This window comes from Rousettus aegyptiacus, unplaced genomic scaffold (assembly GCF_014176215.1).
Source record: "Rousettus aegyptiacus isolate mRouAeg1 unplaced genomic scaffold, mRouAeg1.p scaffold_m13_p_6, whole genome shotgun sequence".
Lineage (NCBI taxonomy): Eukaryota > Metazoa > Chordata > Mammalia > Chiroptera > Pteropodidae > Rousettus > Rousettus aegyptiacus.
Genome location: NW_023416309.1, coordinates 8,137,321 through 8,269,476, shown reverse-complemented (window position 1 = coordinate 8,269,476; position 132,156 = coordinate 8,137,321). Strand labels below are relative to the sequence as shown.

General features: G+C 41.4%; 1 protein-coding gene and 1 pseudogene across 4 annotated transcripts; one reads left to right on the top strand and one right to left on the bottom strand.

The window, feature by feature from the left end:
• The first annotated feature begins 18,353 nt into the window (after nucleotides 1–18,353).
• SH2D4B (SH2 domain containing 4B) lies at nucleotides 18,354–116,170 on the top strand. Of its 4 annotated transcripts, none has more exons than XM_036223893.1 (8): nucleotides 18,354–21,954; nucleotides 46,584–46,743; nucleotides 48,201–48,348; nucleotides 61,778–61,925; nucleotides 77,685–77,901; nucleotides 81,964–82,088; nucleotides 111,720–111,940; nucleotides 115,568–116,170. In XM_036223893.1, the coding sequence occupies exons 1-8, from the start codon at nucleotides 21,771–21,773 to the stop codon at nucleotides 115,658–115,660; spliced, it is 1,296 nt and encodes a 431-aa protein (XP_036079786.1). In that variant the 5' UTR covers nucleotides 18,354–21,770; the 3' UTR covers nucleotides 115,661–116,170. The 4 variants fall into 4 exon arrangements, with proteins under 4 accessions (XP_036079786.1, XP_036079785.1, XP_036079788.1 ...); XM_036223892.1 differs by having other exon boundaries at nucleotides 81,961–82,088; XM_036223894.1 differs by lacking the exon at nucleotides 18,354–21,954 and adding an exon at nucleotides 31,060–32,384 and having other exon boundaries at nucleotides 81,961–82,088.
• Nucleotides 32,698–34,898, bottom strand: LOC107498518 (annotated as a pseudogene).
• Nucleotides 116,171–132,156: the final 15,986 nt, after the last annotated feature.

Sequence of the window (132,156 nt, the reverse complement as noted above, 5' to 3'; positions counted from 1 at the left end):
CACTCGCTACAGAGCCCAGTGCTGTCCTCCGGTTGCTGCCCACCCAGCCTGCCCCGAATCCCCACCCACCCCCCTGTCCTCATACAGGGATAGAGGCCAGTGTGGGAGTCCTGCACTTCCCCTCCTAGTCCCCCATACATACTTTAAGGTTTCAAGGTCTTTCCTTATCCTTCCTATGCCCTCCCGCCCAGCTTTGCTGTATTTTTTCCCCCTATCTCTTCTCCCTCTCAACCCATCACACATATTCTTATTCCAAAAAGTTTTCCTTGGCCCTCTCACTTTCCCCCCTTTCTTTCCCGAGCAGCTTCTTGTCTAGGCTCTCTGCACCCCTCCCCACCACAACACACCACTTTCCTCACTTGACTAAAAGCTGCTCACCCTGGTCACCAAGCTCAGCATCTTTCTTGACCCCTGCAGTATCTAACAGTCTGGACCATCCCTTCCTCAGAATCTTGGCTTCTTTGGCCCAGCAGAGCGGGGAGGCCTCAGCCCAGCAGCAGGGGCCATCTGATCACTTCTTGGCCAGCAGCCTAAGCATGGACTGCAGAGGCACCGAGGGGAAGGGGCTGTTGTTGCAGCAGTCCCAGCAGCCAAGGACCGTCCTGGGAAGGGCCCGCCCAGGCCTCAGGCACTCAGCCTTGTCCCCCAGGGGTAGGTGCCCTCAGCTGTACTGGGTGAGTGGGATGGCTGTGTGACCTTCGTGGGTAGACTTGTCCAGCTCTAGGGTCTGTGTTTACAGGGCCACAGGGTGTTTAAGTCATCTGTGGTGACCTGTCCCCAGCGATAGAGCTCGGTGGAGGTGCTTTTCTGTGCTTGTGTCTGTCATCCAAGGGGATGCTGGCCAACCTTCCAGGCCAGGATGGGCCTGTTGTAGCACTGTTCTCATTCATTTGGGTGCACACTCCAAAATTCCAGAGACCTATATACCTTCAGGGCCTTTTTAGCTCCTTGTAAGTTAGCACAACCTAGCTTTTCTTCCTCAAAGACTGCCAGAAAGGTATATTCATCCTCACAATACTTTTGGGGTCTCCAAGTTACCTCAGAAACCCCAAAGTGAACACGAGATCAAGTACTGTGGTACAAATTTGGTGGGGAGAAGAAAATGAGGGGACATTGAAGTGAATACTTTTCTGGTGAAGTTACCAATTTTAGAGATTCCAGCTTTGGAGAAGGAGGAAGTAAGTATTTCTGACAAAGTTCTGAGATAATTATTTCTTCACTCTGCTTTCTTCCTGTGCTCTGTATTTTATATTTCAGCAGGGGCTTCAAAAGCATGGTTTAATAACCACCAAAATAAATTATCACTTTGGATGATAATTTTATCACCTTGCACTTTTAAACTAGGCTCTCTTTAATTTATAAGTTAAAAGCAATTTAAGCATAGGAGAGTGTAAAGTATGTCTTCTGTTCCCCAGAGGCAACCACCATTAAGTACCCTTCCAGAAAATGTCCATGCGTATTCAGATATCTTATCTTTGTCACGTAAATGAGAATCATATTTTATATAGTATTCTACAATTAATTTTGCTTAATGTACCTCAGAACTATTTCTCCATTGGCTCATACCCATCTATGGTGCATCTTCAGTCACACTATCTGTTGCAGAACTGCCACGAGTGAATGAACCTTGCTCCGTGCAGGGGAGTATGTTTACAGTCCCAGGTAACAGAAACCCAGTTCAAACTGGTCTAAACAATGAGGGGAGGTTTTTGGCTCCTGAAACTGGAAAGTCCGGAGGTGGGGTGAGTTTCAGGGTTGGTTTGATCGGAGTGACTCAGTGATGTCAGCAGGATCTGGTTTCCTTTCTTCTCTCTGCTCTACCTTCCACGGTGTTCCCATCACCCAAGGCGGCGGAAGGGGAGACCCTCCACAGACGACTTCTGGCCTCACTCTGGTGGGGATGGCGTAGGGGTGAAGCCATTGAGGGCAGCCCCCTTTCCCCAAACCCCTGTGCTTGGCCATCGCACTGAAAACGCATGGCAGGGAAAACAAGCTTTTATGGAAGGGGATAAACACTGGGGAGGCTGCCAACAACCTCTGTTACTCTTCTGTGGGTGGATGTTTTACTTGGTGCAGTGTTTTGCTCTTACAAGGGCTTATAAAAACCCCGTGGTATGTTATTTGAATTACTTCCTAGAAGGGTTTGTAAGAAAAACATGTTTTTTAAAGTTCTCCAGCAAGGTGGGCTAATATTGTAATAAGTGAGTACTCAGAGTTGGGGCATGCCTATTGCTGCCAGGCCATGGCTGCTATGTGTGGTGTACGGACTGGCTGTGGCCAAAGGGGTGGTCAGGGCACAGTGATGTCTCTCCAAGGACTACCTTAGTAGCCTGTGGCCTACAACAGCACAGGTTCCACAGGGAGGCTGAGCCAGATGGGCAAGGAAGCCCGAGCTCTCTGCCTATGCTGTGGGAGATGGCTGGTCACCTAGGAACAGTGATTTTGGGTGGCATTCTTATGTGCAGATAAGGACATACACTCGAGATTCAGTGCTATCCCCAAGGTTGCTCAGAGAGTAAGCTGATGAGCCTGGGCAGACACAAACCTGGCATTTGCCAGCCTGGCTATAGCTCTAGGATGTGGCACTTGTGATTCTGGGAGCAGCCTCATCTCACTGAATGGCCTGTTGCCTTGTGATGGGGTGTTGGGGTCAGACAGCCCACTGCCTGATCACTCCACCCTGACGGCTGGTTTGCTTCTGCTACTGGAAGAGGAGACATGTGACATGTGACCCAGGGTAAGCGGGGCGGTTGGGGTGGAGGGGGAGCAGGGAGGTCTTCGCTCTGGGGGAGAGCCTCCCCGGTGGAGAGGAGGACGGGGCTGTGGTGGGATCCTCTATTTCCTCTGTGGTGCCAGGCCGATTCCTTTGCGTTAGGACCTGTGGTGGGGAGTACTAAGCCTGAGTTTGAACTTGGGCTCAAAAACAAAAACAAATAAACAAAAAACACCTTAGTGTCACAGTTTCTTTATTAATAAAGGAGAGATAATTGTCTTTATTGTGCAAAGTTCCTGGGAGCATCACGTGAATGTGGGTGAAAGAGCTTGATAAATCTGAAAGGAGCTATTGAGTCCCCAGTCACTCACCAGCCTTCCTGGCCTCTGACAAGTTATTTAACCTCTTTAAACCCTTTATGTAAAATGAGGAAAACAATCCCCCACATGGAGTTTTAAGGATTAAATGAGATGAAGTGGGTGAACTGTTTTAATATAGACACCCCTAACCTTATTGCTAATATAATTATTGAAGAGGTTTTATCAGTTAACCCATAGTCCCCACCAGGCTGAGCTGCCTGGGTTTCATGTGACACAGCTCAAACTCCCAGTCAGGCTGAAATGAAACGACTGACTTCCCTATCCTTTTAGGAACAAGGCCTTGAGGTCTATGGGGAGCATTTGGAGTTCAAGAGCTGTTTACTTTCTGTGGCATAGGGGCAGGGCACCCGGAGAGGGGGTTCCTGTTTGCCTGGAGTGTGGGTCCTGTTAGGAACAAATATAACCCAAGAAGTTGCCCCTCAAGTTCCCAGAGGAAACAAAGTGGCCCTCATGTGCCAAAGGGAATAGGGCTATCTGCAGAGGCCAGGCCAAGAGACCTGGCATAGGGGCCATAGCCTGCCTTTCAGGAGGGGTGGTCTGTAGGAAAATGGGGTTAGAGTAGCTTGGAAAGGGATGGGGGCAGGGGCCTGGAAGCAGGCATTGCTCTGAAAATGGCAGGACATTATGTCTGGATGAGGTGGGTAGGGGTGGTAGTGGAAATGCTGGGACCTGCCCAAGGCCTTGGAGTGCGGGGCTGAGACCAGTGAAGGAGCCTGAAGCTGAGGCCAGTAGGCCCTCTGTTCCCCTTTCATTTCTTGTGGGGCAGCCTCAGCGGACTAGAAGCCTGGTCAGAGAGGGAGGGAGGGAGGAGTGTGTGTGTGTGAGAGAGAGAGAGACAGAGACAGAAGTAAGTGCACAAGTGCACAGGCCCCCACTGTGCTTGCCCATGCCTCCTCCACCTTCCAGGAAAATTTCTTTGTCTAAAAACATGCGGGAAGTCTGCCAGGGTCAGGAAAGGAGCCAGGTAAACAGTGTGCATCAGGGTTCTGTTCTGAGGCAGGGTGAGCCCTGCAATCTCCAGCCTCCAGTGCTGCCTAGCCTGAGTGTCCTCTCTCCTTCCTGTGCCTTTGTAAGGAGCCCCAGGTTGCTGGCCTTGTTTGCTGATAATTCTTTGGCCATTCACCTGTTGTGGTGCACCAGGCATGCTGTGTTTTCTTTTAGTTTGGGATCTGTTTTTCTTATGTTTTAAAAATGCACACAGCTATAGTCTAATATGGAATTGGAGTGGCCTCTGGGAGGGAATGATCACCCTGCCTCTGCATGAGGCAAGCCCAGTGTAGATGCCTCCTATTGGGGGTGATGTGAATGGAGCTGGGAGTGGGTTTTGTGCTGCATGGACCATGGCAAGTCTTCCTTTCCATGAGTGGTAGTAGTCCTTCCCATGCCCTCTGTTAGAGATACTTGAAAAAAATAGCATCGCTCATGTATATATTATATATGTACACATCAAAGGCTTTATTTAACATAATTAAATGAGGGAGTGGGAAGATTAATAACCGGTTTAAAGAAGAAATCACAATGAACTCTATATGGAGTAAAAGGATGTTGAGACCGGCATTTTTTTTCAGTGGAGAGAGGTCAATTGAGCCTCATTATGATGTACTGTATGCATGTCCATAGACAAATATGTTGCACGAACTCTACAACTTTGGGAGCTGTAGAACAGCTCAAAGGCAACAACAGTCTAGAATCAGAATCAGATAAGTGGGTGTGCTCTAAACAATGCATAATTTTTCACCGCAGACACTCAGAATTTTTTTTTGCTTATCCAAATTTCCTTTCACCTCTTGTCCATCTGGCAGAGCCCATTTTTTAAAACAAGACTCAGGCAGGAAATCCAAAAGAGCCAATCTCTCACTGCACCATGGAGCCCGGGTGCCAGGATATCTGCGAAGGGCCCTAGGTAAGGGGCACCATTGTGGGAGGTTCCCTGCCCTGGAAACACTGGCTGCATTCTCATTTGTGACTGATGGCTCAGGCCGTGTGCTGCCCAGAGAGCCTGGGTGTCAGCAAAGCTAATTTAGACTGGATTCCTGTCCATTCCTATAGACACCTCAGTCACCAGATCCAAAACTGAATTTCTCATCAATTTCCCAACCCTAAATACCGTCCACATTCTCACTCCCCCCCATCTTCTCCCATGTCACCTAAGGGCACCCCCATCTACCAGTGGCCATATCTAGGATTGTGAGTATCGCCTGGGCTCTGAGGATGACATCAGCTCCTCCATAGACAACATCAGGTCCCTTATTCGAAAACTTGACACTCTCATCATACCAACAGATCCTAACAGATCCTAACACTTCACTCCCTAGAACAATTGTCATGACAGAGCTCAATGTCATTCTCCCCTTTTTCCTTCTGAATGAGTCCTGGAACTCCTTGTTTGTAATACATACATTTGAATATCTTTTCAAGCATAACTGCATTTTGAAGTGAGTTTACTTGGATCTGGTCAGTGCTGACTCCCTGAGAGTCAGGGAGCTGTGTGTGTGTGTGTGTGTGTGTGTGTGTGTGTGTGAGAGAGAGAGAGAGAGAGACAGAGACAGAGACAGAGACAGAGACAGAGACAGAGACAGACAGAGACAGAGACAGACAGAAAGAAATAGAGGTCAAGAGATTGAGATTGATTCTGGGAAGCTACAGGGAGTGGGGAGACTGGTAGTATTCTCATGTAAAAGAGAACCTGTAATGGATATTCTAAGAAATGGGCATGGGGGTCCCCAGCCCCCCTGCTGGTGAACTCTCCTCTTCTTCCCCCTTGGAACAGATTCTTATACCTGGCAAAGGCATACATTTACATTTTTGCCATGTGGTCTTTTTTTTTTCTAGCCCCCTTCTCCCTGCCTTTCTTTCGTCCCAAGGCTGCACTAGGGTAGATGTCAGCCCCTGGCCTTGGAGACAGCAATAGGGGTGTCCACTGTGGTTCTCAGGGGTGAGGCTGGAACAGGGGAATCTAGGACCAGAATTATTTCCTTCAATCCCAAGCAGCTGCTGCTAAGGTGCAATAGTCTGACATCTTCATAAAAATCCTCCCGTGGGCCCAGCGGTGCTCGGCTGGTGGGGTATGTCTAGGATTGAGGGAGGAGGAGAGAAATAACCCTGTTTTCTCCATTTACATGAGTAGAAACTGAACAGAACATGCTTTGCCTGAACAGTTGCTGAGTGGCAGAGCTGGGTTTACAGTGCAAGATTTCCACTCCAAAGAATGTCCCTCTGATGACACTAGTTCACAGGACACCATGAACGAGAAGGTAGGCAGTTGTGGGGCATGCACCGATGTAGCATAATGAAAGCAGCACAGTACAAATGAAAGAGTCAGGAACTGGTGCCGTTTCCTCAGTGAAATGGGGATAGTGATTCCAACACTGCAGCTTAGGCCAAAGTGCAGTGGTTCTCAAAGTGTGGTCTCTAGACCAAGCTGCCTGGGAACTTGTTAAACATGAAAATTTTGTTGTCTCACTCCAAGGCCTATAAAATCAGAAACTCTGGGATAGAGGCTAGCACTCTTAACCAGCCCTTAGGGGATTCTAGTGAATGCTCAAGTGTGAGGATGTTGCATGAGGGTAGAGTCAACAGATTAACCACCCACTATAGCAGCACCCCCTAAACTTTAGTGGCTTTGAAAAATAAATGCTGTTTCTTGTTCATGTCACAGTCTCCGGTGGGTTGCAAGGGAGGCTAAGGTGGGGACTGCTTTGTTCCACACAGTCTTTCAGGAAACCAGACTCCTATCTTGTGGTTCCATCTTCCTATAGGTCCTTGGAGTTGGCTCTAGTCAGCTGGTGGTTGGAGAAGAGGATGAGGATCAAGGAAGGGAGAATCTTAGGCATGAGGCCTCGGTAGCCTGCACACCGCTTGTGCTCAGAAGCCACACTGGACTATAACAGGCCGGCAAGTATCTAGCTGTGTGCTCAGGAAGAAGAAAAGAGGCCAGATATTGGAGGACACCAGTGGTCCGTGCCCCAAAATTCCACAGCTTAGGGAAGTGAAGACTGGAACTGGATTTCAAGACTTTTCCAGAATCTCCCTTTGTAGCCAAACTAAGGGTCCAGTCTGCAGTGGGCTGGCTGGCTGGCTGGCTTACAACCTTTGTTAGGCCTTCTCACAGCTCCAGAGAGCACTGTGGAAGTGGTGGGCACATTGTCATGCACAGTGGAGGTGTGGACTCCCACAGGATTAGAGCTATGGTCTGTGAGCAGTGGGGGACAGATGACACACTAATTCCTATCAGTTCCCTCCAGGTTTGACACTGGGAAAGTGTCTGTCCAGCTCAGAACAAGACCCCTGAGATCTGGACAGGATGGGAGGGCAAGATCTTGTTAGGTCTCAGTAAGACCTGAGTTTTAAGTCCTGGATTCATCAGCAGCTGTGTGACCTTGATAATAAAATTGACCTTGGGATAATAAAATTGCCTGCCTCATAATCTCGTTCTGAGAATTAAATGAGATACAAAATGACAGTGCCTATGTCTACATAGTAGGTATGTAAGAAATATTAGCAATTCTCTGGTTGCTCCTCTGAGGAGGACATAGGGATGGGGGCTTATGGCTCCCCCAGTGTATAAGAACCTGACCTGGGAGCTGGGCACACTTGGGTTCTGAAGTGCTTGTAGGGCAAGGGTATTGTGTCTCTCTGCAGGTCAAGACAGCCTTAGGGCCTGGTGGGGCTGGGCCTGTGGTTTAGCTGTGACTCTGCAGCTGAGAGGGGCAGCTGGCAGGGCTGATAGACTATAGTCTTTAGTAGGTAGGCACGAGGGGACCTTGGGAGAGCTTTGTAAGTGGCTACTCTCCCTGCCAGGGATGTTGCCCATAGTGTAAGCCTCTTTGCCACTTAAGGCCCCAGAGTTGCCTCCTACCCTTTGAGTTAGTAAGAATCAGTCCTGGGCTGAGACTTAGTCAGTCTGTTAGGCTGTGCTGAATGCCCTCGTTCCAGGGGAATTTAGATGGAGTGGAGGGTTTTCTAAATTAGCAGGACTGGGGCTCCAGGAGAGGTTTATGGGGCTGGGGTGTGGGCAAGGGTGGGCCAGCTGTGCAGATAGCAAGTGGAGAGAGGCAACAGTCTACTCGATACTGCCTCCACCCTGAGGACCCTAAGCTTCCTACTCTGCTAGCTGTGTGCAGGAACAAGGGACTCAGCATCCTGTTATCAGGGGAATCTCCTCCTCTAGAAGCTGCCTTTTCACTGTGTCATTGACTTCTCAGAGTGAGGCTAAGGAAGAGGGCTGGGCCAACGAGGATGTGGGATGGCTGCGTTCAAAGAGAGACCTGGGGGCTGGGAGGACTTCCTGTGGGAAAGAGGCCATCGAAAAGGTCCCTTAGAGATGGGCTGGCCCAGATGCGTCACCTTAGTGTCCTGTCCGTCTCTGCACCATCCTCTGTGTGTGTGTGTGTGTGTGTGTGTGTGTGTGTGAGAGAGAGAGAGAGAGAGAGAGAGAGAGAGAGAGAGAGAGAGCGAGCGAGCACGTGTGCCAAGCCACTGGTGAGCAATGATCCTAAGTTACTCAACTGGGGGTTTGCCAACTCCTATGGAGGGAGGGAGAGTGGGTGTTCACAGACTGAGAGATAAGCCAGGACTTGGGGGCTAGACTGGACTTTGCACTGTCAGGGTGTTTTCTCTCCTTTGGTATCTCTGTTTCTCTCTGCATGTCGACCCCGTTCTCCCCTACTGCATGCAGACCCATTTCTCTGTAGGGAAACACAAGTGCCAGCAGTCCCAAAGTAGCAACTTAGCTGATTTCTTCCAGTGTTTGTGCCAGCAGTCCCAAAGTAGCAAATTAGCTGATTTCTTCCAGTGTTTGTGTATCAATCCCAGGCCCGATCACAGCCTTTCTGGGATTCAGGGTTTTCCCCTTTAAACCAGAGGAGTCTAGGGAAGCTTGCTGGGCAGTCAGAATTAGCTACCACAGCCCACCACCCCCACCTAATATTCTGATAAACCAAGTTAGTGAGGAACGAGTTCCCAGATTAAAGAGCAGGGAAACGGAAGTCACATTGTCACCTACTATGTTCCTGGCTGACTCTCACATAACTTGCCTCATCCATTTAATGCTGACAGAAGCCCCGTGAGGCACCCTGCTGACTTACGCAGAGGAAGTAAATGAGTTGTGGAAATGAGGAGGACTGCGGGCTGGTCAGGCCTGGCATGCTGCAGCCCTGGGCTCTGAAGCTGTAACCATAAATCTGTGTGTCTATGCTGTTGTCAGCATGGGTGGCCCTGCCCTTTAGGTGTACTCTGATCCCACCAATTCCACAGGAGTGAAATCCTCACACCCTCACCATGAATTCTGCTAATGTTGGGGACTCATACTCCTCACAGCCCATGTGCCTCCAACTCCTGTGCTCCTTAGTGGTCCCTGTTTTGTCCCTGCTCTGTCCTGCGGAATTGGATAAAGTTAACTTCCCCTCCCCCCAAATTAATAATATACTCATAGCAAGCGTTTTGTGAATTATATCATTTTCATGAAGATTTAGTGCAGCTACTAATTTAGGGAATTAAATTAGTGCAGCCACTATGGAAAAGAGTATGGAGGTTCCTCAAAAAATTAGGACTAGAACTACCATATGACCCAGCAATTTCACTTTTGGTTTTTTATCCAAAGGATATGAAAACACTAATTCAAAAAGATATATGCATTCGGTGTTCATTGTGGCATTATTTACAATAGTCAAGATATGGAGACAAGCTGGATGTCCATTGACTGGTGAATGGATAAAGAAGATGACATAAATATATGTTAGCCATAAAAAAGGGAAATCTTGCCATTTTCGACAACATGGATGGATCTTGAGGGAATTATGCTAAATGAGATAAGTTAGAAAAAAAATACCATATGATTTTAGCTATATGTAGAATATAAAACAAAAACAAAAAGCCAAAACAAATTCATATACACAGACAATAAGTTGGTGGTTACCAGAAGGAAAGAAGGGTGCAGGGAGGGCAAAATGGGTAAGGGAGATCAATTGTATAGAGAAGAATTGAAATTAGACTTTTGGTTGTGAGCACAGTATGTAGTACAAACAGATGTTGAATTATAATGTTGCACACCTGAAACACATGTTGTAAACCAATCTTCAGTTAAAAAAAATAAGACGTCAGAAACGTGGCAGAGTGAAAAATGTCACCAGATCTCTTCCCTTGAAACAACAATAAGCTGAACATCTAAAACTCAACAAAAAATACCCAACTTGCACACAAGCACATTTGAAAGAGGGATCTGTGCATAAGAGCTACCAAAGGTCAGAATCCTGGGAGTTGGGAGGTGGACTGGGAGAAACAAAGAAACTGCCTCTCGCAGCTGGAGCTCCCAGCAGGAGGGGGAGAGGTGAAAGTGTGACAGGTTTCCCGAATAGCCCTGCCTGGGAGAGCTGTGAGCTCCACACAGCAGCAGTGCCCAGGGATCAGGGCAGAAAGCAGAGAAGTGGGGATTGTAGAAGAATGGGGATGGCAGAGAAGCAACTGTTGATTATTACCATCCACAGTTGTAAAAGGCAAGGCTGAGCCAAAGCCCCCACTCCCCAACACAGAGGGCCCCTCCCCCCATACCCTCCGAGCCAGAACATCATGGAGCCCCAGGGGAATCTGAGCAAGTGCCACTAAAACTGTCGCTAACACTGACAGGGTCTGAGACTGAGGATAGCAAGTATAATTAAATATAAGAAAAGAAAAGGCATTATTAAGACTTTATATAAAGCAAGGATTCAAGAGGCTTAGATGCCACCTACTGGAAACCAAAAGAAAAAAGCCTTTTTTTGCAATCGGCTAAAAAGAGACCTTTATATAATAAATCTTCTTCCTGAAGAAAAAAAAAGGCAGAATACACTTTCATTAATGCCCAGGTGGAGAAATAGTCCATTAAATATCATGAACAACCAGGTGACAAGGCAGCTCAGAAAGAAAGAGAAAAATCTCCAGAAAATAAGCTTAAAAACAGAGGATATGAAACTTAAGTGACAGTGAATTCAGGATGGTACTTCTGAAAATATCAATGAGATCCAAAACAATTCATATCAACAATTTCAGGAATTGAAAAAACAACTAGATGAGCAGAATGAGCTCTTCAGCAAGGAGATTAAACCCTCAAAAAGAGCAAAATAGAACTTCTGGAGATTAAGAACACACTGAAAGAGATGAAAAATGAAAGAGAGTAGACCACATGGAGGAAGGGATCAGTGATATCGAAGACTGAAATCTAGAAATAAATCAGAAAGAAGAAGAGAGAAATTGAAGAATGAAAAATAATGAAAGAGAAATACAAGAACTAGCTGATACAATCAGGAAAGTAAAGAAGAATAATGGACATTCTCAAAGGGGAGGAAAAGTTGCAGGGATTAGAAAGCATTTTCAGACAAATAGTTGACAAGAATTTCCCAAATTTAAGGAATGAACTGGATGGAGCTTGGAATTCAAGAAGTCAACAGAACACCCAATTATCTTAACCCAGAGAGGCCTTCTCCAAGACACATTGTATTAAAATGATCAAAAATCGGTGACAAAGACAGAATTCTCAGGGTAGCCTGGAAAAAGAAGATGGTAACCTATAAAGGAAAACCCATTAGATTATCGTCGAACTTCTCAGCACAAACCTTACAAGTCAGAAAGGAGTGGAATCAAATATTCAAACTATTAACTGAAAGGAACTACCAGCCAAGAATAATGTATCCAGCTAAGCTCTCTTTTAGATATGAAGGTGAAATAAAGACCTTTCCAGACATACAAAAATTGTGGGAATTCTCCACTACAAGGCACTACAGGAGATACTGAAAGGTATCCGCTCAAAATCACAAAAAAATACATAACTGTAAGTAAGGCGACTAACAGGCAGATAGAAGCAGAGGAGTGCAACCCTTATTAAGAACAGGGCATAATAAGCTTAAACAATAAGAGATTTGCTATAGCAAGATAGTAATGAACGTTCAGCATACATAAGGACAAATTGAGACAACAATAACAGAAAAGGGAAGGATTGAAAGATCCAGATTTGCAAAGGAGAATGGAGATGAGGCACGCACAGAAGAAGATGGACTATTCTCTCTATATATCTGTCCTCTACATATTCGTAGTGGTAACCACACATGAAAGATTCAGAACTGAAGTATATAACATAAAATAAGGAGGATCAGAGGAAAAATCCACAAAACTCAACCAAAACAAACAAACAAAAGAAAAACAGGCACACAAGGACAAGGAAGCAATGGAAACACCAAGCTACCAGAAAGCAAAACATAAAATGGCTATAGGATAACCTCATATTTCAATACTCACCCTAAATGTAAATGGACTGAACTCATCAATAAAAAGGCACAGAGTTGCAGAATGGATCAAAAAACAAAGCCCAACCATATGCTGCTTCCAGGAGACATATCTCAGTTCCAAAGACAAATATAAAATCAAAGTGAAAGGGTGGAAAATGATATTTCAAGCAAATGCATTTAGAGAAAAGTGGGAGTAGTGGTACTAATATCAGATGAAATAGACTTCAAAATAAAAAAGGTAAAGAAAGATACTGAGGGACACTTCATAGTGATAAAGGGAATCATACACCAGGAAGACATAACACATATCTATGCTCCCGATCAGGGAGCCCTGAAATATGTAAAGCAATTACTAACAGAACCAAAGGGAGAAACAGACCAAAACACTATCATAGTAGGGGACCTAAACACCCCAGTTTTGGATATAGACAGATCATCCAAACAGAAATCAATAAGGAAATAACATCCATAAATGATACATTAGACCAACTGGATATAATTGATATTTACAGAGCTTTTCATCCCCAAACAGCTGCTGATACATTGATACATTCTTCTCAAGCACTCATGGAACATTTTCCTGGGCTGAGCACATACTGGGACAGAGAGATAGCCTCAAAAAATATAAGAAGGTTGAAATCATACCAACCATATGCTCCAATCATAATGCTTTGAAGCTGGAGATCAACTGCAAAAAAAAAAAAAAAATGCAGGAAGGACCACAAATACATGGAGATTAAATGACATGCTACTGGAGAATGACTTGGTCAGACAAGAAATAAAAAGAGAGATCAAGAGATACAGAGAAATGAATGATAATAATAGTGCAACATATCAAAATGTTTGAGAAATGGTGAAAACAATAAAAGAGGAAAGTTCATATGATTACAGTTCTACCTCAAAAAACAAGAAAAAACCCAAATAAACAACCTAACACTTCATCTTAAAAAACTAAAAAGAAAGAACAGATGGACCCTAAAGTCAGCAGAAGGAAAGAAATAATCAAAATTAGAGCAGAAATAAATGAAACTGAAAACAAACAAACAAACAACCAAAAATACAACAAAGAGCTGGTTCTTTGAGAAGGGTAATAAAATTGACAAACCCATGGCTAAAGAAAAAAGAGAAAGGACACAAAACCAGGGATAAAGGAGGAGAAATCATGACAGACACCACAGAAATACAAAGGATCGTACAAGAATACTATGAACAAATATATAACACCAAATGCAATAACCTAGAAGAAATGGACCAGTACTTAGAAAAGTACAACCTTCCTAGACTGAATCAAGAACTGAAAAATCTAAGTAGACTGCTCAGCAGGGTGGAAATTGAAACAATCACCAAAAACCTATCAAAAAGTAAAAGTTCAGGACCAGATGACTTCAGCAGTGAATTCCACCAAACATTCAAAGATTTAATACCCAGTGACCTCAAACTTTTCCAAAAAATCAAAGAGGAGGCAATACTTCCCAACTCATTTTATGAGGCTAATATTACCCTGATACCAAAACCTGGTAAAGGTAACACAAAAAAAGAAAACTACAGACCAATATCTCCCATGAACACAGATGCAAAAATCCTAAGTAAAATACTAGTGAACCGAATACAGCAACATATTAAAAAGATTATACACCACGATCAGGTGGGCTTCATCCCAGGGTCACAGGGATGGTTTAACATACACAAATTGATTAAAATGATACATCACGTAAAGAAATTAAAAAATAAGAATCATATGATCATATTAATAGATGCAGAAAAAGCCATTGACAAGATACAGCATCCATTTATGATCAAAACACTTAACAAAACACTTATAGGAGGAAAGTATCTTAACATAATAAAGGCCATATACAACAAACACTGAGCCAACATTATACTTAATGGTGAAAAACTAAAAACCTTCCCTCTAAAATCAGGAACAAGGTAAGGCTGTCCACTATCTCCACTGTTATTCAATATAACGTTGGAGGTCCTAGCGAGTGCAATCAGGCAACAGAAAGATTAAGAGGCATCCAAATAGGAAATGAAGAAGTCAAACTGTCACTATTTACAGATGACGTGATTCTCTATATAGAAAACCCTAAATACTCCACAAGAACACTACTAGAAACAATAAGTACGTGCAATAAAGTCTGAATGCAAAATCAGTGTTCAAAACTCCATAGTGTTCCTATACTCTAATAATGAATTGTCAGAAAAAGAAGTAGAAAAAACAATTACTTTTGCAATTGCAGCAAAAAGAATAAAATACCTGGGACTAAATACAATGAAACATGTGAAGGACCTATATGATGAAAACATAAGACCCTATTAAAAGAAATTGAAGATAAAAGAATTGGAAAGATATCCCGTGTTTTGGGATGGAAGAATCAACATAGTTAAAATGACATTATTACCTAAAGCATTATACAGATTTGATGCACTCCCCCATCAAAATCCCATCAGCATTTTTTAATGAAATAGAACAAAAAGTCATCAGATTCATATGGAGACACAAAAGACCCTGAATTGCCAAAGCCATCCTGAGAAAAAAGAATGAGTTTAGAAAAACAGACACACAGACCAATGGAACAGAATCAAGAGTCCAGAAGTAAACCCATGTTTATATGGGCAAATGATTTTCAACAAAAGACCCAAAAACATACAGTGGAGAAAGGAAAGCCTCTTCAATAAATGGTCCTGGGAAAACTGGAAATCCACCTGTAAAAGAATGAAACTAGACTTTTGTCTATCACCACACACCAAAATTAACTCAAAATGGATCAAGGGCCTGAATAGAAGACCTGAAACAATAAAATGCATAGAAGAAAATGTAAGAACTGACAAACTCAGGGACCTTGGATTTGAAGAGGGTTTTATGAATTTGACCTCAAAGGCAAGGGAAGTAAAAGCTAAAATAAATGAATGGGACTACATCAAACTAAAAAGCTTCTGCACAGCAAAAGAAACCGTCAAAAGGTAAAGAGTCAACCATCATAGTGGGAAAATATATTTGCAAGCAACACCTCCAATAAGGGCCTAATATCCAAAATATACAAAGAACTCATAAAATTCAACAACAACAAACAAACAATACGATCAAAAAATGGGCAGAGGACCTGAACAGACACTTCTTCTCAGAAGACATACAAATGGCCAACAAACATATGCAAAGATGCTCAACATCACTAGCTATTAGGGAAATGGAAATCAAAACCACAATGAGATACCATCTCATACCTGTTCAAATAGCTATAATCAACAGGATAAGCAATAACAAATATTGGAGAGGATATAAAGAAAAAGGAATGCTCATACACTGCTGGTAGGACCGCAAATTGGTACATCCACTATGGAAAACAGTATAGAGATTCTTCAAAAAATTAAGAATTGATCTACCACATAATCCAGCAGTCCCTCTACTGGGTACTTACCCCAAAGACTTGAAAACTCATATCCAAAAAGATATTTGCACACCAATGTTCATAGCAGCATTATTCGCTGTGGCCAAGACCAAAGTGTCCTACGATAGATGATTGGTTAAAGAAGCTGTGGTGCATATGTACAATGGAATATTACTCAGCCATAAGAAGAGATGAAATACTGCTATTTGCAACAACATGCATGGACCTCGAGATAATCATGTTAAGTGAAATAAGCCAGACAGAAAAAGTTGAAAATCACATGATATCACTTATATGTGGGTTATAAACCTAAAAGCAACAACTGAGCAGGAGAAACAAATAGAGATTCGTGGACATGGATTATAGACTAGTGGTTACTAGAGGGGTAAAGGAGGTCAAATATAGAGTTTAAGGGGAGGGTGAAGGGGGTAAAGGGGATCAAATATATGGTAGCTGAAGGAAACCGGACTTTGGGTGGTAAACACACAATAGAATATACAGATGTCAATTGATAATGTACTCTTGAAAATTATATAATTGTATTAACCAATGTTACCCCAATAAACTTAATTAAAAAAATAAAAAATAAAAAAATAAAATATTCTTTTAAAAATAATAATAAATAAAAACTGAAGTATATTATTGGGATAATTGAGGATGTTTGAAAATGGACTGTATATAAGGTAAACATTTTTTTAACTTTTAAAACATTAAACTTTTTATTTTAAAATAATTATAGATTTACATGCAGTTGTATGAAATAATATAGTGAGATCCCATGTACCCTTTACCTAGTTTCCTCAAATGGCAATATCTTGCAAAACTAGAGAACAACAGTGATATTGACACTGATACAATCCACCAATCTGATTTGGATTTCTCCAGTTTACTTATATCTATTTGTGTGTATATTTACTTCTAAGCAATATTTTTCAGATGTGTGTAGGTTTGTGTATCCTCTACTACAATCAAAATATAGTTTGGTCACCACAGGAATCCCTCTTGTTGCCTTCCTGTACCCACATCCATCTCCTTCCTGTTCCAAACCTTGTCCCTAAACCTTGGCAATCACTAACCTCGTCTCCATTTCTGTAATTTTGTCATTTCAAGAATGTTATATACGTAGCATCATATAACATGTAACCTTTTGGGATTAGCTTTTTCCATTCAGCCTAATTTTCTTCAGAATCATCCAACTTATTTCTGTATCAAAAGTTCATTCATTTCTATTGCATATGCATATATATCCATCTCCTACCCTTTCTGAGGGTCAGGGATCTAGGAATGGCTTTGCTGGGTGATTCTGGCTCAGAGGTAGGTTTCAGTGGAGCTGTTGGCCAGGGGTGCAGCCTCACCTGACCAGATCCTCTGCCAACTTTGCTCACGTGACTGCTGGCAGAGGCTTTAGTTCCTCACCATGTGGGTCTTACAACATGGTTTCCCCAGAGTGAGTGATGAGGGGAGGAGAGAGAACCCGAAAGGGAAGCAGAAATGTCTTTTATTACCTAATCTTGAAAGTGATAGATCATCACTTCTGGCATATTCCATTGATTACACAGACCAGCCCTGATAAGTGTGAGAGGGGCCACACAGGGCCATGAATGCCAGGAGGCAGGGATCATCAGAGCCACTTTGGAGGCTTACTAACACAGAGACAACTGCACACTTTTCAGTATTAGATGTTTCTGACTATGAATGTGTTATGTTCCTATACCAATTTAAGTCCTAAATATGTTCTCCTCAGTGAAGATTTTTACTTTTCTTCATACAGGTCCCACATTGTTTGTTAAATTCATTCTCAATATTTCCTATCTGGTTCTGATTTGAACGAGATCTTTTTCACATTGTATTTTCTAAGCAGTTAGTTGTTGCACTCATACAGGGACACCATTGATTTTTAAGGCCATGACTTTTCAGTAGAGCTTAACTGGTGATAAGACAGAAACTGCTCTAGACTTTCAGTAAGCCCTTAGATAACAAAACTGAGACCAGGTGAGATCCTAAATGTGCTCTTGGGAGCAGTTTGCCCAAGTGACTATGAGCTGGGGAAGTGGGTGAAATATAAAAAGAGTTTTCCTGTAGCCGATCCTTATGCGGTGGCTGTGGTGAGGCATTCCCAAAGCCAAGGTGATGGGGTTCTCTGGCCATCATTTGGCCCTGCCTTTGAGGGAGCCTATGGTCAGGGCATGAAGGAACAGCCAGGGCAGGTGGCCTATGGCAGGGCCATCAGTCCACCTAGTATCCCACGGATGCAGCTCATATGCCCATGACTCCCAGGTCCACGTTTCCAGCGACTTCTCCCTGGAGTCCTGTCCTGGACACCTCCTCAGCATTTGCACAGACTCTAATTAATTCCTCTACGAAAGTTCCTTCATTCATTTTCTTTTCCAATAGGTATTTTTCTAGCACCTACTGCATGCCAAGCAATGTTCTAAGCCCTGAGGACATCAGTGAAACACCCGTGTCCTTGTGGTGCTTGTTCTCTACTAAGGAGAGAGAGAGAAATGCAACAAATAAGTAAAATGCCTGGTGTGTCTGTGGAAAGCCAAGGAAGAGGATGGTGATGGTGAGGGAAGGAGAGTGGTGGGAGGGGCTATGTCGGGAGGTAGAGATAGGTGGGGTGGAGAGGGGGAGTGAGTCAGATGATCAAGGGCTTTATGGGCCCCTGTAAAGACTTGGGCTTCGACTCTGAATAAAATAGAATAGGAGCCACTGCAAGGTTTACAGCAGGGAATGACATGATCTGATTTAAAAGGATTTTAGGTGGAAGTAGAGATACCTGATATGAGGCTCTAGGATGAGGATTGTCTCCCATTTCTGCCCTCCTTGGTCCCCACTGACAACTCCCTTACTGTCCTTAGCTCTCCTAGACTTTGGCCAAAGTCCACTGACTATTCTCCTTGCTTACTGCTCTTCCAGTCTCCTCTCCACATCAGTGCCAGAGCTGTCTGAGAAATGCCTCCAAGCCCTTCTCTAGCTTAGAAACCTCTGGTGGCATAAACTGTTTACCCATTCCAACAGTCTAGCCTTCCTGGTTAAGGAGGTCTGGCTTTGCTTGCCCCTGTTCCTCTTTGGGGGTTGGTGCCAGTGTAAACAACGCCGTGCATGCGGGTCCCTGGCCCAGCAGCGCTAACCTCTGGCGGCCAATTTTTTGGAGTCATATTTTTTACGACTTTTGAATTATATTTTATTTCAGTCATGTGAATTATATAAGTGTATCTTATTCACTGGATAAAACAATATGAAATTGTCTAACGTGGTCTCCCTTCCCCTTCCAAGAAGAGAGCAAAAAAACCATGTGTGTTCCTCCATATTTTTTCCTTTGTCCACACAAAAGTAATCAAATATAGAGACGTTAAAAAAATGGATTACTCTATGCACAGTATTCTGCATGTCGCCTTTTCATTTTATCTGCGGTGGATATTTTCCCTCGCCACAGCAGATCTATCGATCCCATTCTTTGTGACAGGTGTAGAGTTTCACACTGGGAGGCCCCTCACCCCACACTGGGGACATTTAGGTAGTTTCCTGTCAATTGCACAACATTGCGTGCGCGCACTCTCCGCGCCAGAAGAAACTGAGTTAGCATGAAAAATTAAACACATCACATCCGCCAATGAAAAAGGAAAATAAAATGAAACCAGGTGAAAGGTGGCAGAAAATCGTGTCTGAATACCCCAGAGCCCCCTGGCCACGTTTTCAGTCGCCGGGTACTCCCCCGGCAGAGCCGTCGCAGAATCCTTTCGTGCGCTGTTCATGACACTGGAGTCCGAGCCATTAACAACTGCTGTGACCCCTCCTCCAATGGCAGGGAAGGGGACTCTCTCCACTCAGGTCCTGGCGGGCCCCCGCGCGCTTAGCCCCAGACTCCCCACACGCAGGCTATCCCACTCCTCGGACCGCCAGGGAGCGCCCCAGGCCGGACAGAGAGGCCTCCTTCACGACGGGCGGCGGGTTGGCTTGCGGCTGCCAGGCGGGAGGTGGCGCGCCCAGCCGCGCTCGCTCGAGAGCGTCTTTCCGGAAACTAGATCCAACGCACGCCTCGGCTGCGCCCCACTGGCTTGGCCTCCTGCCCCACTGACCTGGGATTGCCGGGTAGCACTCTCCCCACTGTGGCACAAAACTGGGCGCTAGCGGGGTGCATTCCATTCCAGCTTTCATGACCCCTCTCCCAATGGTGTCACTACTGCAAGGATGACACCATCACCAATCCGCCAGTGGGCTGGACCTCAAACCCACAGGCAGTCTGCTCATTCCTGTTGCTCTGTACAGTGCTCTCCCTCCCCTCTTCATGTAGGAAACCGGGGGACCCAGAAAGGAGGGAAGCTGTCTCCTCTCTGGACTCTGGGCACCCACCCAGCCACAGCCAGGGCACTAAAGAGAAGAGTTGTGTGCGAGGCAAGAAGAGGCCAGGGAAGGCTCTGGGCCTATGAACTTGAGGGGCGCCAGGATACAGAATGGTGGTAGTAGCTGCAAGGTCTGAGGCGGGCAGGACGGAGAAGAGAGTGGAGTGGGAGTCCAGGGCCCCCAAAGGCTTCTTGGCAGGAGCCTTTGTGTGGAGGCTTCAAGTTCTGGGTCACAGCGGGACCTGAGGGAAGGGTAGCCTGGCCCTTCACAATTTTTGATGCCGTGGGCTTTAGGCTCATCTGAACTCACTTAATTCTTCTTCTTGTACATTAACCTTGCAGAGGGAGAAGAGCTCCCACTCCCGTTCCATTGCTCTGGGGTGCCCGATCCACCTTTGGTCCTCAGGAGGGAAAGGGACATGAAAATCACTGATCCAACCAGACCATAGTGCCAAACCTTTGTTTTTTCCTGGTCCAGTTACTTTTTCAAACCATTAAAAGATGCAAAGTTGCAAGTCGATGTCAAATTCAAAAATTGAGTAGAATCTCAATGTGGCAACATATTGATTGCATAGCCATGGGCAAATCACTTACCTTCTCTGAACTCCAATTTCCTTATCTGAATACGAGGGTGGTTGTGAGGAGCTCTGAGCACCTCTTAGGCTGGGATTTTGGTCTCCACCACAGCAGCTCCTATGCATCTGAAAGCAACATCCCACCATATTCAGGGTGCTTCAGCCTCAGGGCATAGGGAAGGTGCAGTTTCATTCTTTCTTTTTGGTCATCTCCAGACACCTGCAAAAAACAACAAAAAGATCAATAACCAAAAACGAGGGTAACTCTATCAGCACAGGCATAGCTTTAGAACCTTATTATTGGAAAAGGGGAGAATCCTCTCCCCTTTGTGTCCTTGAATTCCACGATAATGACCCTTTAGTTGTCTCTGTTGATTTCGTTTTGTTTTCTTTCTTGGATATAACACACAACTAGGAGGAAAGCTCTTTCCCTGCCTCAGGCAGAGTTTTAAAAGCATTACCTAAAGATGCCAAATGTCCTGGTAAAGAAGGTTGGAAATGTGGAGCAGGTGGAGGGAGAGGCTGAGGATCCTAGAAGCTGCTGGCTGGCTCCTCTGGCTTGTTTGAAATTGGCTCAAAAGACATGGAATTAGTAGGCAAAGCGGCCTCCTTCTCCTCTTCTTACCTGCGGAGGAGAGATCGGTTCCTGGCTGGCCGGGGCAATGTCATTGATACAGCTGGTGTCATTGTTACCTTCCACTAACAGATCACTTGACACCTGTGGCTCAGGCAGGGTTGGGCCTGGGCATTGCCCTGTGGAGCCAGGGGCTTTGACCCTCCTTATTGTACTGGAACCCCAGGGGAGGCCAAGACACAGACGCCGCTTGGATATAGTGCTTGGTAACTCAGCAGAAGGACTAGATTGCTCCTCATGCCTGCTCCCCCTTGCAGGGTCTCAGCTACTTCTTAACTTCCTGCTGCCTGGCCCCTGTTGCTGTCTTAGAGGAGATGAGTTTATTCCTGGCTGGGAGCTGAGACAATGCTCCACAGAGAAGGGGCACTGGGATTGGCCCTGGAGTGAAGAGCCAGGGTGAGGAGTAGCCTGGAGTGTCCCCCTGGCCAGACTTCTCCAGCTGGCTGCCCTTCTGGTGTGTGCATCCAGGTGGCACCATGCTGCAGCAGATCCTGCATGACATGTACATCGACCCTGAGCTCCTCGCCGAGCTCAGTGATGTGCAGAAGCACATCCTCTTCTACAAAATGCGAGAGGAGCAGCTGAGGCGCTGGAGGGAGCGTGAGGCTTGGGAAGCCCTGGCCCAGGCCGAGGGCCTCAGGCCCCCAAAAGTCAAGCGAGGTATGTGCTGGGGAGTCACCAAGGGGCCAATTATTGATGCCAGGCTACGTTCTTTAAAATGGGTACTGGTGTGATGTGGGCTTGGGGCTCGAAACCCTTGTTCTGTGAGAGTCCAGTTCCATTAGCCCAGGCCTCTAACTTTTGACCAGGTCTGTAGGGTTCTGAGGTTGCAGAAGGGGGCTACTCAGGGACTGTGATGGGGTTGTGGAATGGGGTCTTACTTTGTCTTGTTGTGGAAGGACCCTGTTCTGGGAAGACAGCATCAGGATCTCAGACTGTCTCAGACACAGTTCAGACACATATTCTTGACCCTTACCTGTGGTTCTAGGACAGTGGCCAAGGTGCAACAAGGACACCTCCCTTGCGTGAGTGGCATAGTGGTTCTCAGGGCCAGCATTGTACACCATGTCCTCCTCCCTGCTGTGAGAGAGGATACCCCATTGTGCATGTGGAAGAGAGGGTGTTAGGGAATGCCCTGCACAATGAATATCAGTCCCAAATGTCAGTAGCAATGGCAGACAAGAAGCAAGGGCCAAACATACATTTCAGTGCCACCATGTGTCAGTCAAATCTGGAGGCTGGTACCTTCCTGTGAAGGAAGGTGCCCTGAAGCAGGTAGGCTACTGAGGCTTGGTACTGGACTCAGAATCCTGCTGGGGATGGGCCTTTATGTGGATGTTGCACTTCAGAGTTTGCTGAACTCCATCTTCTCTCTCATTCGCTCCCTACAGCAAACCTCCTCTTGGCTTCTCTCTGTTTGCCAGAGTGAAGTGTTGACTTGATCTGTTAGAATTTTTTAATCAGAAAGAAGGTTCTGTTTCTGGACTGGGCACTCTGACCCTGTGGAGACCTAGCTCCTGCTCTCCTCTCCAGGCTCACTGCTGGACAGTCCCTGCCATGTGCCACAGGCCACTCTCACCCTTCTGGGCATGTTTGCTTTAGCCTCTGTCTTTGCAAATGTAGTTTTTCCTATTAGAATGTCCCCTTGCCTTCATCCTCCCGACAAACTTCTTTAGGACTAGCCCCAGCCTCCAGGAGTCTTTTGGGGATGCTAGTGGCACAGGGAAGTCTGTGTTCCTCTGCAGCTACTTAACATGTGGGACCTACCTCTGCCCTAGCACTTGCCACACTGTCACTGTCATTCATCATCTGCTTGCCTGGCTCTCCCAGGGGACTTAAAGCCATTGGAGCATGAGGCCATGCTCCATTCTGTCTTCCATCCCCAAGTCTAGCACAGAGGTGGCACAGAGTGTTAAAATTCCCATTTCAATCAAGACACAGCAGGACCTCAAGAGGGCAGAGCTATGACTTGGCTGTGCGTGGCTGGGGCCTTCCAGGCCAAGCTGTACTGGCAGCTGCATCACTAGCCGGTGAAAAAGATGGGCTGCTTTTCCAGCCCCTCTCAGCCTGAGCCCTGGGGCCTCACATTGCCTGTACAGTGGCTCTTCTGGGAGGAAGACAGATGTCTGAAAATTTAACTGCAAAAATATTTTTATGTCGATTTGTCACACATTGACATCTACATTTTCATGTATAAATTACACATTATACTCATTTGGCTTTCTAGTGCAGATGACTCTTTTTCTGGATAATTAATTTTCTGATTTATAAGGAATGGAAAAGAGGAGGAAACACTCTGAGGAATGAGTGTATTCCAGGTCAGGATCCCATTCAAATCTCAGCTCTTTCCTTTAGTCCTGCCTGCTGAACTGTCTGGGTAGATAAGGGGTGCTGGCTGTGTGCCAAAGGCTGAAGAGCTTCCTGCTACAGGGTCCAGGGTGCACAGTACCTGCTTCCTATCCTCAGCTCATGACGGTGAAGAGTTTCATCAACCCCTACCTTGTCAGTGAGCTTCACATTTACCTGGTACCTGCCCTTGCTCAATTCTCCCACAGCCCCGTGACCCTATTTCAGATGAAGAAGTGAAAGAATTCATCCAAAATCACCTAGATACTAAGAAATGAAGTCGGAATGCACATCCTGTGACTTTGACCTTGGGTCCTGATGTTATCTTTTCATTTACTTCTGAAGTATGGCTTTAGTTCAACAAACGATTGGTGCTACATTCATTTGTTCATCCATTCACTCTTATCCAACATTAATTACTAAGTGCTGACTTTGGTGAACTGGACAGAACTTTGACCTTTAAGACCATGGGTAGACAGAGCATAGGGAATACAGCCATGTGGAGTGCCAGGAGTGAGGCTTGGTGCAAAGCAGCCACAGGGCAGGAGTGTGTGGAGACAAGCTTCATTGGCTGGATATTTTCTCTTCTTTACCTTCACAGGAACCCCCTTTCCAGTTTTTGCCCCCTCCCTAACTAGTTTGTCCTGAAGGAAGCATCTGCTGTGTCCTGTTGTCATGTTCAGCCTAGAATAATGTTCTGTGTCTTCCTGCCCCCAGTCCTGGTTGTCCCCTACAGTCTCCCTTCCACCCTCTCTTTTCTGAGGACATTTCTCAGCTCCAGCAGGCCTGACCTCACTATTCCCAGAGCTCAGGCGCTGCAGGGTGGGGCAGGGCAAGGTGTTTCCTGTCTCTGAGAATCCATCAGTTCTCCTGCCCAGAGAGGGTAGGAGTAAACACTCCTGATACAGATTATTCTAGTTTACAGAACCTCGGGGGCTTTATTGATCCTGGAACACACATTTGGGGGCCACACAGAAATAAGCTGGGGTGAAAGTCATGGCTGGACACACATTACTTCCCTGATGATACAGGAATGTCTTATTTTCAGTTTATACTTTGGAGAGAATCTTCTGATGTTCTACCCTGCTGTGGAAGATACAAACCTTCAGTTTAGGTTTTCTCATTTGCCATCAGGTTTGCTGTTTTGTCACATTTCTGACAACATTTGATGTTCAACAAGAATTGGTATTATGTTGAGACTCTGGGGAGGCACGTAACATTGTGTTCCTGCTAGCTTTAAGCGGTCCCCCCCTCCCCGCCCCAATATTACTATGACCTTTGCAATCTCTTTCCCTCTTACTGCTGTATCACCTGCAGAAGAATTCACACCTCATATCATGAGTTGTAGCTTTCACAACCTCCTGGCCCCTTCTGTGCTTGCTAAGTTATCCCAGTTTCTGGGGGCTGGAGCAGGATGTTGCCAGGGACACAGGACTCAGAACACATGTGTTCACACTGCTGTCGTGATCCAGAAAGCTTCGCTACCTGAGCCTGTCAGTTCTGCCACAATTGGCAATTTCCATCAGTGTTAAATTAGTTCCTCTGTGACCTCCTCCTTATCTATCTGGACATTCTTTGCCTGGAAACCAGACATCTTCCCCACCTTCCTTCCTACTTTCTCCTTTGACGTGGCTGACACTGACCACACTGTGGACCAAACCTGCACACTCAGGGAGCTGGCTTATTGCCGTCTGTGTTTCTTGCCCACATAGCCAGCCATGTGTCAGAATCCCCGCATGCCTCCTGTGCTGGCTCCCTGGTCTGCCCCTTACTTCAGCCTATGGAGGGCTCCAAGTCCAGCTAGGTTCCAGCCCCCACTGCCACCATTCCCCACAGCTGGGGTCAAGAGGTGGCTCTCATCTCCTAGGCCCCCTCTTCTCTGCTGGCTCAGCCCATCCAGCTCCCAGAAGCAGCCCTGACCTGGGGCCTGAAGGAAACCTCCTTTTTAGCATCCTCTCTGTGTCTCAGCATTAAGCCTCTCTTGCTGCCTACCTGCCCTGGTCATGGTGCTCCAGGTGGGCCTGGTCCATGCCCTAATGAAGCTGTGGGACACAGTCCTTCTGAATGGGCATCTGCCTTCTCTGTGCTTCCTGAGATATCCAGTAACCATGGCAACCTTGTCTGGGGCTCCGAGCCCTTCTAGCCTCATTGTGTTCTCTTTCATGGCATGGAAGCCCTGACCTTGAAAGCCAGCCCTGGCTGCAAACCTGTACTTGCTTGCAGACATTGCTAATGCAACCATGTTCTCAGTGGTCCCCTGCCTCATGCTCACCCTCTACAACCCTTTCTTCACAAATGCTTTTTTCTGGCCTTCGCCCACTCTCCAACCTAATTTCCTCCCATCTGTGTCCCTCTGCATGGAATGCTCTTTTCCCAAATCCTCATGAGGCTGGTTCTGTCTCATCATTTATTTCTCAGTTAAATGTTGAGCTCTGAACGAGTCTAATTTTCTTCATAGCACTCACCACACCTGAAAGTATATATATTTTTAAATTGTGGTAAAATCCACACAACATAAAATTTACCTTTAACCATTAAAAAATGTGCAATCCAGTGATGTTTAGTACATTCAAAGTGCCATGCGACCATCACCTCTGTCCTGTTCCAGAACATTTCATCACTCCATAAGGAAAACCCACATCCATGAAACAGCTATTCCTGGGCCCCTCCACCCCTCAGCCCCTGGCAACCACTGATCTCCTTTCTGTCTCTATGGATTTATGCTCCAACCCTCCCGCCTCCGCCGCCCCCCTTATTTCTGAATCTGTTTCCTAGGTTGTGGACCGTCTCTTCCATTAACCTGAAAGCGCCATGAGACTGAGTGTTGCCTGCATTGTTTCTGTCTAGGGATATGGTGTGTGGCAGCAGGTGGGTGGGGGGTGGGGTGAGTAGCTGCTAAGACCCTTGCATGTGTTGTGTGTCAGGGGGGCTTGGTTGAAGGGACAGATATTAACATTTCTTTTTGAGTGAAAGGTTATGTGCTGTGCAGTGTGATCACTACTCTAGACCTTGAAAATCTTGGTGAAAGTATAAAAATCACAATATGCTGTGTTTTGGGATATATTATAACAGCCGACATACAATCTATAATATGTAAGTAATGGCAAAGCTGTCACCCTTTCACTCAGACTTATAACTCATTTAATTTTCACTTCTCATTTTAGGATTTTGACTTAGATTTTAGTTTGAGCAGTCCTGCTTTTTTGTCTTTGCCTCTGCTTAGTGTATACTGGAATCTTTTCTTCCCTTCGCCTTTTATCACCATTTTGTTTTAGGAGTTTCTATTGGAAAATATATAACACATGCTATTTTAAAACTTATTTTTAAAAAGTACTCGAATTTAATTTTTATATCTTTATCAGGGATGAAACATTAGTCACTGAAGATGAAAAAAAAATAAGGAAATTTTTAGATTCTTCTCTATGATTTTGTTGGTATAATCAAGGATTTTAGATGGATTTTGTTTGCATCACTTATTTCATCTTTTGAGATTTATTAATAATAATAATTATCTGGACATTACTTTGTGTAGGTTTCATTGCTCTCTATCATTTTTCATTCTGAGGGAAAAACGATAAATATTTTATTTCCCCTTTGTCCCTTTGTACAAGTAATTTAGCCAGTCCAGCAGTAAATCCCCCACTGTTAGGAGTTTCAGCATGTCAAACAGACATCATTAAACATCAAGAGAAATTTATGCTTGAAGTTGTCTTCCGCCCCATCTCTGTTCTTGTTGCCATAACATGGTGGAACACTACTGATTTTGCCATGCTGATTTTCTTTGACATCCTACTTGAATTTTTCTGTTGGTTTCAACAGTTTTCCGGTAGGTCTATATGGATCAGTTAGTGGGCAGTGAATGCTTAGGAACACTGGAAGCAAGGTGCCCCAGATTTTTGGGCAGCGTAGCTCTTTGGAGCTGTTGCTCATAGCCTCTTTCCTGGGCATTGGGGACAGTGCTTCTAGAACAGTGCCATGTAGGGAAGGGTTGGGGAGGTCATTGACAGAATCTTTTTCCCTGGTTTCTCTTGGTGCCTGGGAGCCATGGGTATGCCTGGGGTGAGGGTGCAGTTTTCTTGGCTGTGTTGAGAGATCAAATTTACATGGCTTAATTGTTGACTCTGAGCATTCTGTATCCAGAAGGAGAGGACCGAAGGCATGGCCTCTTCCAGATGAAGCCTTTTGGTAGCAGGAGTTTGAGGGGTTCCCAGAGGGGTCCCAGGTTCTGGATGCTAAAGAGGATGGGTCAGGGTAGCAGGCAGAGCAAGGCCTAGGACCTCACTCAGATGGAGCACCTCCTCTGTGTCTGGCCTTCCTGGGCACTTCAAGTGCCTTATTTATCTCATTTCCTTAGGAACTTGGGAGTTGGTTCCTTTTTATTTAATAAAATCTGACACCATAGCTAGAAAGACACACTATTTTTATATACTACTAAAAAAAACTGTGAATTAAACCTGATACACCATTTTTTGTCAAACAAACTCAAAAAGAATCTAGAGGCTTTGGCTAGAAATGAGTGACAAAGATTTATTCTTGGGTCTTTGAGTTTGCAGACTGGAAATGAACTAGAAATAAACCTAAGAATGTTCCAAGGAACAAAGGAAAATTATTCATTTGTATAATGTAACCAAATCATAAAAAAGGAGCCCTGCATTCTTAGCTATTTGATTGGTCCATTACGAGGAGTTAACTATTATCGAAATGATGATGATGAATTTCAGGTGGTTGTCAAGCGGGGCATCGGGGAGTCTGGTCACGTACAGATTTTCTTTGAGGAGGTCTTACGCTTGACCGGAGTCAAGGCAGTGACGCATACCATTCTGATGAGAAGCTGTGTAATGTCTAACGCAGGACTAGAGAGTTACAGGAAAGTTTAAAAGTTTAAATGTCAAGATAAATTTATTGTTTTTCCTCAAGCTTTAAGTTCTGTTAATAATTTAGGAATAAGGCTGGGAAGAGACCCCATTATTTTTCCCTAACTTCATTCTTTCTTCACTTGTAAGACACATCCTCATTTCAGAAATGTTAAAATGTGTCTTCGCATCAATCGAGTAAGTTATTACCCCTGTTTCAGCTGAAAGATAAATATGACTAGATTAAAAAAATCTTCTTGATAAAAGGTACCAAACTGAGTTAAAAAAAAACAAAGCAGGAGATAAAAGAGAGAAAAATATTTGCAACATATATAATAATTAGCAAAAGATAAACAATAGAAAACTGGGGGAAAAGAATGAACAAGCAATTCATAAGAGTGAAATTTCAAATCACAATGGCCATGTGGAAAGGTATTCAATCTCACTAGTAAACCGCATCAATGCCAATTAAAACCATAAGATTGGTACATGTTAAAAAAGTTTGATAGTAGTAATGTTAATGAGGATCCAGGGAAAACAGATACGCTCGCTCCTATGCTGCGGGAGTGGGGGTGGGGGGTGGGGTGGGAGTAGTGGGGGGGGGGGTGGTGAGACATGAAGAGGGCCAGAGTGCTTGGCCTTTTTTGTTCTTGTAGATTCCAGAAGACCTTGGGTACAAGGGGATAGGGTAGACAACAAAGGCTGGTGCTAGGGCCACACAGCTGCTCAGTGGTTGGTCAGTGGCCCAGCAGGGAACTTGAGTTTCAGTGTAGGTAGTTCCCTCTGCCTTTCCTGTCCCCTCCTCCACTTTCTCCTGTCTGCTGCCAAAAGCCCAGGAACTGTTTGAACAGACTGAGCTTTGCTCAGCTCTGGATGGAAGGAAGCGCCTCCCCTGCTTGGTACAGGGTCCCAGCTCGGGGATCCTGGACTGAGCAGCCCAGGGTTAATTTCTTTCTCCTTGCCTCAGGGGGGATCATCCCTGCCACCTCCATGCTTCTTCTTTCAGCTGAGAGGTCAGCAGGGGCAGTTTCTGAGACTGGTCACCAACTGGTTATCTCCTGACTCCCTGTAACCCTACCCCAGGTCCCAGCTCTGACTCAGAGTAGCTGGGCTGAAGTAACAGGTTGCAGATAGCTACCTCTCTGCTGTCCCTCCCCATGGCTAGCATTACTGCTTTCCAGGTTTTTCTCACATAAAAATTAGCAAAGCTTCTTAGGATTTTCCCATTTGGAGCCAGATTTTGCATTAGACTTGGGGGTCTAAATTCTTTGGGTCCATTTTCACACTTATATCCCTCATGTCCTTTCAAAACTACATGACTTTAGGCCTCAAGGATCATATATTTTTATCTTATCATTTATGTGCTTATTTTCTGGCCACCACGGTTGGGTTCTCACACTGGGACTCTGCAGGATGCTAAAAATTTCAGATTACTGGTGCCTGCCTCCGGTGTTTGTGCAGTCCCTTCATTTTATAGATTAAGCTATTTGTGCCTCGGATGTTGTTCTGGTTGAGAAAACTGAACTGGGAAGGAGCAGAAGTAAGGCTAAGGTCCAGAGACCCTTACTGGCATGTTGATTCTGCTGTGTCTCAGCAGAAGGGAGTAGGGGTTGGAGTTGGGTGCTGTGGGTTCCCCAGTGATTATTACAGCAAGTGTCAGCATAGATGGGCATTCTGTCCCTGGTGGAAGATCTTAGGTTTGTCCCTTGTTCTTTTAGTAAGAGAGCAAGGTTTCTGCAAAAGACGTGGCCTTGAGCTTGGGGAGCTATTTCCAGAGCCAACGTGATTACAGGTTGGAGGGAGCGATGGAAGGATGATCAGTGTGAACCAACCCCATATCTATGTTGCTGATCCACAGCAAGAAGCTCTGAATACGACCTAAAGCAGCCTGGCATTATTGGAAATGAACCTTATGCCCACACCGTCCTGGCCTTCACATCCTTTGTGCCAGAGGCAGTTTGTACAATGGTCAGAGTGCTTGAGTTCAAATGTTGGTTTTGCCCTCTCCCTAACTGCAGTTGTTTTCTTCTTATTAATTTGACCTTAGCAAGCTACTCAAGACCCCCTGAACCTCAGTTTCTCCTTACATAAATTGGGGATGATGATAATAGGACCTAATCCCAGATTCGTGGGTAAGATGAAGTGAGGTCGTCTCAGTAAAGCTTGGTATGTTGCAAGTACCTGATAAACATAAGCACATTTCTCACATGCCCAGCTGAATTCTTTTCTGTTTCCCACCCCCCAGAAGATTAGGATTCAGTTTAGAACAAAAGGCATCTACAATAAAAGAACACACCAGCTGTTGGGGCAGCTATCTCCCTGCAGGATTCAGTGGAAGGCACCATTTCATTAGAAGTGGTGTATCCCATAGAAGACTATCATCATCATCATCATCATCATCATCATCATCATCTCCCTCTCTCTCTCTCTCTATACACACACACACACATATTATATATATATATATATATATATATATATATATGTGCACATGCATGCGCACACACACACACACACACACACATAATCTATCTACTATCTATCTATCATCTATATCATCTCTATCTCTGGATTTATTTTTAAAAATTGGCTCACGTGATTGTGGAGACAGGCAAGTTCAAAATCTGTATGGCAGACCAGCTGACTGGAAACTGAGGCAGGATTTATATATTACAGTCTTGAGGCAGAGTTCCTTCTTGGGGAAACCTTAATTTTCTGCTCTTAAGGCTTTTAATTAATTGGATGAGGTGCATCCACATTATGGAGGGTAATCTGCTTTACTTAAAGTCAATTGATTGTAAATGTAATCATACCTGTTAAATACCTTCACAGCAAAATCTAGATTAGTGTTTGACTAAACAACTGGACACCATAGCCTAGCCATGTTGACACCCAAAGTTAATCACTACAGCCTGTAATTGAGTCTACCTACATGTAGAAAACACCTCTTATGTGCAGTGTGCATCTACTGTGAGAGATGCTAGGAATCTGCTCACTAGACTTCTATGATCTGGCTGGGATGGCCAGACATTTCAGTAAGGATATAGTAGGTAAAGGAGGATTCTTATAAGCTGTCTCCTAGAATCCAGGAGCAGCAAGTACAGTCTGGAATCAGAAAGCTGTCTGCAGCCAGAGTTGTTTTTCTCTTGGTTTCCTTTTGGTGCTTTTGTCTGCACACTTGCTCCTGCAAACACAGTCTCCCAATGCTATCCCAGATCTGAATCCATGTGGCCTTCCACCTTCAAGGTTCATTATCGTCAAATGACCCATACCCTTTTTGTCCCTCAGTTTAAATTTCCATTCAAGGTATCTGATTGGCCCATCTCTGGTTCACATCTGTGAGCAAAGAGGCTGGGGTCATGGAGAAGGTAAGACTGCTGACTTTCAGAGTTATGAGCTATGGGAAGCAGAGTTAGAAGGGAAGTTGGATATGATGGGTAAACTGATAAAATCTCTGTTAAGAGTGAGCCATCTTGTCTTGGTCGACCTAGACTTTCCCAGTTTCAAAGCTGAAGGTTGGGCAACTTGGGAATACCCTCAGTTCCAAGCAAAATGAGACTATAGTCTGTATTTCTGGTATATTAAACACGTTCACACGTAAACCTCAAGAGAAAAAGTGGGTTTAAGGAACAGGACAGTTGGTGCCATGTAAGTGCAGGGGAGGAGTCAAAGAGAAGTGAAATCTTGCTGGGCCATTTCTGGAGATAGTGACCTGGCAGTTGGGTCTCTAAGGAAAAGTAGGTGAAACAATGCAGTGGGCACTTACAGCTCAGGCTTCCCAGCGCTTGAACACCCTTTCAAAGGTTTGGAGAGAACTTGGAAGATAAAGAGAGATGATATTACATTTTCCACTCCTCAACAGCTGGAATGTGGGCACATACATGATACAAAGTAAGGGTACTGGTTCTATTTGCTTAAAAAAAAAATCCTTTCTCCATTGAATTTCCTTGGCACGTTTGTTGAAAAGCAATTGACTATATATCATTGAGTCTATTTCTGGACTCTGTTCTGTTTCATTGATTTATATACCTATCCTTACACAAATACTATACTGTCTGTAGCATCATAGTAAATTTTGAAACTAAATTGCATGAGTCATTCAAATTTGTTCTTTTTCAGTATTGTTTTGGCTATTCTAGAAACTTTCCTTTTCTACATGAATTTTAGAATCAATTTCTATAAAAAACTTGCTAGGAATTTGAGATTACATTGAGTCTATAGAGCAATATGGGGTGAATCGACATATAAATGCAGTTGAGTTTTCCAATCCATGAAAAGGTATATTTTGCTCTAATTTATATCTGCACTATTTTGGAGATGAGAGAGCACATTTTGTTAAGTTTACCTCTAATTTTTTATTTTTTTAAATACTATTGTAAATGGTATTTTAAATTTTAATTTTTACTTGTTAATAAAATATAGAAATACAAATTGATTTTTGTGTATTGATTACCTTAGCTCCTGTGACCTTGCTAAAACCACTTATTAGTTCCAATAGCCTTTTTTTTTTTATTTTTGGTAAATCCTCTGGGATTTTATATGTAGATAATCATGTCATATGCAATCAGAGACAATTTATTTGTTCCTTTCATATACATACATACATATATATATATATATATATATATATATATATATGTATGTATGTATCTTTTATCTCTTTTTTTTACCGTATTGCACTGGTTGGGTTCTTCAGTACAATATTGTAAACATGGCGAGGGCAGACTGCCTTGCCTGTTCCTGTGTTAGGGGGAAGTGTTCAATCTTTGATTATTAAGTGTAGTGTTAACAAAAGATTTCTCACAGATGCATGTTATCATGGTGAGGAAATTCTCCACTATTTCTAGTTTGCTGAGAATTTTTATTACGAATAGATATTGGATATGTTAAATGTTTCCTGTCTTTGTTGAGATTATCATAGTTATTTCTTTTTTAGTTTGCTGATATGAGGAATTACTTTGATTTTTCAATTTTGAATCAACCTTGAATTCCCAGGGTAAACCCTGTATGGTCATGATTCATTGTCTTTTTTATGTATTTCTGAATTTGATTTGCTACTAATTTATTAGGGATTTTTAAAATCTGTGTTTGTGAGAAATATAGGTTTCTTGAAATGTCTTTAGCTTAATATCAGGGTAACATCATCCTCATAAAAATAAGTTGGAAAATATTCTCTTCTCTTTCATTTTCTGGAAGAGTTTGTGTGGAATTGGTATTATTTCTTCCTTAAATGTTTTTGTTGTGAGTAGGTTTTAAACTTCAAATTCAAATTCTTTAGTAGACATGAAGCTGTTCGGGTTGTGTATTTCTTCTTGAATAATCTTTGGTATTTTGTGTCTTCAAAGAATTTGTTTATTGAATCTAAGTTACCAAATTACTGGGATGAAATTCTTCATAAATTCATTTGTTTGTAGGATCTGTAGTGAAGACTGCTCTTGCATGCCTGATATTGGTAAATTGTGTCTTCTCTCTTGCTATTTTGACTAGTCTGGATGAAAAATTTCTCAGTTTTACTAATGGTTTCAAAGAACCATTTTTTATTTCGTTGAATTATTTTTTTTATTTTATTGATTTCTTTCATTATCTTTATTATTTCTTTCCTTTATTTTTGGATTCAATCTGTTTTTATCTAATTTCTTATATTGATTTGAGATCCTTCCTTCCTTCCTTCCTTCCTTCCTTCCTTCCTTCCTTCCTTCCCTCCTTCCTTTTTTTTTTTTTTAACACAATAAACACCTTTATTACATGAGCTAAGACAAGGGGAGGAGGATTTATTTGCTTTTCCATTCCTCAGATAGAACCCTAGCTCCTTGCCTTCTAGCACATAGCCATCTGCTTGCCCACATTGGCCTAGTCTTGAAGCGATACATGCAAGAAGCTTGCCCCGCTGGAACTGCTCCTCTGGCAGACTGCTGATTTTGGCATTCTTTTTCCTTTCATCATATTTTTCTGAATTTTCTTTGATTGTTTTTTGTTTAAAATCTCTTCCTCCTCAAAGTCCACTTGGCCCCCTTCTTGTGACTCAGGGACAGTGCATAGTGGGATCCATACCACTGTTGGTTCGATGAGCATGGTGCAGTTCTTTACTAGGGTCTTGGTGAGGACCACTTCATTGTTGGATGAATTGTAGACAACATCAATAATCCTTGTTTTGCATGTGCAACACTCAGAGCCCCAGAAGTTCCCCATGTCTCTCCCTCAAGGTGTGGTACTTCTTATTGCCTCCTCGGACATAGACTGTGTGTATGTAGCAGAGGCCAATCTTGTATTGGCAGTAGGGCATCCCAGCTCATATTTTTGCTTCTTGTGGTAGGACTTTCTCTTGCCCCTGGTCTTATGGCACTTGTGCCAGTTGTCCCGAGAGATGCCCATGGCTTGGTGTCGGCTGGCAAGATGCTTCTTTCTTAATATAAGCATTCAATGCTATAAATTTCTCTCAATGCACTGCTTTAACGAAATCTTATGAATTTTTATATGTTGTATTTTCATTTTTGTTCAATTAAAATATTTCCTAATCCACCTCATGATTTCTTCTTTTATCCATGGATTGTTTAGAATTATGTTGCTTTATTACCAAATATGTAGAGGGATTTTTTCCCCCCAGTTGTCTTTCTTTTATTGATTTCTAGATTTATGGTGGTCAGAGTAACATAAATAAAATCAAACATTTTAAATTCGTTGAGATTTTTTCTAATGGCTGAGAACATGATCTACCTTCCTGAATGTTCTGTGTGCACTTGAACAAAAAGTATTCTGCTGTAGTGTGAAGTGTTCCATGAATGTCAATTAGGTCAAGTTGGTTGATAGTGTTGTTTAGACTGTCTATAGCCTAATTAATTCCCCCCCACACACATTTTTTCTATATATTACCAGAAGAGATTTTTTAAAAGCAACAGCTTTATCGAGATATAATTTATGTACCATGCAAGTCACCCATTTAAAGTGTATAATTGAATATTTTTAATATTTTCACGGATATGTGCAACCATCACAACAGTCGATTTTAGAATATTTTTGTCACCTCAAAACACCCCGTACACTTTAACTATTACTCACCAGACTCCTCTCTCCTTGCCTCAGATCTTAGCAGTCACTAATCTACTTTATGTCTCCTTAGGGTTTCCTATTCTGGACTTTCATATGAATGGAATCATAAAATATGTAGACTTTTGTGACTGGCTTTTTGTATTTAGCACATTGTTTTCAAGGTTCATCCATATTGTGGCATGTATCAGTGCATCATTGCCTTTTATGGCTGCATAATATGGATATAGCCATATGGATGTCATATTTTGTTTATCCATTCATCTCTTAATGGGTATTTGGGTTGTTTTCACTTTTTGGCTGTAATGAATAATACTTCTATAAACATTCATATACAAGTTTTTGTGTGAATGTTTGTTTTCACTTCTCTTGGGTGTGTACCTAGGAGTGGAATTTCTGGTCATTTGATAACTTTACATTTAATCATTTGAAGAACTGCCAGACCATTTTCCAAAACAGTTGTACCATTTTATATCCCATGACAGTACATGAGAGTTCCAATTTCTCTACATCCTTACTAACACTTGTTATTATCTGTGTTTTTGATTAAAGCTATTCTGGTGCGTGCAAAGTGTTATGTCATTGTGGTTTTGATTTGCATTTCTTTGGTGAGTAATGACGTTGAGAATCTTTTCTTGTGCTTATTGGCCATCTGTGTATCTTCATTAGAGAAATGTCTATTTAGATTCTTTGGCCATTTTTTCACTGTGTTGTCTTTTTATTATTGAGTTGTAAGAGTTTTTATAGACATGAATCCCTTATCAGACATATAATTTGAAAATATTTTCTCCTAGCTCTTGGGATACTTTTTTACTTTTTTGATGGAGTCCTTTCAAACACAAAAGTTTCAAATTTTGATGAAATGCAAATTATATATATTTTTTCTTTCTTTTTGTTTGTGCTTTCAGTGTCATAGCTAGAAAAAAACAATTGTATAATTTAAGATCATGGAGATTTATGCCTATATCTAGATCTATATTTTCAAATTTAGTAATACAGAATAGCACATGATATTCTCTTGTAATTACTTTTTGTTTTGCATTGTCTTTATCATGACTAGTGCTATAAATTTTAGTTTTATTTCTTTTTTACTTAGTCACACTATATAGCTTCTTATTTTATTAAATTTTCAAATAACAAATCTTTGTGTTTTATAATGTATTTGCATTGCATTTTACGAATATTAGATGTTTTATTCTCTTTTTCTCCTATTTTATTTTTCTTTTTTAATGTTTTAGATTGAAAACTTAGTTTATTCATGTTATATCTTTAAAATAAAGCTTTTAAAATTTATCAGTATAATATACTTGAATATATAGGCAAAATAGAAAAAATATAATAAATACTCTGGATCCATGATGTCTTTACTAAACGTTAACATTAATGTCTTCTTCATTTTTATTTAAATGCTTTATATACACTTGAGACCTACTTTAATGCCTTTCTAAATTTTCACTCTCCATCTCTGTCCCCATAAGTAACCCTTATTATAAATTCAAAGTGTATGATGCTTATGCTTATATCTTTTTCATACTATAATATATATTTTTAAGCAATATGTTGCTTAATCATTATATGAATGACATTTCACTGCGTGCGACCTGAATTTAATTTAGTTTTGTTGGTCTGCGTTTTTAAAAGTGATTTAGCTACGTTGTTCAAGCCTATTTAATTCTCTTGTTATAGAAGATTGCATTATAAAAACATAACACAATTAATTTGTCTGTTTTCTTTTATTGAATATTTGTGTTGTTTCTATTTTTTCATATTTCAAACAATGTTTCCATTAACCTTCTTGTTCATGTTCCTCTGGGTACATGTGCAAGAGATTCTGTAAATTCTGTTTTTGGATATGCTATTTTTTAGTAATGATGTATAGCATTTTCAATGCTACTAAATATTGCCAAATATCTTCAAGGAGGTTATATTAATACTTTCTACCATCAGCAATTTGTAAGAATTATTATTGCTCCATATCTTGTCCAACACTTGCTCCATTAGACTTTTTAATTTTTTTCCAGTCTTATAGGAGTGAAATGATAGTTCATGCCTGTTTTCATATATTTGTCTCTAATTAGTGAAAAAGTTAAGTATCTCTAATGGTAGTATAGAATTTATGTTTTCTCTCCTGTTAAATGCCTGTTCATATCTATAATCTGACAGGAATGTATGTATTAAGCTGAAATCAACAGAAAATCCAATCACCAGAGATTTCTATAAATGGTTTTTTTTTTTTAACCTAACCAAGAAATTTAGAAATAAGCAGTCTTGACCTGGGTTAATGGCTCTATGATATTTTCTTTCATGACCTTTAGATGGTGGCTTAATATTTCGAGTCTTTGAGTATTTATTGTGCTCCTAAGCATCACATCTATGTTCCAATTATGAAGAATAGGGGAAAGAAAAGCTTGGTGTCATCTATATCAGGATAGTGAAAGATTTTTTGCAACTGTCTCACAACCTTTTTCTTATATTTATTGGCCAGAACTTTGTCATGTGACTGCCCTTACCTGGAAAACAAGAATTTTTAAGAAGTATATTAATGTCTTGATTAAAATCAGAGTACTGAAAGCAAGAAAGCTGTGGAAGAAGGCTGTATTATAAAAATATAACACAATTAATTTACCTGTTTTCTTTTATTGGGTATTTATGTTGTTTCATGGTAACTAACAAAATTGGTAAAAGTATCTGTTGCTCTTTTTTTTTTTTTTCTGTAGGGTTGTTTATCATTTTCTTATTGATTTACAAGGATTTTTTTGTGTAGTCTAGACAATTTTTTTTTTCCAACAAAGATTCTATGAGAAAATTAAGCCTTGTTGTCCTAGCAGTGATTCTTGGAATGTGGTCCATGGTTTCCTGGAGATCTGAGACTTTGCATGTCTACAAGGTCAAAACTATTTCACAATAATACTAAGATTTTTTTTTGTCTTTTTCACCATGTTTACACTTGTACTAATTATGCAAAATCTGCTGGTATCTTAGTAGCAGAGCAGTAGTCATTGTATTGTTTATCATCACATACTCATAGTAAAATTGATGATGGTCTCTCTTTTCGATAAAACAGTAAACCTTATTCATTTTATTGTATGACAAAATGAGATTATGCATAAAGCATGTCTGTTGCATATTGTAGTATGATGAGTGTCTTGAAGAAAAGCACTGTGTGATATTTTTGAGCTATATGCTGAACTAGCTTCTTTATTCATGGAACACAATTTTTACTTGAGAGAAGACCGACAGACAAACTATGTATTTTTTCGGACTTGAGTATTTGAAAATGAATAAAGCAAATCTGTCACTTTGAGGAAAACAAAAAAAAAAAACTGATAAAACTTATGCCAATAATAAAATTTTAGCTTTCAAGCAAAAATTAAAATTTTGGGGAAACTTGTACCTGCCACAATGAGCTTATTATATTCCTAAGACATAAATATTTTTTTTCATAAGATTCATAGTGATATTAAGAAATATGATTTTCTTATATTGTAAAATAAAATGGATTGACATTTGGAAGATCTGCTTGACTCAGTGAACCAATATTTTCCAAAGGACTAACATTTTGCAAAATCATGTATGAGTAAGAGATCAAAAGTGCAAAGTAAACAAATGGCTTTTTATTTTATTTTGCTTTTTAAAATTTTAAACTTTTTATTTTGAAGTAACTTTAGACTTACAGAAGAGTTCCATAGTTCCAAGAATCTCCATATACCTTTCATTCCAGATTCCCCTAAAGGTAATATCTTATGTCACCATGATACATTGATCAAAACTAAGAAGTTAACATAACCAATGTTTTAATTTAACAAAATAAAATAAATTCATTGATATGGTTTCAGATTCTACATCACAACTAACTTTTAAGAAACTGCTACTTGTTTGAGTTTGGGCATAGCATCAAAGAAGATTATCGATAAATATCTGAAAAACTATTAAATTTTCTCTTTTCTTCTCTTTTCCTACTACATATATGTGTGAAATCAATATTTTAAAATATACTTCAACTAAAATTACAAACTGCAATGGAGTGAATGTGAAAACAGATGTGAGAATCCAGCTACTTTCTATTAAGCTGGGCATTAAATAGAATTGCATAAGTGTAAAATAAGACAACTTTTTAATTAAATTTTTTCTTTGTTTTAGAATATATTGCTATTTTTTAAAATAAAAATGTTATATATGTTAGTGTGTAACAGATTTGCCATTACTTCAAATGAATAAATGTTCAAAATTTTCTGAGTTTTAATTTTGAATATGGTAAATATTGATAGACATAACCCACATAAACAAAAACTATTTGAGATACTCAATATTTTTAAAGACTGTAATGGGTTTTGAGAGCAAATTATTTGAAAACCACTGCCCTAAAGGATACATTGCATGTAATGAGTTAGTTTTTCTACAGTGCCTCCAGACTGGTATTATTTATATAGACCATCTTTAGGAGAACCGAGAAAATTCATCATTCGATTATGTTTGATAAGGCTTATGTCTCTCACGAAAACCCAGTAGAGAAAGATCATTCTAGACATTAATAAGTTAATACATGCAAAATATATTGAACCTTGCTTAGCAGATAAGCCCTCTGTAGATGTTAGCTGTTATTGCTTTTATTAATTGTTATAATCATTTGGCAATTATGTATATTCAAATATCTTCTCTCGGATGTTGGATTTTAATTGTCTCTACAGTGGGTTTTTTTGTGTGTGTGTAGAGATTTTAAGCTTTAATCTGTATTAAATTTATCAACATTGTTGCTTGTAGTTTATTCTTTTTATGTCTTGTAGAAGAAACATTTCTTTTTTACAAAGTTATAATGATATGCTTTTATATTTTCCTCTAAAAGTTTCCAAGTATCCCTTTTCACAAATTCACAAAACCACTCTTGTCAAGATCACCATGTTGCCGAATCCAGTGGTCAATTCTCAGTCTTCATCCCATCCACTCATCAGCAGCCTTTGACACAGTTGATCTCTCCTTTAGTTCCTGAAATTCTGTCTCCCTTTGACTTCTGGGATACCGCTCTCTTTTGATTGGTCTCTTGTCTCACGATTTTCTTTGTCCTTGTCTCCTTTGGTGGAGGGGCATGGTCCTCCTCCTGTCTGAGTTTTGGAGTGTTCTGGCCTCCGTCTTTGGACCTCTTCTCTTTTCTATCTATACTCACTGTTTACCTGCTTTCATACAGTTTTGTGGCTTTAAATATCTATACACTAATGACTTCAAATTTTTATATCTTAGTTCTAGCCTCTCCTCTGAACTCTTTTTATCCAACCACTTATTGTATGTGTAATAAGCATCTCAAACTTAATTTGGGCCAAACAGAAATGCTGATTTCTCCAAGATATTTCTTCCATGTTACCCATTTCAGTAATGTGACCATTCATCTGTTGCTTAAGTTGAAATATTGGAGTTTTCTTATTGTTTTTCTTTCACAATTCACATTAGGAATTTAAGCAAATATTGCTTTTTCCTTCAGAATATGTCCTAAATTTTAACCACTTTACACCTCCTCCACGAGTACCACCTTAGTCCAAGAAATGCTTGTCCTTCACCTGGACTATTACAAATGCTGACTAGCCTACAGGTTTTCCTACTCTCATCTGTTTTCCACACAACAGGGAGAGTGAACATTCTGAAATATGAGATGATATTACTTTCCCCACTCTCTACTCCTAATGGGGTCCCATCTTACTTAGAGTGAAATCCAAAGCTCATATCAGGGCCAACGATGTCTACCATGACTGGTCCTGCCACTGCCCCTTCAGCTTCATTTCCAGTTCTCTTTCTTGCCTACTCTACAGCAGCCGCAATGGCCTCCTTGCTGTTTCTTCAATTTGCCAAGGATGTTGCTAGCATCTGGCTTCAATAATGATTCTGTTCAGATCCTTGTCTCACCTGGAGAACTTTAATATCCCTTTACCCATTAGAAGTCACATTCCTGGTGACTATATTTGCTTCAGGATCTGCAAGGAACCATGTTCACTGTTTCACACTTCTGTTTGGTATAGGTTCCATGGAGGTGTTTCTTGTATTTCTGTGAATTTTTTCTTGTTATTTTGTATCTACTATTATGTGTTTGGAAAGGGGAGGTATATCTTCATGGGGATATCAAAAAGAAAAGCCCTTAAACCCACAATTTTTCTTTTGAGCTCACTGTTATTTGTGCCCATATTTTTTGCTACATTTCCCCCTAGATAATGCATAATTTCAATTTTGATTTTCTCGAAGATTCATGGATTATCAAGGAGATATTTCTTGATCATAGAGCAGCTAAGATTTTCCTCCATTGATTTCTAATTTTCGTATTATTATTAGAGAATATGGCCTAATTTTTTTCTATAATTGCAAGATCAAAAGAAAAAAGTATTTCCAATGTTTAAGAATAAAGTTCTTTAGTTGTTCAATGAAATTTATTGACTGTATTATTGAAATCCTCTATATTATTAATTTTTAAAACCTTTTTGATCCACCAGCTTCTGAAATACAGTAAAACTCTCTGCCATGAGTATACATACATTTTCAAATTCTCCTTGCATTGTTAGGGGTTTTGTTTTATGCAATTGTCTGCTATGTTGTATGTTGTGTAAAGTTTTATGATTGTTATGTCTTCTTTGTGGGTTGCATCTTCTATTATCACATAATATTCTTTCTTGCCTTAACACATTTGTCCTTGGATTTACTTTGTCTGACACTGTCACTTATGCTTCCTTTTTGCTTGCCTTTGTACTATCACTGTCTAGCTCTTTATTTTTAATCTTTTTAATTTTTAATCTGCTTTTTATTTAAATAATACACAATTGGTTTTCATTTTTTAAAAAACATTAATAGATTTTATTTTTAGAGCAGTTTTAAGTTTCTAGAAAAATTGAGCAGAAAATACAGAGAATTCTCAATATCCCCTCTCCATGTACCCCCACTTTACCCCATTATTAATATTTTACATTATTGTCATACACTTGTTAACAATTGATAAACTGATACTGATATATTAACTAAAGTCCATAGTGTACATTGTTTTGTATCTTCTCTGGGTTTGGGCCAATGTAAAATGACGTGTTCACCAGTACCTTACTGGATAGTTCCACTGCTCTAAAAATCCTCTGTGCTCTGCCTGTTCATCCCACATTCCCCTCCAGCCCTTGGCAACCACTGATCTTTTTACTGTCTCCATAGTTTTATCTTTTCCAGAATGTAGTTGGAATCATGCAGTATGTATGCATATTTACTAATATGCTTTAAGCTTCCTTCATGTCTTTTTTTGTGGCTTAATAGCTCACTTTTAGCATGGAATGATCTATTGTCTGGATGTGCCATGGTTTATCCATTAACTTATGGAAAGACATCTTGATTACTTCTAGGTTTTGTCAATTATGAATAAAGCTGCTGTAAATATTTGTGTGCAGGTTTTTGCATGAGGTTTCATTTTTAAATCACATCTGACACGGTCAGATTTTTAACAGAGGCATTAATTCTGTTCACGTTTTGTGTTAATGAATATACTTAGAATTTAGGCATTCTGTGTTATTGTGTTTATCTGTACCAGTTACAGATGTGCTTGACTGTAAATAACAGAATACATGACTAATAGTTGCTTATTAAATAAACCTTTCATATTTATATTGTTATATTTTGTTTAATAATTACAGAACTTTACTCCTCGAAGTTGCTTATTTTTCTCAAATGATGAGAAATTGGGAAGTGAACTACAATGGGTAGTATTAGTTTAGCTGCTCAACAGGATCATCTCCTATCTTTCTGCTGACCCTTAGTGTGTGGATTTCTTCCTCACAGTTGCAAAAGTCCTCTAGCAACTCTTGGCATCACTTCTTAATTCCAGAGAGGAAGAAGGAAGTGAAATAAAAGAGCAAAGTGTGAAGGGATTTCTTCTAAGGAGTCTTCACCTTTGGAGAAAGAGACCCTTTCACTGGGAGTTCTGCCTACAGCTGCCTTGTCAGATATGGGGACAGCTGGTCACTCCTAGAGGGATCACTTGCCAGTGAGAATAATATTACATGATGGGTTTAGACCAATTTGATTTGTCCTTTGAGGCTGGGGTGGAAACTTGCCTCTCCTGAAACCAAGAGATCTCTATTGCTCCCTGAACAAATTGAAGCTTTCTGGTAAGGGAAGGAGGTAGGCTGGAAGGGATGGTGGGTAGGTAATTTATAGTGTCTGCTGTAATAGCTACACATTTTTTGTCATTTTCTCTTTTATTTACTTAGTTTTGCAGGATTGGTAAGCCTATTGTCATTTACTTTCTCCCACTATTAATTTGGAAGTTTTGTAAATCTAGGAGTGGTCGCCTCCCTGTATCTATCAGTCATAATTAAACCGATGTGTCTCTATTACAGTTTTGCTTTTAACATGCTAAAAATAACAATGCCCTCCTATATTAGTCAGGGGAATTAATGTTGTCTTCTGCAATAGACAAGCCCTGAAATTTCAATGGGTTAATATAACAGAGGTTTATTTCTTGAATACATCACAGTTTGAGGTAGATTTGGTACCTCTTCTGTGTGGCTTGTTTTCAAACATTGATTCATGACTGCTTTTTTCTTGCAATTCCACCATCTTGGAGTAATTTATTTCCAGCTGGGTGGATGAAAGACAGAATATGGAAAAGGCACATCAGTTGCAAACAGCCTCAGCTTGAAAATGGCATAAATCAACTCCCCTGACTAGAATTCAGTCACATTACCCCTTGGAACTGAAGGGAAGCTGAGAAAAGTAGTCATCTGGCTCAGAAAAAAGACATGAGGTGCTGGACATTGCAAGTCACTGTCAGAAATTGTCATTCTGGTTACTCACACGTTTTGTTCTCCATATAAATACACCCACCATCTTGTTAAAGTGGACACCTCAAGTCTCATCCAGTTACTGAGTCCAGCTCAAAGTCTGCAAGGTTCTGCAGTCATCTCTATCAGATCCAGATGTGGCTAAAAAGACATGTCATCTAAACGTACCCTACCTTTAAGACACAATATACAGTGGTGGAGCAGGGTCAGAATATCTGCTGTGGAGAGGGGGAGAATGTAAACCCCACTCAGTCACTAGTATATGGCATTCCTTAAATCCTACAGGTCAGGCTCTGTGAAGTCCCCCTGCCCTAGCAGTGAAGGGATGGCCTTGAATGGATGCTGACTGTGTCCTCGAGGAGTCTCCTTCTTGTTCATTACTCCCCTTGGCCTCATCTGAAGTGAGCGTTGAGGATCATGCCGTGCTCGGACCAGCAGAACTTTTGAAACCTGCCTCCAGTTCATCGAGGATGGGTGCCCAAGGATTGTTTGAGTCTTTTGAGTCAGACTCAAAAACTTCAGAGGCTTCTGATCTGTTTGCTTCAATGTCCCAGTAACACCATCTACTGTTCACTTCTAGACATATCTCACAAAATGTCTGTACTTCTTTACTTCTTCACCCCCATGCCTCTCCCTTTCAACCAAAGAGCATCTATCTTAGGCTTTTTGTAAAAATTAGTGTGAGACAACACACTCTTAATGTGCTTGTGTTAGCCTAGCTCCTCTGAGGAACAGAGACAAAGATGGGATTAAACATATAACAGTTTTACTACAGAAATGCTTATGAGAGAAAAGGGCAGGGGGCTGGAGGAGGCTGAGAGAGCCATCACACTGCAAAGCAAGACTGACTTTGAGCAAAAGAGATGGGAATGGCAGGTTGGATGGTGTTCTGGGCAGCCATGCAATCCAAGGAAGGTTTGTCAAGGCCTCCAAGAAGCTGCTCATCAGAGGAGTCCAGTGTTTCCCAGGAATGGGCCTGCCATGCTCAGTCAAGGCTGGGAGCTGCCTTTGGGAAGCATGGACTTGGGCAAACACAGTTATGTTCACTGTAGTTGGATGTGTGTGGAGCCCACTCTCACGGCTGTCACAGTGCTCTGTGCTGAGGTCACTTAACTCACTTTAGATGTTTTACTGGGCTTTGTCATGAGAAACCTTTAAACATTCTATCTCCTGCACTTTGCGCCCTAGAAAGAGGTGGTTTTTTCAATTTTACAAAGTCCTAAATTCCTGTATTCTCTTTCATTTCCACTTGCAAAGCACTCAATTATTTCTTAAACTCATTTCTTTCTTTTAGCACCTTGCCAAACACAGCTGCCAGCAACCAGCACGCAAAACCAATGTTTTACTTTCTAATTTCTGTCCTTAGAGTGACAAGTTCAGAAGACATCAGAGTCTGCCTTTAAGTTGTAGTTTCTGACAGTTTTACTAAATGTTTTGCTCCTGCATAACATGGATCTCCAGCCATTCAGTCTGTTAAATATCACTTGCTACCCAACTACTAAGGCAATGACACAAAGGTTATATTTCTGTATCTCATTTTTGGGATAGATTTCCATCTTAGTCATGATAATTAGTGGAATCTGTTGCAATAGGCAAACTGAAAAATCTCAGTGGCTTAATACAACACAGGTTTATTTCTTGCTCATGATACAGGTGAATATGTGTCGGGAAGACTCAGGGGCCTTGCTGCTTCATCTTATAACTCCACCATCTCCAATTCCTTGTTCCCAACCAGTGGACAGGAGAGAGAGAGAGAGAGACAGACAGACAGACAGAGAGAGAGAGAGAGAGAAAGAGAGAGAGCGAGAGTGAGAGAGAGAGAGAGAGAGAGAGAGAGAGAGAGAGAGAGAGAGAGAAGAGAGAGCAAGAGCAGAGGTGGGTCGATGGTTCCTAACTGCCTTGGTCCAGGACTGACATAGTCGTTTCCTTCAGAATGTTACAGTGTCACCTGATGTTCCCTCTGTTGTTGATGTCAGGGTGCTAGGCTTCAGACACTAGTTACATATAGCCTTGGACAGCTGCTTCACCCTGCTGCCTTGGTTGCTGTGTTTATCCTGAGAGGAAGTGGGAGGGAGAGATGGCTGTGGACCTACACTCAGGCCAATATCTGTCTGGAATCTTTCTTGTAGATGACAACGTTTTGTACAGTGGTGTGATGGTTGTGCATCATCATCCAAACTAAGTCATTGCTTACTAATTGGAACTCAGACCTATTTCTTTGTTTCTTTCTTGTACTTTTTCTGTTGTGAGGCAGCAAGTGACAAGCACATCCAGTGGCTCCTGGGGGCAGATGGCGAGGTCTGGGTCTGGATCATGGGAGAAGGCCCTGGTGATAAGCCCTACGAAGAGATCTCTGAGGAGCTGATTGCAGAGAGGGCACGGCTCCAGGCACAGAGGGAGGCTGAGGAGCTCTGGTGAGAGTTGCCATGGTGTTGGGTGGGGTCTGAACATGGAGCCTTGGGGAAGGGCCAAGCAAAGATAATAGGTCGTGGGTGGGAGGGAGGAGGTACCAGATAGCTGGCTGGCTGTTTTCAGTTCTGCTAAGATTAGGTAACAAAAGCATCAGAGTCTTACATTAGGCAGACCTTGTGGGTTCAAATCCTGGCTCTATCAATTAGTAGTGAACTAATCTGGGGCCTCAGTTTTCACATCTGTACTATGGTTTTATGATAACAATACTTTTCATATGGATATAGTTTGAATTCCTTGAGACAATGCACATGGCATACTTTTTCTTTTTTCTTCACTGAGTTTCCCTGGGATGGTGGAGCAGTTTGGATTCACTTTTGTTATCTGCTTATTCCTCTTCATTTTACCTACATTTCTCACACAAGATAGGCAGTTGAGTGCCTAGTGAGATGTGGAGTCAGACGTCTTCCATAAACAACTTCTAACATTTTTCCCCAGATTTGGAAATCTGAAATTGACTCCAACATTCCGCCCACCTCCACACCCCAATTTGTAATGTCAGTGTTTTAACTGTAAAACTGTAACAACTACCTAACACCCACCACCTAAGATAACCAGGGTGAGGATTTAAGTAATAAGATGCTCCTTGACTAATGATGGTGTTGCATTCCAATAAACCCATCATAAATTGAAAATATAAGTCAAAATGCATTTAATACATCTAACCTACTGAACATCATAGCTTAGTCTAGTCCCTTAAACGTGCTCAGAACCCTTAAATTAGGCTACAGTTGGACAAAATTATCTAACACAGTTAATACGCTATAAAGATGTTTTACTCTCGTGATACAGCATGGCTGACTGGAAGCTGAGGCTTGCTGCATCATGAGAGAGAATCTTCATCATAAAGCTAGCCTGTGAAAATCAAAATTCAAAATTCAAAGTATGGTTTCTACTGAATGCATATCTCTTTCACACCATCATGAAGTTGGACAGTTTTAAGTTAGAAACCATCTTTATACAGTTTGTAAACTGCTTTTTCATACCTTGATAAATTGATTAATATAGAACACAATGTTATTTAAGATTATTAATATTCCATTACATGAGAACCCAATTTACTGGTCCTATTTACGGACATTTAGGTCGTTTGCCATTTTTTAATGTTATTAAAATCCTCTGATGAACATCTGTACTTGCACCTTTGTAAACTTGAATGAGAAATGAAATTTTGGAGTCTTTTTTTCTTGGCTTCTGGAACAATTCTGCTGCTTTACACGCCTAAACAGGAGAGTGTCTTTTTCTCCCCAACTGTGCCAACAGTGAGTTTTGTTGACTTTAGACATTTGCCATTCTGATAGAGTAAGAAATACCGCATGTAGTTTTGATTCGAAGTTCTGTCGTTATGTGATTCTCTTCAGTCTTCTGCATAAGCTTATACCTGCTGGTGCTCTCTTGGAAGGAGACAGAAGGAGGCGGAGATCACTAAGAAGTTCCGAGATGCTCTGGCCAATGAGAAAGCCCGGATCCTGGCAGAGAAGTGGAAAGTGGAGATGGAGGACCGCAAGGCTGCCAAAGTCCTGGAGGAGCGCATTCATGAGGAATTCAAGGTGAGCCCCAGTGCATGGGGCATTTGCGTGTGGCCAACTGTTCTAGCTCCCAGGCCACTGGGGCTGATGTTGATTTGGACCAGTCCCTGGCTATTGGTTGGTCTTGAGTGCTTTATGAGAACATAAATCTGGCATATTTATGTTCAGGAAGGAACTCGACACACCTTTTGGGCCAACCCACTTCTCATTGTACAGATGCGGAAACTGGAGGGGAATTTCAGACAGGAGAAGAGACTTGCCTAGGCCGTGTGTAGTTGGAGACAGAGCCAGGATCAGAACTCAGGCCTTCTGCCTCGCAATCCAAAGGTCCTGAAATGAGGCCTGGAAAGAGCTGAGTTTGTGGTCAGACCAGACTGGGCTGCAGTTCTAACTCTACTGCTTACTGCTGTGTGACCTTAGGAAGCAGTATTTCTGAACTTCTCTTTTTTGTTTGTAATATTAGGGTAATAACAACACTCAACTTGATGTTTTTGGAAGATTTAAGAAATTGAAAAATATTTTTTGGATAGCTTTGGTAACCTTACATGCCTACTCATTCTTGAAAAGTTTGGATCTGGTAAAGGAGCTTTATAGACCTCTGTAAGAAGTTTAGTATCCTAAAATAATATTTTTTCCTGATCCCTATTTTGAGATTTTTTTTTTTTCGCTACAGGAATAATATATTTTTCAAGGTAATAGAAAACTCAGGAAATGCATATAAGCAAAAAAAAAAAAAAGTAATAATAATTATGCTGAATCCCAACAATTATATTATTTTGTGGAGTGTAGATTAATGGCATTTGCTTATAAAAATTTTTTTGAAGCCCCTTTTCCCTCCATAATGTTTAGATAGTGAGAACATTGGCCCCTTACATTCATTTATGTTGCAAACGTTTTCTCAGTGTTGTGTTATTTTTTTCTTAATTTTGGTTGTATTGCTTTTGAATGTACAGAGGAGTAAAAATTTTATTAGCCAACTATATCAATCTTTTTCTTTATTTTGTATTTCATGCTTAGAAAGATCTGTGCCACCACGAACTTATGAATATACTAATCTATATCTTTCATTGTTTTATTTGTATTTAACTTTCCTTCACTTTGGAGTGTGGTGTGATATAAGGTTCTCCATTTATTTTCTTCCAAATGGTTAGCCATTTATCTCAACATCATTTATTATGTACTCTATCCTCTTTCCTCTCATTGGACATGCTGGCTTGATTCTTATTTCTTACTTCTGGATATCTTATAGATTTTCTTCTTTGATTATTCCTGAGCCAGATTTACTTACTTAATTATTATAGTTAAAATAATCTTAACATCTGCTGTGTAACACCTATAATTACTCTTCATTTCCAGAATGACCTCAGCTAATCTAACTCAATTTTTTCTACTAGAGATACAGTTGAATTATTTTGTCACTCCCTTCCTTCCCCAACAACGCTAGAAATACATCAGGGTTATTTATAGCTGTATTTGTGGAGGGTGAATGTTTTTATAATTTTGAATCCCTGAATCTTCTTGTTCAGGAATGTGTAATTTCTTCCTGTCATTCAAAACTTCTTCTTGTTTTCAATAAAGTTTTTGTTTGTTTGTTTGTTTGTTTATTAGCATCTGTTAATGCACTGGCCACCTAATTCCAAACCTTCATAATAATGTATGTGCTTCTTTGTGCTTCTATTTTTTGGACTTTGATAAAATTTATTGTTTTATTTAAGTGCTCCACATTTCTCTTTTAGTTAAACCTTAGGTTTAATATTTTTTGTTAATATTGTGAATGAGATTGTTCTCATTACCTTAAAACCTATTGCGATTGCTTGTAATATATTTATAATGTTATTGATCTCTTTAATTTTCCCTTCAGTTACATATTTTTCAGTAGAAAAAGTGGAAAGAAAAATAAAATGAATACTCATATATTCACCAGTTAAACTCACAAATTATTATTATTTTGCCACATTTGCATTCTCTCTTCTCTTTCTTTCCTATCTCCTCCCACCTTCTTTCCCTCCTTCCCTCCATCCTCCTTCCCCTTCCACCTCCCTCCCTCTCCCTCCCTCCTTCTCTCTCTCTCTATATATGTGTGTGTGTGTGTGTGTGTGTGTGTATACACACATACATACATACATACCTACATAGGTTTGAACTGTGTGAGTCCACTGATTTGTGGATTTTTTTCAATAAGTGCTGTAACTGTATTTTCTCTTTCTTATGATTTTCTTAATAACATTTGTTTTTCTCTAGCTTACTTTATTTTATAAAAGTAGTTTTATAATATTACTTTATTATAAAAATGTAGTAGATAAAACATTTAACATAAAAATATGTACTAATTGACTATGTTATTGGTAAGGCTTCTAGTCAACACTAGGCTGTTAGCAGCTAAGTTTTTGGGGAGTCGAAAGTTATATGGGGATTTTTAACTGCAGGGATTGGTGCCACAACCCCTACATTATTCAAGGGTCAATTGTATATGCGTATACATATATATGTATAAATATATGCATATATACACACACATATACATATATACATTTTTTATTGCTGCTGTTTTGCTGAACAGTTTGAAAGAAAGTTGCAGATATCATATACCTAGGTGTCAGCAATATGTTTTCTATAAGAACCAAATAGTAAATATTTTAGGCTTTGTGGGCTATACTGTCTCTGTCACAACTACTCTACCAGGCCATCGTGGCACAAAAGCAGCCACAGACACCATTTAAACAAATGGGTGTGGCTACCTTTAAGTAAGACTTTAAGTAAGAGATGGAATGCAGATTTGGCCTGGGAGCCTCATTTTGCTTACTCCTGGTCCAAACTTAAGTTCTTCAGCAGACATCTCCCATGATTAAGGACATTTTCCTTAATCATGCCAGCCATGATATCAAGCACAGCCATGATAATCATTATTACCCCCTGTTGAAACTAACAATAATTCCATAACAGTATCTGAAATCCAGTCCATAGTGGAGGGATGTTCAGTTTTTATCGCCAGATATTGCATATTATAAGTTGGTTGGGGAAGAAAACCAATACTTTTTGTAAATCCTTAGCAGTGAGGTTCTAATCTCTGGGCTCCCTCTTCCCCAAAGGAGAGCTGAGCCTCAGATGCTGGGAGGGTGGCTCAGTGGAGCTGGGATGCTGGGGTCAGTTCACAAGAAGGTTATGGAGGGATTGAGTTTCTAGAGGAGATTTTTTTGTTGGAGTCTCCATCAGAACCTCAGTGATGAGAGATGATAAATTGTGGGCCACTCTATGGACCTGTTCACGGAGGGTTTAGTAAAGCCATCTGGCCAGGCCCTCAGGTTCACTGAGGGACCCAAATGCAAACTTTCAGTGTCATTTCCAAAGAAATTTATGGTCATTTTCTGTTTGTTTTTGTCTTTAAAATTAATCTGCTGAATGCGAATGTTCAAACTTTAATACACATAGTAATCCTGATTTGGTATGTTTGCATTTTGAAATTCAAGTAGCATCTGTGAGGTTGTGGAGGGATTGATTAGGGCAGTGCCTGTCAGAAATGTCAGATCATGACTTGATTTGGGTGGTCTAGGTTTATGAGCTGCAATTTTTTCTGTCAGAGCTGTCTGTAAATGAACTACCCATGTGTTGTGACGAGCTCTTCATCACAGGAAGTAGTTAAGGTTAGGCTGAAACAGTATCTGAAAAGGTGTTTGTGGTGGATTAAATATGGTTGGCAGCAAGTTCTTTGCTACTCCTACCTTTGAGAGGAGGAGTCTCTTTCCACTCCTCTGAGTCTGCTTGGGCTTTGTGGCTAGCTTTGATCTGAAGAATGCACTTTGATTTGTAGAAATGACTCTGTAACTTTTGAGGACAGGCTATAAGAGATTTGCAGCTTCTACTTTTGTCCTTCTGGCAATGCTCACTTTTGGAAGCTGCCCATAATAGGCCCTTCTACATTATAGTACCATGCTGCGAGGAAACCCAGGCTAGCCAGAGAGTAAGAGGCTGTGTGGAGGAGAACTGAGCACCGGACGAGTGAGTGCAGGCTTCTTAGTTTTTCCAGTGAGTGACCTCAACCAAGTGATTAACCTCAACCAAGTGATTAACCTCAGCAGACACCATGTGGAGAAGAAGAACCCCCAGCCAAGCCCTCCCTGAATTAGTCACCTTCAGAATCATAAGCAAATAAAATGGTGGTTGTTTTAAAGCACTGAATTTTCTGGTAGTTCATTAATCAGCAATATATATCTGAGACAGCTTCTCCAAAAGAATTTATGTATTGGGTTAGAGATTGACTTAGATCATTTTTATAGTGTCTTTCAATACCAAGATTCTAATATAATATCAGCAGCAAACATCAACAACATTCATTTAACTCAATACTCTTTGCCCCGGCCCAAGAACCTAAGTGCAGGTTCTCTGCGGGAAGACTGGTGGTGGTAGCAATAGAATCCCTAATCTCAAAAGGCTTACAGGTGCCAGGGGAGAGAGGGGCACCTCTATGAGCAACCCATAGCCCCAACCATGTCCTGGGGACTATATGGAGGGCAAAGGCGTTCCCCCAGGAGTCTGGCCACAGCAAAGACAGAAAATGGATGGAGATGTATGGAATGGTGACTGATATCCGTTGGGGAGAGAAAAAAAGCACATGATGGCTGAAGCCAGACAGAAACCTTGAGAGGTCGACTGTGGGACCCTTGGATGTTGCATGAAAAAGTGGGCTGTTCTCTGTGGATGAAGCAGAGCAGGGAGGGTCTCAATAGGGGGACATGGTCAGATCGAGCTTTATGAGGACAACTGGTGGTGGTGGTGTGATTCAAGTGATGAAAGTTTGTGGAGAGGGAGAGGCCAGTTAGGAAATTGTTGCAATGGTCAAGGTGGGGAATGATGAGTCTGCGACTATGGAGAGAGATAGAAGGGGATGGATGTAAAGAAATAGTGGCGGTGAAATCAAGAAGGCTTGGCATCAATTAGATGTCAGGATGAGGGGAAACAAAGACCACAGATGTTCAAGCCCCAGGCTGAGGGTAGATGGTATCACTCTCCTGCCATGGAGAGCTGGGAAGGGGATGCAGACTTGCAGGAAAGAGAATGTGCTTGACTGGTTGTGCTAAGGTTTTTACCACCCAGAAGAGGGAGATGGATGGGGCTGGAGGAGAGGAGAGAACCTGGATGAGAAGCTGGTGGTTGAGAGAGTTCAGCTGGGCAGCCTGTGTTGAAGATGTAGGCAGGTTCTGTGAATTCTCCTGGTCAAAGGAAAGATAACAGTGGAAATTCCTTTTAGAAAATGGGGGGGGGGGGAATTCCAGAATCTTGTGTAGGGTTAAAGTAGGAACTTCAAAATAGAAGATACAGACAGCTAGAAACCCTTTTTTAAAAAACCGGTCTATTGTGGCTGGTGCCATTTGAATGCAGTTTGCATGTGCATAAAAGTGTTCCTTTAGAAAAAAAAGGGGGATTATGAAGCCAAGTAAAATTTGCGCTTTGTTCTCCTGCTCTCTTAACTCATGAGACTGCTTTGGATGCTTCTGCCTCTGCTTAAGACTACAGAACATGGTCAGTAAGGGTCCTGCTTCCTCCCTCTTCCTCCCTCTGGTCCCATGCCCTCCTTCCCCACTTCTCAGCTTCTTTTAAAGGAACAGACACAGTTGATACAGTTAAGTTGTCCTTTAATATCCTCCATTTAATATTCGAAACCATTCTCTTTTTGCTTTTTCTCCTTTAAGGATGAAGTTCATTTTGGCCACTTAATAACATCCTCTACAGCTATAGAAATTATGGATGGAGAAAATTTAATACTTTTTCTTCCACCTTCCAAGTTCTTTTAGCTGAGCTAATAATCAAATTAACAGAATCAGATTAACAGGAGAAAATCAAATGTTTAATACACGAGCATGGGGACTTTACATAGGCATGAAAATTCCAAAGACAGTGAAGCAACATTGGGTATATAAGACATTTTTGGACAAAGGAGAATAGGGGAAATAGAGTATTAGATTTCAGAAGTGAGAATGGGTGATTTATAGGTAGTTGAGGAAGAGGGGAGCATACACGGCAGGAAAATTTTTTCTAGGCAACTCTGAAACAGTGGGACACAGTGGGTATCTAACAGGCTTGGAGTGGTCCTGACTAACACTAGGGGCTATGAAGATCCTTAAGTGATTAAGTCAAGGCTCCCTTCCTAGAGTAAGTTTTTCTGTCTGAATCTCTTGGGCAGGAAAGGAGGGAGAGAGATAGGGTCAAGACCCTTCTGAGTCTTGTTTCTTAGTAAACAGCTTAAAATCAATATCACAAAAGACAGCTTCAGGGCGGCAAAGTTTTGGTTCCCTTCAAAACTGTTCCCGTCTTATTCCCAATTAGATTATAAGAGGTGGGAAAACTTTCCGCTTTTTTATTTTCTCTTGAAAATTGTAGACTTTATCTGAGTTTCTCTTGGACAAGGAGGCATTAACATGATAGCATGATGTGGTTTACCCTTTCTCCATCATGGATCATCACAAACCATGTCTTATCTTCATCTATTCATTAATTCACTTATTCCTCGGGTCAGTGTTTATGGAGCACGACTGTCTGCTAGGCACTGTGATGGAAATTGGCAATGGAGGAATAAATGGCCCAAGCTTGGCCCTGACTTTTTTGAGTGCATCACCTCACAAAGTGAAATGGTATTGTTGGGGCAGGTTAACTTCGAAAACAACTGCGCCTTCCAGAAAAAAGCATCTGTCTCAGTGATATTTTCCACTGGGGCGAGGTGGACCAGGACCTCTGTGGGCTCCTGTGGTGTGCTGTTACCGATGTGTTATCAGGAGAAGGAGGATTGAATAAGCTAGACAACTCAGAGGGCTTTGGGCTTGCCAGAAAAATGCAATCGATTCCTAAGGTAAAAGGGGAGTGATTGCATATCTGCCTTTCTGCTGCATTGGCCTTTGACTGCTAAACAGAAGAAGGGTGGACTTTTCTTCAGTAATCACAGATGGGCCAACGGATTCTGATTGTAGCAACAAAAATGAGAGTTTTCAGGCAATTTCACCTGTGAGGGTTTGGCATTTTAGCAAGATCATGGAAAATAAGATGCAATGCTCTTTATTTGTAGTTGCAAACTGTTCTCTTTTGTCTTTTTCATCCTTGTGAAGAGCTTACTTTCGTCACAGTAAGTGGCCAGTAATTTTCCTTTGGGATAGAGGTTGCTGCAGGCTTCTGGCTCCCTGGGTGTTAGCCCTCTCTTGGGTGAAGAGGGTCGAGTGAACACGGGCACCTCCAATTATTTATTTGTTTATATATTCATTTGGGGGTAATTTCCTCCCCACTTTATTGAGGTGTGATTGACAAATAAAAATTGTATATATTTAAGGTGTATGGTGTGATGTTTTGATATGTGTATTCACTGTAAAATGATGACCACAGTCAAGCTAATTAATATATTCATCGCTTCACTTAGTTACCTTTTTTTATGTGTGTGATGAGAACATTTAAGATTTGTTCTCTTAGCAAGTTTCAACTATACAATACAGAATTAACTATAGTCACCATGCTGTACATTAGACCTCCAGAATTTATGTATCTGGCATAACTGAAACTTTGTACTCCCTTACCAAACACAACCTAATTGTCCACTAACCAATGAATGGATAAAGAAAATGTGGTACACACACACACACACACACACACACACACACACACACACACACGCATGATGGAATATTATTCGGTCTTAAAAAAGAAGGAAATTCTGCTGTTTGTGACAACACTGGTAAGCTTAGAGGACATTATACTAAGTGAAATAAACCAGACACAGAAAGACAAATACTTTACGATTTCACTTATATGTGGAATCTAAAAAAGTTGAACTTGTGGAAGCAGAGAGTAGAATGGTGGTTGCTAAGGGCTGAGGGTGAAGGAAATGGGAGCTTCCATTTAACTCGCTGCTTCCTGTTAACCACAGCTGGTTAGAATAGGGACACTGAATAGTAATTTGAGGTGAATGGTTAAACGCCACTTATCCATTGTATGTGAGTCATGACTCTACTCTGGGGTGTAGTCTCCTTGTTATGGGCTCAATTATGTCCCCCTAAAACACATATGTTGAAATCTTAACCCCCTAGTATCTCAAAATGTAAGCTATATTTGGAGAGAAGATATTTAAAGAGATAATTAAGTTAAAATAAAGTCTTTAGGGTGGGCTCTAATTCATTTAGATCAGATGACTGGTATCCTTATAAGAAGAAGAAATTTGGACACAGACGTGTGAATACAGAGGAAAGACCTTGTGAGGCTACAGGGAGAAGAAGCATTCTACAAGCCAAAGAGAGAGGCCTCAGAATGAAATCAGCACTGCTGACACCTTGATCTTGGACTTTTGGCTTCTAGAACTGTGGGATAATAAATGTCTGTTATTTAAGCCCCCTGATCTTTGGTTCTTTATTATGGCAGCCTGAGCAAGCTAGAATACTCCTTATCTGTACCAGGGAGTAGGGCCAAGGTATAAAGTCCCTCTGGCTCTGATGGGCTTCAACTGTATGAACTTTTTCTGAAAGCTGCCCCTGCATGGAAGACTCCTGTGGTCACATGACAGATCTGAAGTGGCTGGGTGGATGCTGTCTTCATTGGGTCCTGTGTATTGAGTAATGCAGTGACTGTGGTCAGAGATTAAGGAGTCTTGGTGGAGGAATGGAAAACCCACCGTGTAAATTGTGAAATGCTATAACAGTGTGAAGGGTCATTTTTGTGCTATTGAGATGCTAGTGACTGATGAAGATGAAATACAGCTTTGGGGTAAAACTCAACTTATTTGGCTTTGGAGTCAGACAAACTTTGGTTCCAAACTTGCTTTAGTCATTAACTCTCTGTTCTACTATTTCCCATCTTAAAACCAACCAACTTACCTTATTTCTATCTTAACATCACATTCCCCACCTGGCTGCCACTTTCTGTTTCTGCTCCTTTTCACAGGAAATGTTGGAAGGGTTGTCTGGAGTTATTTCCACTCTCTTCCCTCACTGCCTACACAGCTGCTCTTTTCAAGCTCTGCCTCCAGGTCCTGTGGCCATGTCCTTCAGTCTCTTGTGGCTTCTTTGTGCTTATCTTTTGCAAAGTCTCACTTTATTCTCTTTAACTTGAAATGCTTCCTTCTCTTGGCATCCCCTATAGACATCGCCCCTTCTGGGTTTTTATTTTACCCATTGACTTCCTTCTCAAGCTCCTTTTCTGACTCTGACTCTTTTTCTCAACTTTTAAATGGTGGAGTGTCCCAAGACACTCTGGGTGTTTTTCTTGATCTATGTCCTTATTCTCAGAGACAACGTTAAGTTCCATGGCTGAGAAACATCATCCTTATTCATATGACATCTCAGTCAGTATCTTCAAACTGAACTTGCCCTTAAGCCACAAGCTCATACAACCCACTGCTAATAGCAGGCCTCTTTGGTGTCCAATGCATCTCAAACTCGTCAAAAATAGAATTTTTACTTTTTTTTCTCTCCGGCCACTGTGGATAATTCTATACTCAAACATGCCAAACACATTTGCAGTTCTGGGGCCATTGTATTTGTGGCTCCCTCTGCCTGGAATTTTCTTCTCCCTTATTTTCACTTATTGGCCTCCTTCTTATTGTTCAAATCTTATTTCACGTCACTCTTTCTGAGAGGACTTCTGTCACATAGCTTAAAGAGCCTCCTAGATTCTCTCTATCACTTACCTTGTTTTAATTCTCTGTAGACTGTTTATTATTTTCTTATTTTCATTTGTTTAGCATTTTCGCCCACTGGAATGCAAGCTTTGAGAGAGTGGAGCCTATGTCTGTCTTGCCCGCTGCTATATTCCTAGTGCATAGAACAGGCTGAGCCTCCAAATGCTCAATAAGTATTTGGTGAATAACTGGATGAGGGCCCATAACTTCTGTAACCCTTAATTCCCATCTCTTAAAGAGTGGGTCATTAGGAAGTTGGAATTTTGTCTATTTTTTAGATTTAAAAAAATTGATCATTGAATGGAGGAAAGTCTTTAATCTGTGCCATTTCAAAAAAAAATTGAAACAAAACCAAAATCTTGTCTTTTTTTTTTTTTTTTTTAAATGAGGGATTCAGAACTTAGTTATCTCTTTTTGTTGTTGTTGTTGATCCATTACAGTAGTGGCAAAAAGCTGAAAAAGTTGTAAAAATGAGGAGAAAACGAGAGGAGAGATTAGACGAGAAAATTTCCACAAACGTTTGATAGCTAGAAGACAGAGGGAAAGTGAGGCGCCTGCAGAAAGAGGACTGATGCAGTGAGCCAGCTCAGTCCAGAACCCCCGCAGGCTCAGGACTGTGAAGGGTGGGGCTGAGACTGGCAATAGGCGACAAGTTATCATGTGGAGCGGCTAGACCCAAATGTCTCCAGTGTCACTTGTTTATTCTAGGCGACTGCATCCCCCTTCTGACCAGAAGGAGATGGGAAATTGAAGGGGACTAGTTTTGGGCTCAGCGAATCAGGAAGAGTGGAGAAAGCGGGGGAGGGGCAGTTGGGAAACAGGAGGAGTAAGTAAAGGTCTGAACTATAAACAGTGGGACCTGCAGCTGGGGCTGCCCCTAGGGTGCACAAGGCCAGCAAATATTTTTGTGTGGTATTTTTGTCTATAACAAATTCACAATTTGAGCCACATAAAATCAACCCGTAACTCCATTCTGGTGACTCAGTCTCATGTGAACTGTGATAAAAAATGATGTGCTGGCCAGTAGGATTCATCTGCTTGCTAGGCCACTCTTTTAGAACCAAGGCTTGGCCACTGGGTCACAGGAAGATCCCATACCTGTGAGTCCTAGAGTTCCCTGGGGCATTTGGTTAACGACTTGTATGGAGGAGTACCCTGAAGGGGAGAAACGAAGACTAAGTCTCATGTGGGACCTGGTCTGCGCTGGGACATCTTACCGGGATAGAACTGCTGCCCCAGCAGTCCTGGGAGGACTCGTTCTGGCCATTATTGGGGGACTTGAGGGAGAAATGTTCAAGGAAGTCACTTCAAAGCATGGTGTTCCCATGAAGGGGTCCTCTTTGCTTGAGTTTAAGGCCTGTCACACCTGCAGCCTGCTTCTACCACAGACTCCCAGAATGTTGGTGGTTACACACTGCCCAGGTAGTATAGAGTAGAAGACACACAATCATCTCAGAAAGAGGACCTCTAGATTCTTATACCTGAGTGTTCCTCAGTGAAATGGCTGGTTCCTCAGCCTATTATCCTAGAGCAAAGCCCACCCTTTAAGGAAGCCCTGTCTACATGTTCTGAGTCTCCCATTCAGATACTTATTTCCTCTCTTGAATATGAACACAGAGAACATCAGATCTGAGGAAAATCTTCAACATAAATGATAGACACCAAATAAAATAAACTAAAAAAAAAAAAAAGCAAAAAAGCAGCGGAAGTAGACCTACATCAGAATATGAGGAAGACAAATTCTAAAACCCTTAGAGATGAGCTGTTGCTTTCATGAAAAAAAGTACCTGGTGCAATGAAGCAAAAAGGAACAACCAAAGAATAAGAAAGAGGACTTGGGGATTACAAATGCAATAGCTGAAATAAAAAATTCAGTAGAAAGTTTGGATGATAAAGTCAGTGAAATCAACCAGGAAATAGAACAAAAAAAGACAAGAGATAAAAAAAAAAAAAAAAAAGAAAGAAATGGTAAGGCTCTTAGAGAATCAACTCAAGAAGTTCAGTATTTGACAAATAGGACTTCAGAAAGCAAAAAGAGTAATTAAAGAAGAAATTATTAAAGAAATCTTAAACCAAGGTGCATTAGACTGGAAAGACTTGAGGTTCTAGATCAAAAGCACTCCAAGTGCTGAAAACAATCAATGGAAGGCATATTATTTTAAAAAGTTCAGAATATCAGCAATAAAGAGAAAAATTAATGCCTTATGCAGAAGAATGAGAATCCTAGTAGCAGCACTGGATGCTAGAAGATAAGGAATTAAAGTCTTCTAAATTCCGCAGGAAAATTTGATTTTTAATCAAATTCTATATTCAGCTAAATTAGCAGTTATGTATAAAGGTAGCACAGAGATGTTTTCAGACAAGACTTAGAAAGTGTCGCTCTGTGCATTCTTACCTGAGAAGTACTGTAAGCTATGTTGCTGCAAAATGAGGAAGTAGCTGAAAAAGAAAACTTGGAACAAAGAAACAAGGGCTTCAACTCAGGGAAGGCTGAGAGGTGAGTCTTGGGTGGATGAATGGATAGGATACCTAGATTGCAACCGGTTGAGATTGGAGAAGAAGAAAAGATGGTATCTGGTGGTGAGGCATCTCTTGAAAAAAGATAACTGCTATTTTATCTGTTATAATAAAAAGCAGTTGGTTAAACACAGAGAAAGATTTACTACAGATATTAGAGAAGTTTGGGAAAAGTCAATATTCAATTTCAAGATAAAACAATTATTAACTCAGGAAAAGGCCAAAAAAAAATTGAACGAAAAATCCATCATACTACCATATTTAATTGATTTTAAGATGCCATTAATTGTAAAATGTATCATTTTTTTAAGAAGAAAGAAAAAACTGTTGCCTATTGAAAAGGCAAGTTGTAAGTTGTGAGACCCACCCACATTTCAGAGATTATGTTAGAAAATTAAAAAAGATACTTCTTAGAATTGGTGGAAATAGTACCCTATTTGGCTTTGCAGTGAACTGTATTTACACTGATTATTGATTTAACTACAAATTGTGATGCAAAGTTATTGTGCAGATGAAAAGGAAAAGTATGGGTGTGTACTTGTGTAGGAGGTATAAGTGCTCATGTATCAAAAAATAAAAGCAGTACTGAATGTCTAGAATTAATAAATCAAGAATTAGCATTATTTAGACATAGACCCAGATGAAGGAGCAGCTAACATAATTGAAAATGGTGGCCTTTGGGCAAACACTAGAGTTGGGTCTGTGTGGATAAAGTAGTTTGAAAATTGTTTTTTTGTAAGTCTTTTGTAATCCATATTTAATATGTGCATGCTACTTTGATGTAAACAAAGGCATGGAAAAATACACATACATGATCTTTATGGAGCTTAAAAATGGGACAAAAATAGGATATCTGGGGCCCTCAAACCTGCTCTCTCTTAGAAATATCTTATCTGAACATAAGGTTAAGACATCAGATCCTGCTAAATTGACCTTCAAGGAGACCAGGAAACCTCCCCCACCCCACGCCACGTACACATACACACCTACCCTCCCTCTTAGAATGGAAGTGTGGCCAAGGATAGCTTAGACTCCTCTTATCTTTACAGAACACTTTAGAGTTTACAAGTTATTCCATACAGTTCAACTCGTTTGAGCTTTCCCACAGCTTGATTACGTGTAATTATTGCTGTTTCACGTGTGTAGTGACTGAAATGGGAGTGTCCACTCATGTCCCACATCACTCTGAGAGAGCTCAGCCCTGCCCTTCCACAGAATCCCAGAGATACTTCTTCCTCACGAAGTGTCACTGTCACCTAACATTATTCTGTCCCCACAATATTTTAGAGGAAAGAGGAAGAGGAGAGGAAGCGAGGAGAAGAGCAGATTCGCCTCCAGGAAGAGCAGAGGGCGAAGGAACTCTACTGGACCCTCAAACAGGCCCAGCTACAGAGCCAGGCCAGTGAGAAGGAGGAGCGCGAGTGGGAAGAACAATGTGAGTAGAGCTTGCTTCTCAGGGCCCAGAAGACCAGCTCACCTTACCCACCCATCCTCCTCCCACTTGTTTATTTGCTCAGTCATCATTCCAGTTTGCTCACTCAGCCCAAAAGCCTTTACCCAGGGCCAACTGTATGTGCGTGGTCCTGCAAAGGACCCAGAAGGTAGGGGCTCCACCCCCAAGGAGCTTAGATGCCAGTAGGGGAGATTTCTTACACTACAAAAAGAAAACATGACACTTCTTGAGTTACCAGTAATTGTCTGGCTCTGTGCTAAACCCTGGGAATCCAGAGGTGAGGGATTATGGTGCTTATCTTGGAAGAACTCACCAGCCAGGCAGGAGATAGACACACAGGGTAAGGGCTTTAGGGGAGAACGTCCATGCAGCATCATGAAGTGAAGTTTTATGGTGGCATGGAATTAACTGAGGCCAAGAGGCTAGAGAGGGCACTGTAGATGGAGTACCCAAAATGTGTAAAGGCATAATGACAAAGGATGTGCTATGCTTAGGAAATTGGAGATGCACTGGTTGACTATAAATTTTGGAGAGTGTCAGGGGTGGTGAGAGGTAGATGGGAAAGGGATGGTGGAACCAGGTTGGAAGGGTGGTGTTTAATATGCACTCAGGCTTGTTTTAATCAGGTATGGTAAGACTTGCAGACATGGGAATGACTGTCTTGCAGGAAGTTTTTACTCCTGGATTTCTAGAATCAGAAGGTGTGGCATGCCACACAAGGCCACATGGGGAAGCATCAGGATCAATCAGGAGGCAGGAGTGAAGGGAAAACGTGGGCAAAGCTTCCTTATGGTTTTTGTGGGAAAGGTAAGTTAAGGCAGGGTAAGCAGGCTCAGGCTTGGTTGGTTTGAATAACTTCAGCAGGCTTTGGGATACAGGGGTTGTCTCTAGTTGTTTGATACCTGGCCCTAGAGCAATGAGGGCACATGGATAGTGTGACCCACAATGTAAGAACTAGGTAAAGAAGGTAGTTGGGATATGGGCTTTGGATTGGTTGGTTTGCATGTGAAAGGCAGCCTTGCAGAAGAGTCTTTTACATTTTAATCTTTAAGAGTTGTCTAGATTTGGAAGGTGCCCCTCCTAGGATCAGCAAGGCCCCAGATGTCAAAATATCAAAGAATACAGAAAATAAAAAGGCAAGTGGGAAAATTCTAAAGGTGGCCGATGAGTTTCAGGCTGGATATGGGAGTGAGTGAGAGGAGGGAGCTGTTGCAATGGTTCGCTTCAGAGGTGATTGGAACCAATGCCATAGCAGGGCGGACAGAGGTGTGCGGTGACGTCTGCTGGCTAGCCCTCTGGTCCTCAGTTTTACTTAACCATATGTCGGATTTATTAAACAGACTTTAAAAAAAATTGAAATACAGTTCACAAAACGTAAAATTCATCATTTTAAAGTGCACAATTTAGCGGTTTTTAGTATACTTATAAAGTCGTGCAACCATCACCACTTCATAATCCCCGAACATTTCATTACCACAAAACGCCCTCTGTACCCACTGGTTACTCCATCTCCCGCCACCCCCCTGAAAACCACTAATCTAATTTTTGTCTCTATGGATTTACCTATTTTGGATATTTTGTATCTGTAAGGTTCGGCCGCTCAACAGACAGAGTCTGACTCATGATTAATAGGTGCCCTTTATTGAAAGGCAAGCGGTCCTGGGCGAGGTTCTCCGGTCCTGAGGAAAGGGGCCAGAGAAATCGCACCCGGGCGGGGTCAGGGCAGGGTTTTAAGGGTCGCGTCTAGGAAGGGGAAGATTCAAGAAAAGCAAAAGCATAGCGTGGGGCTCTTTCATTGGTGCAGCGGTGCCGCGTCATGAGTGTAGTCCTGGTACCCGGCGATTGGTCTATGGGCTTCCGGTGGCTAGCAGGCGGGAGCTGGGGACGGGGACCTGACGTCTTTGGGACCTTTTTTGGGAACACTGGCCTTACAGTATCCAAATCATGCATTATGTGGCCTTTTGTGTTTGGTTTCTTTCATTTAGCATGTTTTTGAGGTCCATCATGTATCAGCACTTATTTCCTTTGTCTGGCTGAATGAAATTCTAATATATGTATATACCATGTTTTTGTTTATCCATTTATAAATTAATAGGTCTTTGGGTTGTTTCCACTTTTTGGCTGTCAGGAATAATGTTGCTCTGAACATTTGTATGTTTTTGTGTGAACACATATTTTCAATTCGTTTGGGTTTCTACCTAGGATCGGAATTTCTGAGTCGTATGGTGACTCTGTTTAACATTTTGAGGAACTGCCGTACTGGTATCCAAAGCCACTGTCCCATTTTGCATTTTTACATTTGCACAAGCAGTACATGAGGGTTCCAATTTCTTCATGTTCTTGCCAACACTTGCTTTATTTGTCTTTGATAATAGACATACTAACAGGTGTGAGGTGGTTTCTCACTGTGGTTTTGATTTACATTTTCCTGGTGATTAAATATGTTGAGGACTTTTTCATGTTTCTATTGACTAGCTGTATGTCTTTTTTGAAAAAAAAAAATATCTATTCCAGTCATTTGCCCTTTTTTTAATTTGGTTATTTTTTTTCCAATTGACTTGCATGAGTTCCTTATATATTTTGGATATTAACCCTTTATTGAATATGTGGTTTGCAAATATTTTCTCCTAACTGTAGGGTACATTTTGCTTTTGTTGATTATTTCCTTTTCTGTGCAGAAATATTTTAGTTTTATTTAGTACTACATGTTTATTTTTGTTTTTGGTGTTATATCCAAAAAAAAAAAAAATTATTACCAAGGTAAATGTGAAGGAAATTGCTCCTTGTTTTCTTCTAGGAGTTTTACAATTTCAGAGCTCACATTTAAGTCTTTAATCTGTTTTGAATTTACTTTTGTGTATGGTATGAGATAGACTTCAATTTCATTCTTCTACATGTGGATATCTAGTTTTCCCAACACTATTTATTGAAAAAACATTCCTTTTTCCATTGTGTATATTTAGTGACTTTCTTGAAATTTAGTTGACTGTATATGCATGAGCTTATTTCTGGGCTCTCTATACTGTTCCATTGGTCTATATGTCTTTTTTTTTTTTTTTTTCTGTCAGTATCATACTGTTTTGGTTACTATAACTTTGTAATATTATTTGAAGTCAACAAGTGAGAAACCTCTAGCTTTGTTCTTCTTGCTCAAGATTGCTTTAGCTATTCGGAATCTTTTGTGTGTCCATATGGATTTGGGGATTGTTTTTCTATTTCTATGAAAAATGCCACTGGAATTTTGACAGGAATTGTGTTGAAACTGTAGATTGCTTTGAGTAGTATGGATATTTTAAGAATATTAACTCTTTCAATCTGTGAACACAGGGTATCTTTCTCTTTACTTGTGTCTTCTTCAATTTCTGTCATCAGTGTCATAATTTTCAGTATTCTAACCATTTTTTTCAGCAAAATCTTTATAGAGTTTTCTATATTTAAGATCATGTCATCTGCAAATAGAGACAATTTTATTTCTTTTTTTATGATTTAGTTGCATTTTATTTCTTTTTCTTTCCTAATTGTTCCATCTAGGACTTCTTATTATGTTGAATAAAAGTGGTGAGAGTGAGCATACTTATTCTGCTCTTGATCTTAGAGAAAAAGCTTTTACCCTTTCACTGTTGACTATAATGTTAGTGGTGGGCTTGTCATATGTGGTTTTTATTATGATGAGGTACATTTTTTCTTTACCTAATTTGTTGAGAGTTTTTATCGTGAAAGGATGCTGGATTTTGTCAAATGCTTTTTCTGCATTTATTGATATGATAATATGATTTATATTCTTCATTTTGTTAAGTTGGTGTATCGCATTGATTGATTTGCCTATGTTGAGCCATCCTTGAATCCAGGAATAAATCCCACTTGCTCATGGTATAGAATTCTTTTTTGTTTGTTTGTTTGTTTTTCTGGCTTTATTAAAATATAATAGACAATTAGTCGCTTCTATTTACATTGTATAATTCAATGAGTTTTTAAAATTATAGTTGGCATAGAATAATATATTAGTTTTCATTGTACAGCATAGTAATTAGAGATCTATATAACTCACAAAATGATCACCCTACTACATCTAGTACCCCTCTTCCCTCTTACATATTTATTACAACATTATAAATTATTTTCCTATGCTACGCTTTATACCTCCAAGTCTATTTGTACCTATCCATTTGTACTTCTTAATTCCTTTGCCCCTTTTTGCCATCCCTCCCGCCCACCCCCCCCCCCCATCTAGTAGCCTTCGAAATATTCTCTGTATCTATGAGTTTATTTTCATTTTTTTCATTTATGTTTATCAAGGATATTGGCTTATAATTTTTTTTTCTCGTATTGTTTCTGTTTAGCTTTGGTATAAGCATAATGCTGGCCTCCTAAAATGAGTTCAGAAGTATTCCCTCCTCTTTAATTTTTTGGGAAGAGTTTGAGGATTTTTAAATCTTCAGTGAAACTTGCCTGTTAAGCCATATGGTCCTGAATTTTTTTTTTCTTGGGAGATTTTTGATAACTGAGTCAACCTCCTTACTAGTAATTATTCTGTTCAGACTTTATATTTCTTCATAATTCAGTCTTCATAGGTTGTATGTTTCTAAAAATTTATCTGTTTCTTTTAGGTCAATGGTCCCTAACATTTTTGGCTCCAGGGACCAGTGCTCCTATGAGAATCTAATGCCTGATGATCTGAGGTGGAGCTGAGGCGGTGATGCTAGCGCTGGAGAGTGGCTGCAAATACAGATGGAGCTTTGCTTGCTTTCCTGCTGCTCACCTCCTGCTGTGCGGCCCAGTTTCTAATAGGCCACAGACCAGTATTGGTCTGCAGCCTATGGGGTTGGGGAACCCTGTTCTAGGTTATCTAATTTGTTGGTGATTAATTGTTCATAGTAGTTTCCTGTGATCTTTAGTATTTTTGTGGTATCTGTTGTAATGTCTCCTCTTTTATTTCTGATTTTGTCTTCTCTCTTTTATCCTTAGTTATCTGACTGAAAGGTTTTAGTTTTATTCATTTTTTCAAAAAACCAGCTCTTAGTTTTATGTTTTTTTTTTTTTACTTGTTTGTTTTTTCTTAGTCTCTATTTCATTCATTTCTGCTCTGGTCTTTATTAATTTCTTCTTTCTGCTAACTCTGAGCTCAGGTTTGTTGTTGTTCTTCTAATTCCTTAAGTGTAAAGTTAAGTTATTTGAGATCTTTCTTTTTTCTTTATATAGGAATTATCACTACAAACTTCCTTCTTAGAATGGCTTTTGCTGCATTCCAAGTTTTGTTTTTTTGTGTTTCCATTTTCATTTATCTGAAAATATTTTTCAGATTCCCCTTTTGATTTCTTCTTTACCCATTTGTTGTTCAGTAGTGTGTGTTTTAATTTCTACATTTTTTTGAATTGTTCAGTAGTCTTCCTGTTAATGATTTCTAGCTTCATACCATTGTGATCAGAAAAGATATTTGATGTGATTGGAATCTTCTTAAAAATTTATGACTTATTTTGTGACCTAATCTATGATTTATACTGGAGAATGTTCCATGTGGGTTTGAGAAGAATGTGTGTTCTGTTGCTGCTGCTGAATAGAATGTTTTGTGCTTGTCTATTAGGTCCATTTAGTTTTAAGTGAAGTCATATCCAATGTTTCCTTATTGATTTTCTGACCGGATGATCTATCCATTATTAAAGTGCGGTATTGACATCCCCTAATATTATTGTACTGCTAGTTATTTCTCTCTTCAGATCTGTTAATATTTGCTTTATATATTTAGTTGCTCCAATGTCGGGGCATATATATTTATGATTGTTATATCTTCTTAATGAATTGACTCCCTTATCATTCTATAATGACCTTCTTTTCTCTTGTTATTGTTTTTGGTTTCATGTCTGTTTTGGCTAATAAAAAGGTTAGCTACCCCTGCTCTCTTTTTGTTTCCACTTGCATGGAATATCTTTTTCCATCCAAGATGGGAAAACATTTGGAAAGGTCCTGTTGGGGAGATGGCATTTGGTTTGGGAAAAGTGGGAGGCGAAGAACATAGGGAAGGGCACTATAGCAGAGGGAACAGCACTAAGCAAAAGCAAAGTCATTGTGTGCATAGGACATGACATATGTTTTGATGTGGCTGCAGCCTGGAGTTCATGATGACTAATGATAAAAATGAGCTCAAAAGATGAGGTGGTCAAAAGTTAAAGAAGAATTCATTTATTTAAATTTAGAATGGAAGAAGAGATAGGTGAAAAAAGATGGTAGGGCAAAGGTTTACACTAAAAAAAAAATACTGAAAATTACAAAGTGAAGTCATGTGAGGCTACTGTAGTGTGGGGAAAGGAGCACTGGACTGGGAGTCCTGTCCTAGCTCTGCCACTTACTGGTGTGACTGCGAGCAAGTTCTTGCTCGGTCGCTCAGTTTCTTCTTTTGTAAAGTGGAGGTAGTAGTCATATGGAGGCTTGTTGGAAGTGTGAAATGAGAGAAGAAGCAAAGGTGTTTTCTACATCGTAAACGGCTGTCACTTGTGAAGCGTGTCTTTTTTTGTAGCTACACGATGAGATGGAAAGTTATGGGCTGGGCTGGTGTTTCGTTAGGGATGGAGAATGGAAATCACCTGGCCCAAGTGCTGCCTGATTGCTAATTAATGGACTGCGCGACAAGAGAAAACGGAAAAACCTCCCCCCAAACAAGGAACAGATATGATAATTCAGGCTCCATGATTTTGGTTTCTCATTTTATGCTTTCCTAAAGAATGATGAGCTAAACTCTGGAGACTGTCATTCAAACCCAACAAAGCCATTCTGCACTCAATTAATTTAATATGAAAAATATAGTGGGCCATTAATCTACCGAGAGCAGCAGTTTTTGATAAAGCACATAAATTAAATTCTCCAAGTTAGAAAAAAAAAGGAATTGTTCCCTTTAGTATCACTTGAATACAGACTTAGTTATTCAGTTCAAACAGCAGAGCAGGCTTTGGCTTCTGAGAAGCTCTGAATATATCAGGCAGAAATTCATTTAATTATTTCTCAATTGCAAACTTATCGAAGTGTGAAGTTAGGTAACATCTAGTTGCCCAGAGATTTAGAGATGAGCCAGCGTGACTTGGTCAGTGATATTATTTACAAAAATTGGAACTGTATTGTTAACCCCTTCCCTCCCTCCTTGAACTGTGTGGTTCTGATTGTGGCCTCTCACCCTCTGTCTGCACTCTAGTTGTCTTACCGCTTGCTGGCTTGTTGTCAGAGCTGAGTGAGAAAATGTGTGCATAGGCTCAGTATGGAGTTCAGTTACATGGGTTCCATTCTCCTCCTCCTAGAAAGGAGTGTGCTGTGGAGTCAGGGCTTAATGTCAGTGATTCTAAACTGTTGTGTGCTTGAGACAGGCAGACCCCGAGGGGCTTGTGCAGATTCGGTGTGGTCTGGAGATGGGTGGGGCAGAACAGCGTTTGGGGCCAGAAAGCAAGCTAAAGGATGTCACAAAAGAAGGGTCTTTGTATTCACTGATGGGATGGGAAATCATGCAGTTTCTCCTTGGACATAACTGTTTGAACAGCTCCTCAGACTCTGGGAGCCACATATCTTTGTTTGTACAGCTCAGAACAATGCCAGTCTGTCTGCACATGCCTGGTCCATGTCTTGCTCTGGGTTCTCTCTCCTCTTGAATTGTTCAAGCATCCCCAAGGGCTTTGTGTTGTCCCAAAGTGAAGTCATCCCAAGGTTCACACTGCTGTGGTCTTAAGGAACCCCTGAAATTGCTCTCAGTGGCCTCAGGAGGTCAATGTTAGTAGTCATTGGAAAGTGCTGGCAGGACAAGGATGGTTGGCAGTTGACCATGGAAGCCTTGGAGTACGGGTGGAGAGAGCCCTGTCCCTTGGCCTCTATTTAGGTGTGGGTGAACCTCACTTGTTTTTCCTGAGGTTCATTTCTCAGGGCTCGCCATCTTGGTGCCAAACCCACCCATTTTCCAGGTGATGGCTGCTCCATCAGGCTGAGCCATCAGAGACCTGTGTGCACCTCCTTCAGTATCTGGACCTTCTATTTCCTTTTTCTAGGAGTCAGGAAACATCCCCTTTCACAAAGGTTTCATGTTTCCTATTTCTCTGACAAGAGCTCCTGACTCTACCAGCCCCCACCGGATACCACTGCCCTGCCAATACCCCTTTGCTCCTTGACAGGGATGGGTCCTTTCCAAAAATGGGATTCCATCCCCTTATTTCACAGTGAACAAAACAACGGATAATATTTAATGAACCTCTACCATGTGCCAGGAACTGTCTAAGCCCTTTCAATGTATGATCTTGTTTATCTCTCAAAGCAACCCTGTGGGGCCCCTTTTTACAAGTGAGGAAATAAAATATAGATATAATTCAAACTGCCCAAGGTCATATGGAACAGAAAATGGAGCAGAATTTAAAAAGCATATACACCTATATGCAATTTAAATCTTTATTGGTGCTTTTTCCTACATCTAGGATTATTCACTAATTTTCAGGAACATATCACGTAAGGGGTTGTTCTATTTTAAAGCATTCAATTTCTCTGTAGAGTGCAACTGGATCATGTGGGTTCTATAAAGCACTGAGTCTTGTCTTTCTGGGCAGAGGTAGGAGAAGAACCAGGGAACATGGACAAATTCCCTAGAGAGGGGTCTCATGAAAAGCAGTAATGAATGATCTTCTAGGACCTCATGCCCACTGGACCTTTCCTCCTGGAATTTCATAGACACTTCTGCTTCAGCACGTTCAAACTTAATCTTCCTCTTCCTCTTCCTCCCAATCTGCTTCATCGCCTGCCTGTCAAAGACAGAAATGTGGCTGTTATTCTGGTCTCTCCTTTTGGCTTACTACCAATTCCCAAACTTAGCAAGTTATAAGGATTCAACCTCTTTCATATTCTTTGAATTTATACCTCTTCTCTGCATTCTCCTGGAACTGTCTTAACTTTGACTCATTGCTCTTTGCCTAGATTTCTCTTTTCCAAGCCTTCATTCTTGTTCCTGTCAGATTTATTCTCAACAATGGAACTAAATCAATCTTTGAAAAGTACAAACGGCATCCCACTCTTCTGCTCAAAACCTTTCAGTGGCTCCAATCACCGTTTGGAAAAGCATTCAAATTCATTAGCCAGTGTTTATTGATCTCCTTACATGGCCTTTTCTGTTCCTGCATCCTCACCTCTTGCCCCACCTCCCCTCCCCCACCCGCCAAAAGAGCTTCCCTCCAGCCATGCTGATCCATTCCAGGACGGATGCCTGCGTTCTCTTTTGCCTCTGGGCCTCTGCCTCTGAGCTTCCTCTGCTAAGAATGAATACTCTCTGCTTGTCCTGTCTTGGTTGAATCCTGTATGTTCACCAGGCATCAGCTTAGAGGTTCTTCTCCAGAGGATTTCTCTGCCCAGATTAGATTCTCTTACTCTGGGGCCCCAAAGCACCCTGTGCACACCCACCACGGCTCCATTCACCACAATTTGCTGTCATGTTTTCTCTTCTAGATAGTAAGTTCTCTGAGGGCTGGAACCGTGTCTTGCTATTGCTGTATTCACATCCTCTAGTACCAGCCTGCAGCCAGCTGATATGGTACCTTTGCAAAAATTAGAAAAAGGCACTGTACTGCCATCTGCCAGAAAATCGTTACATCTGTACAAGTCTGTCATGACTACATGTGGTGGCTACACCACCTTGCAGCTGTACAATGCACAGCACAGAACTGACACAAAGTAGGCACTAAATACACCTGTGCTGAATAAATGTGCACACCTTGCCCTAATGTGTTATTTAAACTGTTAAAAACCCTGCCTCTTGCAATGACGAGTCTGGCTATATTTCTGGAGCTATGTAACGGCTCACAGAGATTCTACCAGAAGGAAAAACCACTCTTGTCCCCTCTTCAGTGTTGGAGAACTGAGAAGGAGCCTTGAACACAGATAAGGACATGATTCCAGGACAGGCCAGCAGTTTTGGCTGCCCTTGGATGAAGGATGGTACTGTTTTTATTTTTCATGGAGGAAAAGCTAAGACGCAGAGAGATGAAAACCTGTCCTAGACAAGACAGAGAGCTAGGAGCCAAGCCAAGCAGAATGCTCAGCTTCCTCCTCTCCCCAAGCCTGGGCAGCTGAAATTCCCAGGTCCAATGTGGTGAGGTTGGACTCCAAAAACTGTGGGACTCCGGGTTTCTTACTGAGCAGGAGGATTCTAGACTGAGCAATGATAGCAATGTCTCAGTCCTAGGGAGGTGGCCTTTATGGGTACATCCCTGTGATAGGAGGACAGAGCTGAAAGGGACCTCCTTGATCTGCAGGTGAGAGAATGGAGGGATGGAGGTGGGCACACAGCTGGGCACACATCGAGCTAATAGCGACACCCGGCTATGCCCTGGCCTCTTGATTCTCAGCCCAGTGCTCTCTAAGCTGGAATGTCACCAAAAGTCCATTATTTTTTTATTTTGGTAAAATACACAACTTAAAATTGACTATTTTAACTATTTTTAAGTACATGGTTGAATGGCATTGGGTACATTCACATTGTGCTACCATCGCTGTGACCTGTCTCTAAAACTTTTTCATCTTCTCAAACTGAAACTGTGTCCCCATTAAATATTAACTCCCCTTTCCTCCTTCCCACAGCCCCTGGCAGCTACCATTCTACTTTCTGCTATATGAATTTAACTACTCCAAGTACAAAAAGTAGAATGTAAGTAGAATCATACAATATTTGTCCTACTGCTTATTCACTTAGCATGATGTCTTTGCGGTTTATCTATGTTGTAGCATATGTCAGAATTTTCTTTCTTTTAAGGTTGAATAATATTCCAGTGTATGTTTAAACCATCTGTTCATCCATTGATGGACATTGGGTTGTTTCCATGTTTTAGCTATTGTGAATAATGCAGCTATGAACATGGGCATACAATATTTGTTCAGATCCCTGCTTTCAATTCTTTTGTGTATATATCTAGAAGTTGAATTGCTAGATCATATGGTAATTGTATGTTTAATTTTTTATGGAATTGCTATACTGTTTTCCACAGCAGCTGCACCATTGTACATTCCCATCAACATTATATAAGGATTCTAATTTCTCCATATCCTTGCCAACACTTATTTTCTTTTTTTAATTAAAAACATTTTTTTAAAAAAATAATAATAACTGTCCTAATGTATACGAAGTGGTATCTCATTGTGTTTGGTTCATTTTTTTAAATATTTAAAGTCAATCTTTCTTCTGACGTCCTCAGTGTTTTCATACTTTCTTAGTTGCCTTTTCAGTATTTTTGTTAGATGAGGCTTGTTCTCCCTTTGAGATATGGAGAAAGGATATCCTAAAACCTACTTAGAAGTAGGAATGCCCACAACCCTGCTGTAATCTGCTTGCAGTGCAAGCCCTTGAAGTGCCGGCTGGACAGGACTGTGGGGGAATATCTTGGGCCAGAGCATGGGCTGTGGGAGGAAGCAGAAGGTGACTCACTAAGCCCGCACCTCTGCAGTGGGTTCTCTGGGGGCATAGGGACAGTCTAGTACTTGCTGGCTCAGGGTAAAAGCTGCTTGTGGTCGCTCCTGGTGTGGCTCCTAATGTTAGTTTCGGCTGTTTTCACTGGGTTAAATGAAAACAAAAACAAAACCAAACAAAACTCTGTGACCTTTGGCAGAGGGTTTTGTATGGCAGATTCATGGGATACAGTCCAAATTCATCCCTGAATCTGAGAGGGAACTAAATCAACCTTTTAAAACTTAAGTGTAATTTAGGGGAAGCTGTTTATAAACTGATCCAAGGCAGATTCCAAGGGAACGACTGACAAGGGTGCCCCCTCCTGGACTGCCTAAGAACTGTTCATGGCTCCGTTTTGGACGTGGCAATACCAGGACTAATGAAAATTATAATTTTAGCTAACACTTTCTATGGTGTTTAATGGTTCTAAGTGGTTTATGTTATTAGCTTTCTTAGTCCTTATAACAACTTTTTGGGGTAGTGACTTATCATCTCTATATTACTTATGAGGAAATGGAGACCAAGGGTGATTAAGTTGTCCAGTGTTACACAGCTGGTAAATGGCATTGGGATCTGAACCCAGGCAGTCTGGCTTCAGACCCAGGCTTCAGGAGCTTTGGGAAATTTGAAGAAAGGATCAAGGTCAGATACCTCATTTAATAAGATATTGCTTCTCCAAAGCACTTCATAATTTATAGTGTTTTTATGTTTCATTTAATCTTCATAATAACTCAGTGAAGCAGACATTCATGTCATTCTCATTTTGAAAGAGGTAGAAACTGAAACCTAGAGACATTCAGGGACTTTCTTAGGAAAGTTGTGGGGTGTTGGCGTGGATGAGAAAAGGGAACCCTTGTGCGTTGTTGGTGCGATTATAAACTGGCTCAGCACTATAGAAAACAGTATGGAGGTTCCTCAAAAACTTAAAACTAGAATTACCATATAATCCAAAAATCCTTTTGTGTATATATCCAAAGGAAATGAAAATAAGATATTGAAAAGGTATCTACACTAGCATGTTAATTGCAGCATTATTCACAAATACGTAAAATATAGAAACAACCTAAGTGTTCATCAATGGATGAATAAAGAAGATGTAAGATGCACAGAAATATTTTTCAGCCATAAGAAAGAAGGAAATCCTGACATTTGCAACAACATGGGTGGACCTTGAGGTCATTATGCTAAGTGAGATAAGTCAGACAGAGAAAGACAAATACCTTATGTTCTCACTTACATATGGAATCTAAAAAAGCCAAATTCATAGAAACAGAGCATAGAATGGTGGTTACCAGGGACTGCGGAGGGATGGGGAATTGAGGAGATGTTAGTCAAAGGGTGAAAACTTGAAGTTAAAAGACAAATAAATCTTGAAGATCTAATACATAGCATAATGATTATAGTCAATGATATTGCAGTATATACTTGAAAGTTGCTAAGACACTAGATCTTAAATGTTCTGACCACAAAAATGTAATAATCATCATGTCACGTGATGGAGATGTTAGCTAATGCTATGATGGTAATCATTACAACATACAATTGTATTAAACCAACACATCATACACCTTAAACATACAATGGTACATGTCAGTTATATCTCAAATAAATAATGTAGGGAGAGAAAAAAACCCAGAAAATTGTCATGGAGCTGCCCTTGACCCTGTCTGATTCCATAATCTAGGCTGGGCAGCAGGGTTCGCTTTGCCATGGCCAAGGCAAAGATCCTGCTTCCTGCTTGCAGCCTCGGCTGCTTCCTCACCTCAGTGTCCTCAGTGCTATCGCCTGGCATTTCTGAACTGAGAAGGCTGTTCAGTCATCACAGCTGGTCTGAGTTGTTGAACACAGTTGCACAGAGGAGAGTTCACAGAATGGGTGGGAGATTGGTGAGACCAGAGCCTGACTGTAGAGAGAACTCAGATACCCACTGGGCTGGTAAAGAAAGTGGAATGAGTAGGACCTTCTTAAGGGCCAAGGGGTTTGTCCTTTATTTTGTGTGTAGTAGGAGCTGCTGAAGGCTTTTGAGGAAGCACGTGGCAGCATTAGAGCTGGGCTTTAGCAGCTGGGTTTAGTCTCTGTGTGACAAATAGCTCAGGGCTTCACCTTGCTGAGTTCCCAAAACCTGTCTTCCTAGTATGCATATGACTTCTTTCTGCAACCTGTCTGTTATGAGTATTGCTATCTCTTCGTGGCTATAAACTCTTAAAGGACACTGTCCTTTGTAGGGCACAGGTTTCTATGCTTAGTTTTCAGCTTAGTAACTGCAAAGTCCATACTAGGGCATTTGCCTTGTTTGAACCTCTCACCACCTGCATGGCGGGTATTGTGGTGTCTTAATATCTGGATTTTACAGATGAACCAACTAGGCACCAAAACCTAGGTTTTCTCCCTGGGATGGCTTCTTCCCCTTTCTCTGGAAAACTTCTATTGACCTTTCCAGACTAATCAGGTGCTCCCTCTTCTGTAATGGCTTCTTGCTTTCTTGTTGCTTGTGAATGCTGCTGCCCCTAAACTCTAACGATACTGAATCCATCCCTGTTTTCATGGCGTTAGAGATATTTATTTGTTTTATTTTCCCAGCTAGATTTGAGTGCCTTGAGGTAAGGGTCTGGTCTTCATTCTCTCTATGTCCAGCTCAGGCCTGGCACAGGTTAAATACTTACTTGGGCACAGTCATTCAAGAATGTATGTTGCCCGCTGATCGATACATATGTGTTCTAGGCACTGGGATACAGCAATGTCTAGACCAAAGGCTTCTGTTAGAGCCTCTGCATGTGACCCCTACTTCCATAATTACTGTGTGAGACAGACTTCATGTCTCCTTCCTCAGATTTGGGGGATATTTTGTTTCGAGAAGGGGTCTTTAGCAGCTCGAAAGTAGAAGTGATTTCTTTCAGGCCCAGGGCTATTGATCTTGTATCCTCCAAATACTAACAGAACACAGTTCTCTGACATGATAGATTGTAGATGCTTGCTACATGTGGATTGAATGGAGTTGGAGTAGAAATAGACTGTAGGTTAGATTTTACTCCAGGAGGGGAAGGTGACCTGCTTGGACTAGGGCTCACTAGTCGTACACATTTACAAGAACATAGCCAGCTTCCAAGAGTTCTCTATAAGAGGATTGAATGTTAGAGGCAGATAGGGGCCCGACAAGATGCAATCAGACTACAAAATAGTTGGTTTTAATTTTACACAAGTGTTGTTGCCTCTTTTGGCATTTTCCCAGCTCCAGGACTCCCATTTGAGTTTTAAAGTGACACCACACGGAAGTCTTTTGAAGGTCACTTGGCTGAGACAGGATCCTGCTTTGAGGACTGCAAAAAGCCAGAAGGCTGTGGAGAGGGGCATCTTGGAGTTTTGTAACCTATGGAGTAACAGAGCTATCAAAAGATCTCATTGTCTCTCCCCACAACATGGTCACCTACCAACTATCAAGGCCATAGTAAACCAAAGATAAAGGGCACCAGAACTGTAACACCAGTTTTTCCACAACTCATTCTGGTAGCAGAAAGGACCCAGCTTGGCTATTTACTCAGCTGGGCAAGTCACTGTTCTTCCTTGGGCCTCAGTTTCCATATCAGAAACATTAGGAGGTTTGACTGGATGGTCCCAAATGCTTCTTTGGCTTTTTGTAGGAAAGAGCTGGAGCTCTGGTATCAAATACACCTGAATTTAAAACAAAGGGAGCTTGAGAAGTGGGGTCCCTGTGGTGGAAAGGGCTGCGTGGGTTTTGGAGCCAGAGACACCTGGGTTCCGGGCCTGGCACTGCTTCTTATTAGCTCAAATAGTGCAGAAATAGTGATATGCCCTCCTCCCTGGGTGGTCAGGGGAAGTGTCTATCATGAACTATTACAGGGAAGGTATGCAGCCCAGGGCTAGGCACGGAGAAAGCCTACAGTCAATGTGCTGATGTGGCAGTATCTGGAGAAGCCGGGCTCATGGGCCTCGGGTTTGAGAAGCTGCTCCTAAGCAGGGCTTCCCAGGAAGAAATACATGTGGAGATGTAGATTTCCATCTAAAGGTTGCTTGCTTATTCTGGAGCAGGGCCACATGAAAAGCCCCACAACCCTAAACTTTCATGAATGTCTTTACCCCAACAGGGACAGCCTAGCCCAAGGCTGCTGGCTAGGGCTGGGCCTGCCCTGCCATTCCAGGCTCTGAGCTCCATGCAGCCCACTTGGGTGGATCCAGGTAAATCCTGGGACTCTGGGTGAGGCTTTGGGTCCTGGCTTACTCAGTGTACTGCCTGGGCTGTGGGTCTGGGCAAAAAGCTCTCTATCCCTTTCTAGTGCGTAGGTCCAAGGAGGCTGATGAAGAGAGAAGCCGCCGAGCCCAACGCGCCCGGGATGAGTACCAGCGCCATTCGCTCCGCGCTATCCAGAAGGGCACTGTCGCTGGCCTCAGCTCCATGTTCCAAGAGCTTGGCCAGAGCCATGAGCAGGAGACCAGACTCTACCACCACCTCCCGGGACCGGGTCTGCTGCCACCCCTCGCAGTGCCTGTCAGGTGGGTCCTGTGAGGGTGGGGGGCTCTGCATAGGGAGGTGTGGGTTGGGACAGGGCCTTGCGTTGGGGCCAGGGGCAGAGGACATCTAGGATCCAGTCCTGGTTCTGCCTCCAACTTGCTGTGAAATTTGGAGCTGGTCATTTCCCTTCTTTGGGCCTCAGTGTCTCAGTCTGTGTAATGGGGCAGGAGGTGAAGTAGGGGTGGGGTTGGAGATTTCCAATAACTCTGGAATTCTGGGAGTTTTAACTTTTATGGGGTCCAGGATTTCTTTGAGAATCCAAAGAAAGCTGTGTATGCTCTTCCTTCCAAAATATGCATATATAAGTACCCCAAAATGTTTGCTTCTAATTTCAAGTGCTTAAAGTTTCAAAGATCTCAGGTTAAGAACTTGTCATATTAGACTTCGAATGGGTTAAATATGGCCCAGCACCTGGGAAACAAGGGCCGGCTACCTTTTGTAACCAACCACAGACAGTGCTGGTCTATCCCAGGTTCTGGTAGTGGGTTTGCAGATGAATGTGATAGAATGCAGGAGGGTCACACATATTGGCAAAGACACTTAGGTGACTGCCCATGATTGCGAGGACCAAGGCTGGAGAGGTTGCCTGGAGCTTCACCACCTTCCACCTGTGCCCACCTTAGGTCAGCCGCAAGATTTGCAGCCTCATCATTGCTGAGCAACTGCTGCCCCCATGAGGGCTCAGAGGCTGGATGGTGAGCTCCTGCTGGTTCCCTAAATCACAGTTAATCTGAAGAAGAGTCCATTGACCCCCAGATAATGGAGGGGCTGCCTAAGTTTTGCTTTAATTTGGATTTATGATCATCTATACCCCACTTCTACCTCTCCCTGCAGTCTAGGGAGAGCTGGCTATGTCTGAATTTCTTCCTTTCCGCCTTTCCTTTTTCTTTCCTTGTCATTTAAGTAATGCAGAAACCAGAAAGTTTAAAAAGATATATGGAGAAAAGACTGACTCCTATCATTGTTTTTTATCTACTTAGTTCCCTCTTCCCCTAAGGGAACCAGTGTTCTTAGTTTATATAGCCTCCCAGTTCGTTTTTGCAATTGCCAACATGAAAAGTTATATCCTTCTCTCTTTCTCTTTTGCATAAAAGTTTGCATATTCTACATGGAGTTCTGAATCTTGATTTTTTTCATTTAACTATATTTTGGGGATCTTTTAATATCAATTCTTAACTATTTTTATTTAGTTTTTGTTGCTGCATAGTATTCCACTGTGGGGATGTGCTATAATTATTTATCAAATAATCTATTAATGAACATTGGCATTGTTTGAAATCTTTGGTTATTAACAACAATGCCCTTGATGATTATAACCTAGTAGACATTAATTTTACACATGCACACGTATCATTTACAAGAGAGATTCTCAAAAGTGGTATCATTGGATTAGGGTTGTGTACATTCACACTATTGAAGGTTATCTCAACTTGCTCTACACAGGGGTAGAGCACTCTTATCCCTTAGCCTTGTCAACAATATGTTGTTAAATTTGTTTTGTGTGAGAAATAATATCTCAGTGAAAGTTTAAATTTACATTTCTATTTATGAATGATATTAAGTATTTTTTATATGTTTAAGGACCATTGTAGTTCCATATCTGTCTGTTCATTCCTCTACCTATTTTTTCATTGTTATTGGTCTTTTCCTCATTCATTTCTAGGAACTCCTTAAATATGAGGGAAGAGGATCTTTTTGTTTGTGATAAACAGCTTTTTACTGTTTGTCATTTGTTTTTAGACTTTTGCGATAAAGGGTCATTCAGGAAATCTTGATTTTTATGAGGTTGGATTTTCTTTTATGTTTCCTAGATTTGGAGAAATAGCTACAAAAGCCTTCTTGGCATTTTCTCAGGAAGATGATAATTTGTCATTTTAAAGTAAACAGATAATTTATCCTTCAGGACCACATGATGGAGTTGCATAGACCATAGTCCAGCTTAGCTCTAGACTGGCTACAGGTAGTTATCAGTAGAGGAACAGCAGCAGCCACAATGAGCCATCAAGGGGGACCAGGGCCATGCAGATGGAGCAGCAGACTCAGGCACCCTGAGAGGCCATACATCAGCCACCCTCCTGTGGCCCCTTGGACAGGTCTCCATGGTCTCGATGTCCTCAGCTTTGCAGTACTGGCACTGGCCAGCATATCCTCATCTCACTGTGCTGAGGGGCAGTCACACATTTTTGCTGGGAGAAAGTTTCACGTTCAGGAGTGAGGCTTCTGGCCAGGTGGCTTCTTGGAGCACCATCCTAGCATATGATTCTGATTAATGAAATTCTCTGCTTAGAAAAAGAGGGGCAAGAGTGAATGGATTTTTCTTGCTGTTATATAACTTCTTCTTGCCATCTAATTAGAATGAGTCCTAGAAACTAGAGTTTTTCCTACCAAGCAGTTATTTATTTGGAAATGCAGGTGTCAAGGAAGAGGCTAGGACAGGGCTGCTGTGTGATGCTTAATAAAGAGGAAAGGCATCTGAAGTTACTGAGAGAGGGAACCCTAATGAGTGAATACAGTGGGAGCCAAGCTGATTGTGAGGAGTAAAAAAGAGCCTAGAGAAGCAGCAGGGGAAGAAGACATTTAGAGAATAAACTCTACTGTTCTATTGTAAGCCATACAATAGAAACTTATCCTCTGACTGTCTTTTCTAAAATCCACACTGTTCACAACTGTGTGTGTGTGTGTGTGTGTACACGTGCACGTGTGGAAAATATGAACTAATTCTTGGATTTGCAAGGAAGTGCTGAACTCTGCATCAAAGTGTAGGGCAAATATGGAGCTAATATGAGGGGACAGCTGACATTTATTTTATAAAAATGTAATGACAACAATGGTGTATTCTAAATGCCATTACCATTAGGTAGATAGCAATGACAAAGTAAAAACTTACTAGGTTTCTTTCACTCAGGTGGAAAGGTGAAAAGGCTGTAGTTATTCAAGCTAGGCCAAAGGCCTGCTCTTCGGATGCTATATATTCATGCCATAAATTAATGAAATGTGATCTTGCTACATATTAATTCAAAGAATCGTTGGTGCGGTCCTGTTCTGTGTCATGTGCCATTGACCTCTAACTGTGCTTCATATTACCTTGGCTCCAATATGACCGGGGTCTTTTGTGGCCCTGTCTCTGTATGCATTCAAGAACCACAGTTTGGACACAAAAATAATTAAAATCTTGGCTTACTTGTGAGAAAATACCAAAAAGTATTTAAATCATTACTCATAAATCCTTCAAGTGCCTCTATTCATCTCACTTTAACTATGTTCAATCCCTCACCATCAAGTCCATCAAAAGTCAACCAGTGCAGTGCTCTGTCCCCTCCCCTCTCCCTTTCCTGTGTCCTTTTTATCTCTTGGTGGTAAGTCTCAGCCATATCCAGAGCAAATTGAGGTTCTCCAATTTCTCGCTCTGGTCACTGTCCTGATTCTGCCTCACAAAAGCACAGAAGGAAGCTAGCTGGCAAAGGCAGGTGTCCCTTTAGAAGGCCAGGGAAGAGGCCACACTGAGGGGTAAAAGCAGAATTCTCTTTAGTTGGGGATTTGGGGTAGGAGACAGAGGACATTCACATATTAATAATTTTGTTCCCATTACATTAGGATCCTTCTTCATCGATGCCAATGTTTACTCCCTGGCCATTCTAAAAGGAAAATGTACCTTTCTTTCCCTCAGACATCCCTTCCTACCCTCTTTTCCAGTATAACCTGTGTGGATTTTTTCAAAGCAAGTGTTAACAGTTTTCTTTTGGGAAAGATAATAACAGCTGGTACATTATAATCTGCAAAGTGCCTTCAGATACCTGGACTCATTTAATCCTCTCTGCAGGCATGAGTGTGGGCACTGTGGTTATTCATTCTTACAGTGGTCTCTCTCTCTCTCTCTTGCTCCTCCCTCCCCTTCCATTCTCCCTTCTGTGTCCCTCCCCTTCCTTTTCCCTTCTTCTCCCTCCTTCCTTTCTACCCCCTCCTTCTCCTCTTCCCTCTTCCCTTCCCTCCCTCCCTATACCTCTCTCTCCCTGGCAATCCCACCCTCCCTCTCTTCTCAGCAGGACTTGGGAGCGCCCCCTGCGTCCTGTCTCCAGGGAAGTCATAGTCCGCTGGTTTAAGGAGGAGCAGCTACCTCGCCGAGCTGGCTTCGAGCGGAACACCAAATTCATCGCCCCCTGGTTCCATGGTAGGATGGCTTTCTGGGTCCTTGGGGCAGATAATTTCTACATGTCTACCTCTCTCTAGGGCTGGGAAGAAGGTCCTGAAGCACTGTTGTAATCAGAGGGTAGAGGACTTTTGACTCTGCTAATTCCACTCTGCCCCACAAAAACTGGCTGCTCACTCTCCCAGGGTTAAGATCAGCTGTCCTGGCTGACCTGGGTGAGAGTAGAGTGGAGAGAGGTCCCATGTCTGTCTTTTACTTGCACATTGAGTGTCTGAGTTCAAGGCGCAAGTTTTGATTTCCTCAGGGCATGTACTGAAATACCGAGTGATCTTTATTGAGGCCCTTGGCGACAAAGGCATAACGTCTCTGAGCAGGAGCCCTGGAGGGCATTAGGGATTCTGAAGGTGCATTCCCTCTTTCTGTTGGGAAGGGATGAACATGACTCTTGCCAACTGCTCTCACCTCTAAGCCTTCTTGGCCATCAAGGGCTCCTCAGAGGCATCTTCTCTATACTCACAAGACAATGAGCTCTCAGTGGACCATGAGCTCCTGGTGGGCAGGGCCCACATCTTGTTGTCTGAGCCTGCATCCCTTGATCCTGGCCATAGCCTGGCACACAGCAGACTCTGAGCAAATACTTGTTGATTAGATGACAGAATGGCTGCATAAAGACGTGAAAGTTATCCAAACATAGAACCTCAGAGCTGGGAGGCTTCCCGGATGTATCTTATTGCTTCATTTTACAGATAAGAAATCAGGCCCAGAGAGGGGAGGATGTTTTTATAAGGTCACCAAGACTTGTAAACTCAAGTTGAAGAATATATCTCATGGCTCATGACCCCAGTCCAGTAATCTGAACAAGTAGTGGCCTCAAACAGGGAAACAGGACTGTGATTACAGCAGAGGCTTGCTACAGAGGAGTAAGAGGGGCTGCTGACCATTCTACCCCTCTATATCAGTTAGTGATTGTTACATAATAAATCACCTCCAAACTCAATAGCTTAAAACATATAAGCATTTATTATTTATTCATGAGTTTCTGAATCAACTAGGCAGTTCTTCTGGAATGGGCCACCTCAGATGATCTAAGCTGAGCTTGCTTATGTGTCGCTAGACAGCTGGCAGGTCAACCGCGGCTGGCTTATCCAGGATAGACTTGGCCGAGACGTCTCCCCTCTGCTCCATATGGTCTCCTATTCTTCAGAAGCCTGGCCAGACTGTCAAGTTTCTCTGGATAAGCTGCATCTTGGCCTTGCTCCCTGAGTCTCCCTCCCTCATCAGTGTCGAGCCTAGGTTTGCCCAAGGACTCCCCTGGTCAGAATTGATCTCTCTTACTACAATTAGCACTCATCTGATTTTTACCTGTCTCTGTTTCCCTTCTGCGGGCCTCCTGGGAGCTTGGCCTGTATTTCCTGTGCATTTGCCCTGGTCATATGAACTGCCCACCTGCTTCCTGGCCAGCTTCTAGGTGTTCTCAATGCCATCCAGATAAAGAGATGAACCCAGTGTCACAGTGGGCACTGGAGACTCTGGAATCTTTAGGGCCCTCACAGGCAAGCTCTGGGCATGGCTCTATCTCCGTGAAAGGCAGATGGAGTGATTAGCAGAAATCATGCATGAGACAGCAAGGCCGTGCACACTTTCATCCCCACCTCTGGAACCCAAAGAGTTTGTGAACTTTGGAGTAGTCATACTCTATAGATGGGATGATTGAGATGAAGCACTGTTCAGAGATGACAAAAGTCACGAAAGTCACAGAGGGACCATTCAGTCCAGGCTTCAAGGGTGTCCTCATTGGTTTGTCTCTTTCACTATGACCCCTGTACAATTCATCCTCCACACAGTAACCTGAAAATCTTTTAAATATAAATCAAATCCTGTTACTCCACTGCTCAATACCCACTGCTTCCCTTTATACTTACAATGAACTTCAAACTCCATGTCAGGGCCCACAAGGCCAAGATGATGGGTCCTTCTTTCAGCTTCATGCCACAATCCTTCCCTTGCCCACCTTGTTTCCATAGCTCTGCCTTTTCTCCTGTTCCTCGAACAAGCCATTTTCTTTTCTGCCTTAGGCCCATTGCACTTGCAATTTCTCTGCTTGCTATTGTTCTTTCTCTGTCTTTTTACATGGGGGACACATTCTATTTTTCATCTCAAATATCCCCTCCTCAGAGAGGCCTTTCCTGAACCCCTTACTTAAAGCAGCTTTTGCCAGTTTCTCTCAATTCGTCATGTTTATTTCTTTAAGAGCACTCACCCAGTTGGTATTTATCTTATTTGCTTAATGTCTATTCTCCTACCTGAATGTAAGCCTGTGAAACTAAGGCCCTAGTCCATATTCCCCAGTGCCTACCATAGTAAATAACCATGGGCAAAATGGAAGAAGGCAGACATGAGTATTAGTATTGGAATTAAATCTCAATTTTTTCTGATTCCAAAGAATAACCCTTACTTTTCTGCACTGGGCCCTGGTGGGTGTGTGAGTCCCCTCAGGGCCTGATGAGTGAGGTTGAGTTGGGAGCAATCAGAAAATCTAGAGCCGCACGTGGGAGGTTAGGCTGTGGGAGGTTAGGCTAGCCTTCCCAATTCGCCATGTGCTCACTGGGGCCAGGGTCCTATTCCTTAGGCATCTCTGTACTCTCCCCTCACATCTACTTTTCATCTGCCCAAGGATCAAGAACATATCTAAGATAAACTCAATGCCTTTCGCTGTTGCTGAGCTCTCCAGCTCAATTACTGGCATCCCCATTGTGTCAGTCAGATTATGCTTAGTTATGCTACAGTGACGAATGATTCCAAAGTGTCTGACTTCCACCAGCCAAGACTTATTTCTTACCCATGCTACATACCCACTGGGAGTTGGTTGTGGACCTTAATCTGGGCCTCAGACAGAAGGTGTTGTCTCTTTTGGGAACCCTAATGGTCTCACGACAGAAGGAAAAAAGAAGCATGGCCAACCACATACTGGCCCCTGAAGCTTCTGTCTGGACCTGAAAGACACTATTGTTGCTCACATTTCTTTGGCTAGAGCCAACCTGGCATCTGTGATGTGGATGGTTTTGAATGATAGTAGAGTCTATTATAACCACCATTTACTTTTAGACCCCTTCCTACTCCTTGGCCTTCACTTATTATGCAAAATATGGAGTGGCTCTTTATGGCCAAGAGGATGATAGTCGACATTGCTGGGTGACTGAGCCAGGTGACCCTGGAGCTGCTCCTAGGGATTCCCTGCCTTCTGCTTCTGTCCCAGTTATGTTTTCCTGTAGCCCCCGAGAGTTTCCATTTGAACCACTGGTTTATTTTTCATTCATATATTCATATAAGCATGGAAACATAACACTAACATCTTAGGCACCTGTGTAGTACAATTCAAAAGTTCTTTGTAGATGGGGGTTTGTCAGGAGACTGGTTGCTCTGCAGTCCCCTCGGGCAGTGAAAAGGCACAGCAGAGGTGCTCAAATTTATCTTTAACTTCTATCCTGATGGAAAAAAAAAAAAAAACAATGTAAGTTTTATATTGTCACAGAACAAACAGAACCATGATTTTACTCTCACAATTTATGTAACTGATTTCATGTTCTTTTGACACTTCTACCATAAAGCATGCAGGAAAGTTGCTAACACACGAACTGGAGCAATTTAGTGACAAAGTTTTCATTGATCTGCGACAGAATGAAAGAAAAAGACTCACACATGGAGGGTGGCCAACTATCTTTGCTTGGAAAGGACCATCTCATATTCTAAGATAAAACTCTTTTCTCAATTTTAGTGTCAAAATGTCCTATTTTTTATGACTTGATGGAGATAGTATGCCATAGTTATTTTTATATATTGCCTTTGCTCAGAAAAACAAAAAGGTAGCAGCTCCATTTTGGTTTCCAAACTCTTTAGAGTAACTTTACTCATACCTAAAATCCCAATGTGTGGAACTACTGGTACAGTCTAGCTTCTCTCCCAATGTAGGAATTCCCTGACAGCACTGCCGGTAGGACTTTGCGATACTAATCCCTACAGAGATCGAGCCTACTGCCCCACAGACAGCCTTCACCCATCTAATTGTTAGGGAGTCTTTGCTGCAGGTTGATTGGAAACTGTGCTCTCTATGGGCTTGGCTGGACATCTAGGCGGGGGTGGCCCTGATCCATGCATCTCTTGTGCTCCTCCTGGGACCCTGGAGGCTAGCCCAGGCATGCTCTTCTCAGAGACCAGAGGGCAAGTGGCAGCATGTGAGGCTCTGGCAGCCTAGTCTTTGAACCAGCACATTGTCATTTTCACTTCATGCCATTGGCCACAATATATCACAGAGTTCAGGGGTGGGAAAATATATTCTGCTCATTTTGTGTGAGTAACTACAAAACTCTATGTCAAAGAGTGTGGAGACAGAGAAGGGAGAATTTGAGCCAATAATGCAATCTACCACAAAACTAATGTCATTTTTTTTTTCTCCTGGATAAAACCTTCTGAGTTAATTAGCTGGATTTTAGATGCAGTTTAAAAATGACTACCATGTCTTCTATTTCCTTCCCCTCCCTCAAACACATTTGGATGTGTTGTGGTATAATGCAAAGAGCAATGTGGACAAGGAGTCTAAAGATATAGGTCCACTCTAGAATCAAGCAGCTCTTTGACCTTGGGTGTGTCCCTTAAATTATCCATCTGTGAAATTGGGATTATAACATTGACTTCACAGGATACTTATGAAAATCAAACCAACAAATGTGCTTTGCCCACCATAATTAGCCATGTCAGTATGAGTGCTGATGTCTTCTAGAGTCTGAGGTCAACCACCAGAGACCTTACCTCCTCTGGGAAACACAATTTAGGGAAATGAGCTCAGAGCACATTCAGAGCAACGTGAGGGGGAGTGGCTTCCCACTGCTACCTTGGAGTTCCCAATAAATTCTCTGCTGTTAAAGAGAGATAAAGTGGTAAAGTCATTCCTTATTTCTCCTTTGTTCATTGTTATGTTCCAGGGATTATAAGAGAGACTTGGAGTTGTCTAAAAATAGTCCTGGGAAAAGCTAGTACATATAAGCTTGGCTTTGGGAAAAAAAATATATTTTTGGATTTTGACATGTATCTAAAATTATTAGGAACATCCTCTGTCTGCACATTGGCTCAGTTAGAACTTGTTTCTCTTCTTGAGCTTTACTTTTAGAGAACAATCACAGTGTGGTCCATGGTTTATTGTCTTGGTAACAACTCATTGGCTGTCATGTGGCTGGCTTGCCCTTGGCAGGGAATGATATAGTTGGAGTTGGTAAACTATTCCCACAGCACTGTGCTCAGGTGCTGGGAGTGAATCTCAATTATGGCCTCACCTTCAATCAGGTGTGGTGGTATGGTTATTCTTTTTTTTTTCTTTTCATTAATCAATTAATTAAAAAATTATTTTTGGTGACATTGGTTAACCACTGCATTCTAAGGAGAGTAAGGAGATCCAATTAAAAGGAAAGGTCCATGATCTAGAAATGTTGCTATGTTTGGATATACACTTTTGGGAGGCAAGCTGGAGTGAGCTGAGTTGCTCCACATGACATGGCTAGAAGTCAGGGTTCCTGACTGGCAGAGATGGAAGCAGAAAAGCAAGGAAGACAGCTAGACAAATGAGGCTGTGGACTACACTGCCCCAAATCATTGATTTTTTTTTGTTTGTTTAGTTTAATTAACTTTTTACTATGGTGACATTGGTTAACTAAATCCAGTAAGTTTCAGGTGTACAGTTTAACAGTAAGGAATATATGTGTGTATATATATATATATATATATATATATATATATATATAATGTATTTATCACCCATAGTTAGATTTCTTTCTGTCACCTCATATTTGAGGCCTTTTACTCCATCTAACTCTCCCCTCCCCTCTTCTTTCTACCCTCTGGTTACCGCTAGTCTATTGTCCATGCCCATGAGTCTCTGTTTGTCCTGCTCATTTGTTGCTTTTAGGTTTATATCCACATATAAGTGATATCATGTGGTTTTCAACTTTTTCTATCTGACTTATTTTGCTTAGCATGATTATCTCAAGGTCCATCCATGTTGTCACAAATGGCAGTATTTCAATCTCTTCATATGACTGAGTAATATTTTATTATATTTATGTACCACAGCTTCTTTACACAATTGTCTATCGTAGGACGGTTCAGTTGCTTCTATGTCCTGGTCACCATCAATAATGATACTATGAGCATTGGTGTGCAAATATCTTTCCAGATATGAGTAAATACCCAGTAGAAGGATTGCTGAATCATATGGTAGATCAAGTCTTAGTGTTTTGAGAAAACTTCATAGTGTTTTCCATAGTGGCTGTACCAATTCGCAGTCTCACCAGCAGTGTATGAGGGTTCCTTTCTCTGCATCCTCTCCAACATTTGTTATTACTTGTCTGTTGGTAACAGCTATTCTGACAGGTGTGAGATGGTTGATATCTCATTGTGGTTTTGATTTGCATTTCCCTAATAGCTAGCGATGATGAGCATCTTTTCATATGTTAGTTGGCCATTTCTATGTCTTCTTGGGAGAAGTGTCTGTTTAGGTCCTCTGCCGTTTTTTTTTTGATTGGATCGTTTTTTTTTTTTTTCCTGTTGTTATTGGGTTGTATGAGTTCTTTATATATTTTGGATATTAGGCCCTTATTGGAGGTGTTGCTTGCAAATATCTTCTCCAATTTGGATGGTTGTCTCTTTATCTTGTCGATGATTTCTTTTGTTGTGCAGAAGCTTTTCAGTTTGAGGCAGTCACATTCATTTATTTTTGCTTTTACTTCCCTTGCTTTTGAGGTCAAATTTATAAAATCCTCTTTAAATCCAAGGTTCCCGAGTTTAGTTCCTATGTTTTCTCCTATGTAATTTACTGTTTCAGGTCTTATATTCAGGTCCTTAATCCATTTTGAGTTAATTTTGGTATGTGGTGGTAGACGACAGTCTGTTTCATTCTTTTGCAGGTTGCCTTCCAGTTTTCCCAGCACCATTTGTTGAAGAGGCTTTCCTTTCTCCATTGTATGTTTTTGACTCTTTTGCAAAAATATTGGCTCATATAAACATGGATTTATTTCTGGACTCTTGATTTTGTTCCACTGGTCTGTGTGTCTGTTTTTCTGCCAATACCATGCTGTTTTGATTACCTTCACTTTGTAGTATAATTTGAAGTTGGCAGAGTGATGCCTCTAGCCTGATTCTTTTTTCTCAGGATAGCTTTGGTAATTAAAGGTCTTTTGTGCTTCTATACAAATCTGATGATTTTTTGTTCTATTTCCTTAAAAAATGCTAATGGGATTTTGATGGGGATTGCATTAACTCTGTACAATGCTTTAGGTAGTAAGGTTTTTTAAACTATGTTGATTCTTTCAATCCAAGAACACAGAATATCTTTCCATTTCTTTCTATCTTCTTTGATTTCTTTTAATAGGGTCTTATAGTTTTCATGATATAGGTCCTTCACATGTTTTGCTAGATTTATTCCTAGATATTTTATTCTTTTTGTTGCAATTGTAAAATAAATTATTTTTTTCCACTTCTTTTTCTGATAATTCATTATTAGAGTATAGGAACGCTAGATTTTTGGACATTGATTTTGTATCCAGAAACTTTACTGTATTTTCTTATTGTTCCTAGTAGTATTCTTGTGGGGTCCTTAGGGTTTTCTATATAGAGAATCATATCATCTGCAAATAGTGACAGTTTGGATGCCTATTTGGATTCCTCTTATATCTTTCTCTTGCCTAATTGCACTCATTAGGACTCCAATGTTATATTGAATAACAGTGGCGATAGCAGACAGCCTTGCCTTGTTCCTGATCTTAGATGGAAAGTTTTTCATTTTTCACTATTAAGTATAATGTTCGTTGAGGGTTTGTCATATATGACCTTTATTATGTTAAGGTACTTTCCTTCTATACTGATTTTGTTCATTGTTTTGATCATAAATGGATGCTGTATCTTGTTGAAGGTTTTTTTTGCATCTATTGATATGGTCATATGATTATTTTAAAATTTGTTTATGTGGTGTATCACATTAATCAATTTGTGTATGTTGAACCATCCCTGTAACCCTGGGATGAAGCACACTTGATTGTGGTGTATAATCTTTTTAATATGTTGCTGTATTCGATTCACTAGTATTTTACTTAGGATTTTTGCATCTGTGTTCTGAGAGATAATGGTCTGTAGTTTTCTTTTTTTGTGTTACCTTTACCAGGTTTTGGTATCAGGGTAATATTAGCCTCATAAAATGAGTTGGGGAGTATTGCCTCCTCTTTGATTTTTTGGAAAAGTTTGAGGTCACTAGGTATTAAATCTTTGAATGTTTGGTGGAATTCACTGCTGAAGTCATCTGGTCCTGAACTTTTACTTTTTGATAGGTTTTTGGTGATTGTTTCAATTTCCACCCTGCTGATCAGTCTATTTAGATTTTTCAGTTCTTGATTCAGTCTAGGAAGGTTGTACTTTTCTAAGTACTGGTCTATTTCTTCTAGGTTATTACATTTGGTGTTATATAGTTGTTCATAGTATTCTTGTATGATCCTTTGTATTTCTGTGGTGTCTGTCATAAGTTCTTCTCCATCATCCCTGATTTTATTTGTGTCCTTTCTCTTTTCTTTTTAGCCATGGGTTTGTCAATTTTATTAACTTTCTCAAAGAACCAGCTCTTTGTTGCATTTATTTTTTCTATTGTGTTTTGTTTTCAATTTTATTTATTTCTGCTCTAATTTTGATTATTTTCTTCTGCTGACATTAGGCTCATTTGTTCTTCCTTTTCTAGTTTTTAAGATGAAATATTAGGTTGTTTATTTGGGCTCATTCTTTGGGCTCATTTTTGGAGATAGGCCTCTAATGATATGAAATTTCCTCTTATGACTGCTTTTGCCATGTCCCCAAAATTTTGATGTGTTGTACTATCATTATCATTCATTTCTATGTTCTCCGGATCTTTCTTTTTACTTCTTCTCTGACTCAGTTATTCTTCAGTAGCATGTTGTTTAATCTCCATGTATTTGTGGTTCTTCTCACTTTTTTTTTTTTACAGTTGATCTCTAGTTTCAAACCATTAGTATCATAGTATACAGTTGGTATGATTTAAACCCTCTTATATTTGTTGAGGCTATCTCTGTGTCTCAGTATGTGGTCAATCCTTGAGAATTTTCCATGTGCACTAGAGAGGAATATATAAGCACCTGTTTTGGGATGAAAGGCTCTGTAAATGTCAGTTATGTCCAATTGGTCTAATGTGTCATGTAAGGTTATTTTTTTTATTGATTTTCTGTTTGGATGATCTGTCCATATCCTACAGTAGGGTGTTTAGGTTCCTTAGTATAATAGTGTTTTAGTCTGTTTCTCTCTCTAGTTCTGTTAGTAATTGCTCCTGATTGGGAGCATAGATAATAAGTGTTATGTCTTCTTGGTGCATGATTCCTTTTATATTATGAAGTGTCCCTCAGTATCTTTCTTTATCTTTTTTATTTTGAGGTGTATTTCATCTGATATTAGTACTGCTACTCCCATTTCTCTCTGAATGCCATTTTCTTGAAATAAATATCATTTTCCACACTTTCAGTTTGAGTCTATATTTGTCTTTGGAACTGAGATGTGTCTCCTGGAGGCAACATATGGTTGGGTTTTGTTTTTTGATCCATTCTGCAACTCTGTGCCTTTTTATTGGTGAATTCAGTTCATTTACATTTAAGGTGATTATTGAAATATGATGTCTTCTTATAGCTATTATATCTTTTGCTTTCTGGTAGTTTTGTGTTTCTATTGTTCCTTGTCCTTATGTTTCTGTTTTCTTCATTTTGGTTGGGTTTTGTGGGTTTTTCCTCTGGTCTTTCTTATTTTATGTTATATACTTCAGTTCTGAAATTTTGGCGTGAGGTTACCATTACAAATATGTAAATATGATATATATATATATATATATATATATATATATATATATATATATATATACAGTTGTCCATTTTCTTCCGTGTGTGGCTTATCTCCATTCCCCTTTATGAATGTGGATCTTTGAATCCTCCCCTTTTCAGTCATTGTTGTCTCAATTTGCCCTTATGAATGCTGAATGTTTATTACTATCTTACTATAGCAAATCTCTTCTTACTGTTTAAGCTTATAATGCTCTGTTCTTAGTAAGGGTTGTACTCCTTTGCTTCAATCAGCCTGCTAGTCACTTTACTCCTAATTATGTATTTTTTTTGTCATTTGTTTTAGGTGAGCTGACTCCTTTCAATATTTTCTGTAGTGCAGGCCTCATAGTGGAGAATTTCCTCAATTTTTGTATATCCGGAAAGGTCTTTATTTCTCCTTTATATCTCAAGTAGGGCTTTGCTGGAGACATTATTCTTGGCTGATAGTTCCTTTCATTTAAGAGTTTGAATATTTGATTCCACTCCTTTGTGCCTTGTAAGGTTTGTGCTGAGAAGTCAAATGATAATCTAATGGTGTTTTCTTTATAGGTTACCATCTTATTTTTCCTGGCTGCCCTGAGAATTCTGTCTTTGTTGTTGATTTTTGATAATTTTAATATGATGTGTCTTGGTGAAGGCCTTTTTAGGTTGAGATAATTAGGTGTTCTGTTGACTTCTTGAATTCCAAGCTCCAGCTCATTCCTTAGATTTGGGAAATTCTCATCAATTGTCTAAAAATGCTTTCTAGTCCCTTCTCCTTTTCCTCCTCTTTGAAAATGATCATTATTTTTATGTTTCCTCTCCTGATGGTATCAGCTCATTCTTGTATTTCTCTTTTATTATTTTTCATTCTTCAGTTTCTCTCTTCTTCCTTATGATTTATTTCTATATTTCTGTCTTTGATATCATTGATCCTTTCCTTCATTTGGTCAACTCTATTTCCAAAGTTCGCTATTTCATTTTTCAACTCTTGCTGTGTGTTCTTAATCTCCAGGAGTTCTATTCTGTTATTTTTGAGGGTTTCAATCTTCTTGCTGAAGAACTAATTCTGCTGATCTAGTTGTTTTTTCAATCCTAAAATAGCTGCTATTAATTTTTTTGTATCTCATTGAGGTTTTTTAGAAGTACCATCCCAAATTCTCTGTCATTTAAGTCACATATTTCTATGTCTCTAAGCTTATTTTCTGGAGATTTTTCTCTTTCCTTCTGAGCTGCCTTGTCGCCTTGATTGTTAATGGTGTTTAATGGACTATTTCTTCACCTGGGCATTAATTGAAGTGTATTCTGCTTTTTTCCCAGGAAAGTTTATTATATAAAGGTGCTTTAGTGTGTTGCAAAGAAGGTGTTTTTCTTTTGGTTTCCAGTAGGTGGCATCTAAGCCTCTTGGAGTCCTGCTTTATATAAAGTCTTAATAATGCCTTTGTTTCCCTTATAGATGTTTAATCATACTTGCTACCCTCAGTCTCAGTCCCTGTCATGTTAGCAACAGTTTCGTAGTGTTTCCTCAGATCCCCCTGTGTTTCTTTTTTGTTCAGTCTCTGAGGGTATGGGGGGATGGGCCCTCTGTGTTGGGGGATGGGAGCTATAGCTTGGATTTGTGTTTCGCAACCCTGGGTGGTAATAATCAACTGTTGTTTCTCTGCCGTCCCCTCTTCTCTGCTTTCTTCACGGATGCCTTAGCACAGCCGCCTGCCACGTGGAGCTCATAGCTCTCCCAGGCAGGCCTGTTCAGGGATCTCGCCACACCTTCTCCCCTCCTTCCTCCTCCTACAGGGAGCTCTGGCTGCAAGAGGCAGCTTTTTTGTTTCTCTCAGTCCACCGCCCGATACCCAGGGTTCTGACCTGTGGTAGTTCTTATGCGCCGATCCCACGCTCAGATGTACCGATGTGCAGCTTGGGTGTTTTTTGTTGAGTTTTAGATCTTCACTTTGTTTTTGTTTCAAGGGGAGAGATCTGGGGACGTCTCTCACTCCACTATGCTTCTGATGTCACTCCTGTCATTCTTTTTGTTTTTTTGATGAGCATGATATGAGATCTTCACTGGGAAGGTGGAATTCCTCATCCACATAGGCTGTGCAGTCAACAGGTAGCCCAGCAATTAGGGTTGAGTTTTGGTGCAAAGTGAGAGCTCCCATGTGGCATGGGCACTGCTTCCTATCTTCCCACATTGCAACTTTAGAGCATTTTTAGATGAGAGGAATGTTGAAAGTGACAGAGCTGTAAGGTTCTAGGTTGGGCCCATATCTTCACACTCCTTGTTCACCTTTCTTTTGAGCACAGTGCATCCAAATATGTTTTAAGGAAAGGAAAGAATAGAAGTAAGAACTTTCATTTTTAGTGATTGCTTGAGTAACGTTTGTCTTGGAAAAGAGATGTACAATGGGATGGATGGGGGAGCAGATCCACTCAATCTCTGGAGTCCTGTCTTGAGAAAGGGAGATTGCTAAAGAGGGCAGAACTAGGGTTCAGGACTGGGAGTTCTAAAGAGACATATTTCACTTTAGTTGAAGAAAGAGCTTATTGAGGGTTGCAGCTTACCATTGCACAGTCTGGTTAGTAGTGGACTCCTCAGATGGGGGAGCAGGGACCTTGAAGCTTTCTGCTACTGGTGTCTCTGATGATATGATTCCTAGAGCCGTTTTGCTGTCATTGTTTTAGGACCACTAGTGCTGACTCTGCCGAGCCTCTAAGTTTTCTCAGGTGGCCAGGAGCAGTGGAAAGATTGGCTGAAATGTGGGAGTCTGTGGGCTGAGGATTGAGGGTATTTTTCTCCTGACAATTGTTGAGTTTCATCCTCTTGCTTGGTTCTCTATTGTTGGTGGTATTTTTGGTCTAGGAGCTGAGGGCAAGTGGTGACTCACTCTGGATGGCCTTTCCAGAAGTTCTGTAAGTGAGGGGCAGACATACCAGGTTGTTTTGCAGCAGGGTAGCTCTCACGGAAGTGGGAAGCAAAGTGGGCATGGAGTCTAGCTAGACTCAGCTCCTCTAACCACATGCACCAGGAGGTCACCAGGAGGGGTTAGGTTGGCTGATCAGTGTTGACCATTGGCGATCCTTCCAAGTGATGCTGCCATGCAGTCTTATGTGTTTTCCTGGCTGTGTAGATGTAGAGCAGTTTGATGTGTACCATCTCACAGGCACTCTCAACTGCTCCTGGAGCTGGTCATGGTTGGTTGGCCCTTTATGGGTAACCATACTGAGACCCAAAGACCTTGAAAAACCAACCCCATGCAGTAAGGATGGAAGTTGGGACAAGACACAGGGCTTCTGGCTTTAGTTTTCTCTATTCAATTCTGGTGGTTTCTTGAATACACTACTATCTAGGGAGGGAAATTGGGTCAAAAAAATATCCCCTCTGGATTCACCGTCCCTCCTTATATATACATTTAAACTTCTTTTATGCACAACCTAAGTTCTTCATTTTAAATATCACCTTGTTCTCATTCAATGACCTTGCAGAACAAAGCTGCTACTGGGCTCCTGGCTCAGCTTGAGGAGAAATGTAGGAGTGCCCTGGTTTGTCTTTGGGATTACCCTCAGGAACTATAGTTTCGGGTCTGAGTTGGAGAGAGTGAGTCAGCTCAGGTCCTGGTTCTTGGCTTCAAGATCGGTGGAAGGATAGGAAACTGTGGTGAGGCTTTGGAATATGTTAAGTGGTGGGAGCCTGAATGGGGGACCTGGCAGTGTTGACTCAGCCACTAAATCTTAAGAAAGGAATAGCTGAGAAAGCCAGAGGTGGAGAAGTAATAATACCAACTTTGTAGTGGTGTTGTGAGGATTAAAAGTAGTAATAGTTATAAATTGTTTATAGCATGCTTGGCATGCAATAAATGTTCCCATTTATTATATGGAATAAGGATGGTAGCCATTGGAGGTACATATCAGAATTTGAAGCATGTAAATCATGGCTCATACACTGCTGTCACTTAGAGGTAAAGAAATGTCAACAGCAAATGACTCTACACAAAAGGAGGATGATATTTATTTAGGCTTTCAAAAAAAGTACAAGTCTGAATTTTCTTTCATATAAATATGATGCCCATATTGAAATGTTTCTTAAATGCATCGGGGTAATAATACATGGGTCATTTGGAAGGGTGGTAGATATGTCACGATCCATTATGTCAAGTCAGATTGCTAATTTTCCTCTCCTGAACAGAATTTGGAATGGAAATTTTCTGCTAGCTCTGATCCCAAATTTCTAGAGAAGAAAAAAGTAGGCCAGTTGACCTACTTTTCTTTTAAGTTCTTGCTTGCGCTGTTCCAACTAAGAAATAAAGGAATCTTTTCCTTTTTTAAAAAAATTTGTACACTGGCTATAATGTCTCAAAAAAGGATTACAAAAAAGAGCAAAATTATTTTTGCTTGAAGAAAGCATTGATGGAAATCGTGTTTGCAACATTTTAACTCTTTTCAGCTGTCTGTAGTTTTGTGTTCTTGATTTCAGTCCCTCTGTCTCCTGTCTACCTAACATTTTTACGTTGGATGTTCTGATGAGATCACTTTGATTTCTTACCCACAGATGCGGGTAACTAAAATGTGTGGGAAGGGGCAGGGGTTGGGGGACATAGATGACCTGGATTTGATAGAACTGATTTTTTTTTTTTTAACTTCTAACTGGATGTTAAAAAGCACAGGGTAACAACAAACAAAACTGTGATTTTTGATGATGTAATTGATTCAATCATCTCTGATAGTCTCATCATTTTTCTGGTGATTACAAAAGACTTCTACCTCCCTGACTCTAAGAAGTTCCTACCATAAGTTGGATCCTTCTTCAACTCCAGGAAGCTACATTTGGATTTTCTTTGCTCTAGGCCCTGGAGTCTAGTTTCCCACAATTCTCCAAGCTCATCTCAGTCATGGCACCCAGGGCCCCAGCTTGTCCAGAGCCATTGGCTTCACTAGAAGAGCGTGGTAGCAGGCATGGGGTTGAGAAGGAAGGCTTGGGGTGAAGGGCACATCCACTGTCTTCAAACCACTAATGTCCCCCAAACCATAAGGGACCTTATTTTCACTTGGTGAAAATCATGGGCTGCTGACTATGATTCGTTTGACTTTTCAGCAATTAGTTTTCTTGAGTTGGAATAATCTTCCTCTAGGAGTTGTGAGCACCCACTACTGGGGTGTGTAAACTGAGGCCAGACAGCCCCTCAGTCAGAAATGTGAAAGCCTGGGTGATTCAGTCTGATTAGATCAGATTATATGATTTTTTTTTCCCTCTCAGCTTTCCAATACGAGACATTCTTTCTCTGCTCATCTGGGAAACAAATATAGTGGCTTTGACATTTGCTAGAGAATAAAGTCCAGTTACTATAGTACTTGAGAAGCCTTTCTGAAAGTGAAGGCTCATGAAATATTTATACTTAATTATTAAAAGTTTATCAGACTCAAATTACCTTCTGTTTAGTAAGTTCTTCATAGATTCACATGCCAGAGTCACTTGCCTACAGGTTTCATTTAAAATAATTATGCTTTTGGGCCTTATGAGTCACACTCCCTCTCTCCTGTCCTCAGGGGTGCACAAGGCAGGAGAGAGCCTCCCACCCAGAGATGCTTCCTGCAGGAGACCCACGTGGCTTGCATATGCAACTGATGTATGTTTTATCCTTTAATCTTCACGAGTACACTGTCTGCTTCCCACACTACTGACATTTGTGGAGCCATGTTTCAAACTTATTTAAGTGCATAAAGAAAATGCAGTTCCTACAGTTTTTCTGCAGTTTCTCCAATCTCATGAAGTTATTACCAACCCTATTTCTCCTTCAGGTAATTGGGAAAAAAATGAACTCGTGCCCATTTGAACATTACCCTATTCAATGATTTAATCTTTTTAGTTAACTTAGTTCCTTTGAGAAAGACCAGGTCTTTGGGATTTTCTCCCCTCTGGCCCTACTTTTCTTTAAGAGGGCACCTGAGTATCTGGGGCTTCCCTATACTTGTGGGAGGTGGTCAGGGGCAGCGCTGCCATACAGATGTGCAGACTTTGTCGTGCATGAGGGTATGTTGACTGAGGTGATGAGAGGCTGAAATCCAGGTTCCTGCTCTGCTTTGAAGCCCTGTACCCTGTCTAGGGCTATGTCCATCTGGAGGTGCACAGAGGCACTGCTCGGACTGGCGGCATCTCTGGGCAGGGGTCGTCTAACCTTGTTCCCCTTCTCAGGTACTCTGCTTGGTATCAACGGGCTGTGGTTGGTTGGTTTCATCTGTAGGGTCACACTGGCTTTTATGCTTTAAGTGATCACTCATTGAACATGACTTTGTGCTGGCTATATGTCAAGTAAACATTAAACGTGCAGTATTTTATTTACTCCTCACACTACTCTGTGGAAGATGTAATGATACTAGTAATTAGTTACACATCCTTTAGTGTGTGGGCACTCTTCTAAGCACTTCACTTACATTTACTTATTTAATCCTTATAATATCACTGTGCGCTTGCTACTAGCATTAGTCCCATTTCAGAGATGACGAAGCTGAGGCACAGAGAAGTGAGGCCACTTGCGCATGGTTCCCTGTTAGTAAGCAGGGATGGTGGGATTCAAACCCTGGTGATCTGGCTCCAGAGTCCATGTTCTTATTCATGATGTAATGCAGCCTTGTCGCCATCTCATAGGTGAAGAACTGGAGGCCCCAAAGTTTAAGTAACAACCCTGGGATGGGCAGTGCTGAGGAGAGTCAGTTTCTTTCTAGTCCAAGATGTCTCCTTGAGGATGAAGAGATGGTGGTTCCTTTAGGAGACATCCAGCCATCTCTAGATTGTGGGACCAGCTGTTTCAGCTATCATGCCTTATTCCTGGTCAGAGCAAGTATCTGCTCCTCCTGAAGCTGGCATCACCCTCCCATAGAAATTCTGAAGGATGCCATCCAAGTCTTCATATAGTCTGCAAAGTCCTCGTGAAATGAATGGAGTAAGACAGGAAATTGTCAGTGTTTGGGATTGTTGAGCTACCTGGGTAGGAGCACTAGGAGGCAGGCTCCCTGCGTAAGACATATGAATAACTATTAATATTAAGCTTCTGTTGTGTGCTGGGCACTGTGCTAAGTACAGGACATGTGGTGGTGAGGAAAACTGACAACTTCCCTGCCTCCATGGAACTTACATTCACTTGCAAGTAACAGAAAAATCAAACCAATATAATAAAAAAGATAATTAATGGCTCATATGACTGAAAAACCCAAAGGCAGGACCAATTTCAGGCTTTGCTTGATCTAGGCGAAGGACCTGCTCTCTCTCTCCATCTCTCAGCTCTGTTGTTCCCCATGTTGTTTTTATTCTCGAGCAACACATTGGCTGTGGCTGCATGCCTGCATTAACCTAGTTCGAACCCAGCAGAAGAGAGGGCATAGTTTTCTCTTAGTAGTTCCAGGATTAGTCCCAATATTCTGCCTTGTTAAGTCTGGTATGGTTACATGCCCATTCCTGAACTAATCGTTATAGTCATAGAGATGAGCTCTCTGATTATATGGGCTTAAGTCACATAACTGTCCTTGGAGTGGGGTAGAGTTCATCCCATTGCAACTGCATAAACCGAGTGAAAGGGTGTGGCTCCCCCAAAGAAGGTCACTATTTCCTCACCAGGAGAGCAAATGGTCTTGAATGGGCAAGACCAATTGATGTCTACCATAGAGAGGAAGATAACCTGTCATCTCTCTTAGTGAAGTGAAACTCTCAGCACAGTCAGTAAGACTGGCATAAATCAAATAATAGATTTATACTTCCAGGTGAGGTTAGTGCTGCACATGGTCCTGCGTAACCAGTTTCAAAAGTCATTTTGCTGGGTAGCTGCACCCCTCTGTCATGAACTGTGGCATTAGATTTGAACTTGGCAGGTCAGCTTGAAGCAGACAGTCGCGGGCATGGATATTGCTTCTTGTGCATAAATATATATGGAACGAAGAAGCTTGTCCAGTGAAACCCTTGTCTCAGCAGTTAGCCCTGGTTAAGTTTCAACTGAAGTTATAAAAAATGAAGGCAGTTGAACTCATTCATCACAATCTCTATGGCTTTAGGATGCTTTGAGAAACTCTTGAGAATGAAGAGCTTAATAATTCTAGCCTCTTTAATGATATCATCTGGAATGCATGGCAATAAGGAAGGAAATTCACAGAAATGAATGAGAAATAGCTAAGCGGTAATGGAGGAGTTGTCAGCTGGTGAGGCGTAGCTGCAGTGAAAGCTTTAAGAAATATGCACATCAGATAAATTGAGATCCATAAAAAGTAAAAGGTCGTGTCTGACCTGCCTGCATTTCTTTCCTTTCAGGGAGAAGCCCTAACAGAGAAATAAAAGGAGCTCACTTGGTTACTCAGGTTCAATTCCGAGCTAATGATTTCAGGGAACGATATGGAGGCGAAGGAAAGGCTGGAAACTGAATCTCGGGTTTGCTTCAGGATTTGCTAACATGTGGATTTATGGATCTATCACAGTAGATCATCTTTTGAAAGCATGCTTAAAGTACCTTTCTTTTCCTGAGGCTGCTGCTGATTAGCGCCAATGGAATAAATATTTTGATAGCAAATGTGAAGTTGTTGGCAATGTTTGAGAGCATCTGCATGGACTGCCGGGGGATGAATAGGCAAGGTGTAGGGAAGAACAGCACATTGTGGATTTGTGCTCATGCGCAGTAATGGAGAGGACTCGGGGGCTGCTGGCTGCAAACAGCCTGTCCATGACATTAATGTGCGATATTGGGAGAGTGAAAGCAACCTGGACTTCTTTGCTATGCTAGAATATATCTTCCCTTTTGTGTTCCCAGCCTTCTCACCATTACTGGGTACAACCGGGGGAAATGGGGCTGCTGCCCTGAAGGGCCTCTGTCCCCGACCTTGGCCTTGTCTTTTTCTGCAGAGGCACCAACAAGGGGCGCTGCAGCTAATTGGATTGTCTCTGATGCCCAGTGACCAGATGAGCCCTGGGCACCTGTGGGGTGGCTTAGATGTAAAGCCTCCCACTTTACCCCCATTTGGTCCTCATCAAGGGCTCTGATTTTTATAGTGGCCTTCTACTTCAGTTTCCAGATTTCAGCTCTTTGTGCTTCTGCCACTGACCCTCGACTTGTGCGGCTTAGGCCAAGGCTGGGCTGGGTTTGTGCCTAGCCTGGCAGCAGCAGCCACCATGGTTGAAGTCGCCAATGTTTTCCTGGCATTGTTTCACTTGATATGGCCAATAACTTCGGGTAATACTAACGTGAATCTATCTTATCTGTCAAGGAATGAAGTCCAAACCTAAAGAAAGGTTTAGAAAGTATATTTGAGCCAAGGACTGAGGACCTGCCTAGAAACAACATCTCAAAGGATTGAGAGAGTGCTCCAGGGAATAGCAATGTTGCAGTTCTTTTCATACATTTAGAATCAAAGGAGAAAATGTAAGGAAACATGAAACCCGTTGCTGTTAGGTTTAGGAGTGGAGAGAAAGCAAAGTGGGAAAATCTGTAGGTTGGATAAAAAGCAAAATGGACAGAGACATACTTCTTTTCCATTGGTGGGTACAAGATAGTTAATTTAACATCGAACAATTACAACAAAGAGATGATGTGTGAGCAACAAGATAACAATGTGGTTTCCCTCTCATTGTGCTTTGTTGCTGGGAGTATTTTTATAAGGGGTCTGGAAACGAATATTACTGTGGAATTTTAAAGATGTCTTATCCTAGATGCACAAGAACAGTGGACAGGGCTCGCCTAGGGTAAAGATTAACTTTTCACTAAGGAAGCTGTAGGCCTGGAATGTGACTATCCACCATGACCTTCCCAGGTAGGATTTTAATGATCCTGTGTGATTACTTCTGGTCGCTGAGCTTGTCAGACCTGCTTTGTAGCCCCCTTTTTGTTCACATACCATTGAAGAGACATTTATTTGCTCAAATCAGGCCATAAGTGGCAGAGACCTGATTGGAAACAGATTTGTCTGGTTTAGTGCTGCTTTCTACAGGGTATTATACTGAATCTTGTAGCCTCTTCCTATCCAAACTAGAAAGGCCTCTGTTCTGGAGACTGGGTACAATTTGTTGTGACTGTCCCCACTCTCAAGCCACCTTGAGTGCAGCCCCTGACAAAACCAGACCTTCTGGGTATTGCTTCTCTTCTGGCTCTGCCACTTACCAGTGTGAGACCTTGGGCAAATAGCTCAACCTCTTTCTGCCTAATTTTCCATTTTGTAAAATGGGGAGAATAAAAGTGCCTACATCAAAGGACTATTATCAAGATCGAACTAGTGTATATGAAGCGCTTAGCACGGCGGATGATATAGTGTCATCATTTCATAAATGCTAGATGTGGGATTATAATTTTAATTAATTAATGATTTATTCAACAATAATGAGGGCCTAGCACATTCCATATTAGGAACAAAACAGGCTGAATCCTTACACTCATATATCTTTTATTTATACAAGTATGATAATTTTGATATAAACTATTATGGAATCCACCTTTCTTGCACTATTTTTCTACAACTTTATTTTTCATTTGTCAGAGATATTTTAGGTCTATCTCCATTTCAGTGGTTCTCAAGGGGGTTGTTATTGTGCCCCAGGGGACAGTTTACAATGTCTGAAGACAGTTTAGGTTGTGACAGCTGTGAGGTGTTATTGGCGTCTGGTGGGTAGAGGTCAGGGATGCTGCTAAACATCCTACAATGCACAGGACAGGCTCCATGACAGACGCTTACCTAGCTCAAAATGTCAATAATGCCTAGGTCTATATCTAGATGTGTACCTATATCTCCTTTAAACTTTTAAATTGTTGCTAGAAGGATATGCAAAAGATGAAACTTACTTGTTTTTATAAGTGATTTCATCTTACTCGGGACCTGTATTTCCTGTTAATACCTAAAAAAAAACAAAAAACAAAAAATAAAAGAAGCACCTTAAAATTTCCAGTTAAAAATAATCCTGTATCCTCTGGTTTAAGAGTCTCTTTTAGTTTAACTTGAGTATTTTCTAGCAAATATTCAATCATTTTAAGTTCAAAGTTCTGCCTTTCCTCTTCCCCAAATGGTGTCTGGTGCAAGGGAAGCCCATGGCCTTGGGAAGGAGCCAAAGGAAGCCCTGCTCAGCAGCTCATCTCCGAATCTTATCCTGTGTTTTTGCTCATCCCCTGATGGTCCGCGACTACTGGAACCACCTTTAATTGTTGGATACTAAGCACACCCAGGGCCTGAGTCCCCTTCCCCACATTGATCATGCCCTAAACTTGACTTGGCCCTACCTTGACCCCTGCTTCGGTTTCTGAGTTTTAGTAACTCCCATGAATTGCTGTTAGCCGAGGCTGCCCACCTCCAACCCTAGGTTCTGGGGTCACCTTTTCTCTTTTCTTGGTGGCCCCTTAGGAAGCTGGACCATGTCCTTAAAGATCTCTACCTTAAAATGAACCGTAAGTCCTGAGGGTTGAGTTCATTGGTCACTTCCTTCCTTCCCTGCCAACACAGTTTATTGGAAGAAACAAGGCTATTTGTTATTTCTTTATTTACTCAGTCGCCTTTATCTCTACTCTCCTACCGCATTCTCTTTCCTTCTCAATAAGCAGCTTTTCTGATAAGTTTAACCTGTATCTGTTGAAAGAGTTCTTGTGTATTTATTTACAGGAGGTACATACTGTATATGTACCTCTTGTAGGGAAGTTATTCTGCTCTTTATATTCTTTTTTCTCTTCAAAATGTTTTATCTGATTTGACCTTGATGCTTTTCTGTGGCTAATTTTTATGTGAAATTAGTTTTCCTGGACTGTTCAAATGAAACAAGGGCCAGGAAAGTGTTTTGTGCTCCATGGAGCCTTCTCCCCTGTGTGGCCAGGCTCTGCTCCCCACCCCCATGTGGGTCTGGACCCCCTTCTTCTCTTCTTTCTCTTTGCCCTCATCTTTCTCAATTTTGATTCCATTCCCAATGGTAGAAGGAGGGTCTCACTGTGTTCTTCTCATAGTCACCAAAAACGGGGGAAACACATCCCTTCTTGACTTCAGCTGCTGTTCTTCAGTTGGCCTCCTGCATGCCACTGAATTCCTGCTTCATGCTCTCAGGTCCACTGGCCACCTGGTTGTTTCTTCTTCTTCCTCCTGCATAAATACTTGGTATCATGCAGGTCTTGCGATGGTCATTTGTTCCTACCACCATTTGGATTTGGGGTTCATGGGGATAACTTAGCACCTTGTTTTGTTGTGAACATAGTTCATGGACTTTGGTTTTGCTCTTTAGTTGCTCTGCATGTTTTCATTTGGGGATTTGGAGAAATTGATAAATGCTACTGCTGCCACCACAGATTCCTAGAATCTACCCTGCTATTCCGTACTTATGTACATGTGCATGAAAGGTGAGGTGCTTTAAACCTCATTCATATTTTTTTACTTTACTTCGCCAAGCACTCTGCTGTGAGATCCATGCTCTGTATACCTCTGGTCTACTCTTTCTAATTGCTGCACAGCACTCCACAGGGTGCAGCCACCTACTTTGCCTATCCCCTCCTTGAGTCATGGACACTCAGATTGCCTCCAATTTATCACCACCATAAATTGATCTAAGAATTGATTAAGTTCTTTGCAGTGGACTCTTAAGGATCTGCATAGAATTTCTTTATAATGTATCTCAAGGTTGGAATTGTTAGGCCAGAGGATATACAAGTACTTAATTTGACTAGGGATGCCAATCGCTCTCCAGAAGGCTGACCCAGTCTCTATTTTCAGTAGCCATATGTGAAGGTTGCTCTACCTTCATGTTACAAATTCCACACTAGAATATAGTAGAAGTCCTGGATCCCCTCTGTGCCCACAGGAACCAGGAGGCCAGCAGCCACCATCTCCAGACTGTTTTCTCTCCAAACACACCATTTTTCCTTGACTGGAGCTACATTATGCAGACACACAGCACCTGTGAATTCTCCACAAAAACTGGCATACAGGACTCCTCTACTTTAAGCTACCTTCTCAGTCTCTCTGGGCTGCAGGGTGCCAAAGAGTAAGTGAGGACATTCCCTTCAGTTCTTCTCCCCCTCTACCCCAGCCCCAGCCCAGGAAAAATTCTTTCTTATTTGGCAGGGACTTCTCATAGGATCTATCCTATATCCTTCTATAGCAGGTCTATAAAACTCTGTGTCAAAACCTCTGACTATTACTTTGAATATACAAGGAGTTTCTAGAACATCAAAATCACTTTTAATTCTTTGCCAATCTTGGCTTGCAAGACTGCTTACTCTCTAGCTTAATGAGTCTCAAATCTGGCTACATATTACAATTACATGAGAAGGCTTAAAGAGTACTGATGCTTGGTGTACCTAAAATGAATCAAACCAGACTCTTTCAGAGTGAGTCAGTGCTTAGAACCATGCTCTGGAGACTCAAGACAGCCAGCTTTGGCAGTGAAACCTCATTAGTGACCATTTATTTCTTGGTGATAATCTCCTCATTCCCCAAAGGACATTGACCAATTTTAAATGTCATAGCAGTGATGTGTGGGGAGCTTCAGAGCAACAATATTAAAATATTTTTAAATATTAAGCATTGAGTATATATAGTGCATGCCAATATATGTGTGAAGGGCATAAAGAAAGCTGGGAAGTGGAAACATCACTGATTCTTAGAAGCACCTCTATGCTTTTTACTATTGTAGCTCTTTTTCTTCTACCAGATATGATCCCTATCCTGAATATGTTGTCCATTATTTCTTTGCTTTATTTATTGTTTATATATTAAACTCCAAACACTATAGTGTTTAGCTTTGTGGACTTTTCAATTTAACAGAAATTGAACCATAGTGTATTTGTTTTTCAGTATTAGATTCTTTGATGCTTCATTGAAAATTTTTTTTTCTCATTGCATTTGTCCACCTCTGTTGTTTGAAGTTTATTCCAGTCTCAATGCCTATCTCTTAGTGGTTTATTTAGATGATTTAACATGCATATCAACATATTCTAAAGTTAATATATAGCTCTACCCTTTTACTAAATGAACAAAAATTTTAAATTTCAATCATTTTTCTCCTGATAAGATGTCGTCCGATGTTACGGTTCTGTTTTTTAAAACGCTCAAATTATCCATTATAATTATTATTTTGTAAGTCAATCTATTTTTTTTAAGTTGGCCTACAGTATCTATGTTCATCTTTCCTTCTAGCTTCTTGTAGTCTCTGTCTAGTATCATATTCCTTTAGAATTTCCTTAATCGTCAACTCTCATTTTTTTCTGAAGATGTCTTTATTTTGCTCTTCTCTTTGAAAGACAATTTCATTTAGCACAGTTATTTTTCTCTTGGCACACTGAGAATATTATCCCATTGTCCTCTGGCTTCAATTGTTGTAACTGAGAAGTCAACTATTAGTCTAATTATTTCTTTGTAGGTAATCTGCTTTTTCTCTCTGGTTGACAAAATGAGAAATTGAGGAGCTTTGTGCAGTTTCACTGTTATGTGTCTTTGATTAATTCTCCACCATTCACTCTTCAAATATTGCCTCTTCTCCATTCTCCTCTCCTCTTTGTGGTTCAGATTATACATGTGTTAGCCCTTTCATTCCATCCTCCATGTTTCTTGCCCTCCTGAGACTTAGATTAAACTTCTCTTATGTTACATTTATATAAATGTCCCATGGATGTGTCATTCTTAGTCTTCACTGTGACTCTTCAGTCATCTTATCCCTTCTTTTCCCCTTGCACCTCATCACCACTCCTTACTGCTCACACACTTCCTACCCTCCTTCGTTGCCTCTGCAAGACCTGCCCTGCTTCTACAGGTCTCATTAATCTCTCCACTTCTTGTGTCTTTCACAGCACTTACTATCCTCTGCATGAGATAACATGGTGTAGAGCAAAGTGCACTGGACTTGGAGTCCGAGGACCTGAGTTCAAATTTTGGCTCCACCACTTAATAGCTCTGTGACCTTGGGTAAGTCACTTCTCTTGCTGACATTCAGTGTCCTTAGTTATAAGGGTTGTTAGGGAGACTGATGAGATGAGGGCCACAGAATGCCCAGATGGTGCCCAGTGCTGGCTCTGGCAGGAAGCTTCTCATGTGACCCTCGCTGTGTCCTTTTGCCTCTCTGCCCCCTAATGGCAGCCATTTCTGGCATTATGACAGTTGCATAATGACAGTTGCATTTCTATAATTGTAGCATTGAAATCCAGCCTGGGAGCTGGATTTCAATGCTACAATTATAGAAATGCAACTGTGAAACAATCCTTAGATGAGGAAGCCCCTCACTGGGTTGAAATCCCTGGCTTATATGTCTTCAATTTATACCCCTTGAATCCATTTTCCACCCTTGAACATTCTCCTATTCTTCTATTTATCTCCTCATTGCCCTCAGAATTAAGTCTATAATTCTTTTAATGGCATGGAGAGCCTGACCTCTGCCACCTCTATGCATCTTGCCACTGCCCAGCTGCTACTGTAGCCCTCCCCCCAAGCTGCAAAGAACCAGGTGCTAATTTCTTCTGCAAACTGCCCTCCTTGCCTTACTCCTCTGTTTTAACCTTCCTGTTCTCAGTCTGTCATTTCAATCCCTGGGTTCCAGAGTTGGATGGAGCACCTTCCTTAGGTGCAACCACAGCAGCTGAGGCCACACCCCATGTGGCCTTTATAACCATTAGTTATAGTCAGCCTTTTAAAAAAAATTATGCCTATCTTTATTTCTGTCCAGAGTCAGAGGTTTTGAAAGGCAGGAACTGTTTCTCATTCAATGCTGACTTTCAGGTACCTGGCATGGGGCATGGTTCCTAAACGGTGCTTAATAAACATTTATTAAAGGGAGGAAAGAAAAAAAAAGAAAGGAAGGAAGGAAGGAGAAAAACTACAGAGAAAACTACATTTCCATTTGTCTGGGGGTGAGAACTGGCTTTGAAGCAACTTGTAGTTGCATTCTCCAGTAATCATTCTAGAACCACCACTCTGGACCATCATCTAGTAAGGCCACATGCCTCAGCCAGCCCTGGTCATTAGCTGAGTTAGAAAGTTTTCATCATCCCGGTGGTGTGCTCTCTACAAGTTGCTTCAAAGCCCTCTCCTCTTTCCTTAGTCAGGAGATCACAGAGTGTTAGAAGGAGCAGAGGTAGGATGGGGTGGGCTATAATTAATGTTTTCTTCCCAGAATACTTGGCTTACAGGCGATCCAAGGGGAGAAGAAGAGGTGGGGAGAAGAGTGAATGGGGCAGAAAAACATACAGCTTCTCCTTGCAAGTATTCTGCGTGTGCCCCAGCCACCAATAGATTCTCTTGTGGGTTGAGTTTTTTGTGAAATGGTCTTTGCCATTCTGAACTATGAGACTACATCACCTTTGGTCTTGGGCCAAATAGCAATTTTGATTTCTAGGTAAGGATCAAAGAGAGGGCAGAATAAACAGATGCTTACTATGGAGACACCTGGAGAGTCTCCTAGGAATGGCATAGGTTGGGGTTCAGAGACAGTCTCATTTAGAGGAAGTTACCCTCAGCAGCCTCTATCTGAGAGGACTGGGTGTGTGGGGTGTGTGTAGCACAGTCTCGCAGTACCACTACCAGCACAAGGTAGCACCTCACACTAGCACGTGTGTAGTATGCTAAGTGTATCCAATGTAAATGAGTTACATTGTATTAGATAGACATTACGTTCTTAAGCACTGTGATAAACACATTCATGCATTAATTTAATGAATTCTTGAACAACCTTATGATGTAAGTAGTATTATCAGTACCGCTTAATAAATGACGACATTAAAATGGGTTTCAGAGTGACTTATATAATCTGCCCAAGGCCACCTACTGATCAAGTCCTTGAGCTGAATTTTAGCCCATGAACTTGATCTTTGCTTCAAACAAGCCCTTCAATATCTTAGGAACTTGGGATACAAAGACGGTTTCAGTGTCCGTTTGGGTCTTTTAGGAACAGAAGTGCAAGAGATTTATTTGAGGAAATGCCTGTGAAGGAGAAAGGGGAAATGGAGCAGGAGAAGGTGGGAGAGGGTTCAGACATGCTGCAGGTCTGACACCTATGAAAGGAGAGAAGGAAGGAAGGACGATTTGGAGGAAGAGTCTGTACTAGAGTACAGTGCAAAGAAAATCTCCGTCAGGCCAATGGGAAGCCCCGGAGCAAAGATTGCTTATGAGAGGAGACCCACATTGGTAGGAATGGCAGCTATTGTACTCCTGTGCTCAGTCACAGAACCCCTGTGCTCTGAATCAGGGGGCACCCAGTCTAGTACTCCCTATGCTGGAAGCAGCCTGAGGAGAGCATGCCTCAGCAAAGGATTTTGAAGGTGCAGCAGCTGAAGGTTGTCAGCTCCCCATGCTGCTCCTTGCAGCAGAGTCTTGAAGTGAGGCTTGAGCAATGTGTTCCCATGACTGCTACGGGCTCTGTGCTTGAGCTGTCCACAGCCCATTTACTGATGTACTGTAGAGTTTAGACAGGATGTTATGAAAGCTCCAGGATGGGATGTCCTTGTAGCCTCCTGGGATAGAAACCATTTTCTGATGCAGTTGAGCAGGTTGTACTCTCAATAAAGGGACCCTGCCAAGAGGGCTGGTAGGGGGATTGAAATGCAGAAATGTGAGCTTTGCCATTTGGCTCAGAGAGGCACCCTTTTCTAATTCAACCACTCAACGGACATCTTTTTCTAACTTGTACCAAGATGGCATTTAGGCAACAAATAGCCTGTGATTCCTGGGAAAAAAGAGGAATCCTTCAGTGTGGATTCAGGGTCATTGGGACAAAGGGGGCTGGGAATGAGGTTGAGGCTTCTGCACAGGGAGACTTGTGGAGAGCAGGCAGTAAGGGTAAGGGTTCATGAGATGAGCCAGCCATAAGCCTAGAGAGGTAAGTGGGACAGGTCAGGAGCCCCGTGTCCTTCGTTCCTGAGGCGGACTCTGCCAGAGGTCAGTGGGAGGCTGTTTGAGGGATTTAGGTAGTAGGGAAACATGCATTGTCATTTTGGAATTACTGGTCACTTTTAGATATTAAAAAAAAAAAAAATCACATTCTAATTTGACTGTTCAGTCTCCCATCCAATGTAACATCCAACTTCTCCCCAACTCCTAGTCTAGGCTGGGCTTCAGCTTGAAGTGCCTGGGATGAGGATGAGGGGGTGATATCTTCTGGTTAGGCTTCCTCCCAGCCCCTACTTTGCCTGTATCTCCCTTTAATTACTTCTTATACCAGCTACATTTAAGGTCCAGGACCTCTGGTGGCAGAACAGGGCAGTGGGTGAGGGAGAGTGCTGAATCTTTTGACATTTCCAAAGTGCCCTTTCATCTTCTTTTGCTTGTCTTGGATGAAGCCACCAAGGACCTCCAGGGGACAGCCCCAGGGTACACCCTTCCTGCTGCTTGAGATGCATGTGTGATTCTTCATGTGTCCGGTTGGTGGGAGGGCTCCCACTTCCTTCCCTCCCTCTCTCTGCCTATATAAGTTTTTTACTCATATATTATATCCTAGTTGAAATGGTTTGGCTGGCTTGACTGTCCCTTGGTAAATCCTGGGCAAAGAGGAAAAAGATAGCTTCCAATTTTGCTGGCTTTTTTTCAAAGGGTCCAGGTGACAGAGTGGTTGCCCTTGTCCTCTGCTCTGGGCATGAAGAAAGTCCTGCTGTGCCTCCTGTTAAGTAGGGGAGAAATGGGAGGGGAGCATACCTACAGGTAGAATGGAAGTGGCATCAGGAATGCAGTGGGGGAGAAGTCACAAGGATGTAGTGCTTTTCAAGGTCATGGAGATGAGCAGCCCAGCTACCTTGTACTCTATACGATGCCAATGGCAATAATAATCCCATTGAATGTATGCAAAGGGTAAACAAGTGGGTGCGTAAAAGGACAATTTGTTGCAATTCACCTCTTCCCCAGAATAACAGATGATAACAGTAGCCAGCTTTTCCACAGCTCTTCTCACTTCATGAAGTGATTTTAAATTCTTTATATGACTTGAAAGTCATAATGTGCCTTTGAAGTAAATGGGTTAAGATTATCACTTAAATGTCAAGGACAATGGAGAATTGCGGGCTTGGCTGAAGATCATATAGCCAGGTGAGGGTAGAGTCTAAAAGGTCATCTGGGCCTTCTGACTGCCCCCTCTTCCCACCTCCCTGTCCTCCTAAGCCCATCCGCTAAATACACACTACTCAGATGAGAGTGGTGCTCTAAAAGCCTTTCTCGGGATTGCTACTGACACAAACCACTCTTAGGCCAGACATTGCTTTTATACTGTGGTGAAACCACATTGTGTAGGACTGAGAAAATTTTGTTCTTTGAGCTGAAGTAAAGCTGAATTATGTACCTCTGTTAAGGAACTGTTTGCCTGGTGTCTACAGGTAGAGGGAGGACTTCTTTTTACTTTTTAAGAGGAAATACTGTTTTCAGGCACTCGTTTATGAGTACCAGAGAGATAACTGAGGCAGACATCATAAGTCATCCTGGCCTTGTTATTAAGGCAGGACTCTTAAGGCTCTCCACAGAGCAGAGCTTGTTGGCTTCTGTTTGTAACTGAGAGATGCTATAATTCTGGCTCATTACCAATTCTTTGATTACTCAATTCATCCAAATTAGTGTGGCTTAATTTAGAGGAAAAGCATGTTAAACTCAGGTCCTAGTAGGAACTCTGCCCCCAGGCTCACATCTGGTTGCTTTGGGCCAATATGGCCCCTCAGGGATCTGAGGCAAATGCTGGACAACCCCGGAGGCCCCCTCCTTTCCTTTGACAGAGGCTAAGGAGCAGAGATGAGTGGGAGAGTGTGATGGGAGAAGAGTTCTAGAACCTGCTGAGTTTTTTTTTTTCTCTTTCTTTTCTTTTTGAAACCAGGAATTATTAGCCGAGAAGATGCAGAAGATCTCCTTGAGAACATGACTGAGGGAGCATTTCTGGTCCGGGTCAGTGAGAAAATCTGGGGTTACACCCTCTCCTATCGCCTGCAGAAAGGGTTCAAGCACTTTCTCGTGGATGCCTCTGGGGATTTTTACAGCTTCCTGGGAGTGGACCCCAATCGCCACGCGACGCTCACAGATCTCATAGATTTTCACAAGGTATCGCTCTTAGAGGTGCTGGTTGGGGGTGAAACTGTTGGAAACTTGAGCAAAAAGGAGAGCCAGGCTGAAGGCATTCTAAGATATGGAGATGGAGCATGAGTAGGCAGCCCTAGAAGTACTTAGGATCATAGGATATAGAACATTAAGATAGAAGAGACCAGGGTTTGTCTAAACCAGCTAATCTAGGTCTTCTCCCTGGCTAATCTTCTGACCCATGTGGGCATCTGTAACCTTGGTCCCTAGCTCTCCTTTCACCTTGAGTACATGAGTGTTCCCTACTGTCAACAGGGGTTGGTTGACTAAACTTCTCTCCAAGCTTATGTCTCATCCCCAACTCATTCCCAGATTATCCCTCTTGAGGACATTCTAAGCAGGCTTCTGACAGCTTTGTAGATTTGGCTACATCCTAGCAGGCAACTCTGTGGTTAGAGAAACTTTTCTTGTAGAGTTTTGTGTCTCTTATTCCAACTACAGGTTTATCACTTAGTAAATATGTGACCTTAGACAGGTTCCTTAGTCTCACTGGGATTTAGTTTCCTAGCTGGGCAAATAGATGTAAATAATGCTTAGCTGAGATCATATGAGTATTAAATGAGAGGATGTACATAACATTCTATAACTGTAAAGTACTATGGAAGTTCTTGTTTCCTGGAACTCTTTTTGTTATTTATTCCCTTACTGTGAAAAAGATGTTGCCTTCTAAATAATACATGTAGAAAAAAGAAATTTCTGTGTTAATGTGGCTGTTGGCATCAGTAATAACTGGGAGAAAGACAAAGGTGGAACTTGGTGACCCAGAAGGACAGAACCCAAGGATTCTGAGACAGAGCGGTGGTAGTGCAGGGGTCCACCAACTACCTGAGCTTTGCAGGTATAGAAAGTTCCACAGCATTACTTGGCTGTGCCACTGGGCTTTTGCTAAAATAGGGACTCTTGGATTTATATTGCTTTCTCTTCATTGATGTCCCCAGGGCTCTAGGAACAGCTCTTAATCTGACCTTATAAGTAAAGTATGTGGAAAATCACCCATTTGCAAATACCTACACACTGAGAGAAGAGGAGTGCTTGGAAGACTAGACTAACCAGGATCAAGGCTGATTTCTGTCTGTGTTGGGAAGAGCCTTCTAACAGCTATTTAAAAGAGAAAGGGAAGGGACGTGTGGATACTGGCACCTTCTCTATGTTAAGCGCTGTGATTATTGCTCTACATCCATGTTCTCATTTAATCTTACCAGTGCTCTGTTAGAGAGGCATATTGTTCCCATTTCACAGAGTAGGAAAGGGAATGTGTGTAAATTGTCTAAGTGTTCATGGCTGATCTAGCTGGGTCCAGGAGTTAAGCCTCAGGCTGAGTGCCTTGAAAGCTTGTGCTTTCCCCCAGGCCACATTGTTTGCTGTCCGTGATCTAGATGAGCTGCTTTGAGCAGTGATGAGCTCTGTGTCCCTGCAAGGATTCATGCAAAGGGTAAATGCCCATCTCTCAGAGGTGCTGTGACTGTTTCCTGCTAGACTGGATGTCCTTGAAGGTCTTTGCTCTTTCCCAAATGTAAACTTCAAGACTGCCAATTTAGTTTCTAACAGTAAAGATTGCTCATCTATGCCCATGCAAGGTTCCAGTGGCCAGTTTTATAAGTTAAAATTTTAATTACACATTAATTTTGATTACATTCTAAGAAAAATCAAATACAGTCAAAGTGAAAGCCATGTTCATTTCAAATCTCCATTTCTGTTCTCTACCTTGAATTATCACTTTACCCTGTACCTATCCAAATACTTACTGGGTATTAACACAGAAATTTGTGTATATAAGTAAATACACAGTTTGATTATTTTTCACATAAATTGGATAATCCTTTACCAATAGCTTGATGATTTTATTTTCGACATAATTAATATATCATAGAATGTATTTTGTAAAAGCATCGTCCCTAGAATCAGGCTGCCAACTTTTAAATCCCAACTTCATTATTGTGTGTGACTTTGGACAACTACTCAAACTTTTGTATCTTAGCTTCCTCCTCTGTAAGATAGGTTTACTAATAGCACTCACTTCTTGGGGTCACTGTGAGGTTTCAATGAGATATCACTGTAAAATTCTAAAACAATATACCTGACATCTGTAAGTTATCAGGATCTTAGCTGTTATTAAAATATGTCTTTGAGATCTTTTTGTATCAATACATGTATCACATCCTTGTAAATGCCTATGGTGTTCCGTAGTATGGATGTATATTACAATTGAATTATCTATCCTCCTTTCGATGGCCACTTGCATAGCTTCCAGGTTTTCCTGATCACAAACAGTGCTGCAGAGACTTCTTATAGATGTCACTTTGGGTACATGTGTGAGTATTTCTCTAAGATGAATCCCTCAATCTGGAATTGCTGGATAGAAGACTATGCACATTTTAATTTGAAAAGATCTGCCAGATTGCCCTCCAAAAATGTAGTGCCAACTCATGGTCCTGCCAAAACTATATGAGGCTATTTCCCTACACTGCTGCCAATACTGGGGATTATAAGTCATTTTAAATTTTTCCCATCAGATGGGCAGATACTGAATCTCACTGTTGTTTAGCTTGCATTTCTCCTATTACCACTGATGCTGAGGCTCTTTTCATATGTTTAATGGCCACTTGGATTTCTTCTGTGAATTGCCTAGTCATACCCTTTGTCCATTTTTCTACTTAGATGTCTCTTTCTTATTGATGCATCAATTCTACCAGTGACTAAATTACTCTTTAGTCATATCCATTCTGCTCTTCAGTTCTTCTATTGAAACTTTTCTTGAAATTTAAGTAGGCATCCCTTTTCATTTCCAGGTTCTTTATTTTATTTTATTTTTAAATAATAGCCCACTCTTGTTTTATGGATGATTTATCTTCTTATTCTACTGAGGAGATTAGTACCCATCTTTTAAAGGCTCTGTTTTTCTTTTTCTTTCTTTCTTTCTTTCTTTCTTTCTTTCTTTCTTTCTTTCTTTCTTTCTGTAATAAACTTTATATTTTATTGGGAGTCATTTCTCTTGTTGAGTTTGGCATCTTTCATGGTTACAATTTTTCTTAAATATTTATAAATTTTGAGCTTGGAGAGGATCTTTGAACTTTAAATTTCTTGTTTATCCACCAGTGGATACAGTTTCTGTTTCCTAAATTCAGTGTCAGGGATGGGGTTGATAGTGAATAGTTCATCTTTTGGGCATGGGAGCATCTGAACTTTGTGGGTCTCTTTGGCTTCCCAAGGAACTATGTGCCTCTTCTTACTTTCGGACCTGCCTGAGGCAAAGACCTCTGCTGTCTGGTGGTCTCCAACCTGTCTCACTGATACTTGCTCTAGTCCCTGCCCCACATTAACCCCTCTGAAAACCTCATCCTGTGTATCATGTATCATTTGGTTTTCAAGTGTTTTTGAGCATTTTTGCTCTGTTGATGGCCTTTCTTCTTCTTTTCCCATATTTTTATAAATTTATCTTTAAAAGCAGATTTTTTCTGCCATTTCTAGAAATTTGAGTGAGAAGGAGACCTACATATTCTTAGTCTTTCTATATTGAAATAGTCTCTCTCTGGTATATGTTTATTTCCATTTCTTGATTAAAAGTGAATATTTCTTTTTTTTTATTTTTAGGAGGAAATTATTACTGTTTCAGGGGGAGAGTTACTGCAGGAACCCTGTGGACAGAGGAACAGCCCACCAGACTACCATCTGTTGTTTGAATGACATTTTGTTTCCTTATCACTTGGATTCCTTTTTTTTTTTTTTTTTTTGGACTCAAGAACTTCCAAACTGAAATCCTTATGGCCTTCTGGAAGATCCACAACCATCCAGAGGATTAAGTAGATTAGTATATCTCAAGAAATATGAAGTACATGGCATATGTGCTACTGGTCTCTATCCCAGGGCCCAGGACAGAAACTGCTAATAACCGATACAACTCTTTCATGACAAGTTTAGACATGACCTCCAAAGATGAAGCCTATTTGTCATGGCTGCCCTAAACTCAGCTCCTGGAGCTCATGGCTCATGTATTTATAATCCAAGATAATTCCAGGGCTGAACTCAGAATTCAACATATGGTAGACATTCAATAAATGTTTGTTGAATGAATGCACTTCTGAAGGTTTTCCAACATTAATGATCATTGATTCGAGTAAGTTATTTCCTAATTGTCACTGTTTATAAAATCATGGACATTATAGAAGAAATATTATAAAGGATGTATATGGAAAACATAGAAGTTATATCTTTAATCACCCTTGTTGGTATTATTATTGGAACTACTAAAGCTTCTGACCCTTGCTTCCAGAACAGGTGACTGACACTGCCCCACTTACCTGCCTCTCCTTCTGCCACCCCTCCTCATCTTGGAGTCTTGTCTTGCCCTCATTCTGTAATACTGAGGCAGTGGCTTCATGTATTCCTATAGATGTGCCCCAAACCTGGGGTGAATTATAAATCTGAGAATGGTTTGTAAGCATCCACAAAGTCTTTTGCTTTCTAGGATTTGGCCCTTTTGTGCAGATTACTCAAATGATTGCCTCTGTCTTCATAATCCTTTGATTTTGATTCTACTGTCCACCCCATTTGAGTATGCTCTTCCTATTAAGGAGAAGACTCTTTCAATAACATCTCAATAACTCTCAGGGATGGTGTCTGTGTACTCTTATGTTTCACCTTTATGACATAAACATAAGAGACATCACGTTATAAAGAAAATATAGGCTCTAGAATCAAACGGACTTGCTTGCAATGCCTTACCCTGGAACTTACTGGCATTTTAATGGTAACAACATTGTATGTTGTGGGAGTAAAAGAATGTATGTATGGATGTATGGATGTATGGATGTATGGATGTATGGATGGATGGATGGACTCTGTGGATGTAAATAAACTGGTTACCTTACTTGATAGTTGTATCAAACATCTCTTCTGCTCGGCACCTTTTGCTTCACCTGTTCTTCAGGTCCTTTGCCACTTGTTTCACTCCAGGTGCCACCACTGCAATCAATTTTGCATGGGCTTTGCTCTTCCCCACTGTGTCAGTCAGCTTCACCTGAGCATACACCAACGATACCTTGCCACGTGGTGCTCTGGGCCTCTCGTCAGTTGCTGCAGAGGCATAAGACACCACACAACCAAGGAAGGCTGGGAAGTTAACTCTCTATGCAGTGAACCTTTGATCAATGGAAGACAGTGCCTAGTAGATCAGTTCTCCCTTTCTCCTCCTGGAGGGACTTTTTTTGAGAGGCAGATTCTTCATATGGCCTCTTAAAAGGCAGTCCCGCAGGATCAGTTATTTGACCACCTTTATGCAGGTTACTCATCATTATTTCATTATGATCAACTAGTCATAATGAAACCAAGCAGCAGTCAGATCAGTATCATAGCCCTGCATGTTCTTCCTCCTTCTTGCCTTGCTCTCCTTGCTCTTTCTCCTGCTCCCCTGGGATTGCACTCCCCAGAAAGCAGCAGCAGGTAAGCATTTGCCGCAGGCTCTGCCTTTTGGGGAAGCTAGGATAAGGACCCAGCATACAAATATACTCAATAATATCAATCTCACAACCTGCCTCTAGGTTTCCCTCCTGTTTGCCTGCCTCCCAGGGCCCCTGAATGGATAAAAGGCAGTGGTGGAGGGAACCTGCTCTCTGAATTTTAAAGTGCTTTAAAACATAGCTGATTATCATTAAAATTACCTTCTTTCTATTGGACTCCAAGGAACCGAATTTTCACTTTGGCTGTACTACTTATCAACTACATGACTTTGTTCAAGTCATTTAACTGCACTAAAGCTCGGTATAACTGAGGAGGGAATTTTCTGTATGGCCATCACTAAGTTTTTTGGCAGGTCATTAAATGATATGTATGAAATCTCTGTCCAAATGAAAGGTATTGCTAACAACCACCATCACCGCCACAACAATTATTTCACGCTTAGCAGTGACATGTCAAGGGGATATGATGTGATGATTTTTAAGGTGTTAGAAGAAATTTTTAATTTCGAGAACAGCAGCTTTGAAAGCAGACCAAGATGGGCTGAGAACCCAAATCCCTGAGCTGTTGTTTCTGTCACCCTAATTAATATGTGAGAGACAACAGCTGAGGTTTCCAGCCTAACACATTTATGTCATTTTATTTGGGGTCCATACTTTCTTCATGTCTCATATATTTTAGGTTTTACCTGGCCTTAAAATAAATTTCTTATAAGTTGTCCTGCAAATGAAGTTACTGTCTGGAAAACTGCAATTTCATCTTGAGAATTTTATTATGCTAATAAATGTCAGGATTCTCAAATAAAGGAATTGCCTTTATTTTTTTTTTCCTGGAGCCTTACAAATATAATGAAAAACAGTCAGCCAGCTACACGACTCAACAGAGGGAAAATTTGCAATCTATAGCTAGAAAGAGAAATTATAAAAACAACACTACACAACTTAATGGAAGATAAATTTCAAAGGATGAAATGGTAACTTGTGGTACAGATTCGGGGAGATCCTTGTGTGGCAGAGATGGGGAGCTGCGCTTCTATCTGGCAGAGGGGGAATATCTTAGGGGTGTGCGCTAAAAGAGGCTACTGAGAGCAGAGCATTAGAAGGGAGATGTGGACATGAAGTCTTGGGCGCCTAGGGACTGTGTCCCTTTCTATACCCTGGAAACTTTCATTATCCTTAGGACTAAATTTGGATATAGGAAGGTCTTTCTTTTGTGACCTTAGACAAGTGTCCCCAATTCTCTGGGGCACAGTTTCTTTTGTGAAATGGGGCAAACAGTTCCTATCTCAGAGGGTGGCTGTGAAAATAACACTGTGTGAAACTTTATAATAGTAATGACAAATAATTGCTTCAGCTCTGTGTGTGTATGTAATTCTCATACTGTGCTGAGGGAGACAGTGCTATCATCCCCATCTTGTGTATGGGGAAACTGAGGCACAGAGAAGTTCAGACCTTTCCTGGGACCACTTCTTTGAGGAATTGTATTATAGCACTAGGGCTCACCAGTCTGGCTTCGGAGTCTGTGTGGACCTTGTACCAATTCTTCTCAAACTGGGACGTTCAGATCCAACACAAGGCGATGTTCTTAAAATGCAGATTCTCTGTTCATGACTTTTACCAAGCTCCTGGGCACTGTTGATGTGGCTGGATTGTCAGCTACTTTGAAAAACAAGCATTAAAAGCAGGGCTTGACAAATGATAGCCACAGGCCAAATTGAGGCTGCTGCCTGTGTTTCTGAGAGCCAAGAGTGGTTTTTACATTTTCAAATGATTGGAAGAAATTAAAAAGAATAATATTTTATGACCTGTGAAAATTACATTACATTCAGATATCAGTTTTTATAAATAAAGTTTTATTGGAATATAGCCATCTGTTTACATAGTTATCTTTGGCTGTGTATAGACAGGAAAGACTAAAATATTGATCTGACTTCTTACAGAAGAAATTTGCTGAACCCAGCTTTGAATTATGGTGCATGTATTAGGAATTATTTTCTTTTTTTCCCTTGCTTTTTATAAATCTATTGTTAGGAAAAATTCTAACAATATCACTTATACTTCAGAGAGACCTAAGTAAATATGTTACCTTTTCTAGTAGTGTTTTTTATTTTAAATTTGAATCTCATCTCATCTCTAACAACCAAAAAGGAAGCTTGTTTCTTTGTTAAAGGTTTTTAACCAAATGTAAGCAAGTACTATCACAGTTATAGATAATTCACATGGGCATAGAATTATTTGCTTTCAAAAATTTATCATACTTTTTTACTCTTCACTGTGTATGTATCCGTTGCCCTTCAGTCTGTAAGGTCCACGAGGTCAGACAATATCCTGTTTGCATTTGTGTTTTATGGTGCCTCAAATAGTTGATGTTATTGAGTTGCGTTTGTTATAGATTAGGGACAAATGGGCTGTGCGGATTTTAAGGACCTGTTCTAGCCTTTAGAGGAGCCCTATAATCGAAAATCCCAGGACAAACATATAGCTGCTTTGGGTTAGGATCCCAAATCCACTACTTTTAGTTGTTAAGTGGAATAAAAAAAACAAAAACAAATGAATAGATAAACAAATGAGATTGAAAAAGTCAAAGCTGGCTCTGCTAACAGCTAGTCTGAGATGGGGAAACTGAGACTTGAAACAGAAACCACATCTTGGCAATACTGTTATGTGACTAGCAAATGAGATGCAGTAGTTCCCCACCACCCTCACCCTTATCCGGGGTTTTGTTTTCCACTGTTTCAGGTACCAGTGGCCAACTGTGGTAAAACTGAAAATATTAAATGGAAAATTCCAGAAATAAACAATTTATAAGTTTCAAATTGCATGCTGTTCTGCGCAGCATGATGAAATCTCGCCTGCATGGGACGCGATTCATCTTTTTGTTCAGCGTCTCTACGGTTACACATGCTCCCTTCCTGTTAGTCACCTGGTAGCATTTCTCTGTTATCAGATCCAATGTCGGGTATTACAGTGCTTGTGTTCAGGGAACCCTATTTTTACTTAATACCACCACAATTACATAATTTTTTTTATTACAGTATATGGTTATAACTATTCTATTTTGAGGTATTATTGTTAATCTCTTACTGTGCCTGACATAAATTAAACTTTATCATAAATATGTATGTATAGGAAAAGTGTATGTTGGGTTTGGTACTGTGTTTTTAGGTATTCATTGGGGATCTTGGAACATATCCCTCAAGGATAAAGGAGACTATCATAAACTGAACTAAGCCATAGCCTGCAAGAGAAACTGTCTAAGCTTGAACCTTTTAAACCAGTTATTCAGACCCATCTGTTTTAATAGGATATCAGACAAGCTGATCTAATAGTAACTCTGCATGACATTTTTTTTTATTGTGGTAAAATATACATCATATAAAATTTACCATTTGAATACTTTCAGGTGTACAGTTCAGTGACATAAACACATTCAATTCACATGCTATGCAACCATTACCACCATCCATCCACAGAACTCTTCATCTTGTGAAACTGAAACTTTGTGCCTATTAAACAATAACTCCCCATTCTTTCCTCCCCAGCACCTGAAAACCAGCATTCTACTTTCTGTCTGTATTAATTCGATGACTCTAGGTAGCTTATATAAGTGGAATCATACAGTATTTGTCTTTTTGTCACTGGCTTATTTCACTTAGCATGATTTTTTTCAAGATTCATCCATGTCGTAGCATATGTCAGAATTTTTTTCCTTTTTAAGGCTGAACATTTCATTTTATGTATATAGCACATTTCGTTTATCCATTCGGCTGGGAGTGGACATTTGTGTTTCTTCTACTATTTGTCTGCTGTTACTAAAGCTGCTATGAGCATTGGTGTATATCTGTATGACTTGTGTTCTAAAGCATTCCTGAGTGCTCCAGCAACAATCTATTTTACAGATCTGGCTAATTCTACTGAGGCTACTCTGTTATGAACCCCAGCTCCCCTGTCTCAATATGTGAACTTTCCTAACTCCCACCCTCTGAGATGTTCCACGATTCCTTTGGTATGTGTTCTTCCTTGCTGCAGCAAACTGATAAATATAACTTTGGTTACATGTGTGTTCCAGGTGGGCTTTAATTGGTGGGCTTTGAAAAGATAATATCTGTAAAGCATGGGGTTCGTGATAGCCACTTAATAAGAGCTGAATGTCTTCCCTTCATTAGTTATGCTACAAGCAGCTGTGTAAGTCCCTGTAGTGACTAGTATTCTGTGCCCATCTATATTCACATCTTGGAGGATGAGTTCATTAACTTTCTGGGTTGTGGGCTCATTCTCCAGGAGGCTGTGTAAGGTGGAGGGTGATGAGGTTGCCGAGCCAAAGGAAGACTCAAAAATGATTTTGCTCGGTGCTCTTCTGAAGGGAAATTTGTTACCCCGGGGTCACCCAATATCAGAAGCCCAGCAATCAAAGGGGCCACATAGAGAGCAACTGTAGAAGAGGAAGACTCAGAAGCATCTACACTCTGTAGAATGAGGAGGCCAGCAGAACTTGTGTATGGTGGATTTTTAACCCATTCGTTTTGAGGCTTCTATCCCCCACAGACAGCCCTCCTGCTCATCCCCCAAAGGTAGAAGGAAGAAGCAGAGTATAATGAGAAAAGTAATTCTTTGGGGGTAATCAATATAAATCTCAATTTAAATGGCAGAAGAAGAACAGAAAGGCTTTTAGGAAGAGAAACAATTGGCATAAGCAAAGATATGGAGGTGTGAAGGTGTATAAGTGTCTCTGTGTATTGGGCAAAACACCTTAAATATGATTCACAGGGTCATGCAGACCCAAATGGGGGGTGTGTGTGTGTGTGTGTGTGTGTGTGTGTGTGTGTGTGAAGGAAGGTCTGATATGGGCTTGTTAGCATACTATACCCCTCCTTATCATACAAACTAAACATTAGTACAACCAAATTCATCACAAGGGACACATACTGCCCAGATTCTCAGTTATCAGCCAAGTGTCTTGGACACTTCTGCAAACCTATGGGGCAGCAGCAATTTGTGCTGATAACTTGGGTGTTGACCAAAAATTCAGCCTAGACCTGCCATAACTTTGTTTGTTTTCACATCTTTTCTTGGGTAACTTATGTCTTATGCTGGCATTCCTCTGGTTAATTTTTCTTTTATTCTCACATTTTCATGAGTTTTTGGTAGGTTTTCCAATTGGCTTGTTCTGGTTGGCTGTAATTACTGCCTTCCATTTTACCATTCTTGATTCTTTTTTCCCTGGACAGCTGCTGGGCAATTTGATGGGGAGACGGGAGGGGATTCACCTGCTTTTATGTGGCATGTATATTCTTTTTAACTTCATATTTCTACTGGTAGTTGGTTGTTGAACAGAACTCCAGAAAATTCTTTGAGATAATTAAGACTCTCCCCTTATTTCTAGTTTCGAAGTAGTTATTAACAAAACAAACAAAGCAAAACAAGCAGAACAAAACAACCAAAATATTACACAGAAATATAAAAATCAGTATTCTAATAAATAACTAAATCCATAAAAACCTCTGTGAGCTAGTAGCCCAGAGTCTGACTCTAGCACACTTTTATGAACAAACCAGACACCTCCCCAAATCTGCCTTAAAAAAATATCGTTTTCCATTAACAGCTTAGCAATTTGTTCAAGAGGCATGGAACAAATGGGCCAACGGGAAACGGATTAATGACACTCTGCATTAGAAACATTCTTAACTTGAAAAAGCAGACGCTAACGCATAGCTGAAACAGAAATGCAAAATGATTTCAGGAACAACTTAACTTTTATTACTTAGTACATATCAGGGGAGGAATACTCTATGTTATAAGCACTTACCTGACACATCTATAAAACAATAGAGCCCAGGCTGATCAGTGTAGTGCACAGAACAGTTAAAGAGAAACCATCAGTATTCACAACAGAGATTTATGTACTCAGTTAGGCAATTCAGTTATTGGTTTAAAGGAGGTACTATTTCTTCCAGCAATTTAAAAAACCCTTGAACACTAATTTTTAACAAATTATACTCAAAAGTACAATGGTGACTCAGAAGAAAAAGTTAGAGACATATTTCATGGGCTCTTACAAGCTTTTCCACTTGTCTGTTTCTTACTTCTTCAGGTGAAATCATTTTTCTGTCCCATTGAATATGTAATCTGTCTTCTTCCACAGACACCTGAGAATGGTCAGGAAAAGGTCTAGGGGCTGTTGCTGTCTATATTAGTTGAGTCCCTAATAGAAAGAAATGGGACTCTCAACAAAGTGATTTGACAGAGTTTCATTTACAAAGGTGGGGTGTAGGAGTCACAGTGGAAAGTATAGTGGCCCATGGCCTAGCATTATTCCAGCTATAACCACCCTTCCCCACCACAGGCCCTAATGACAGGGAGGGAGCAGCTGTATGTGAAGAGAGAGATACACATATAGTTGGTCATTTTCAGAGGGTCAGGACTGTGTACAGGAACAGAGCCAGCCTGAAGTGACCTTGCAGGGAGGCAGCCAGGGCAATAAGTAAATAAATACCCTGTCCTCACCCACTTCCCTTCTTCTAATCTGTGCTAGGTGCCCCAGCCTTAAACCAGAGGGTCTGCGACTCTTATGTAATCTACACAGGTCAGCTTCCCAAGGTGGAGGGGACAAAGAGTACATCTGGAGGTGGGGCGAGCAAAGTTAGTCTGATGATGTCCTAGCTTTTCTTGCCAACCTCGAGTCCTCTCACATATTCAGAGATAGTGTCTCTACCTGCTCTCCTGTTCCATTCACCACTGTCACCTTTCTGGGTCCCCTGGCAAAATCTGTTAATGGGCTTCTCTATCTTGCTTTGAAGGTAGAAACCACATCTCATTACTAAACCTCTGGCTTTTAAACATGGCTGTGGCGTTTCAGTGTCCTTGTCACGTGGTGACCCTTACTGTCCCATCTGTACTCGAGAAGACAGAGAACATGGCAGTGGCCACTGGACCCTGGGATGGCAGGCTGCTTCTGTCCTTTATACTCTGGCATCCCTTCAATATGCCGATTTTAGTCAGTTTTTTAGTATCCCACTTGGTTTCATTTTTAGCAATGAACCCGTTCTTGGTACATTTCTGTCTTGGCTGCGACCATTTGAACAGTCTCTAATGAAAGGTTTATTTTACTTCTTTCTTCATTTTTCCCGTGAAGTAGATTCTCTCCTTTTTCTTTAGGGGGGGGAGGAGGGTGGGTGGGTAGGTCTCCAAAGGCAAAGTAACAATTGAAACTTGTGAGATTCATCAGAAAAAGACAGAATTGGAGTCAGTATACTCAGCATTCCCAGAGGCTCTTCACCTGAACTTGTGGCTGAGGATTCCTGCACAGGTCCTTCAAAGGCTAAAAGTCAGGGCTCTGCTGCTGGGAGAACTTGGAGACCTTGGGTTCCACCTCCCAGGCAGCACCCTCCCCACTACCCCACTCCCTTTCCCTGGCAGTTCCATGTCATCGATCTGTGTTTTCGGCAGAATGAGAGGTTGGTCATTCAAAATGGCTGTCACTTCCTCACAGGTTAATCTGAGTACTGGCAAATTAGAAGGAAGAGGTGAAATTTCACTATAGTTTAAACTTGAGTCTGAGATATGGCTTCATTTGAAACTTTGCAAAAACAAAACAGAAACCAAACTAGCAAAGAGGGGAAAGAAAGATCATCAATTTTCTGTTTATGTCATCCAGCCAGTAAGTTGTCTATACACATGGCAGCCATGAACTGAAAGATCTAAATGTAGTGTCTGATTGTACTCACATGAGAATTATCTAGGGACCTTAAAAACAAACAAACAAACAAACAAATAAAAAATAATTTTCCTATCCTAGAGATACTGATACTGTTGAACTGGAGCCTCTGCATATATTTCAAGGGCATGAAGACCCTATGTTGCTTAGGTTAAAGTGTCCCCTCTGTGGAGCACAAGATAGTGTGGACCTGCTGTTTTTGTGGGGATGATGACATTTACAGTATTCATAATTCAGGTAGCTGTGCAAGAAATACGACTTTAATTTTCTATATTGAACCCAATTTATATCAAGTTCCCATTCTGCCGAATAAAACTTGGTCATTTCAGGTTCAAGTCAGTCAATTCACAATCCCCTCTTCTACCCGGGGTGGATTTACAGCACTGGGGATTTGTAACTTATCCTGGTGCGTGATGAGGCTGGCTAGGGGTCGACCTTTCAGGAGATGTTCCATCCTACTTAACATCCACTAGTACCTGTAGTCTTATTTAATCTTTGGGGTCTGACCTGCTTTCCTGTTAGACACTGGGAAAATTTCCCATCTAGTTCCCAGCCATAAGACTCACACTGTACCTGCTGATAGTCTTGCGCTGGCTTCAAAGCCTCTGCAGATCTACCCTCTGTCAAAGTCATACAGGAAAAGATTTGTCTGCTTTCTGAGCTCTCTCTATCCAGATATATGAAGACTCTATAACACCCCCGAACCCATCCTTTTGGGTACCTCCATATAACTTCTCTCTTTCTTCTCTCTCTCTCTCTCTTTGCATATACATAAATCTTCAGGGTGGGCCATCGGGTTGGAAACCCAGTAAAGAATCAATGTTAAGTCCAAAGACTTTTTGCTGCAGAATTCCCTTTGCTCAGGAAAGGTCAGTCTTTTGTTCTATTTAGGCCTTCACTGGATTTGACAAAGCCCACTCACATTATAAAAGGCAATTTGCTGTATTTATAGTTCACCAATTTAAATGTTAATCTCATCCAAAACACCTTCACCGAAAGATCCAGAATAATGTTTGACCAAATATCTGGAGACTGTGACTGAGCTAGTTGACACAAAAAATTATACATCACAATGGCACTTAACCCCAGAGGCCAATGGGAGTGTTAAACATTGACCTGCTGATGACATGACCCGGGACATGGTGACCCTAAGGAGGGCCTTACTCAGTGGTCCTTTTCCTTGGTGGTCTGCCACATTTCTGGACCTACCATGTGTGCCTCAGAGGGGAAGGATCCAGATCTCTAGCCTCCAAAATGAAGCCTTTGCTAAATCACTCTGCAATGCTTCTTTTTCCTAAAGTGGTAGAGGGAGATTGCCTCCAGACTCTGCTCTTTCTGAGGTTGGCCAATTCAAAGGCATAGGATTAAAAATAACCCCCTCTCCAGAGTTGGTCTGGATGAATTATTCTGGGGGCTCTCCTGTGAAAGGACATTCTTCAGGGGGTTATGAGCCTGTCTAGTCTGGCTTTCCGCTTGCTAGTAGGTGAAGAGAAGTGAGTTGCTGTAGCAAATTGCCTGTGTCCTTTGGGTATTTTATGTGGCTTCTGGAAGCCATCGCATTATCTCCAGTTTCTATCCTCTTCCCAAAGGGATGGGAAGTTGTAGGCCAGCCATGTCTGAGAACTCTGAACACCTGTTTGCCTTCTAGAGACAAGTGTTCACTTCACGTTGGATCCCTTCTAATGACAGTGTCCCTCAGACCTTGGAAATTTCACAAATTATTTTCTTTGACAGAGACAGTGTGGCCAGGAATTGCAAGATAATGAAGGGCATGGAAACCCAGGTTGAAACTCACTGATCTTTGCCTGCTTGCCTCCTGTCTGGGTCTGCATTCGTTCCTGTTTCTTCATTTTGCACCCCAGGAGTAATACGCCCCTTCTAGCCAGCGTTTATTTACTTTTTAGAATTTGGATACCTACTAAGCTGTGTCAAGTGCTGGGAACATAGGGACAAATCAGACATAGGGAGTGCTTTCGAGGGGGCTCCCCGTCTAGCGGGGGTCACAGAAAAAAATGTGTCAGAGTTTATCCCATTTGCTGGGTCCCATTTTACCATCACCACTGTCAACGTTGGGCTCTCAATAGCTTGCACCTGCCATTCTTGGAGGACTGTACTAGGGCTACTGAAGCCATTTTGCAAAGATATGCCTCCGAGTTTATATTTCCACTCTCCTCCTCCAACCCTGGCTACCATTAGCCAGTGCCTGCTGGGCATGGAGTGTGGGAGCCTAGCCCCTTGTCTTGGGTTCAGGAAGTTCTGAGTCATAGTTTACCCTCCTGGCTTCAGGTATCAGCCTGAAGCCACCCTCTGCTGTACTTTGCCCAAGATCCCATTCTTGCTCACTTTCGTCCTCCTGCTGTCAAGCTTCCCTGCTCCCTCACTGATTTCCCTGGAGAATTTTCCTTCATAAATCACATGTACGTGATTCTTCTTCTCAAGGTCTGCTTTTGAAGAGTCTATTCTAATGCAGTCACAGAAAAATATAAAATCACATGATTATGTTTAAGGGATGCTGGGAGCACGCTTCAGGGACTATGTGTGTGTGACACAAACACAGAAAAATGTGTCAGGGAAGTTTTGACATCACCAGGCTGCTCATGTAGTTATAGTGCCCATCTGTTATTTTTCTGGTTGCCTGATATCTGAGCCCTTTACCCAAGTTGGTCTGGCTGGAGTGTAGGCTCCACATCTCACTACAGGAGTTGAAAAACCCAATTTTCTCATTCTCTGTGCCCCTAGTAAGGAGATCGAAGTCCCCCAGATTCCCCATATGGAAATATCCATTTGAGACTTGGCATTGCTACTGATGAATTTCATTTCCTGGGTTGGTGATGGCAGCAATGTTGGGGCAGAGTCAGCCTGCAGGGCTGTTGGCACTGGCGGTGCACAAATCTATGGCTTCTGGTGCATGGTGGTGGCAGCAAGGGGGTTGTGCCCGGACCGTTTTGCTCTGCAATCCTGGCTGTGGTTCTGACTCCACTTTCCTTCATTCCTATCTTCCTGCCCAGCTGCTTTCTCCAGCCTTCCTGGTGATTCTGTGAGCTCCCTGGTATTCTCTGATATACTGTTTTACTGTTCAAGTCACCCAGAGACAGATTCTGCTGCAAACAAGAGACTTGAATGAGTGGTCCTTGAGTCTGGAGTTTGGGGAGGATTGAGGGAAGGAGCATGTGAAGAGGCCTGGGGTGTAAAAGGGCAACAGTATCTGGGGATCTCTGGGACTTTGTGGCATTATTGGAAATGGAGTAGGGGATGAGCTAAAGGGGTCAGTGCAGAAGGCTCTTCAGAGCTCTGCTGTGGAGATGGGACTTATGTTGTTTCAGTCTCTCTTTGCTTCAAAATGTAACCCAGATGGGAAGAGAGGTCTTCAACACTTAGTGACCTAAAGTCTTTGACCGTAAAATAAATTGTAGTATATTTTATTTACAAACGAACATTTCTGTAACATCTGCTACCTCTAACTTTTTGGATCCTTGAGTGCAGAACTACCTGTGGAGAAAGAGTCCTGATTTATCTGAAATTCCAATGTCTCTCACACAAAATGAGCCCAGGCAAGGGGGATGATCATTTTCAAAGCACTTCACATTCTCTGTCTAATTCAGACGCATTATTGTCACCATCTCATTTTATAGGTGGGGAAATTGAAGCTCAGATAACATAAAGTTTGTGGAGGTGGCTCAGTGACAGAACATTGATGCTGGTGGGTAAACCCAGACCTTCTAGTTCCATAGCAGCAAATGTCTCCCTGTGTGTTCTATGAAGATTTTATTTGCAAGTCACGTTCAGTGTCTGCCTAGCACACATGTGAAATACTGCTCGTCTCCAGTGTGGCAATGAGGCATCAATCTTATTTACTCTGTGTCTTTCCAGTTTGGGTGTGCAAGAAGATGTACATTCATCAGGGACACCAAGGACCACTGCTAAGGATTTGCTTATAACTGACCAAGAACCTCAGGGTTCGTGGTTATGGGTGAATCTAACATTGGCAGTGAGGGGCTCATGACTGAAACTATGCTGTCCATATGTTTGATGTGCTGTGATTTACATGATTCTATAAATCAAACCGTTTTACTAATATCCATGAGCAGTGGCTGCTGAGGACATGAGCCCATTGGGAGAAAATTCACATGTGATAATAGCATTTCCCAAATGTCCAGTATAGTCTGGATACCATCCTAGTTATTTATATATGGTATCTATACAATCCACTCAAAATGCAGTGAGGTAGGTGTCGATATGCCCATTTTAGAGACTTGGAATTCAAGGTTTAAGCTGGGTAAGTTCTTTGAGATCATACAGCTGATAAGTAGAAAAGTTGGGGTTCAGACCATTCTAACTCCAAAGTCCATGAACTTTCATTTAGAATGTTGCTACTCCAAGTGGTTCTGAACCAGCAGCATCACATCACCTGAGACCACATTAGTAATGCAGGATCCCAGGATCAGCCCTAAACTCTGCTAATCAAATTTGCATTTCACAGTATTCTCAGGTGCTGTCTGTTTACATTAGTTTCAAGGCACTGCTCTGGGTTATACTGCCCAGGCTTCGGCCTTTGTGGGTGGACTTCTGATTGCTATAGTCAGTTGAGCTTGAACATAACAAGTCTCATGGAACATTTCCTTTCCTCTCTATGTGGAGAATTGTTCCATGTTAGCTCCATATTTTATGTACAGGGTTTAAACCTCTGGCGACCAGGTCAGAATCGGTAAAAGAGAGGGCGGCCAGGCCTGTGAGATCCGGATTGGCCAGCAGGGGGCACCTGCAGCTTTAGCCATAGCTGCTTCTCTAGAGGCAGGGAAGATAGGCAGAAAACGGAGTCCTTGGCAGCAATGTAAATTATGCTTTGGTGAAAAAGCCTTGCGCTCTGCCTCCTAGGTCTGGCAGACCTGACTTTGAAGCACTGTGGTGCAGAAGCGGGGTGAGGGCGGGCTTTTCTTATGGTGTGTGTTTCAGAAGTGATGGGACTAACCTCCTGGAAAAGCAAATGCACTTCTCCAGCACTTGGAAGCAGGAGCGTGTGGACGGGGGCAAGGAGCCTGGGTTCTAATTCTGCATTTGCCAGGAACTCACAGTGTGATTTTGAGACAGTTCTTTATCCTTGTCCTTAGTTCCCTCGGCTATCTGAGGAATAAGGTGCATGCAATCATCACGAAGTTCTTTTCAAGCTATAACATTCTACGAAGTCATAATTAAAATGCTCCGGGAGAACACTCTCTATTTAAAATAATTTTTTGTTAAACTGTGCAAAGAGTTGGGATGTATAAGCCATATAACTTCAGATACAAATATACTCATTGTTTGCAGTATTGCTACAGGATTGTGCTTTTCAAACAGTGATACAGCGAGAGAAGTTTATCCAGTCACCCCATCCTCAGCTGAAACCTTTCCTGGGGAAGATAACCCACAGGCAATAATCTGCATCTCCCCCTCAGGTGAAAATCCTTCAGCAGCAACAATAGAGCCCAGCTTTCCTCCAGAGCTTTGGAGAAAGCAAGAGTGTAGGGATGGCTTCCAGGAATACTGCTGACTCATTTGACATCCTCTCATGAAGTGAAATGGACCACTACCTAGAAACATGTCCTATGGCACCGGGCACTGGAAATAAATGGAGAATGGAGGAGAAACAAGGTGTGTAATGTACTCAGCCAGAAGCCAATCTAAAAAGTCCTCAAATTATGAAGTGTATGCAATTGATGGTGGAAGCTAGAATTCTCACTGACAATCAAAATGGAAGTTCTCTCAAGAACATACTGAAGTATACAGTGCATAAAGTTATAAATGCACCATATATTTTCTCTGTGTTCATGGTCATCCCCCTACTCCCTGCTACTCATGTCTTTCAACTGTAGGAATGTACAGAGGAGGAGGAGATGACAATGGCCTCAGTCGGGGCGGGGGGAGGGGTGGCTGTAGGGTTAATGGGAAGGAACGAGGCACAGAACTATTTTTATCTTCCCATTTCCCCATCACCTCCTCTCCATACAGTTATACCCTTTTTTGCCCTCTTATATTTTATAACCACAAAGGGTATACATACTTTGTTGCTTCTTCCTCAAAAGCCCTCCCTTTGGCCTTATCTTTCTCTACATTCCATCCTGCCTTTGGCCTGCCTCCTGTAAGCAGCTGTCTCTACTGTAGCCATTCTCTGAAAGCCCGCTGTACACCCCGAATTTATAGGCATTAGTGTATAGGTCAGCCCTCGGTCACCTGCTCACCTCCCCAGTTGGACAAGGGGGCTCTTTGAGGAAGGGCCAGGGCTGGGTCTGTTGTGTGCTATATGCCTCTTGTCTCATGTGCCTAGGGAATGTTTGCTGATTGAAAAAAGCACCAGGCAGAGATAATTTAATCTGGGAAATGTATTTACATGGAGATGGGTGGCCCCAGTAGTGCCTGTGCCAATCAGAGGCAGTGAGAGCACCAGGTAGAAACCCAAAGACCCCCTGTAAGATAATGAGTGATATGGCTTTAGTTCATCATGTATCATCCCTCATAATGGCACTTCAGAGATGCTCTCCTGAACGACAAGGCAGGACTCCTGGAAGAGAAGATGTTGATCTGCCCTAGTGCAGTGCTTCTCAACGCTGGTCACACATCAACACCTCCTAGGGGTGAGGTGGGGTGGGGTTTAAAATGCAAACCTCAGGCATGGCCCTCCTCACACCTTGCAGACTAATTAAAACAAAATCTCTGGGGATGGAGGGTGGGGACCCAGGCATTGTAGTTTTGAAAATCCATCCAGATGATTCCAATTGTAGCTGAGGTTGAGAAGTGCTGGGCTGTAGCAATCTTTGCCTCACGACAGAGCTGAGATTTAATGGAATCGTTTACAAAGCTGCCAGCTGGCCCTTGTTGGCTGTGCCAACAAAGAGAACAAACTATGGTTTTTTATTTCTATAAAATGCAGTCTATAGTGCTAATAGTAAACAAAAGAGAGTTCTTAAACCCATAGGCTTCAGGAGAAAGTTGGGGTCTGGACTTTGCCACGAGAAGAAAGTCAGAGGGATGAGATAAGG

Bases quoted from the DNA above. Each gene is read 5' to 3' on its own strand.
- SH2D4B (XM_036223892.1), top strand. From the start codon at position 21,771: ATGCTGCAGCAGATCCTGCATGACATGTACATCGACCCTGAGCTCCTC. The intron at 21,955-46,583 runs GTATGTGCTGGG...GTTGTGAGGCAG, and splicing joins GCCCCCAAAAGTCAAGCGAG to CAAGTGACAAGCACATCCAG. The intron at 77,902-81,960 runs GTGGGTCCTGTG...CTCTCTTCTCAG, and splicing joins CCCCTCGCAGTGCCTGTCAG to CAGGACTTGGGAGCGCCCCC.